This window comes from Sinohyriopsis cumingii, chromosome 8 (genome assembly GCF_028554795.1).
Source record: "Sinohyriopsis cumingii isolate HCF-2022 chromosome 8, ASM2855479v2, whole genome shotgun sequence".
In the NCBI taxonomy this organism is placed as follows: Eukaryota; Metazoa; Mollusca; class Bivalvia; order Unionida; family Unionidae; genus Sinohyriopsis; species Sinohyriopsis cumingii.
This window is the reverse complement of record NC_142968.1, coordinates 60434597-60578775: the sequence shown is the minus strand read 5'-3', so window position 1 is coordinate 60578775 and position 144179 is coordinate 60434597. Positions and strand designations below refer to the sequence as shown.

The window sequence follows — 144179 nt, the reverse complement described above, 5'->3', positions numbered from 1 at the left end:
AAATTGCATGTTTATCAAGCACATGCTTAATGCAGGTTTGTGTCAACAACAACTCAGCATTGGATATCTCAAATCTTATTCTATATATTTATGCCTATGGATTGTGTTTTTTGCATGGAAAGATATAATGATCATAGATGACCTTTAAAAATAGAGCTAAAAATCAATCTCCTTTAATTGAATCAAAATTTGAATTCTTGTGACTTAGAAAAAATCATCTTGCAATAAAGATAGCGATGGCACCTTTTGATAATAACAATACCACTCTATTAATATTATTTAAATAGATCCACATTTGTGAACAAGATCCAGATATTCTTAATAAAATAAACTTTCCTTAGCATGACGTTTACAATAGAATAATCTCCTATTTTTCAGTATTATTTTCTTCATGGTACAAATCTTTAGTCAGTAGGCACATGTGAACAGCTTTGAAAAATAAATCGTACAAAAAACTAACACTGAAAAAGAAATGAAAAGCAGTGTTGTAATTCCATGTTCTAACTTGAAATGCTTGTTTGAAAAAGTGAAAGACATGTAAGATAGATGTTCTAAGGCTGTTTTTTAATAGCACAAATTAGTTAGAACCAATGTACATAAAAAATAATTTTGTTATTGTAACAAAAGCAGAGTGTAGCCTTTATATGTTTGGAAATTCTGAATGCTGAATTACATAGTCATTTACAGAAAGGAAGATGTTGATATTGGGCTAACTGTAGCTTTATTTTATGTGGTCATTTGTTATCAGATTAATATTAAACCACAGTTGGGTAATAGTGACAGTTCCAGCGGTGTAACTATCTCCCCATGGGCCCCACAGGAAATTTTTTGTACTGGTCCCCCACACCTCGTTACTGTCAATTATTGTTTTCCTGGTTGGGCTGGGCACCCAGGATGACTGGGCCCCACAGCATGACTGTACCTTCTACTACTGTCACATTGTGCTACTGCACAGTCCTTTTTATCTTATATCACACTCACCATAGCTTCATTCAGTTTTTCATTTTTTTTCTTTTTTTTTTTGGTTTTCAGGCTATATTAGATTATGCTCAATTCCAGATTGTAATGTGAAGCTTCCGTATGATGGGCAAACTGAACGTGTACTCAATATGGGACGATTCTTTGTACATTATGATGTGTTGAGAGATTTCATGTTCCAGTTTCTTTATTCTAGGTAGATATTGCTTTGTCAAAATTATCTTTATGTTTGATATTTGAGACATTTTTTTCCCATATTATTTGCAAATTAGGTACGTCTCTACTCTCTACGGTGCTGGCGTGGTTGTAAATATCTATCATATTTTCTATCATTTGACACATACAATTGATTTTTATTCAAGGACGCTGAGTCATATTATTTATTTACTGCTCATCTTTCAAGTCAGTATATAACATATGTATTTATGCATATGCAATCACCTATATATATCTATATATATATATATATATATATATATATATATATATATATATATATATATATATATATATATATATATATATATATATATATATTAAATGGAAATAATTTTATATCTGGATCTTTTTTCATTTTTATTTACAATTTTGCATTCTGGGAATTATACAATAAACCAGTGGTAATATATTTCCAAGCATGATAAAAATATTTTTGTTGCTTAAGATTATTATTAATTAACACTTAATTATTGAGTATTAATTTCTAATTGCTTCCTAAGAATTTGTATGATTTCGTATGTGTTTGTTGCACACTTAAGAATGTTGTTTCCTGAATTTGTAAATAATTTACGTACTCAAAATTGTATTTTTCAGATGCACCATGTATGCGTTTGACAGTGTGGGCTTTGCATCAGCAGGATGCTGGAAATGTTGACTTTTGTAAAATGTGTCCATGCACATACTTTAGATTTAGTTGGTTTTCATTTCTTGGTCTATTAGATGTCAGCTGTGAAGATGGCTTCATATGCACGAATGACATGTGTAGGAGAGCACCATAAGTTTTAATATGGGATGTCACCTCATTGGCTTACAGAAAGGTTCATGCTGCGGACAATGATGATTGCATGGATGATAATGGACCCATTTTATTTGGCAGGTGAGTATCACATAACTGTGGAAAACTTAAGTATCATGTTAATTCTTGTTGGGATGTATAATGTTGATCATTTTAAAACAAAACACCTAACACATATCATAGCCTCTTATTCATCTTGTTTATAGTATGTTGTTACAATAGTATTGACAAAAAATAAAATATTGAAGAGGTATATTTTTCATCGTTCCTGTTATGCATCAATCAGTATACCCTTCTTGGATCTGATTAGCTGCTGATATATGCTATTTATTGGTACCCCGTCGTAAGCACACAGGTCAAAAGCGCACCGACAAATGCGCGCCAACAAAAGCCCGAAGCGAAATATGCCTGTCAAATATGCGTGCCATCAAAAGCACGCAGCATAAACTATAAGCCTGTAATCTTATTATGACCTTGATAAATGTCTCATTTCGAATGAAATAAACTAATAGTTTGAATCACTGTATCCAGTGAGCAGACATCAAAGTGTGTACATTCTTAATATTGAGTAGAAACAAAGTAATGTTTTTAATCACTGTGTCCAGTGAGCAGACATGAACGTGTGTACACTCTTAATATTCAGTATAAATAAAGTACTGGTTAGAGTCACCGTTTTCATCGACGCTTGCTAGCTTTGGTTCCAAAATATGGTAACTTACCATTGATCGAATATCTGTGTGGAATCGCACATAACGTTGCGATTTGAAAAATGACAGACATAAGAAAATGAAAATCATATTAATTTTTATAATTGTTTTGCCTAGTTTGTTTGTCTTGATTATGCACATCACATTGCATCTTGAACAGCAATATAAATAATACACTAGAAGTCATATTAATAATATTAAACATTTTTTAAATAGCGAATATTTTCTCATTTATTTGACATAATAGCTTTTATAATTTATGCCTTGCGCACATTTGTCTGCGTGCTTTTGACCTGGGCGCTAATGATGGAATACCACTATTTATTATCACTGTAATATTGTATAAATAGAGAGCCATAGTAGCTCAGGTTTTAGAATTTGGTTCTTGTAATACAAGGGTCATGTGTTTTATTCCCTACCCAGGCCACACTGGGTTTGAAGCATCTCTATGTCCTTGCTAAAGGCATTTCGCTCCCATTTCCTCTGCACAATATAACCATTAATATGTTAAAAGTGCCATAACAAAAATAAAAAAGATGTATTTCTCCTCAGAATGATATATATTGGAATGAGAAGTGTCTCAGAAAAAGAACATTCCAGATCCACAGATTTGTTAAAGTTCACAATTATTTCTATTTTTTTCCTCTTAATTGTCTGTGCACAAGTATTTAATTTTTGTGGCATATTTATAACTTCCAATTATGTGTTTATACATAAATGATTTTAATGTACGAACAAAGTTAAAAATTATAAGTAGATATGTCGTTTGCTTTCCTGCAACATCTCTGAACTTACATGAACTGCATACTATTTTGGAAAAATGTAATTATAGGTGTAGATGGACAAACATGCCCTGTCATTTTGACCCTTCATTTATTTATCATGGCCTATTATACTCATAAATTGGGTATGGGAATTTTTGCACACAGATGAAGGCGCTCCAAGAACACTCTCGTGCTCTTCAAAATGCTGTAAACTTTAGATGATGTTCCTTCATTCCTGAAAACAGCACTGAGTGAGGTAATCAGCAAGGTCAAGACAACTTTTAAAGATCGCAAGGGTCAGGATACAAGGCCTCCAATTGGACCTGCATCCAGATATGCCTTTTACCCATCACTGCCAGAAGTGTGTTGGAGGGGAAAATATCAGTTGGATGGCAAGAAAGGGGAGGTACCATTTTGCAGCAAGAAACATGGAAGGCATCCCACACTGTTACCATAAATATTTGCTGTCTTTTGCCAACATAGTATGATGTTCTGTGCTTGATTTGTTGATGAGTTAATGTCTATCCTTTGTTTCTAATAACAGTTATATTTTGTCACCAAACTGAAGTGATTTTTTTTACTTGCCATTTCTCATCATCTGCAAGATCGGCTTAAGTGATAAAAGCAAAATTTATATTCTACCATTTTAGTCTCTGAAAACTTCATTTTGGTTGTTTATCCATCGTTTTTTTTATATGAATAGTAAAATAATTGATTTTTGCTCTGTTTTATATTGGAATACAGTAATGTCAGATTTTTACAGTACATTGAGTGTATGTGATTTGAATTTTTAACATAGCTTAAACAATTGTTCAGTCATATTGCTATGGTGTCTACAGCATGGCAGTTTATAGTGATATCTAGCACTGGGTCATCATACCGCAAACATGTGGCATCATGTCCCACCCAGCCACATTATCCTGACACCAGCTCAAACAGTCCTAACACTAACCTTTTCGCTCTGAGTACCAAGTGAGGCAGTTGTATATACCATTTTTATAAATCTTTGGTATGACATCGCTGGGGCTTGAACCTGCATCCATGGTGGATGCTCTAACAACTTAGGCCCCCTCAGCCGTCCTTCAGTACAGTGAGAATATTTTATGAGTAATTCAACTGACTGAGTGGTACTGCTGACAAAAGGTAAATAATTTTCCTTGTAATGGGTTCACAGCCTTGTAGATATGGATTAATGATGGTAACAGCGATTTCAGCCATAAAAAGAGTCTTACCATCAACACGTAAGCATAGCCAGTATTATGGATATTAACACAGGAAAAAGCACTAGTAAGATCCTTCAAACACAGTACGTATGATCTGTGGTATCACCACAATACATGCATGATAGTCTTTTAGCATTTATATGTACCACATGCCCCCCGATTCTTTAATCTATCCATATTTTTTTCTACACAGTTATCTGTCAAATTTGTATTATGCTGGGTTTTCTTTCTCAGGTGTTTACTATGGGTATCAGATCATGAAATCGATGGAGTCACAACATAATCCATTCATATTCTTTAAAACAAGATTTGAAGGTTCTTAGCCATTCTGATTATACATTTTGATTTCAATCTTTGATGTTTAAGATAAAGGTAAATACTTTTCTTAACAATGTTGGACTTTGTAGTGCATCTGTTGTATATGAAAATTGGAATGTTTTGTTAAGAGTATTTGATGATATCCAATCCACAGGAGCAAAAGTTCATTTAAATTTCATTAGTCATAATTACAATTTATTACAATTGGACAAGCTTATAAGTTAATAGGCTTTAATTATGTTGAAAATACAACATGCTTTAGTTTGTTTAACAATATAATTTATTTATATGTGTGTTTACTTATGATAAGAAATTATGGTATCACAGCCACAAAGGTAAATTAAACAATGAAAAAGCACGATCATGGTGATCTCTATTTGATGAAGGTATCTTACTTTGGCTTCATTATTTTATGTTTTCTTTTGTTTCAGTTGCTCCAGAGGCAGTAATTGATGACAATGCCAGCAACTTGCATGCTTACTGTCTCAATAGAGATTCTGTTTTCTTTGCAAGGACACAGTTTGCAGTTCATGCTTTGTATTGGTTTAACCAAACTGGTAATGCATTTCTACCTGTGTGTTATTGCAATTGTATGTTCTTCATTCTGAGTTTGCTCATGTATTGATGATTTTTAGGGTTGGAAAGTAATAACTGCATCGCTATGTAAATGCATATCATTTAGTTATGATATTTTTACCCCCCCCCAAAAATAATTGCCACTATTAACATTAGAATTAATAATAATAATAATAATAATAATAATAATTATTATTATTATTATTATTATTATTATTATTATTATTATTATTATTATTATTATACCTGTCTCACATTAACGATGCTGCCACTTTTGGCAAGGGTTACATTGTAAAGCATGTTGACGTTGTCTTACTCTTTGGAAACAAACTACACAGTTGTCCATTTCTTGCTTGTATTTGCCTGTGTGTGTTGATGTCTGATTATATCTTTCAACAGTTTTTTTTTTTTTTATAAAAACCAACTCAACTATTTATATCTGAATCGTGTTTTCAAGTCAGATGTTGTTTGCACAGAAGCATTATAAAATGTGGCTTCATTTACTTATATAAATATATAGAAAAACATTAAAATAAACTGAGAGAGAAATCAAACGTACATTGTAACATTGTACAATACCTGACGACAAACAATTTTGGCTTAATGATACGTTTGAATTCATTGTATATAACTCTTTGCCTTATGCTCATTATACTAAAGTATAAGTGTCTGAGTAAACAAATGTAAAATTCCGAAGATGAAGTAAATCCCCAGTGAACAAGTGAGGTAAATATAGTATTAATGTCAAATAATTCTTGACACGGAATTTAGTAAAATTTCTCTGAGTCTAAATACTGCTGAAAAACAGAGACCTATTGCAATTATATCAAAATAAAACAAAAAAAAAAATAATAATAAATAAATATAAAAAAAATCAAACACTTGTGAAATTGAATTAAGCTTGAAAGCTTAAACTTACTACATATACGTGGGTTTTAGCATTTGATAACTTAACATTTCAATTATGCTTCCTGTTAAAGTATACAACATCATGCAGACTTCATATAATATTATCCATTACTTATATATCTATCACAAAGGATAAAAGCAACATAGAAAATAAGTATGAAATATTTTTTATATTTGTGGTTACATTTGAAACGACTATAGTATTGGGTACGAAACGACCAGCACATTGGGTACGAAACGACCATTGCTTTGGGTACGAAACGATTCATTTAGGTATGAAACGACTTGTGTGTGGAATGACCAGGTACCTTTTACTCTTGGTCGTAGTGTGATTCAGTTGGCTATATAACTATACTTCATGAAAGGATGGACTTTAATGATTCATTTCATCGTCGATGAAAAACGAGGTATTGTTTTGTTGGAAACAATTAAATTCAGCATCAAATTTATGATGTTATTATATCTTTGGAGCTTGAAATCATTCATACTTTACGTGTGACTAATATTCTAGATTTTTCAAGCGCAATTCAGTGGCCTTCAGAGAAACATATTTTTTAAAGTTATTCATTCACTTGGCCTGCTTTCTATATATGGCCTTACTAAAGGATGTTAAAAATATTTCATAGTGAGTTCTTGTTATTTTTCATTAGCGATGTGGTTAAGGATATGTAATTATATCTGGCAAGGCCTATACATGTGAGAGGGAAAAAAATATCTTACCTAATAATGTTTCATTTCATTGAAGAGCTGATCTCAAATATAAATATGAACTATTTAGCAAATCATTTGTTCTCAGACTTTCGTGTTGAGGAACAAAACAAACAAACATGCATACATCGTAGCAATATGACTGAAAAAGTGTTAAAGCTACCTTAAAAATCCAAATGACACACACAAACCTACAAACATACAAAGCATGCTTCTGAAAATTATATGCCATGATTTGGAATACATTATCGGAAGTACATATGTCTGGATCTAGGGTCATGGTAATAAATGTTTCTGGTCCTTTGATCAAGGAAGTAATTATGTCTTGTTCAAAGATCCGGGAAGTGCATAAACCTGATTCTAATGACCAGGAAGTACATACATCTGGTGCTCAGATCTAGGAAGTACATATATTGGTGGTTAGTCTAGGACATACCAATGCCTGCCCAGAGCTAAGGTCCAGGTAGTACATGTGTCCTGTACTAAAGTATAGGAACTACATACATCAAATGTTACTCTGTGAAGTGCATAACTGGTGCTAAGGTCCAGGGAGCACATATATCTGATTGTAAGGTCCAGGAAGCATGTACATCTTGTGCTAAGGTCAGGGAAGCACATATAAGGTCCAGGAAGCACATACTATCTGCTGCTCAGGTCAAGGAGGCACATATATCTGGTGCTTGGATCTAGCAAGTACATATGCCTGGTCCTAAGAAGTCCAGGAAGTACAAAAATCTGGTGATAAAGCCAGGAAGTACATACCTCTTGTGCTCGAGTCTATGAAGTACATACATCTGCTGCTAAGTTCTAGGAAGTAGATGTATGGTGCTAAGGTAGTGGAAGTACATACCTGTGGTGCTTATGTATAGGAAGTACATACATCTGTGCTAAGACCTAGGATGTGTGTATCCCAGGTGTTTGGATTCTTTGGTCACAGAAAGGATCAAAATCATCAAGTTTTGTAAAACTTAACATACAGTTCAGTTATCAAAGTCATAAATGAAAATGTGAGAGGAACTTACACTATTATGAAATGAATCCGAACTAATCCTTATAAAGGTCTATTAAAGTCCTTAATGAATGAAAACTTCCATATAAATTTAAAAGTCAGAAATGTACTGGTCCTCCAAGAACCATAAAGTCATCAACCGTAACCCTAACCCTATCATAGTTCCAGGATAATATTAAAGTCCAAATTGGACACTTTCTATTTCGACTGAACATTCAAAAAAAAAATTTCCTCTTGAATAATTTCTAAGCACAGCACCAAATATGTCTGCAGACATAGATCGTGAACACAAGAAAAGAGAATGACTCCAAAATTAGAATGAATCTGATTGCGTAAATCTTTCCTTATAAACACCATCTACTGCAACTGTATTTCACAATAGATCCCGTGTGACAGAATACAATACTCATTTTTCATGGACGTTGTCTGTAAGATTATTATTAATAATTGTCAACACACATAATCATCTATTTGTATGTCCTACGTAATTTGCATTCTTAACAGAGGTTACATACGCAAATTTATGTTCTATTATACAATTTAAAACTATGAATAAAAATTACAAAAGCAATATAATGTACCAGGAGTTACAGTTGATGTTAAGGTCTAGAACATACATGTGTCTGATGCTAGGGTCTAGGAAGTATGCAACTCTGGTGCTATGGTCTAGGAAATACATAAGTCTGGTACTAGGGTCTAGGAAGTATGCAAGTCTGGTGCTAAGGTCAAGGAAATGCATAAGTCTGGTGCTAGAGTATAGAAATACATACGTCTAGTGCTATTGTGTAGGACGCATATACGTCTGGTGCTAGGGTCTAGGTAGTATATATGTCTGGTGCTAGGGTCTAGGAAGTATGTACATATGGTGCTAAGGTCTAGTAAATACGTAAATCTGGTGCTAGAGTATAGGAAGTACATACATCTGGTGCGATTGTGTAGGACGCATATATGTCGGGTGCTAGGGTCTAGGAAGTACATATGTCTGGTGCTATTGTGTAGGACGCATATACGTCTAGTGCTAGGGTCTAGGTAGTATATACGTCTGGTGCTAGGGTCTAGGAAGTATGTACATATGGTGCTAAGGTCTAGTAAATACGTAAATCTGGTGCTAGAGTATAGGAAGTACATACGTCAGGTGCTATTGTGTAGGATGCATATATGTCGGGTGCTAGGGTCTAGGAAGTACATACGTCTGGTGCTATTGTGTAGGATGCATATACGTCGGATGCTTAGGTCTAGGCAATACATAAATTAATGTACCAGGAGTTACAGTTGGTGCTAAGGTCTAGGACATACATATGTCTGCCACTAAGGTCTAGTAAGAGCATATGACCAATGCTAAGATCAAGCAACTACATATGTCTGTTGCTAGAGTTGTTGAAGTACATATGTCATGTGCTTAAGTCTAGAAACTACATACTTCTGGTGCTAGAGTTAGTGAAGTACATATGCTTGGAACTAGATACATCGGGTTCTAAGGTGCAGGAAGTACATACATCTGGGTCTAAACACCACGTGCATCTGGTGCTAAGGTCTAGGAAGTGTATATGCCTGCTGTTAAGGTTCTGGAAGTATATTCATATGTTGCTTGAGTTAGTGAATTACATATGACTGGTTCTAAGGTCCAGGAACTAGATACCTCTGTTTCTGCATATACGTCTGGTGCTAGGATCTAGGAAGTACACAAGTCTGGTGCTAAGGTCTAGGAAATACACAAGTCTGATGCTAGGGTCTAGGAAGTATGTACGTCTTATGCTAAGGTCTAGGAAATGCATACGTCTGGTGCTATTGTGTAGGATGCATATATGTCTGGTGCTGGGGTCTAGGACATACATACATTTGGGGCTATTGTGTAGGATGCATATACGTCTGCTGCTAGAGTCTAGGAAGTACATACGTCTGGTGCTATTGTGTAGGACAAATATACGTAGGGTACTAAGGTCTTGGAAATACATACGTCTGGTGTTAGGATCTAGGAAGTATGTACGTCTTGTGCTAAGGTCTAGGCAGTACATAAGTCTGGAGCTAGGGTCTAGGAAGTATGTACGTCTGGTACTAAGGTCTAGGAAATACATACGTCTGGTGCTAGGGTCTAGGAAGTATATACGTCTGGTGCTTAGGTCTAGGAAATATGTAAGTCTGGTGTTAGACTATAGGAAGTACATACGTATGGTGCTATTGTGTAGGACACATACACGTCGGGTGCTAGGGTCGTGGAAGTATGTAGTCTGGTACTAAGGTCTAGAAAATACATAAGTCTGGTGCTAGGGTCTAGGAAGTACATACGTCTGGTGTTATTGTGTAGGACGCATATACGTCTGGTGCTAGTGTCTAGGAAGTATATACATCTGCTGCTAAGGTCTAGTAAGCACGTATGTCTAGTGCTAAGGTCTAGGAATGATATATATTTGGTGCTAGGGTCTAAGAAGAATATACGTCAAGTGCTAGTGTCTAGGAAGTATGAACGTCTAGTGCTAAGGCCTAGGAAATAAGTAAGTCTGTTGCTGGAGTCTAGGAAGTACATACATATAATGCTATTGTGTAGGACGCATACACGTCGGGTGCTAAGGCCTAGAAATACATACGTCTGGTACTAGGGTCCAGGAAGTATGCACGTCTGGTGCTAATGTCCAGGAAATACATATGTCTGGTGCTAGGGTCTACTAAGTATATACGTCTGGTGCTAGTGTGTAGGACGCATATACGTCTCGTGTTAGGGTCTAGGAAGTATATATGTCTGGTGCTAGAGTTTAGAAATTTTATACATCTAGTGCTAATGTCTAGCAAGCACATATATCTGGTGCTAAGGTCTAGGAATTACGTATATTTGGTGCTAGAGTCTAGGAAGTACATACGTATGGTGATATTGCCTAGGACGCATATACGTCTGGTGCTAAGGTCTATGAAATACATGTATATATCTGGTGCTAAGGTCTAGGAACTGCATTTGTCTAGTTCTAAGATCTAGGAATCACATATGTCTGATCCTAAGGTCTATTAATTATATAAGTCTGGTGCTAGGGACTAGGAAGTCTATATGTCTGGTAGTAAGGTCCTGGAAATTTATTGAACTGGTGCTTGTTCCATTGATATAAATATGTCTGTGCAAAGTTCCAGGACTTAGATATCTCGTGTTCCAATGTCCAATAAGTGCATACATCTAATGCTAAGGTCCAGTAAACGCATGCATCTGGTGCTAAAGTATAGGAATTACATAATTCTGGTGCTAGGGTCTAGGATGTATATACGTCTGGTACAAGGGTTTAGGATTTATATGTCTTTTGTTAATGTATAGGAATTTCATCTGTCTGTTGCTAGAGTTCGTGGAGTACATTTATGTGACTAAGGGCTAGGCACTATATTATAGTGCTAGAATTAGTGAATTGTATTTGCCTGGTTTGAATGTCCAGGAATAAGTTACTTCTGGTTCTGGTGCTAATGTCTAACAAGTGAATTATTAAGTTAAAAAATGCATGGAATCCCATTTATTAGATGTTGCTCCTTACCATCGGTAGAGTATGTAATTGGTATATCCAATCAAAATCACTATCTTACCGATTAATATTGCTACTAGATAGCCTTGTATCAGATCAGAAGATTTTATAATTGCTGACAAAGAATACAGTTTCGATTGTGTTCAGATTGGTTAAAGTGTATAGACACTTAGGTAGTAGCAAACTTTGGCTTGTTAGTGTTTTTGAACTGGAATGTCCAGTTTTCTCCTTTTGTCAGTGTTTTTGAACTGGAATATCCAGTTTTCTCCTTTTGTTTGTGTTTACATCTTTTTTAATCACTTATTTGTGGAAGAGTAGGATATAAGCCATTCCACATCCGTAGAGATTGATCGGGGTCTCTGTGGATTTATGTAGCTGTCAGATCGACATCCCGCAGAAGGTCGCCTTCACTTACGATAAAATATTAATTGTTAGAAAGTGAAAACTGAAAGGATGTGTTGCCAACCCTCCCATCTGCTGGGTGGGTGATCTAGTTACAATTGTAATCATCAGAGGGAATTGATGTGGTTGATACATTTCTTCAACTACCTAATCACTTCATTTTGTCAGTGAGAGGTTTATATACCCCTTGGTCGCCGGTACAGCCGGTATTATTACATGTTATGTAATGTGAGAATCATATTGACGAGTCCTATTATTGCAGCATCCGGGTTTCGAATGATACCATTGTCTTGCAGCAGGGATTCAGCTAAAACGATGGATAAAGCATAACTAAAGATGACTATGTTTTAACTAAAGGTATAAACAAAGAATGACTAGGAAATACGTTTGAATTGTCAACTAAATTTAAATTACAAATGCTTTGTTTTCGATATTGTAGATAAACAAAGTTATTTTTTTTTGTAACGCTAAGTATAAGACTGCACAATAGATTTTTCACTATGTTTGGATTTTTATAAACAGTCGAATGTAATTGGATTGGGTCACACACCAATATCCATATCTCCAATGACTCTAATGCTGGGTCCGTAGAGGGCATAAACTGAAGTGTGGCATATGGCTAGAGCAGTCCGTAAACAGCGAAGGCTGCCTTTATGATACTTGGAAGTTGTAGGTGTTAGAGTGAATTTGATTACACTGTGTACTACCAACCCAGTAAATGTTAGTTTGTTTGCTTGTGCCAAACTGATGTAAAAGACCCCTTTCAAAGTACGTTTTCGGACGAGTTGCCGTTCCTGATATAGATCGCTAAAATCGAGGATATATCCGATGGTTAACATTCTTTTATTTTGACTTGAGTGTGTGTGTGATCTAGATTTACAACGTCTGCAGTGTGGCAGTTTATATTAATGTCTTGTAGCATCATGTCCAACCCAGCAACATTATCCTGACACCAGGCTGAGCAGTCCCAACATTAACCTCTTGATGCTGAGCACCAAGAAAAGCAGCTGCTAGTACCATTTGTATAAGTATTTTGCATGATTCGGCCGAGATTCGAAGCAGCGACCTCCCGCATCAAAGGCAGAAGCTGTAACCACATAGGCCACCAGAAGGGTCGTTATATTGATTAGGAGGCTCAGACGGCATATTGATTGTTTGTAGTCTCCCAGCAGTGAGTGACTCGTTTTGGAATTTCAAGATTTTGCAAGATAACGCAATAATGTTATTTTATGGTGATGTGAAACTGGCCTGCCGCCACTTTGATTAAAACACAATATTAATGCGCTGCTGGTAATCACCATGGTTGATTTATGTGTTAAATTGTAAAACCAAATTGCATGGAATACCCACGGAATTCTCAGTTTTTACATATTTAATTTATATTGTGTGTTTCACATTTGTCCAGTACTGAATGTAGGCGTTTGGCCGACCCGACCTTATTTACGAGAAAGCGACGTTTTCCCGAAAATATGTGACTGTATACAAAGGTTGTGGTAAACAACGTATTTATTCCCGTTTCATATCGGTCTTTGGGAGTCAATTATCAGAGTTTTCAATTGTGTTCAAATATAAGTTTAGAAGAGCCTTTAATTTAAACTATTACTTGCAATTACAAATTGGTCAGTAACGTTTTGGACTAAATGACTACTTGTGGATTATTGTAAATTCATTCAAAGACATGCTGGAATACATCATCGCACTATATCAAGGTTACTGTAATATCAGCTCATTCAAGATTAGATGCATCAGCACATTCATGATTAATGGATTACAATGAAAATATTCAATACTTTCGGACTTGTGACAAAACGAACAGGATTTTTGGGGATTTAAATCACAATACAGTGTCTTAATGAAGTTTCACTTTGTATTCTAGAGAAATAAGTGTTGTCTTGAATTTTAAAAATCTTGCAAGTTTCACTTCTTTTTTATTCTAAATTTGTGACCATATAGTGACATTCCGTGTATGATACTGCAAATGGTTTACATTTTATGAAACCAGTCATGCTACTTTCATTTACTGACATTAACTTAACTTGTTAAAAGTGTAGGATGATGAAATGCAGCCTCAGTTAAAAAAGTGTTTCATGATCTTCATGCACAAATCGGATGTATTGTTGAAGATTATTATCTTTATGTGAATACATTTCAAGATCATTTTAATGGGCATAAATGATGGATGAACCAAATTCACTTGATTAATTTTATTCCCGTTTTGCACTGAAATTAACCATGCACCATACTATTGTTGTTGTTGGTCCTCTTTTGGTGAAGGTTATCCTGAAATACATGAATCTGATAAACGTTTTAGTCGGAAGTAAGCTAAAGAAAGGAACATCAAACGGTTTTATGTCTTTCTCCCTGTCATTTTCAAGTCACTCTGTTATTAATTATAACAATATAAAATATGCAAGTATAAATAATCATTCATACTTACATTATTGGACAGAACGTGTAGAATATAATGGATGGATAATAAATTATCAGTGGTTTAAAATGGTATAGAACATATATATTTTTATTATACATAACACCATGTCACTTGGAAACCAAGTAATGATAAAACAGTAATATTGAACTAAAATAACATAAAGTTGATTTCAAGATGAGCAGGTGTAAATCAATTTTTGCATGTGGCATACAATGTTAGGACTCAGTGATATAAGTATGAGGCATTTGCAAAGAAAGACAGAAAAGCTCACTTAAAGAATACATTAACAACAGGAAAATGTAATTTGGAAAAATATAGACCCACAACTGAAATCATTAGCAGACAGCAAAGCAGATAAACAAAAGATATACCTGGATGGGAATCAATGGAACAACATGCCCCACCTCATCCCAGCTCTGTGTATCCAGAGGATATGAACTGGATCATTAGGAATGGTCTGCTGTTGGCAAATACAAGGGTCAACGGGCCCATTGTACCCTTTAAGGTTGTCAACTAAGTGCATTTGGATCCTCAGATCCATGTAGCCTGCCAGAAAATGTACCAGAATGGGCCCTATGAAAAAATGTTAATATGATTTAACTGGAGACTGGTCTGCTTTGTTATTAGTATTGACAGCAATACATACATACATACATACATACATACATACATGCATACATACATACATACATACATACATGCATACATGCATGCATGCATGCATGCATGCATGCATACATACATTCATAGTAAAGATTATAAAACTATGATTAAAATTGCTTATTTGACTGCATGTTAAGGAATGATCATCTATAATATTCTACTACTTTAGTTTATGCCAGGTAACTGGTTATCTTGCATGTCAAAAGCTAGTAACTGAATATTAATTTCAACAGAATTAGAAACTTATATATATATATATATATATATATATATATATATATATATATATATATATATATATATATATATATATATATATATATATATATATATATATATACTTGAAGCATATGCCAGGTTTATTTTTTACATGTAAAACACCTTAATGAAAACATTTGACTATTGACCTCTCATGCCTATTGTTTGTGACACTGTGAATTAATTCATAAATACAGTGAAAACCCTCACAACAAAACATGTTATACCATGTAAACATGTTATACAATATAAATATATATCGTTACACCTATGAAATCCTTAGTGAATGGAAACCTTCTCAAAAGAAAAAAAAAGATACTTTAGGTTTATATTTTGAAGTGTTTTGCTGTATCAACCAGAGTGTAAAGATTTTAAAATGTTTGTAGATTTATGTCACTTTATATATAATTTATGCATTATATTCAAACACAAATTAATAATGAAAGAAACAGAAAGCATTAAAATTAAAAAGTGACACTATTAATCATAACTAAAATATGTGAAACAAAAGCATGGAAACGCACTCAGTGAACAGTATAATAGTAAAAGTTACTAGTTTCTTGTTTTCTTGAGACGCTAATTTGATCAGGAAAGGAATGTTTGTTGGGGTTGAGGCTTACAAGGTATATAAGAACAAAAATATTGTAAAAGAAATCCTTACATAATTATTGTGCCTGTAGACTCTGGGACCTTATAAAATGTGTCCCAAATCACAATACGTAGTAATGTTTCAATTTTAATTAACAAGGAAGCAGGAGACTAAAGATTAGAGAAAAGGATTGCAGAACAATTATGATGCCATTCAAGTTACATAGTTATATAACGAACAGACATGTATAGAATTAAACAGAATTTTAGTTCTAAAATTAAAAATTAGGCATGTTTATATTTCTCACAATTTTTATTTGACCTTGAAAACTGTTGTGATACAAATTCAACTGAGACACAAATATATACCCAGCTTCACCATACTACCACTATTGCACATTTCGCAAGTTACAGTCACAATAAGAAAGAAATAAAAAACCATTGTAATGTTGACAATTTATGTATCCCTCTCTGGAAAAATGTAGGAGTGAAGACACCTGTTACTAGCTACATCAAACACTAGTTCGTAACTCCACCCAAACAATCTCCAGCCATCACACAACTGAATAACCATTGGGTTTTGCTGTTAATCTGGCCTCTTCTTGCAATATGAATGTCAACAATTCTTCTGGATTGTTGGCATCTGGACATTTCTGCTGCACTTCTTCTTGGCAGAAGTTCTCAAGCAGCATCCTCACATCATCAACTGATGAGAAACATTTCCTGAGTTGACAAATCATTGTAGCAACAAAAAGTATACCGTTTTGATACACAAATGTACATTTTCAAGTTCTTTTTGTGTCACTGATAAATGATGCATACACACTTAACATAAACAGCACGTGCAACAATCAGAGGTCTGATTTTCCTATGCCAAGATTAGCAGGGATTCCAAATTTTGGAGTAAGAAATGTTTCTTTGACAATACTTGTCTGATCATAATACCTTAGGATCACAACCACTAACACACAAATACAGCCACCCCCCCACACCACAGGCAAACATTTTTAGCTATGAAAGATAAAAGATGTGGCAGTCAGACACAGTGATCTTCAGACCAACTGATATGTATCATTAAACAGCTTCCAGTACAAACAGCAGATGGTTCTGACATTCTGAGGGCTGTAATATATCTACTGCTGTAATGATTTAAATGATGCTCATGTAAAGGTAAAGAAGTGATGAAAACTATCAAACGCTGTGATTGCCTGAACATTTTATCATATCCTATGCATATGTATATAACCATGTCTACAACATTTAATTAAGTCATTTACAATACTTGCTAAATGTATTCACAAGATTATTTCCAAAAAGTATTAGTTAAAAGAAATGTTGAAAACCAAAACAACAAGTTGCAGAAATTGCTGAATTTGCCTAAAAATATAACAAAGGCCTTTACATATGCATACAAATTGCATTTGTCTGTGTTAGGCATGTTTTGAGCAAGCGCGTTCACAACGTTTTCTGGATGTATGTGATGATCTACACACCTAATGATGCAGTGTACAGTGGGTATATTTATAACCTCATGATGCAGTGTACAGTGTGGGTATATATATATATATCAGTTGCTTCATGCTGCTACTATATAAGCAAACTGAACAAATTACTGTATAAAATGCATAAATTCAAATTTCTAATAAACTCCAAACAAATATCATTCTCCTTAGAATACTTGTATGTTCTGAGCAACATTTAACAAAACAACAATAAGCAATATTTAACAAAACAAAAATTAAATTTTGCAATAAATTATCAAAACAATAAAAAAATAACAATAAAACAAGATAACAAATAATAAACCAGATCATCAGTATAATTTTTGAAACCTTTCTTAAATGATCCTCAGTATGTAACGCTGCTAGTGATGCAACCTCTATTCTGAAGACCTGAACCATCTGGCTCATATCGTCTGTCGACAAGTACGATAGTGATGAAAATAGACAATCTCCCTGTGTGATACTGTATCCTGGACTGAATCGTGGAATACGGACATCTCTGAAATGAATTAAATCATTAGAGAAAGGAAAATTATTGGAAGCAGGCAAGCGTTTTCAACTTTTGACAAGCCAAACAACACAAAATGAATGTGACTTTCATAGAAAGCGAAAATATAAGACATTGGGTTACCTAATTAACCTCCATAGTATGGTTGTGGCAACCATGTTGAGAAAAATTTCAACTGCTTGATATCTGTCTTAAATCTTTTACATCTGGATAAATTATACCTTTTGTCTAACTACCTCAGTGGTCTTTATGTATGATATATGTAGCCGTTATTATTTCCAATGATCCTCTCTGCACCATACATCAATTGTAAGGGAAGAAACCTTGAAATCCTAAACCTTTAGCCAGTAAAATATTTTTGTGCATTAAAAAGATCATTGTGTTTTAATTGAGCAACCATATTAAGCATTAAAGACAATAGCTTCTTAGCTTTACTGCCAACAAGTATAGAGACTATGGAACATAATTTTAACAAATAGATTACTGTTTCATCAAACTCAGTAAAAGAATCATTAATGCCAAGATTAATGTGATAAATTTTTAAGTATAGAAATATGGCATACATGTCAGGTTAGACATAGGTTTTCATATATGAATCAACTTTCACAAATAATTTGATAAATTCCAATGGGATCAGTCAATCTGAGAAATTAAATGATATCTGAAGACAGTTTTGATTGTACAGTAGCCCCTTTCTTATATAGGCACCCATTCCGCACCAGAAAAGTGACCGCATAAGAGAGACGGCCTTTACAGAAAGGGTTATATTTGTAATATGTGTATATAGTAGGAAAGCTACAAGTAACTTCAATGTATTTAATATCTTTATTTCAAAGTAAAATTAAGTATTTAAAGGTTTTTCTTGTCTTAAGAAGAGACTTACATCAACCAAACCTACATTAATAACTGTTAATTTATAAGCATGTTATGAAGTGGAGTATTGTTTGCACGTACATTCCAAAAACCATTCAAAAACGCTATGTAAATCTTGGTACAACCATCAACTGGCATTTACAATCATTCTCTTTCAATTTACTCACTTTTACTCACTACTGCTTAATAATCTTACCTGGTACAATACTGTTTATTTGAGTCTTTCCTAGGTCAACATTGTTCATAATTTTTCAACGAAAACTCTAAAACTCTCCTGATTGTTGTTGAGTCAAATAACGTCAACTTTTTCTTTTAAAGTATTGCTTTTCTGTTTATACGATGAAATGTACAAGTTTTGTGATGATTTGTTCCTATGTTGCTAATTGTACAGTAACATAAATTAATCTCACAGAAGAAACGTTTGTAGAGTAGTTGATATGCCTTATTAATAAAGGAAGCAACACATGTAGTGTCATATGATGTTTTGCTCTTTCTCAGGTACCCTGTTCTGCTCAAGGTTCATTTCTCTTCTTGAAAGAATCTGCAAAATCTATACATGGCCTAAGCTGACCATGTTATGATCTTGACAATTATGTCCAGCTATAATCAATAAAGCAAGAGTCTCCATATATGTACAAAGCCAAATAATTTATCACAACATTCCTGAACAAATTGCTGTAAATGTATCTGTTTATAGATAATGATTCAATTATATAATTATAACACTTATTTCATTAATAGGGCCCTGAAATTGGGAAAGGGACATCAATAACTATAATAGGAATACGTACCTTACTTAATGAATTAAGTATTGGTTCTGGACGTATTGAAATAAAATTTGGCTGCATGTGAGGTATAAATTGTGCCTAAAATGATGACCACGCGCTACATCAGAGAGTTAATTTGCACACAAAATCTTCACTGCTGAGGAAACTGGCCCTGTAATGGAGGTGGCCGCCGGTGATGGTTGGTTGGTGGCATATATTGGGGGACCACTGTATTTCTCTTTCATTTATGAGCATAATAATTTGCATGTCTAGTACAGAATCTAGATTTAGAAAGGTATTTATTTAAGACACATTACCTATAAGCTTTTTAGGTGCTTCAACTTCAGTGAGCTTTTCGCAGGCATCAACAAGCATACTTTGTACCATTTTATGCTCTATGAACTGCTTCATGTTGGACGAACCTGAAGATAGTGTATATGTTGTTGTTTTTAATAACCAATACCTTCAAAACTGGTGCTAATATGAATGCAATTTATAGGATATTTGTTTGATACATATGATGGTATTTTTAGCCCCTGATATACCTTTGATAACTAAAAAAAATCAGTTTAATATAATTTGTGTTATTTCCATCAAAATATCTCCTATGTAAGCATCAATAATAATAGAATGTATGTTTACCTCAAACATGTGTAATTTTATCCTTTTCATACAATATAATGTTTAGATTGTTTTTCGTAGAATGTCTCAACACAAAAATGAGGATCATGAGCACTTTCTGTGTATTATACTCACTCCAAGTAATCTTGACTGACTTACCCTCTGTGAGAGTTAGAAGTAATATTACTATTAACATAGTGTACAAATGACTTACCCTCTATCAAAATTAGAAGTAATATTCCAATTAACATAGTGTACAAAATATGTAAACATTAAACCGTAAGATAATTATAACTTATTTGTATTTCTCTCTAAAATACATATTTATTTTTTATATATCCATGCTTGTGTGCTTGCTTTTATGTGGGATGGTGATACTCAAATTTACTCAATGCAACTTATTTATAACTTTTATTGCATTTGGATAGTAAACTGTATAACCCTTCAATAAGATGCGTGCTCATCATAAAGAAAAACAAATATGACAGGTATGACACACTTATCAACTAAACTGTCATGGATTATTTTTTACACACAAATTTTAAAAGATGATGTAACTGACTGACATATAATTGACCACTAAATATATGACATTAAATCCAATATTACCATAAGCAATTACCAAAGAATTTCATTTGTGGTACTGGTTTGACTAGCTTGGCCTAGGCAAAAAAACCAAAAAAATAAAACAAAAAAACCCCCCAAAACATTACAAAGCTTGGTTCATTGTTTTAATTTTTCATCCAAATCTTAGCCTGCAAAAATAAAAAAACACATTATTAGCATACATCTTTCTGCTATTTAAAAATGATAAAATTAAAATAATTTTCAATTAAATATAAATTGTTCTTTTAAAATTTAAACTACATTTCTTTAACCAAAGTCTTTCCGATCCTGATTTTAGAATGATCGGCACCTTTAGGCTCATCAAGAAATTTCCTGATGAAAATGATTGATCTCTACGGTGTTTTACAATTGTGGCCATGTACTAAACTTGGGTCAATAAAAGAGCACTTTGATTGAAATCGTCACAATATAGGGGTGTACGAATTTGTTTATCAATATGCGTAGCGTTCATCGTGACACCATAACACGCGACATTTAATCCGTTTTGTACTGGATCACACCTTTAGGTTCATTTCGTCCCAAAATGTTTATGTACTTTAACATTCATTTTGCCATATGCACTATTTGGGGCGTCTAAATAATGACCTTCCAAAGGAATGTGGCTGTATGAGAACCCAAATGAAACGAACACTTGCCACTTAAAGGTATGTACAAACAAACTGTATAAAATGACACCCATTTCTGAAATAATCAGTGTTGAATGTCTACATACATGAACTGTGTGACTTTTACTATACGATAACACAAGATAATGAAAACCCCAGGGGACCACGAATTATTATTTTAAGCTATACATGTACATTAAGAAGGGGCCCATCAGTATGATTTGCGTAAGTGCACAACTATTCTAGCTATGCCAAAAATTTTAAGGCTCGAATTTAAGAGTACATTGCAATCTCTATGTATAAAATTCCCAAATTTTCATCTGCTTACTTCTTTTGACACCAGCATCGCCTAAAAAGTCGTATCAGCCAGATGCTGGACAATGCAACATAGTCTCAAATAGTTACGGACAGTCGAGACGGACCATTGCCAACTCCAGCACTGCTAGAAAATGCATGCAATAGCTTACATAAATTAAATTATCCTAAAGTACACCGAAGAACCAAATGCTTGCAAAAACGTTTAGAAAACACCCAAGACGTTTGGAACCCAGTTCGAAAAAGAATATTCGTACAAACATTGATTCAGTTATCACGTAAGAATAGACGAATGCTGTCGACACATTGAGCAAGTTGTGTAGTTCTGAAAGGACTAAAGGTCATGTAGTATGAAAGGGACGTCTGTCGGGATGAGACTAGAAACTCGATTCAGACTTTCTACACGACCAGGACATAAGTGATCATGAGCAAAACACTGGCGAAAATTCTATAAGTCTAAGCAAGTCTCGACCTGAAAATTTCGAACTAGAGCCACAGTAAGATTCTTACAGTACTATCGACAATGTAGCCTTTAACGACCCACATATTATTTAATCTGTCTCTGAGTGGAAAATATGATTGTGAAAGAAGAACTCAGTTAGCAACAAGTTTTAAGGAGAATATCGCTTTAGTTGCAGATGTAACCATGAGTAAACAATTTTAATTATATAAGTGTTTTATGCCATATTGTTGTCAGCCATCCAACTTACCACAATGCTTGTTTTAGTCAGATTTAACTAAGTGTATTAAATAATGATTGGTCAAAACTATGGAGCAAGCATGTTACATCTAATCTTCGAGCCTCGATCTGGCTTAATAACGTTTAATCCATTTAGTTCAAGCTCTAGTTCAAACAAGACACTTATTTCAAATGGCACTTATTTCGATGCGTCACTCCAGGTTCAAGGAGTGTCCCAATGAGGGTTGTTGCTACTATTTATGGGTGCTGGCGTTGCCTGAAAGGCTCCCGTTGTTACTGCTGATAGAATATTTCAAGTAAGGATAACTGATGCAGCTGCTGAGTAAAATGGTCCACAATTGTTAGTCTTCTAGTTGCAAACTCAAATTGACGATGGCGGCAACGATGACAGAATCCACGACAAAGATGTGGCAGAAAAAAGACGATTAGCGTTTTAGGCACACGTTCTATGTACCACAACCAAAATAATTTCTTTTGTAGATTTTGAAGTGAAAGAGTGGTCACTGCTGCTGTGTTGAAACGGCATGATGGACATTTCGTTTGTTATTGCCGATGACTTGCGAACCGTCGATAAGAAAGCAAAACTGGGAGGATATCTTTCCAACGCACTTTCACTTCTTTGACACGTCGTTTGCCAACTTTACGACTCCTTTGATCGAGAATGCTTTCTATGTCGAACACGTCGTATTCTTTTTGGGGTACACTTTGTAACTCGGGCAAGTAGAACGTTGCTTTAACACTTCGCTGTTCATGTCTTCCAATTTACATACGGGAGAATAATGTCCACGCACTCTTCCAATGACACGAAATAATTATGTGATCCAGTTCGGTAGATAAAATATGCCGAAGGATAGTTCGATTTTTCCAATGCATAACCCATCTTTAGTTGTCAACAGTCCACGTTTCATGAAGGTAGTATGGGTCGTACCAAACAGTCTATCGAACACGACCACTTCCTTGTCAGGAGCTACTTCTTCGGGGGCACATCCGTTGCTCCGATGGTATGATTGTTTGTAAGCTTTGACGAGGCGCTGTAAGATGTCCATGTACTTAAGAATGTGATGATGAGTAAAATATTTCCACATGCGTTCTTTTAACGTCGGTTGAAAACATTCCACTATGCTGGCTTTGGATTCGTGATTATAGGTGGTGGAAAACTGATGTGAACTTTTCCTCAATTTTTTTGAAACGTTTGGTACAGAAATTCGATGCCTTTGTCTTTTTGCCATCCGAGAAGGTAACGACATCACCAGCATTGGCGAAGTGGAAGAAGCTGCTGCTGCTAATGGAGACACGGTCACCGCAGTTCTTGGTTTTGGAGAAGTAAGGTTTAAATTAGATACTGAACACAATCAAGCATACGAGCCAAAAAATTAAGTATATGTCTATCATGACAAGCAAAATGGAATACAAACAGGTCACTGTGCAACATTTCTTTACGAATGTTAGGTGTCCTAGGGACACTTTGTAATGTTCATGGAATCTCAACACGATGCTTACCCCCGAAACGGTTTTCGTTGGTGTTGATGTCGACGACGGTAATGCAACTGACTTGATTTTGTTTGTTTGTTTATGTGTCGTGTTCTTCTGGTACTGTGGCTAACGCAGTTTAAATGTCACATTTTTCACTGGATGATTGAATTCATTATCACAAATCTTTATCACAATTATCCACTCCTGTCGTCCATACATCGATACCAAGACTTTTCCAGTCCCTTACATGTTGCCAGTGAGGAATCAAATTATACGCACATCTTCGTAAGCATTCCGAATCGCCAAATTTTAATAATATTTCCATCCTGTAGAGAAATAGTATTGAGATCAAAGTGCAACGCTTTTAACAGAACGAGTCTCTCGTGCACATTTAAAGGAGTTACCATACTGTCTTTGTTGTAGTTACTGTTCGAAATAGTCCACATGGAATCTTCTGGCAAACGGAATCCCAGAAACGAATTCACTAATACTCACACCACAAGCAGTCCAAAAATCAAAGGAAACCGCTCTTGCAAAACGTTTTGGTAATCCTCTAAGGTCTGTATAGTGTCACCGACTTCCTTCCAAGAAATCTGTTTCAACGCCACTGATAGAAGTAGTGGTATGGCATAAAGCTGTTCGTATTGGCGATGAAAATAGTGTCTGATTGTTAACTTAGCCAATCAGGTTAACAGCTGCCTCGCTAGGCGTTCAACATTAAAAAGTTGGTGTTAGGACTGGTCAGCCTGGTGTTAGGATAATACTACTATAAACTCTCACATTGCAGAGAACGTAAGTAGCATAGTGAAATGGGGGTACTGGTTCTCTTTTTTAAAACTCATATAGACGGGGATTCTGGCTCACGCAGAGAAAATATGTGGGTTTGGTCTCATAGAGAATGTAGTTCTGGCTCACTTAAGGTCCACTTAAAATCGTTCCTTATTGTATAGATGTGTGTTTATGTCCGATGGCGAGTGTGTGTATACCGTCTGTGGAGTATCGTGTTACGTCGAATTAGCAAGGTTCTTTTTTGTTAACGAGTAGTGTGGAAATGCGATATCGTTGTGACTGAAATATTCTCATAGTGTAGTAGTGTAGGTGTATGTGAATTGCACGCCTGTACTGATCGATAATGGCTATGTTTCTAACGGCTGTTTTTTCTTCCTTTGCATTTGTTTCATGACAGTGCCATCTTCGAGAGACATGCTGTACATTTTTGATCGAAGTCCGATGAACTACGTGATGAGTAGTCTACGGGGTTCATCTTTTAACTTTTTTGTTATCATCGCATTGGAATGGGCAGTGTGCGGGATTATCGTTGAGATCGAAACGTTGTTTATGGTCGTACATGTCTTGGAAGACATTATCGGTGTGAATTTCATACACGAGAGAGTCAGTGTCGGTCATGAACAACGTGGACGTGTCTCCACATTTGTTTTTGATGAAGTCGTAGTGAAACTCGAGCATGAGCAATTTGGCCTGATTAAGCACAGCCGCACCAACGTCGATAGGTTTATCCAGCTTGAGATTGTGTTTTCTGGATTCAATGGCGACCAGATCTCCATCAATGATTTTCATGTGGAAAAAGGCTTCATCGACGACATGTTTATCGCGTCGTTTGACATCGTTTGACATTGTTAACTAGGTTGTGTTTAATGTGGTATCGAATGTTTTCCATGGTATTTCAGAACAGGCTATTGTTCATGAGTTTGAAGTAGTCTATATCGAACGCCGTGATGGTTATGGCTCGTCGTTTCGTGTTAAAGTCGATGTATGGTTTCAGCCACGGTGATTGCTGAAACTTAAGCGGACGAAACTTAATTGGAGTGTCTGTTCGAGCAGTCAATAATGTAGATTGTATCTGATTTTGTTCATGAGATTTGGGACAAGAGATTTTACTGGTTCGTTCTTGCTTTTTCTTTCGGTTACAAGAATTCGTTCAGCATAGAATGGATAATCGCTGTGAGAGTCGTGGAAACGTTTTGAATAAACAAGACCGACCTCGACAAAATATCCAAAGTCATCGCTGTAACCGGCAAAAATCTTGTAAAAATTGTTCTCCGGTGATCCAATGAAAAACTCTCGTGGGAAACTGTTGTGAAATAGCCCATCTTTAGAGAATATTTTGGGAAGAAAAATGAGGTACACGGGCAGTTTGGTTGGGTCGTAGATTTTCATGCATTTGCTGTTCTTGACGACATTTTGTTTGCGGACGACGGAGATTTCAACCATGTGAGTCCCGGAGAGGAGAAATCCTAGAGTGTGTCGAGATGGTAATCGTACCTCACATTTTTTGACATTGTCTAGCACGTTTGCGAGCAGGAGCACATCCGTTTTGAGATAGATATTATTATAATCTCCGAGTAGTTGGCATCCAAGCTCGATATATTTTGCTCTCTGGTACTCATCTTCGGTAATTTGAGACATATGTAAGTTATAATTTAAGGCTTAAATGAATGTCAGCGATGTTTCTTCGCATTGATGTACTCGTATGGATATATTCCTTTCTGCTTATACAGATCTGCCTGTTCGCAGAATTTCTTTTTCAGATGAGTAAATGAAGGACAGTTATAGCGAGTTATTTCAGCGGCGGCGCCATAAACCGAGCGCTATAGAGTAATCCGAAAGGTCCAATCGAGAACTACATGTACTTTTTGTAACTGTTGGGGATGCATTGGATTTGCTTGTACTGCGATCGATATGATCTGCTAAAGTTCTTGATGTACACGAAATGGGTTAGGTAATAAATTGATGATGCGTTATGATGCTGTTCTGGAGACGATTATCAGATACGCCCTGTACTTTTTCCGAGGTTTTGTTTTCCTCAAGTCCGAACACGATGATGGATAATCATTGAGTGCTTGAAGTTTAGGCACATCTTTGACTGCATCTGGAACCGCGGCCCGGTTGGTGCGAATGATATCAAAATACGACTTGTAGCTGGAGACGTGATCGGCGTTATCTTTGACAGGATGTAACGCGGGAATGGATAGCCCATACGAGGCATATGAAATCGATGTTTTTGACGTTCATGCATGATTTAGACGCTATGATTTGCTTGGCACGTGGTATGAGCTTGCCTCCACGCATCGGCGTAAACTTGGAAGTTTCAAGATTCTATCGAGATTCTTGGTAATATTGGATGCGACGCTGAATAGACCACCATGCGATCTCAACGAAGTTGCTGATATCATCGCTGCGAGAAACGATCGTCGATTTTGCTCTGATCAACACGTCGATGTTTCTTTTTGTTCTCGTACAAAATGAACGTTGAGAGCTACTCCAAGTTTGATAGCCGTGCGTGTTCGTAGTTTTGCGACGACGTTGGGTTTTGGGATACGTTGTAGGAGGTCTTTATCGACTCCTCGCTGAAGTACATGAGGATGGTCGTAAATGAAGCCTTTATCGGCGCCTCCATATGCCTTTTTGGTTCGTCGAGGTGGTGGAAGCGTCTCTGTTGTACGCATGACTACATCACGCTGACGTGCGATCACGCGTGAATCGATTTTTGGCAGTTTTTCGATTTCTTTCCTGTGATTTTCTCGTTGATGTCTCAGAGACGACGTACAAGCTCATGTCCCAGTAATAAAACCTGGGTCGTATGTTGTCGATGTAAATTTGTATCTAAAATCTACCCTGTGTGTATCTATCTATCTATCTATCTATCTATCTATCTATCTATCTATCTATCTATCTATCTATCTATCTGTCTATCAATCTATCTATCTATCTATCTATCTATCTATCTATCTATCTATCTATCTATCTATCTATCTATATCTCTATCTATCTATCTATCTATCTATCTATCTATCTATCTATCTATCTATCTATCTATCTATCTATCTATCTATCTATCTATCTATCTATCTCTCTATCTATCTATCTATCAACATATATGTATAAAACGCTTGTTACGTTTTCCACATAAATTAAATAGTATGTCTAAAAAACAAGGATAGAACAACTGTCAGTGGCTGCCTCAGAGCATAACGTCGACATGCGATAAATCCTGCCGAGGAAAGCACTGAGCTATGGATAATGTCGTCATCAAAAAAGGAAGTAAGGGACATCACCTTTGTAAGAGTCCACATAAATTAAATAGTATGTCTAAAAAACAAGGATAGAACAACTGTCAGTGGCTGCCTCAGAGCATAACGTCGACATGCGATAAATCCTGCCGAGGAAAGCACTGAGCTATGGATAATGTCGTCATCAAAAAAGGAAGTAAGGAGTTTGTGGTGATTTACACGGGTGTGAAAATTGTGGTGGATCCAATCCAAGATCATATCGACCAAATATTACTGCGAGAAACTGAGAACCTCCTACAAGGTTAAGAAAACAACATCGGCGATCTTCGAGTATCTGGCGACGATTAAACCGTATGCAGTGTAATAGAACGAAGATTGGCGGCAGTTACTAGTCACCAAGAATTGCGGTTCCCTTGAATAACCACTTTAAGTTAATCTAGTGTTTAGTCATTACGAAACGAGTACACGTGGAGATGTACGTAGCGTTCGCACTAAAAAGCGTTAAGATTTAGCACTACTGATTACTCCATCGTTAATTTGTATGTGAATGAAATCAGGGCCACGATCTATCGGCATCGTTTGTGCTTTGAGGCTAATCGTGGAGTCGTTCCGATCGGATACACCCTAGTTCACCTCAACTAGGATAAATCGATTGGACAACTTAGAGATTTGAAGACTTCCACGACAAAACAAATGTTTTGTGCAACGTTGTTGTAGAAAAATTATCTTGAAATACAGTATCTTATAATTGTTTATTTCTTGTAAATTAAGGAAAAGAGTGTTGCTCTTTGGGGATAGGGTGAATCTATACATGATTTTATCAGTACATCAACTTGAGGAGCTCGTCTCGATGCACACAAGAATGTGACTTATCCCGACCATTTTGGTGAGCGCGAGAGCAACGCTGATGTCTATGTTAAGATGGAAAGCATTCACGATGGCATCTTCGAGATCTTTTCGATTTTCCACGATGTTATAAGCGATATATCAAGTATGATCTACTGATTCCATCTGGTGCACAGGGTTAGCTCTGCTAACATCATTGCTGACTACGCTGTGGTCAGCCGCGTTTTCTCTATTTTTAGGACTTAGCTAATGTTAAGAGCCCTTTATAGTATTTTCGAGTCATGCAGATCATTCAGTGCTTCTTGATCAGATCCTCATCGTAGACGGTCTTAACGATGTTGTTTCTTTTATAACTTTGATCGCTACTCTCGCCTGAGTAAGATGTGCCTGTGCGCTGATCCCTGGGATATCGTCAATGTCAGTTGCAGCGTAATGGGAAAGTTATTTCGTGCCTTCATTGAGCGCTTCTGGATTGTGCAGGATCACGTCAGTGACAAATACCTCGTCGGTGTGGTCGGATATCTCATATATAACTAAGATTACAATTTTTTCACATGACGTATTTCTTTTGTCGTACTAGTGCTCAAATCGGCTCATCGTCGTCAGTTGGTTGTCAACTATGTCCACGATGAGGTCGTTGATGGTTCTAATCTCCCGAATGAGTGCTAGCATGTCAAACTGAGCTTTGCGTCGATACGATCGGATCTTATTGAACATCTATGATACACCAACAACACCTGCTTGGCGATATTTGAGGTAAATGCTCGTTTAAAAACTTCACTTAGAGTTTCATTTTATCATCGCTGACCTTAATTTCACTCACTCTTTCTCCAACAACCCAAAGTGGAAATCTGTTTAAACCTTTCGTGAGTTTCGTCGTCTGATTTAATTTTACAAGATCTGACAGCGTATCAGGAGTCTTTTTTAGTTCGAGATCCATATATCGCTGTGCTTCATCTACATATAACTACCGCAAATCATCAGCGGAATATGGTATTTATCGATGATAGTTGTAAACGTTATAATAAGACAGGGCGATTTCTTCCACCTTGAGATCTACCTTTTCAATGTCTTTCTCGCCGGAAACGAAATCTCCGTCATTGGAAGCCCACTAACTTTATTCGATATTTTTCTCGATCATTAATTTTATAAAGCAGTTTGTGAGATGCCTTTGGATCGTTGGCAAAGTTTCATTGTGGAAGCACACTTCCTTTTTTTAAGGATCACTGCTCAGGTTTGTTTAATTTCATCCGGCGTGAAATTTTCAAAAAACGTATATGACGCTTCAGCGATATCTAGATTGATTTTTCCATGCACCTTATACACGATCACGTTAAGAAGTACTTCCTTGGCCTGTTGTTGTAAAACAATTGGTTGTTCTGCCACCCGTTGTGGGATCCATGGTTCAGGAACAACTGCATTGTCGAGACCATCACTTACATAATCACCCCAAGGTCTCGTACTCTAATCTAATCGTCGTTGTTTAATGTACCCGGTTTTCACTAACTTATCAACGATGCTCAAATGTAGTTCCTGGATAATCGTGTGCCAGTCGTGTCGATTCTCTATCTTTGCAAACTGTAAACACAACAAAACACTTGTCAAAGGCATATCTGAGCTGTTGTTGTCGCATATGTTCAACTCAAATATGAAGCAGTTTTATCTCATTTTCTTTCCACTGTTCATGAGCATTTTCTACTGATAACGTACATAACTGTCTCACTTGATTGATGTATGCATAAGGATCAGTTGTTTGCTTGAGCACGTGATTGTCAATTCTATAATACGAAACATCATGCCTGTATGTATCGTCGAACAATAACCTTTAACGTTCCATAGCTACTCGGACAATTTCCGCCATGGTGAAACTTTGGTTACCAACTATATTAGTTGGATATTGCTAAAATAATTCACATTTATTAGGTCGTCGAGTGTAAAGGTTTGCAAATAACTTAACCTAGGATTAGAAGGTTCTGCCATGAGCGCAGTAAAGGTAAATGTGGAATACATGCTTGCGGCAGATATGTAAAATTCAACCGTTGTGGAACCAGCTGGAGAGGTATCATTATAAACAGCATCCGCTGTGCTATCTGGTTTTATTTCATCTAACCTCCACGTGAGAATGATCTGTGTACCAGAGCTGCGCCCAAGCACTTAAAATTTCCAGATGGCTACTGTATCAGGTAACTGCGTTTGAAGCCCGAAATTAGGTATACGTCCAGCCGTGGTCCATTCGTTTATAGCATCGGACGTCACTAGGTGATTTGCAAACATATTTAAGCCTGGTAAGAAAGCTTGAGAATTCGAATGATGCTGATACAGGATCTCCATATTGGTTCTCATTATTTCCTGTGAGTGTTTCAATGTGCCCAAAAGCTGTTTATGACACGGCGCGTATCCACGTACATTTTCGTGGTTATCTCGTTGTTGGTTGTGGGTGGATAATCCGTCACTACGATGTTAGCTCCAGTGGCCAAGGTAAGATTTCCCGTGAGTGTTCCTGGAGTGATAGATATCTTTGTGAATCGCAACGAGTTCAACTGTAGTACGATATCGCCTAGATGTTATTCGTGATTGGCCATGTGGTGGGAAGTCCGTATAATGTTTGGTATTCCATCGACGTCATTCTGTACAAGCTAATATTTGTGTTATTGATGGTCAAAAGTTGATTATAATCATCATTGTTAACTGAAACCTTCAACGGTCTGGACTACAACAGGTGCATAATGTCCACAGGCATCTTTGTCGATCCAGATAGAACGATCCATGATGCCAAAGTGATAGACTGTAGTCGTTCTCGTGTTCAGCCCGGTATAGATTCCAAATCATCTAGAATTCTGCGACGTTGTTGCAGATGGAGGTGATGACATGAAAGGGTCGATTGTATCTTGACCAGTCACGGATACATTTTAAGATTACCCTGCATGGAGTCCACAGTGCTATTGACCTTTTTATCCAGTTAATCCTGGCTGGCTGAATTGCTGCTTCCTTTCCCTAAAAGCGTTCCATGCGAAGTGTGGGACATGACGTAGTGAATTATATAACAAAATGATAATCATTAATTGCGTTATCTAAACGAAAACGAAAGCTCACCAGCATCATTTTTTACTGCCGGAGTGCCACTAAATGAACGTGGGTGTGACCGGTACTGGTAAGACAAATTTTTGCCATGAACATGCACTTGAACAACATGTTGATGTACGACCGCTTGAATCCTCATCAGGATAAATACAAGACATTGTGAGAGTTGAGCGATTACCTGGAAAATATTCTGACTGTAACTAGTCAATATTTACCATAGCAGATCCAGAAGACATACAACGTGTTGAGTAGCTGCATTCGGGCAAGCATACAATCATCGTATCTGAGAGACCATTAACAAAATCTGTGAATATTTTTCATTGTCGCGAAACAAGCACTGTAATAGCATTTATCTCACTCAGTCGTAGTACGATGTGCCTAAAAATATCTGGCGCAACGCGGAGTGTTTTGTGCTATTTTCCGTTCTGGATAACCGTGACATTGACCATTGTAGATGCATCACCGCGAAAGAATTCAAAGACTGCTATGCCGTTGCGGCGTTGGGTTCCAAACATGATTTTATAACGTTTTATCGCGACGCGGCAGCCGTAAGGTTTGCATGAATTTTACATGCCTGGTTAGTATATCATCAACGTCGACTGCATCTCTGCAGGAAACTCCATTCTGAATAACTCTGTTGTCATAAAAACGTAGTTCCCATCAATATTTTGTTTGAAAAAATCACGAGCCGTCGTCAACGTGATGACGTTTGTCGAGCATCGTGCATCGTGAAGTCAGCGCGTCATCGAGGGCAAGACAGGACAGCAGACGTTTGAGCGAGATCGCGCCCAGGAATTGTTTAAGACTCTCTTCGTTAAAATGGACGAAGTTAAATCGACGTACGATGCAAAGCAAATTAAAACACTGGACAAGCTGAATCGACTCAACGACGACAGCAGCGATTGCTGGATAAGTTAGTGTCTTCTCCAGAAAAGGTTCACAAAATGTCATAGAAAAATCCAAAAGTAAAACAACTAGAAAAAATAGTAAAGAAACTAAAAAGGAGAAAGTCAAAACTAGGTTAGAGGAGATGAAACAGGAAGAGAAACTTATGGCATCAAATTTAACAGAGATGCATGAAGACGAAGATGGGGCCAAGAAAACATTATTAAATGTAGCGAGTATAAAACAGCCAGATGCAGTGAAGCTGCGAAGAGACTTGTGAGTGACATTGGTTATTCAGAACCAGATTCGACATTAGAATGGCTAGTTAATTTTGAAGATGAAATGTTCCATCTGTGGAAAAATATTTAAATAAGAGAGCAACTTTAGAGGAGGCATTATTTCAATAATTTATCAGTACGCAACATATTAAGCAAATTAAACAATAGTTATGGCAGGGTTCTTAATAATCCCACGGATAAAAATAAAGATGAAGAGAAGTAACTCAAATGACTGAAATCATTGATAAATGAAATCATTGATTAAACAAGGATCAGCAGCCGAAGAAATCTCAACAACAGGCGCTGTCAGGTTTATTAAGTGAGTTTAAATCATAGCTTTCAATACAAAGTGGAGAGGATGGTATTTGGTCCGGAAACGGAGTTGCTCACACTGGCATCCACGAAGGAAATGAAATCAGTGGACGTGGCAGCATCCGCCACTACAACAGTCCTGTCGAGATCGTCTCGCGGTTTAAATTGCTGCTCGCTTCTAAACAAGTGGGAAACGTTGGCGTGGAAATCGATGACGAAATGGTGGATATTTCTCAACCATCTTCTGGATATGAAGCTCCTAACGTCGGATCATTATCAGATTTTATACGAGGATTTGATTTAAACATTGTGTTAGCACCGGCGACTGTGTCGACCCCTTTTGACACGTTTACTTGAATAATGACTCTCAACATTACCACACTACTATTCGATTTACGTTCGGTCACTTCTACAGTGCGATACAATCCTCCTTTGTAATTAGATCAGCAGGTGTCGTACGAGATCGCGTTGATCTCTACCGAAATATGGAATAGCTTTTTCAACATCACCACGAGCAACAAGACGTTCTCGTTCACTATACCAGGTCAGCAAAAAATCATCACAATTTCTCCAGTCGCTTACAATATCACCGACATTGCCAGGTAAATTTCAAGACTGATCACTGACAATGGGGACGTAGTCGCGACAACAAAATCGGGCCTAATTACTCCACGCTGCGAACCAGAATTTAGATCGTACAATTTGATATCCATAATTCGATCGGATCCATACGTGGCTTTACCTCAGGTACTAATTGATCACAAAATGTCTTGAACAGTATACTCATCAACTACTACATCTCAGGAATCTCTTTCGTCGGTCGGTTCTGCAAATGTGATTTACTCCACGGTGGTTAACGTGCCTCTGGGATCACTCATGCAGATTCGTCCAAATCATTTCATTTATTATCCCATCCTGATCACTTACGCGATCTCGGAAATCACCATGTGACTCCCGATCAGTTCGGAAACGTCATCGGTAATAACAGCGAAAGAATCATCTTTTATTTATACGTATGTCGTAAGACGTAATAGTCGCAGAGCCTCTTCAGGGTCAGAAAATATTCACTGATAAAATGGTAGCTGGTAAAAGTATAAAACATTAAACCATCACGTGTACAACAAAATCGTGGTTCGATTTTTATCCAGGTTATTTGCTTAAGTTCTAGGAGCACTTTCAGGTATTGCAGCTAAACCAGTTTCGATTGCCCTCAAAGTGGTTGCAGCTTGAGCTACCGGAGCAGCATCTGCTTCCGAAATAGCAGGAGGACAAAAGTAGCTACTAATATCATGCCACAGAAAACTACGGCAACCTGCAGAAAACGCAGTTGTCCGATCTTTCCGCATTGGCAAAACATGCTCTTAAGAAAACTGCATCGGTACTCAGCCATAGATCAAAAAATAATTTACAGGATCTTGAGAAAAGGTCTGTGTACAAGGTGCACTGAAACCGCCACCTCTTGACACCATCATATCCTGTTATGAATTACAAAAACTGTGGTAAAACAAATTAAAATATAGTGCATTTTAATAACCGTGAGATTTTTTTATAACACCGTTGTAAAATAGCGACACCATGTATCAGAGTTTTACTCCCGATTACCTTAGACTGAACCATGACACCCCTCTCGACGATTCGACGACCGAGTACGATTACGTCAAATACCAGGACACGAACATCGTCAATCTCAACGCGAGCACGCATCGGAAAATAAAGACGCGTGACGAAGATATGTACTTGTTTCGCCATAAACCCTTTCTGGAAGTCCACGGAAAAATAGCATGCGACGGGCGGAGGAGATCATGCAGCAGGATCTCAAGTCACGATTCAAAACAACGGATGGTCGTTATTCAAGTCAGCGCAATGCTAACTGAACAATCAGGCCGTGGAAGAAATCAATCGCTACTTACCACAAGCCAGCGCGATCATGAATCTGATCATGTTCAGCCACGACTACATGCGAACGTGTGGTGGTTCACATATATGAGTACTGGATAGGCCATCAGCACCAAATTCACAACCAACGCTCATATTTTTCCAGAAATTATTGGTGCTATATCCGGAGACCTTTTAAGAAACAATTTTGCTTTCACACGGAATGCCAGATACAATGTTGGATTTGCTGCTCGACTTGTTTCACGGATTCAGGTCATGAAATCTGCATGATGCTTCCACTGAGCAGCATTGTTTGGAGTGTGTATGGTCATTAAGCACTAATCCTCTTCATTCGAATGTGTGCATCAAACGAGTGTCATATGTAAACAATCTAAATTTAAGTTCACCCACAACAGCTCCTTTTCAGATGACGAGGTTTCTAGAAACAGAAATACTAGTCAGTATTGCCAACCACCGGAGTTATTTTGCAAATTTTTTATATTTTTTTTAAATATTCAAATAATTTTAAATTGTGTTTAAACATTTTTAATTGAGCTTTCACTTTTAAAATGTCTTGTACAATTTTTAAAAGAAGATATAATTGTTACAAGTTGGTGACACAGATCAAATCTTTCCAAATATTTTTATTAATTGCTAAATTTGGTTCAATTTGTTTAATTTGATAATTCTTTTTACTCGCACAATATTAAAATTATTAAATTTGGAAATTTTCAAGTTATTCTTACAGTTTTTACATTCTGGGAGATTTCTTTTAATCTAAGGAAAATTGCATATTAATTTAATAACTTTAGTTTTATATTTCATTTCTATCGTACTTTACCTTTGTAGTCTATGCTAAATCCCGCATTTGTTTCAGAATTGTATGGCTACTTTTAATCAACGAAATAACTTTTACATTCTTTCCTGATTAAGTTTTGATGTCTCCAAAAGTCCGCGGCAGTTTCAGACTTTAATGTTTGCCTTAACCTAAGCCATAAATTTAAAACTTTTCCTGACTTTTTTCTTTTTGCAAGCTTCAGAATTCTAGTGTTTTTATTGGTCAAAGCCAGAATTGTTTACGGTTGATTTCCTGGATATTATTTTCCAGGCAGATGTGAAATCTTTGACAGTTTCAGAATTTTTACTATTACTTCTAATCTCAGCAAGCTTAATTAACTTTCTGGGCTTTTGCAATTTCAACATTACTTTCTGTTACATTAATATTAATGCTTTTATGAATTCCTTTTTACTTTTCCTTTTCGCTGTGAACTCTATTTCCAATATACAAGCCCCAGATGTTCTTAAATATTTCTTTCCAATTTAAGGGCAGGCAAATCTGATTAGTGGAAAAACTACGCTATGATGAAAGCTACATTTTTGACTCACTTTCGTTGAAACTTGATGTATATCCCTATCTAATCTTGCTTCCGATTCACAATGTGTATTTCATTATTTGTAGATTATGAAAAGTTATTATGTATGACACTTCTCCTTTATTGAAAAAGAGTGTCGTTTCTACTTACAGATTTGTGCTCTGATGTATTCTTCATTGTATCCATCAACCGTTTTGTATATATCGTATTTGCAACAACGTGGGTCACTGAACAAAGGCAAAACATGTCGAAGTCTGCTGCCCGTGCAGTGAGCCAAAGGGTTTGTGTTGCACATGTTTGTAATCTTCACCGTTACAAAGTATGTTACCATTATAAAAGTGCGAGATAAGTGCACATATTACTTATTACGCCCTATTGCTATTTGCCCACTTATATTTAACATTTATGATTTCGGTCGTGGCTGCACATACAGTACATGTATTAGTCGTACAATATATAAGGTGGACCATGATCTTTAGAATTGGTTACGACATACAATGTGCATGCCGTTTGCGTAATCCTAAACAATATTTCTATAGCAAAACGCAGATTTTACGTAGGTTTCAACAATTTTAAATTACCAATATATTTTCAGCACCTGTAGTCAGTCTCTAATTGTTGACAGCTTCAGATAGTAATCGCTGACGTAAAAAAGAACACGATATAAAAAGGATAAACTTTAATAATTTGTGTGTGTGATTTAGATTTTAACTGAACGTGACAATTTTAATCATATTGCTGGAAAGTCTGCAGTGTGGCAGTTGATAGCGGCGATGTCTAGCATTGTAGCATCATGCGGCATACATATAACATCTTGTCCCACACAGTCACATTATCCTGACATCAGGCCGACCAGTCCTAGCACTAACCTCTTAATGCTGAGCGTCAAGCGAGACAGCTGCGAATGATATTTCAATAAGTCATTGGTATTGCTCGGCTGGTGTACGAACTCGCGATCTCCAGCTTCTAATGTAGACGCTCTAACCACACGGTCCAACGGAGTGGTTAAATAATTTCTACGATTTTGAATTAATTCAATATGAAGAATATGAGACTTTCCTGAATACAAATAAAGATCATTTTACACAAAGAGCATTTGAAAACAATCTTAAATGTTATATGCAATATTTTGGCAAGGAAAATTACCAATTTGAGGCTTATCTATTATATAGGTATATTGTTGTATCTAGTATTTACGAGTTTCACTCAAAAGGCAGGTTATATTCAAGCATATGCATGGAATAAAATCCAAAAGGAAGTTGTAACAACTTAAATACTCTTTAAAACAGCAAGGGCATGTTATATTCGCGAACCTCCAATGTGCAGAGAATACGCTAAATGGTTGGCAAGTTCGAGCAAAGCGACATCATTAACAAATAAACTTCAACTATTGCCAACAAATTTGACGCTATTGAATGTCATCACATCATGTTCTGGTCAATACATCAATTTTAATTCTTCATACAGTTTTCTACACCAGATTCTTCGATGTCATCAGACTTGGAGGGTACAAGATTGCGGTTGTGAACAGAGTGCCAAGCACCCACTGGGACAACAATATGCTTCTATCTCTCGAACACCCAGCCGTCTATATATAGCAGGCAGGCTTCAGGGATGGGTGCAGCACTTGCGATCAAGTTCTTGCCCTGACTGCGTTTGTTGAAAACAGTTTTCCGTCGAACCGTAAAACTGGAGTTGTTTTCCTTGATCTAACAGAGAAATATGACACGGTTTGGCATGTAAGGGCTGTTGTTTAAAATTTCCAGAGTTATTGAGACTATCGAACTGTTTCTTCGCGACAGGTGCTTCAGAATGCACATCCGAGTGAGCTGCAGCTCGTGGAAACGTGATTCGAATGGGCTCCCACAGGGGTCTCTTCTTTAGCCAAGTCTGTTCGATGTTTACATCAGTGACTTGTCCAAAACTATCGCGCAAGTTTATGCACGCAGATGACATTGCACTCGGGAACCAAAGTCACTCATTTACTCAGCTTGAGGAGGTGTTGATAAAAGACCTGGATGAAAAGACGGAGTTATCCAAAAAAATGGCGCCTACAGCTGAGCACAATAAAGACAGTTTGGAGCATCTTCCACCTTAACAATGCAAATACAAACCGTGAGCTTTTCATCCTCCTCAGTGAGCAGCACATTAAACACGACCAGATTCAAACATACCTTGGTGTGACTCTGGGCAGATCACTGACATTCCACAACCACCTGAAGGAAACTGCAGCAACACTGAGCACTCGAAACAACCTACTCCACCAACTGACTGTCTCAACCTGGGGCGCTAGGGCTCAGACACATAATACATCAGCACTGGCCCTCTATTATTCGATAGCCGAGTATTGCGCTCCTGTCTGGGCAAGATTGTTCCATACTGAATTAATTGACGTTCAACTCAACACAGCAATGCGCAAATGTTCTGGAACACTACGTCCTACTCCTTTACCATTTTTGCTTGTACTCTGTAACATTCCTCCTCCACTTCTTCGTCGCCAGGAAGCAACAACAAAATTGCTGGTTAAAGTCTATGCCACTGAGAAACTACTGTAGGTGGACATCACTTCACAGCCAGCAGTCCGCTTGGCTTTGAGACATCCAGTTTGGTTAGGTCCATTGCCGGAGGGTATGACAGCTATTTCGGCATGGAGTTAGGTGTGGTCTTCAACAAATATTGTAAACCACTCCTTTCTAGCTGAGCCATCTGCCTGCCTTCCTAGCTTCAACCATCGCGACATATGTGGCCCATGCTTAACCGTTTCCCACAGGACAGGGGCTTTGTGCAGTCAACCTTGTCCGATGGTACAAGGTCACTTTCTCTTCTTGTAGCTGTGGACCTCTGCAGACCATGTCATGCAGTGTGAACGATTGCCCACTGACAAAGTTCCCCTGTGGATTGCAGGCTCTGCACCTTGCTGATGTTGGTACTGTTAAATGACTGTGCACGCACGACACGACAAATAATAATAATTACGCCTGCATTTAAATTAGATACCAGCATTCCTGTAAAAGGGAGGCTTGGTGAGTTCGATTTAGAAATAGTCGTAATTAAATCATTCAATACTTTTGGTGATCAGTTATGGGAACATTAAGACCTCTTAAACGGACAATCTTTCCAAAGGACACCAATGAATACTTTAAAAAGTTTAACACATATCTCGAGAAATCATTTAAGTATACATGGAGTATAAACTATGAGAGTAAAGTTCAACAAAACATAAAACATATACGCAAAAGATCTTATTATAATCTAAAACATATATCTTCCTTTTGAACTGAATGTTTCGATCGCAAATCACGTTAAGTAAACTAAAAATGCTTCAAGCTTGAATAAGATAAGCCAAGTTCGTTTTCATTTCGTATTATGTATGCCTGGCGCTCGTTTGCATTTTGTCGTCCACAGCTTAGTGAAGTGAGCATTAAAATAGTCTTTTGTTTTTGTTTGACTTGTTTTTAATTTTCCACCGCTCGTCCTTGCCTAAGCAAATTCCTCAATCGTCTCTTAAGCACATTCATCCATGTTTAAGTCCATTTGAAAAACCCGAATAGCGTCCGAATTTCATTTTCTTGTAATGTATTTAAAACAATATGTTGCTGAAGTAAGAGGAAAGAAAATCCCTTGTAATGTAAGGAAACTCGAGAGCAGGATAATAACTAAAACGGATGCAGGCTATCGAGATAATGAAACAGGATGCCGCCTACTAGAGCATGAAACTTGTATACACAGCCCTATTCTACATTTGTCTTTATGCCATGACGCATGCAAAGCAACGGAAGTGATCTTAAGTCTTCATGTATAAACAACTATTGCAAGAAATGACAACAAATACATAACCGAATCCTTAAAATAAACTTGAATCATTTAAATTCCTTTATTAGCCTAACACAGAAACCATAAGGCATTCAGTTAACCGACAGTCCAAATCCGAAAGAAAATCTGACCATATTTTCTTCAAATAAATAAAATAGAAACGCGTAAGCAATACATATTGTATTTCCCTAGGATGCATAGTGAAAATATAAAAGGGAATTAAATCCCTAATGATCCCAATCGTTCAATCACAAGTTCAAAATTATAGAGTTTCGAAATGAATTCCTTTCTTGAACATGATTGTGTGTCAATAGCCTTGAATTAATGTGGCAGCCTTCTTGATGTATAGCATTGATATAATCAAGAACGTTCTTGAATGAATGGACATTTATTTCCAAATAATGATTTAATCCAATGTTTCGAATTGATACTTTAAATAAATTTTTCATCTGAAATTATAACTGAACACAACTGAAAAAATGATTCCCCATGACAAATCTTAAAATAGGAATCAGTCATTGTGATGTAAACAACCTTTATATAAAATATCTAAGACACACAAAGAGTACCAATATGTGAGTCATTTTAATATCAAGTTCGTAAATAAATTCGTTTCTAGATCTTTCTAAATTTCCACTTAAATATACATTTACAAAAACATTTAGGAAACAAACAATTTAAACTTACAAACAATTTAAACTTACAAGCAATTTAAACTTACAAAACAAACAGGTACATGTTCTATAGAACAGTTTAAGATTAATAGGCTTTATCAACGTGTTTTCGTTATTTTTTAAGTACAATATTTACAATCATCAACAACAGTTAGTTATGTAATATGTTATTTTCAAATGACCCTTGAAATCTAAAATCTTGGACAAAAGTTCGACTTACAATTAAGATATACATAATAAATCCACTCATAAAGAAAATACAGATTTATACAATAAAGCTTTATTTTACGTATTATTCAACGATACATATAATTAACAATGCATGGGAAGATCTATTATGAATAATACAAAATATACTTAAAGCAGCACATTAATATTTTATACCGGAAAATACATCTGCAATCAGATTATATTTTCCCTTAATGTGCCTAATGTCACTGTTCTTCTCCTGCAACATCAAACTCCGCTTCAACAATATTTGATTTTGTTTGTTCTTTGGTTAAGGAAAGTAGCGGGATGATCACTGAATACGATAATCGGAGAAGAAGCTGAACTAAAACAAACTTCCAAGTGTTGCAAAGGCATTATTAAAAAGCCAAATATTTCCCTTGAAATGTGGACCAATTTCTCTGGTGCTTCTTTAATTTATTTTAGAAAAGTGGCACACAGGATGATCCAAATCATTTTTGTCTACTTGAATCAATACTTCACCAACTCCTACATCAAATGGATTAATACACAACGTGAATGATTGACTAAACAAAAAATCTGGAGCTGAAAGATCTGGTGCTCTCTTAAGTATGACCTACGATTTGTTAAGAACATCCTGATATTTGCAGACAATACAAAATGGAGTTCTTACTCAATAAATAGACAAAAGGCTAAGACAAAATGGAAATATTAAAAAAATAAATCCGAAAATATTCAGCTATACCCAAAAATATTATCACTTATTTTTTTCTTCTTATAAGCCCTGAAAATTCAGAGAAAGTCTTGTACTTGTATTATACAGGTCGAACTTGACCTTGTCCCACAATATGTCCTAAAATTATTGCACAAATACGGCAAAACGCACTTTTACATAAAGTAAGTTTCATATCTGGATCACTCGGTCTGGCGAGGAATTTCTGAATCGTGTCCAAGTGATCTTTCCAGGTATCGTTGTCGATGATGATGTAATCGATGTACGAAATCAGAGACAGTCAAGAAGAATGATGTCTGAATCTCCGATTGGAAGAAGTTTGAATGACTTCAATATTCTACGGATAGTATGTCCAAAAATAGTTTAAATATAAAGACCAAACCAAATGATTATTAAATTGATTACCTAACAGTAAACCACACCAAATACACTACCATTCCAATCTTTACCTGTATCAGAGAAACATGACCATATCATCTTCTTCTTAGTTTGATCAAATTCCGAAATTATAATTTGACCCTGACCCTTGATCAGATTGGCCAGATATGGGAAGGCCCAAAAGTGTAAAAATAAAAAAGTTAACAAATTCTATACTATGTTTTTAATATTAATATTCCTGAAACGAATTGCATCCGGACATCCTGTGGACGCACACATGATGGTCAACAAGAATTGGTTGCCTGAGTTACCATTATTCTGCTAAATGGTTCATCAAAGTAAAGACATAGGCTGCATATTGCCCGAAGGTATTTTCTGAGTGCATTTTCCGACCATTTGACAAGTGTGCCAGGATCTACATTATATAAAAACATCACCTTTGCTTTTCGGCTAGTAAAAATTATTCAAGATCTCTTGATCAGACTTATTGACTACTATATGAGCAGTTGAGGAATATGCATGGATCAGACTAAGAATTTCCTACACATACGGATTCGGAAGGACAAATTGATTGCTTACTGACCACTCGGCACAAACGGGCACATCAGGTGGTATCCATTTCCTCGTAAAGACCCCATGTTTCAAAAAATAACAGACTAGCACTTGTGTAGCTTTTGTTCCTCTAATGTCCCTCTGAAAAGCATGAGACACCAGAGTATTGTTCCTATTCAACAATGAGTGATTGTCTTTTATCACCTTGATTAGAATGGAGAAAATGGGTAGTAGAAAGAGGATCAGTGTGATCAATACTTTTCGATCGACCAATACCAGGTGCGGAAGCAATCTTATCAAAATATGGCCAATAAATGTGTCAGGTAAATTAACAATTTCCTAATCAACATCATTCTCAAGAGATCTCTTTCATATACTCTAGTAACTGCACAAGCAGGGTTGAAGTCAAGGATTTTAATCACAACATGGTCATGTTTCTGACCCAACAAGAATTGACCTTTACAGGTGGATTAACCACATCAATGCCTACTAACAAACGGATACTCTCGATGGGTTAAGAAGTCACCGCTCTGACAATCACGTGTTGGTGCGATTAAGTCTGATGCCAAATTGACACATTGGAGAAGAACTTTAACAAAGCCCCACTCTGCTCTTTTATTAAAAACACTGTCAGTACAAGAACACTTCTCAGATATAAGCAAATACCTGATGATAAAAGAAGGTCATGTGTCTCTTAATATATTAATTGGGATAGGCTTAGTAGAATCACCGATAAATGATATGGAAAATATCGACATTTATGGTTCATATTTATCCTTAATAAAATCAGACTGGTGTTTATTCGACCCAACAAATGTATTGCTTTCAATACAAACTTAAAACCGTGGCCCTTTAGAAACAAGAGCATTTGAAATAGCTTTGTTTTAGTAGGTACATGGGTTATTCCGATAAAGGTTTCCGTATTGTACAAGAGAAAATGTTGCTTATTTCTAAACCTGTAACTATCAGAAATAATGGGACGTAGGAAGCAAAACGATATTTTATCGGTATTATCAGAAGTTTGATTTCTAGAATTTATATCTGACAGAGATTTTAAAGTACTCGTATGAAACTGTGATGACGTTTTACTAAAAGTCTGATGAGAAGAAGACTTCTTGACAAATGAAACTGTTTGAACCATGAAATAGTCATCATCGGTTCGAGCAGCATTTTTCAAAGTTTCTACCTAATCAAGGTAGGTCTTGACGTCACCATGGGCGTACTTTTTTTATAACCCTTCCACTAAAACGATCTGGCCGAGGTTATCATAACCTTGATGACAGTCTTGGGTGAATATAACCTATCAGGCACTTGTTATTTTCCCTGCAAATTCGACATGGGTTTGTCCAGTTTCTCTTGTAAAATGCGGAAATCGTTATCGGTATGCCCCAGGTACCAAGTGAAACCCTTCAAGATACAGTCCTTAACTACATCATAATTAGCACTATCTTGTGCCGACAGTGAAGTGTAGACTGCTCGAGCTTTGCCAATAAGTACACATTGTAATAATAAAGACCAAAGCTATTTTGACTCTTACAAATTTCAGCATTTTTCTCGAAATAAGGAAAATATTCATTTACCTCTTTTCCTTTATGATGGAAAAATAATCTGATATTTCTGGTAACATGAAAAACATAAATATGTATGTAAACGAAATGAGTGCTTTTCGCCTATCAGTTCTAATCCTTACTCTTTCTCTCTGTATGACTATTCCCATCTCTTCTTCACTCATTTGCATTTGCCATTGCCTCTCTCTCCTCTTCTGCAGCTGTATCTCTCTTTTTCTTTTCTCCCACTTCTTTTCATTTGCATCTGCTTTTCCTTTCCTACATATGCAATATCATCATGTTTTTAAAGCAGAAGATTTCTTAACTATATTTCATAAGTGATATATTTTGTATTCCACTACGAAAAAGATACAAGCTTACTAATCAAAACACAAAGTAATTTAATCCTTTTTTTATCTAACAATGTTTAATCCAAAATATTCTTTATCTCTAGTTTCATTACAAAATTATTCTCACTAGAACGATAATTAATGTTTGGCAACCTCAAGCAACTCGATTTGTATCGATCGAGGTTTATAATCCAGTGAATAGTTTAAATAAATAAAGCTTATAAAATTATAACTGAACAAAACCTAAAACACTGATTCCACTAGACTGATATTATAATAGGAATTGATAATTCGGATGAAAAAATAAATTGTTTATACAAAACCTAAGACATAAAAAGACGTACATGGTTTGGATCATTTTCCCCATCAAACTCGTAAACAAGATAGATTGTAGAACATTCTAAATATCTATAAGAGATAGACCTTGAACCAAACATCAGTAAGCAGCATGTTTATATTAAATTACAATCTTTTCAATGATGGACAAAGCTTATTTATGTAAACATATATTTACAAATAGCCCTTACAACGTACAATCATGGAGAAAAGTTAAACTCACAATTCTGATATGCTTAATACCTTGTTGTAGTCGTCCTCAGACTTTTACTTAATCCACACAAGTTATGTCCCCAATAAACTATATAGTCATTAGCTGTATATCTTGACAGTGAAGATAAGTGCCAGGATGATGTACCAGTTGAGATTATGCATTTCCATCTGGAAGAGTGCAAACATGCCCTGACTTACATCAGCCCAGTACGCAGGGCAGTTCAATATTGCCGCCATGTGTAATGTTCCTTTTCTCTCTTCAATGGCCAGGGGATACTGGTCTTCCGGTTGCGTTTACCTCAAAAGTTTCCCCAACTAACTGTGCCATCAGAGAGAGAGAGTACGTTTTATATGTTGATTATAGTATTGCGAAGCTATGTTCTAAGAATAAGTAAGAGAAAAAGTGAAAACCATCAAGCTTTGGAGAATTCTTCAAATAACGATTTCCGTAGAATACTATGTAAACTTTTTTCAAGTAAGCATCTTTGATATACGAAACTATGAAACAATAATAGAGCCAGGATGTAGGTCAGTCTCTTCTCTTAATCGTTCAATGTTGTCAACAGGTTTAGGAATTTACAGGTAAAAACGTGATATAATTGAATCCGATTCAACCAAACATGTTTACCGCAGTTAACACTCACCTGAATGTTTACTCTATAATCATAGAGAAATATTAACTATGTATTATGTTGTTTACAAAACAAATGCAACTGGTCAGTTAGACAATTGACTTGAATTGTGACTAAGAAAATTAATAGGATTATCTTTTCCTTTAATGTGCCTGATGTCAATAGTGTATTACTGCAACATCCAACTCGAACTTAATAATGTCAGACTCTTGTTTTTCATCTTGCTAATGAAAGCAAAGGGGTTGAGATTACTAAATACAATAATCTTAGAAGGTGCCGAACTAAAATACATTTCTGAGTTGAATGAACATGTGCACTCTTAAGCATGATACTTATCTTACCAAAAGACTCCTGTCATTTTTCAAACAAAGAAACTTTGTTTCCGTACTCATCAAATAGGTCAAGGGTTCAAGGGTAAATCTCACCATGTGCTTTTGGCATTTCAAAGTGTTCACCGATAGTGTGTCACTGACTGTTCAAATGCGGAGACAGAGACCAAGATGTTGACACAGGCTTAACGATTTAACAGCACGAACGGTGATATGAAGTATAGGTGCATTGCGGTAATTCTATCCGACATGACTCTGTTGTTGCAGGGCTTGAGTGGTGGAATGATAGCTATTGAAGTGCATGCAAAATATGTAGGCCAATGCGAAACGATTGCAGGGTCACACTGAAACACCGTATTATTCTCTGCTCACGCTAATTGAAAGTATTCCAGTGTGGTTGATGCAAACGAAACTTAATCTACTTAATTCGGACAAGCAAAAAAACACCTTTGTGACATTAAAATTGCCTAAATAGAGGTGGCATAAATGCAATAAATGCAATAGACCGGTGGGAAATTTCAATTTATGTCAGCCATTGTCAGCAGCTGTGGCTTCAGCAATTGCAAACATCGGTTGTATTAGGGGCACTGGAACTACATCCGTTGTTGATTTGAAAAGGGGGATACATCTCTAGGGCACACACAAATGAAAAGGTCGTCGACTATCCATGCATGGGATCCAAAGGCTCATAAATTGTAGTGGTTGTTGTCTCGTCTTTGAAGGAAGGGAAGATTTTCACGCATCCAGTGACTAATATTTATTTATTGGCGATAATATATCAGTCTCAGATTTCCCAAGTGTCTTTTCCCAAGTGAACCTTTAGCCAAAGGCTCTCCCCGGAAGTGGGAAATATGAATCATTAACCTGGATTCATCAATAGGACTTGAGAGATATTAGGTCAAATATGTGGTGGCACCCAACATCTTTAAGTTTTTGGCTTGTGTGGACTTACACCACCACTTGAAGTTGTTGAATATCTATCCCGAAGCGCTGCGGTTGCAATTTTAGATTGATGGTCTCATATGTTGTTAAAGCATCGTGGGTAGCCTAGCGTTCACCATGACCACTAAAGCATACTGATTTACTTTAATGTACATATTATTGTATACGAAATGCCTATTGATATGTACAGATGCTCAACACTCAAAGAAGAGGCGCTGATGTGGATATGAGCCGGTTTGCAACCAAAGCGGATTTGACTAAGTTTACCAGCCGTGTTGTTGCGGACGTCGACCCTGGCGAGCTTATCATTTTTGAAGATCGAACTGGGAAACTGCGAACTTCTACAGTGGACATCAGCGATACAATTGTTGGGCTGCAAGGCGCTGTCGCGCTAAACCTAGCCGTGATTAATGAATTCGGGGATATAAAAACTGATCATCATTGGCGACTCGAAAGACCATGCAAATAGTGCCCTTGGGTGTTGTCTGTCTCTGTTGGCATCGTCTGCTGTGCCTGTGCAGGCCTATACGTGAGTGACAGTCTCTATTGCAGTTGGCGCAGACATACTGAGAAGTCTGCGTTACTGTATTTGCTGCTTTCTCTTATGTTTCTCTGCCGCCAACTGGCCTCTCCTCTCATCAGCGACTGATATGCCATTGTTTGCCATCAGTCTCCAGGTGCCTCGGTCCTCGGCCAGCTCTTACCAGCCATCGGGTGAAATGTTGCATGCCTTCATGTCCATCTTGCACACATCTTTGAAACGGAGTGAGGGGCGTCCGACTCTTCTCATGCCAGTGGCCTGCTGTCCATATAGGATGTCCTAGGCAGCCTTCCATCCCCCATGCGTCGGACGTGACCCAGCCATCGAAGGCGGCGTTTAATCAGCAAGGAGTACATGCTGGGGGTACTTGCACGCTGTAGGATCTCACTGTGTGGAACACGGTCTTGCCAGCTGATTATCAGGATGCGTTTTAGGCACCGTATATGGAAGGAGTTGAGCCGGCGTTCTTTCCTCATGTAGGTACTCCAGGTCTCACTTCCATATAGAAGGGTGCTTAGAACGCAGGCCTGGTAGACTCGGACCTTGGTGTGCTCTGTCAGCGCGTTGTTTTCCCACACCCTCTTCGTTAATCGAGCCATGATGGTGTTTGCCTTTCCAAGCCTTCTGTCCAGCTCCATATCAATTGAGAGAGTGTTGCTGATGGTTGACCCTAGGTAGGTAGAATTGTTGACTGCCTCCAAGGTGACACCGTTGATTTTGATGGAAGGGGCAATGGTGGTATCTTTCACGCTGACATTTGTTTTTTCCAAGCTGATGGTGAGACCAAACTGCATGCAGGCAACAGCAAAACGGGCTCCCAGTCTCTGGAGGGCTTCCTCGGTGTGGGCCACAAGAGCTGCGTCATCTGCAAAAAGCATTTCCCTGATACGCACAGCTCTCACTTTGGTCTTTCAGCGCAGTCGTGCCAGGTTGAAGAGCCTGCCATCGTACCTGTTGTGTAGATATAAGCCATCTGTGGATGTGTCGAAGGCGTAGGACAGGAGCAGGGAGAAGAAGATTCCAAAAAGTGTTGGTGCCAGCACGCAGCCCTGCTTCACACCACTGTTAATTGGGAAGGAGGTTGAGGAGGATCCATCATACAGGACTGTTCCCTTCATATCTGCATGGAAAGAGATGATCATGCTGAAGAGTTTTTGGGGGCAACCAATCTTACTCAGAAGTTCAAAAAGGCCCTTCCTGCTGACCAAGTCAAAGGCCTTGGTGAGGTCGATGAACATCATGTAGAGTGGTTAACCTGGCTCTCTGCTCTTCTCTTGGAGTTGTCGTAGGGAGAAGATCATGTCTGTCGTCGACCTGCCTACTCTGAAGCCGCACTGTGATTCCGGGTACACACGGTCTGCCAGTAACTGCAGCCTGTTGAGTTTGATGCGGGCGTACACTTTACCAACTATACTCAAGAGCGAGATCCCTCTGTAAGTATTACAGTCACTGCGGTCGCCCTTGTTTTTGTAAAGGGTCACAATTGTGGCATCACGCATGTCTTGGGGGACTACTCCTTCCTCCCAGCAGATGCAAAGTAGCTCGTGCAGTGGTTTAATCAATGTTGGTTTTCCACGTTTGATAGCTTCAGGCGGGATGCTGTCACTACCTGATGCTTTGTCGTTTGGAAGGCAGCCAATTGCTTTGCTGAGCTCCTCTAAGATTGGCACTTTGTCGAGCTTTTCCATGGTGAGGGCTACATCGGTGACTGACGTTTCTCGGGAGTATAGCTCTGAGTAGTGCTCCACCTATCTGGCCATCTGTTGCCCACGGTCTGTGATCTTCTCTCCCGTCAGAGATTTTACGGGGAGCGACCCCTTTCACTGTAGGGCCTAGAGCCTTCTTGGTGCCACTGTACATAACTTGGATGTGTCCGGACTCGGCACTGCGCTGGATCCCTTCACACTGTTGTTGCCAGTGCTCGTTCGCACACTGTCTAGCGATGCGTTGGGTGTTACTTCGGGCACTTCTGAGAGCAGCAAGCGTCCGTTCATTAGGACATTTTTTGTAAACTATGAAAGCTTTTCGTTTCTCCTCGATTTGTGGTTCCATCCTTGATAGGTGTCCGTTGAACCAGTCCTGACTGGGTCGTTCCTTCTTGCTAAACGTTGACATAGCTGTACTGTAGATGGCACCCTTCATGGCGTTCCACTTGGCTGTAGCGTCGTACTCAGGCAGGTCCTGGAGAGCCTTGTTCAGGGCGGACACATAGTCCTCCACCTTGGCAGGGACTGACATCTGCGCAGTGCTTATGCGAGGACGTCCTTTTGGTTTTGAGCGGTGTAACGTGTGTGGCTGAAGTCGCACTGTGCAGCTCACGAGGGCATGGTCGGAGTCACAGTCTGCACTGTGGTAGGTTCTGGTGGAGAGGACGCTGTTAAGGGCAGAGCGCCTGGTGATGACCAAGTCGAGTTGGTGCCAGTGATGAGATCTGGGGTGTTTCCATGACACTTTGTGTTGTGGCTTACACTTGAAGAAGGTGTTTGTGACGCACAGGCTATGGTAGGTGCATAGCTCCAGCAGTCTCTGACCGGTTTCGTTGGTCTTTCCAGTGCCATGATATCCGAAGCAGGTAGGCCATGACTCGTGGTCCCCACCTACTCTGGCATTAAAGTCGCCGAGGAGGAATAGTGGTTCATTTTGGGGCATCCTTTGATCTGTTCGTCCAGCTGCCCATAGAACTGATCCTTCACGTCTTCTGATGACGTGAGGGTTGGGGCGTAGACACTGATGATGTTGACAGGACCTGAAGCAGTGGAGAGACGCTCAGTGCCCCCTGAGGGAGGTTCAATCGAGGCCAGGAGATTGTTTTTGATGGCAAAGCCCACTCCGTGCTGGCGGGGCTCCTCAGGTTCTCGACCCTTCTAGAAGAAGGTGTAGTTTTCCTCTCTGAGGGAGCCACTAGAGGCGAGCCTGGTTTCCTGGAGGGCAGCTATGCTGATATTTAGTCTGGCGAGTTCTCTATCGATGATGGCCGTCTTTCTGGTGTCGTCCACTTCTCTGAGGCTGTCGGAGATGCCTGTACACATGGTGCGCACATTCCAGCTTGTAAATTGAAGAGCTGGAGTCTTCTTTATTGGTTTCTTGTTTCTATTGTCTGGTGTGGAATTACCGTCTGCTTGTCATGCTGAACAACACAGAGCTCCAGACACCCACTGGAGCAGGCAGACTATGGCGGGTCAACACCTTATTGACCGGGGGCTGCCCGGCTTGAGGCGGGCGATAGTTGGCCAGTGGGACACGATGATCCCTCCCACCTTCAAAGCTGACCCGTGGCGCCCCTTCCCTACGCCAATCGGGTGGGACTTATAACCCGTAAACTGTCAGCTTCCGTGTTGTTTCCTCACTCAGTAGCGAGACTGGAGTGTCCTCTCCAGGGCGCAAGCCTGGGCGTGGAGTTTAGAGATCCTGGGCTGCCCAGACGTCAGGATCCCCCTCTTGTCCTTGCTGGTGGGATCCAAAGGAATGCTGAGCATGACATTTGGCACCAGTTTGGATGCAGGAGCTGCCGGAAGGAGGTCGTAGTCGACCCCCAGCCGCCTTAGAGGCTCCACTCCGGATGTTCTGTCTGGGTTTACTCCCGTAGCCTTTCCTTCTCCCGAAGATATCCACAAGGCAGTGGAGCCATAATCCAATGGATGGGACTTGGTGGGTTTTGAATCAGAGTTTCCTTCTCCTAGATGAACTGCCTGACAAGGTTAACGACCTTCATCTGCCCGGGTTTGGAGTCAGAGTTTCCCTTCTCTTAGACTGGTTGCCTGCCAAGGCTAACGAGCCCAGTCTGCCCACCCAGTTATACCGCTGGGCTCTCGGTCGCGCCACACAGCAGGCTCTGTTAAAACAGAGGGCCCCGCGTGAAGGTGCTGCTGTGGACACAATAGTGTAGGAGAGGCCATATGCAAGTAACCTCCTGCCCCGCAGAACGAGACAGTGGTCCTGCGGCGATCACTACACCTGGGAAGGAGAGGCTATGAGAGACGCTTCACTTTCCTTTGGCAAGCGGGACGTCAGGCCCAGGCCTCGCACCCCAAAAACTGATACGCCTATTGTTTTTAAGAAAGCCTTTGTCGACACGAATACGGAAGAGAAAGATAAAACGGCCGATGAATGGAAACCAAATTCAACTGATACTAGACTCGATGGATGATGGTGATACTGCGACAAAACAATACTTGGATAAACACTTGCATGTAGCGGTTGCTAACGCTAAATCATAAAAATTTCTAATGATATAAAATGAGTCAGCAAAACCAAAATTTCAAGCATATACTCTATCACACGTAAGTAGTTTACGTGTTTTTCCTAGTTGGGTTTGTGGACTTGCTGCTGATAGATACGGATATTAAAACTGTATAGTAAACTCGTCCACTATCACAATGGGGTTACTTAGTATTAAATTAGTTGTACAAAGCCAATCACTTGAAGCAAATCATAAATGTCATGAAGCTAAATTAAGGAAATTCAAAGAAGATTCCTTATTATCCTAGATCCCAATGATACGTTGCTGAAACGTTATTTTATTGCAGGCTCGTTTAAGATTACAAGAGACGAAAGAAGAGTTAGATGGGTCCTATATAGTGGATGACTCGGTATTAACCGTCTTTGGCGTTTGTGCTAGAAATACGTGATGGATTATGACCGCGGTGATAAGGCCGTGGAACTTGCAAGGCCCCCGGAACGTGTATTCGTCAGTTTTAAATATCCCTCATGCATAGTTTTTCTATAATTGTATGCAGTTGTACCGGTAAAGAGTAATTGTTAGTAGCGCGTTTGCGTGTTACACATGATGAAGGTTTCCTTGTCTAATAATTATAAGGCGCGAGTACATTATTAATAGAAGAATTATAATAGATCCTAAATATTGCTGACGTGAGAAAAGAATTGTGAGGAAAGCTGCAAGAGGAAAGCACCAATAAAACCGCGCCACTTGTGACATACAAAAACTTGTGCGTGGTAGTAGAAGTTATTTGCAGAAGAACTTCATCAGCCATCGTTGGTCTGGATTTGTCGTGAGTCACGACCGATGTAACTATAGTATGTATACCAGTTTAGAATTGCTGTTGGAGCCATGTCAATTGTAACCGGTATGACACTGACGTGTATGTGTGTGCATGTGTTTATGTGTATATAATTAACGTAGCTTTAACAATTTTAGTCATATCGCTATGATGTCTATAGTGTCGCTGTTTATAATGATGCTGTGGCATCATGCCTCAGATATGTAACATCATGTCCCACCCAGTCACATTATCCTAATAACATGGCGACACATTTTAAGACTAATCTCTTAATGCTGAGCGTCAAGCGAGGCAGCTGCTGGTTCGATTTTTATGTCTTTGTCATCACTCGGACGGGGATCCAAGCCACCACCTCCCATATCCGAGGCGTACGATCTAAACACTTAGGCCGCCGGTGGTACTAGTAAAATCTTCTAGTCTCAGGTGCATCCGCGACAGATTGTCTAATCAGAACTTTTCTAGGCGGCACAAAGTAGTCTTAATACGATTAGTAAGTTATATTCAATAGCCATCGAAGAGAGAATAATTAGCATAACTGAGTTCGACACCATGTTGGCAGAAATGGAAAACCAACGGCGACTCCGAGCACAGATATGAAACCTGGAAGACCCAAAAGACATGGTCTATTTACAGGCCGTGAAAAATGACTAAATATTTCCATATTCCTCAGTCTTCACTTCTATGATTTTGCCGTCGAGTGTTTGGCAATAGCAGTGTTATAATAGCCGATGTGGTTACTAACATATGCCATAGCCTTTTATTCCACATGCTATCCTCCTGCATGGGTAGCTTTTGCGAACCATTAGCCGCTGATGAGGACAAAAATATGTGGGGTAGAAGGCTTTTTGACCTAGATCGGTAACATTAATCCTCAAAGTAAAATACGTCAATTATAACACTGTTAAGAGAGGAGGTCCTGTTCTGTGTTAACTACGAGGAATTGGTGTGAAGGCTAAATATGAAAAAATTAGGAGCAGATAAAATTCGACGGAAGATCGGGAATGAGGCTATCAATGTATCTGTGATAACACAAATAAATCGACAAAAAATAATTGATTATACTGATTTAAAGTTTAACATATTTTATTAACTTAATACACATGGTGGAAAATACCACGATGAAGTTCGATTAGTGCGTGTATTTTATTTTACTTACTGAAATAAATGAACGTACGTTATTAAATCAATTTCGTTCCGAGATTGATCGAAACATGTACAACTATAAGTTTTGTTGACAGGTCAAGTTAGAAATCACAAAACCATTTAATCTAGACTGAGTAATACAGCATGGAGTAACTGTGCCACCAAATATTTCACGTGAATTGACTTAATCCTGACATCCTTTTCTCGTAAAAGAGCCTCGTAAAATCGGAATTGGCCCTGTACTCGGTCATTCATGCAACACCACTGGTGCTTTCTCGCCTGCAGATCGTTTCGTTGTCATCTGACACTCATGACATGTTTTACAATATCTTTTTATATCTGCAAATACTCGAAGTCAAAAGAATGATTGAATAATTCTCTCTTTCGTTTTCTCCATACCCATGTGACTTGCAATAGGTCGATTGTATGACAGCTTCGTTACCATTTTTCGTAATCCTGATGGTACGACAATTTGCTCCCCTCCATCACTAGATTGTCATTTCCGCCGAAAAATATAATTCTCCCAGAAGAATGCTGTTGGCTCCTCCTCAGACTCCTAATGAGTAGCAAAGGACTTCTAATACTTTGCAGTGAAATATCTGCACTATGTAGACTTGATAACATGTCCGCAGTCAGTGCTGCAAGTTTTTCAACTTCAGTGTTACAACGACGATCAATCAGTATCTGTTGAATCGATACCGTTGTTGTCAACTTCATTCTTATCCGTATCCATTTGCACTGGTATCTTATAACGCGGAGCATCGATATTTACCAGAGCTAACTTTCCGGTATATGCTTGACTGACGGCCGTGCATGATGTAACCTTGTACTCCTCGCAACTCTCGTCTACGAGATCACCTCTAATGAAGGTCATATACGAGCCATATTCCTTAGCAAACATGATCTCGCGCTCATAAGCTGCTTCGGTAACTTGTAATTGTTAAATTATATGAGCGGCTGCTGCAATTGGCCCTGGCGCATATGTTGTTTTCATTATGATCACAATTAATTATTTTTATTTTTTTTAAAATACATTTTTTCACTTGTGCTGTTTCTTTTGTGATCGAACCTGAACTTCCTACAGCAGAAACAGTTCTCATGTTAAATTGGAGTTGCTTTTGAAACTAACAAGAAATAAACACATTGAGATAGCATGTAAAATGTTGCTGCTCTGATTAAGTCAGTTTGTTTCCAGTTAGTGCTCAATAAACAGAAACAGGAAGTATTAACATATCTTGACTCGGCATTCATCTATACATGCTCAGTGTTAGTTGTTGTTGATAGCTGAGGGCAAATCTTGTATTCTCTCCAACTTACTACGCGAAGTGCATATTGTGATGGACATGTTATTCCTATGAAAGAAATTTGCTACTACGTTCATTCTTACAAAAATATGTATCTTTCTATATCCCATTTCTGTTGAGGATATTCAAAGGAATTGAGTTCGTTCATTCACGGGCGAGGTGAGTTATGTTATTCTCTATGACATTATGATTTTATAGTATTCTTTTCTATATTCATAGTTTGATGGATCATTTGATCAAAAGTCGATATGTTTTACATTTTATTTGGGTTTTGTATTGCTTTTATTTTTTTAAACTAATATTTAACAAGTAAAATGTACACGTCATCCTGAAAGGCTAATTCCATGATTAACAATTAGGACAGGTCAACTGCAGAACATTAAGTTGTAAATGCATTTTGTAATTTACAATTTTGAAATATCCTTTTTCAATATTCTATTTTAGACCATATAAAACCTAGATGGCTGGTGGGCTGTGTGTACACTTAAAATGCTGACGGTCACTTGAAAAAGATGTATGAACCTTGTCGACAAATATAAACTTCGAAGATGAAATTGACAATGAAAGTCAGTGGCCTTGAAAAATTTCTGAGTTTGAGAATGATAGTAATATTAAATGCAACATTTTGTAGCTATAATTTTATTTTCATAAATAATTTATAAAAAATACATAGCTATTATAAGAACTGTATACAGATGATATCTATTTTTCGCAAGAGAAAATCCTGTGCAAAAATGTTATACACCTTTGCCGTGTGAATACTGTGGGGCGTCATTACCTTTCAGTTACTGGCTACGTTATTTACAGGGGCATCTGTGACAAGTGGACACATAAAGCGAGTTTTGTTTTCAACAATATTTATTTTTCTCTTTATACCAATGAACCTTTCATAAAAAATTACATTTAATGTTAAAATTACTTACATAGTTCTATGATAACATTCAGATCGAATAAGGGCATGACACTTTTCAGTTTCTTTCGATATATTTTATCTTCTCCGGGCAACCTTCCATCAATAATTTTCATGATGATGACTTTAAACCAATCTGGTGCGAAGTCTAAAAATACCTAGGTCTTGTTCACCTGCAAGTTTCCTTGTGGACAAAATTTACTGGAGTTTTGACCAAGGTTTAACATTTTGGAACTATCCCATTTAAACGTGTCATCTGGTGGGGGCAGCCATATTATACTAACTTGTATAGTTCTCTCCTAAGCGACACATTGTCAAAACTCTATCAGCATTGCAACGAAACTTTGTAGCATTATAACATAGAACACCAATCGATCCATGCCCACTTTTTAAATTCACAATTCTTGTTAGTAGTAAGGTGGGCCACTATACGTACAATGGAAATTAGCATTACGGAGACCCCTGGGCCACTATACGTACAATGGAAATTTAACATGGCGAAAAATCGTGGGTCAATATACGTACAAGGGGATTTAACATGGCGAAAAATCGTGGGTTAATATACGTACAAGGGGAATTAACATGGGAAAAAAAATTGTGGGTCGATATACGTACAAGGGGAATTTAACATGGGGGAATAGAGTTTGGGGATTGTTTAGGGACAAAGGGGAATTGAAAATGGGATTTTTTTAAAAAATTTTTTTTAAAAAAAGGGGTAGGCAATGGAAAGGCTATCTCTTTTCGAGAAATATGGCTGGCCCTGAAAAGGGCCTTTGGGTTTATGTTAATGTATTCATTAACATAAATGGTACCGCATTGGTCTTCTTCTTGTCCTTAGGCTACGTCTCACTGTTGGTCCGTAAATCAGCACTCTTTTCAGGCATCCTTGTCTTTCAACGTAGATCCTACGTATCCACAGGCTGGTGTTTGTCCTGTGGACAACGGTCCACTTGGATCGGACATACATGAGCATGTCCGTCCGGAACATCATGGAAGACACAAGCGTAGAAGATTGCACATCGGTCCACATCTTGAAGCGACGAGAACAAGTGAATCAATGCAGTGAACTGCGCTTATTTATAGGTACAGGAAGGATTGAAACGGATTGAATTCATTCACCAATCCGAACACGCGTTACAAAATTCAGTCAGCTCGCATCCAATCCGAAGAGAGCAGTCTGTGACGTCACGTGGTCTATATAGATTCGTTAGCGCTTGTGTGCAGTCAATCTATGCGACAGTGATTCAACATGACGGAAACTCAGAAAACGATCCATTGGGGTGCACCAGCAGGGGAGACTGCCCAAGGGAACCCGGAATTACTTTCAGAAGAGGTGAACTGGGATTTTGTGGATTTTCTTACCTCGCAAGAATTTGTTCCGGAACCTTCGTTACCTTCTTCATTACCGCAAGTGGAGAATTTTAGACAGAGACAGAAAGAAGAATTGGAGAAATTTATGCAACGACAAAAGGAAGCGGAACAAGCTTTTCTCCTACAGCAACAGCAACAGCAACAAGAAGAGGTAAGAAAAAAACAACAGCAACAACAGCAAGAAGAAGTAGCAGCAAAGAAACAAGAGGGTGAAAATCAAACGGCTACGGTACTGTTGGACATTTTAGCGGAGTTAAGAAGTCTGAAACAAATGTATCAGACTTCTTTATCACGACCGAAGAGAATACGACCTTCCCGAGCTAAACACGCCAACCCTGTGACCAAGCCTGTCGTACCACCCTTAGTGATTTCAACCCAATCATCAGAAGTAGGCCTTGGCCGTGGCAAAGGCTTAAGGCAGTTAAAGTTGATTGGTTAAACTCACCCTTACACCAAAATAAAAAGGCCCTTTTCAGGGCCACCCACATTTCTCGAAAAGAAATACAATTTCAATTTGCCAATAACTCAAAAATAAACCCCACCCATTTTACCCTTATAGTACGTGTCTGTGTATGAGTGCGTGAGTGTAGCTTCTTATTTTAAAATCAAAACTCAAAGACACTTACCTTATATCATTCATGTATTCTTTTATCCATTTTTTTACAATCCAATTCACAATTCACCACAGAACACTTTAATTAAAAGTTCATTGACTTCTTCTTTCTCCTTGTTTAGTCTCTCTGTTTTTTGAATTTCTTCACCGTTTTTTCCTCATTTTCCTCCCTTCTTCTTTTCTTCTCCTGTTTCTTTGCTTCTTTTAAATAGAATTGTCTTCTTTCTTCCTCTTCTTCCTCTGAAGAATCCCTCTCTTCTTCTGAAGAATCCTTCTTTTCTTCTGACTCCTCTTGTTTCTTTTTTGGGCAATCTGGAGACCAATGTCCTTTTTCTTTACAATAATAACAGGTATCTTGACTTTTGTCTTTTTTAGTCCCTGTTTTTGTTCTTTTTTGACGGTCTGGACACTCTGAAGACCAATGCCCTTTCTTCTGACAGATATAGCAAGTATCTTGACTTTTATCTCGAAAGGAAGGAGAGTAGTCCGTCGGCTGGTCTGAAGAGAATTTTCTAATGACCCCTCGCAAAGCTCTGACGAAACGTTCCATCTGGGTAATCTCTTCCATCGTTGTGCTCGGCTTGAGAGCGAAATGAATAGTGAAAGGACAAGACACACACCCTTTTTATATACGCTGGTTTGCCAAGACTATAAATTAGTCTGTGGTGTTTAAACTTGAGTCATTTGACGTTTTGCACTCAAGATGAAACGATCCCATTCATTCGAGAAGAAAGAAGAAGAAGAAAGTAAGAGGCAGAAACGTGATCTATCGCCTCGTACCAGGGCTGAAATCTTGGCACAAATTCATGCCAGTGATTTTGAAGAGGACATGAGTGAACCAGAATTTGAAACCTCTAAACCAAGTTCGTCACCCTTAGTCAACCCTGAAAAATACTATTCCATTCGAGAGACGGAAAAGCGCTCCTCTAGAAAATTTAGAACCACGGCTTACACCTACACGGTGAAGTTTAAAGATTTCAAGGCCGACGTACCCTTGGAGAAAGCAGAAGGGTTCATCACCGAGATGTGGGATTCTTTGCTCACCGCACTCAAGCGACAATGTCAACCCAAAGAAGACGATCGCTTGACACTATCCATAGATCACGACAGTTTGAAATCCCCTGTTTGGATCGAGTTTAGCAGACCTGCAGAACTAACCCCTTCCAAAGTCATGGACAAGATTCAACACGTACAACAATCTAATGACCAGTTTGACATCACCGATGGTAAAGCCACAGTGAAAATGGCCCACGTTTCTCTTCCTCAAGGGACAGGACGCAAAAAGATGTTATTGATGAACGAGCTTCGCAGCATTAAGCGTAGTCTTGTCCAAATTCACAATCCTCATGACCAGATGTGTTTAGCCCGTGCCATCGTGGTGGGACGAACCTATGCCAACAAGAACGACACGACAGAATGGAAAAGAACCTGGAACACTATTCAACGATCCGATCGAGCCAAACAACGAAACGAAGCAGAACTCCTGTTGCAACAAGCTGGCCTGTCCAAAGACACACCCTGTGGCATTCCTGAGATGCAAAAATTGCAAGATGCCCTTGCTCCACGCTACACCTTGAAAGTGCACCCTCAAGAAATGCGCGGGTCTCTGTTGTTTCGAGGCCAAGACTTTAAGGACGGAAAATACATTCATGTTTATCATCACGATGACCATTTCGATACCATTACCAGTATCACCGGATTCCTGGGATACAGATATTACTGTGAGAAATGTGACTATGGTTATAATAATCGAGAGCAACACAAGCATTGTCGATGGAAATGCCCAGGATGTTTGGCCTCTCCACCCTGTCTGAGCGAAGAACCAGTGCCTTGTTCGACTTGTCTGCGCACGTTTGTCAGCCCTACCTGTTACCAACAACATTTGAAAACACAAGGTTCACAGAAGAAATGTGCTTGTCAACTCCTGAGATTGTGCCCTACGTGTAGACAAGGCATACGTACCAACAATGCCAAGGCACACGTATGTCGAGGAAAGAAAAAATGTCACATTTGTCACCACATCGTGGACTTGGAACACGAATGTTACGTGCAAAAATACCAACCCCCACCAGAGAAAGAGGACGGTCACAAGAAGAAAGGCAATTTCATCTTTTTCGATTTCGAATGCATGCAAGAGACCGGCATTCACATTCCTAATTTCTGCGTGGCTCATCGAGCGTGCGAGAAGTGCATTCAAGAACCTATCTTCAGTCATTGCCCTCACTGCAGCAAGATTCCTGGAGGACGTGAAAAAATCTTTCGGGGACCAAACACGTTAGCCGATTTTGCCCAATGGGTCTTAGACCCCGTCGACAGGACGTGGAGCCAAGAGGACATCGAACGTTACGGAGATTGTCATCGTCATGCCACGGTGATGGCTCACAATTTCTCCGGATACGATGGACAGTTTCTTTTGAGGTACTATGCGGAACAAGGCACCGAACGTCCTAAAGTGACTTTGAACGGAGCCAAAATCATTTTCATGCAAGTGGGACAAGTACAGTTTAAAGATTCGATGAGTTACTTGGCCATGCCTTTGAGTCGAATGCCTAAAACGTTTGGAATGACAGAAATGGCTAAAGGGTACTTTCCACACTTTTTCAATACGGAAGCCAATCAACATAGCTGTTCTACCCCATTTGCCTGAGGCTCACTATTACGACCCGGACAACATGCGTACCGAACAACGAGAAGCTTTCTACGCTTGGTACCAAGCTCACGCCTCGGACCCTTTCGACTTTCAGGAAGAAATGCTAAAGTATTGTCGTTCCGACGTGGACATTTTACGACGTTGCTGTGGAAAATTTCGAGAACTGTTCATGGAACACGGAGGGGTCGATCCTTTGAAAGAAGCTTGCACCATTGCCAAAGCGTGTTCCTTAGTGTACCGCCAACGATTCATGCCTGAAAACACCGTGGCTGTCATCAGTCCTCAAACGACCCACTATGTCAAGCGTGAATACTCGGTCAAAGCCCTACGTTGGTTACATTACTTGTGCGACAAGGAAGACAAATTGATTCAGCATGCCCGCAACGGAGGAGGCGAAAAGACCATCGGAACGTATTCGGTCGATGGAGGGGACTTAGAAAACCCCAAGATCGTGTACGAGTTTAACGGTTGCTTATTTCACGGATGTCCCGTCTGCTACCCTGACCGTGACAGTAAAAATCAGTTTTTACAACGGACCATGGAAGACCTGTACCAGGACACTTGTCAGCGACGCCTAAAGCTAGAACAGCAAGGATACCAAGTGGTGGAAATGTGGGAACACGAGTACGATCACCGTTTGAAAACCGATCCCGAGTTTAAACGCCTCGTGGAAAGTTACCAGTTCATGGACCCGCTGAACCCGAGGGATAGTTTGTACGGAGGAAGGACCAATGCCACCTGTTTGCTGTACCAAGCCGACGAAGAGAAAGGAGAAGAAATCAAATACTTGGACGTGTGTTCGCTGTATCCCTACGTGTGCAAATATTGTCGCTTTCCTGTAGGGCACCCGCAATTGTTCACGGAACACATCGACCTGAAAAACATTCGACAATACGAAGGCTTGATCAAGTGTAAAGTTTTGCCTCCCACGAACCTCTACCATCCCGTCTTACCTCACCATTGTCAATACAAACTGATGTTTCCTTTGTGCCGTACTTGTGCCGAAACGTGCAACCAGGACCAACCTTGCCATCACAGCCAGGAAGAACGTGCCTTGACGGGAACCTGGGTCAGCGTGGAATTGTTCAAAGCTCTGGACATGGGATACAAACTGTTAGAAGTGTACGAAATTTGCCACTTTCCCAAGACACAACAGTACAACAAGGGTGACCCTACTCAGAAAGGCATTTTCGCCGACTACGTGGATGCCTTTTTGAAACTGAAACAAGAAGCCAGCGGCTATCCTTCCTGGTGTCACACTCCCGAAGACCAAATACAATTCAAAGAGAAATACTACGCACAAGAAGGCATCTCTTTAGACCACATCGAAAAAAACGAAGGCAGGCGATCGTTTGCCAAAGTGATGTTAAATTGCTTGTGGGGTAAAATGGCACAACGACCGTGTTTACCCAAGACGGAATATTTGACAGAACCTTCCCGCTACTTCCAGATGATTCACGACAAAACCAAATACATGAAACACGTGGACGTCGTTCGAGAGGATTTGATCTTGATCAATTACGAAGAAGATCTGGACTTTGTACAAGACGACCCTTTTGGAAATGTCATCATTGCGGCTTACGTGACAGCTCATGCTCGCTTAAAATTGTACGAAGCTTTAGAACTGTTAGAAGAACGCGTCCTGTACTTTGACACGGACAGTTGCATTTACATCCATCACCCGATTCAACAGCACCCTGACATCGAAGGAGACCGTTTAGGAGCCTGGACAGACGAGCATCCCGACGACAAGATTCTAAGTTTCGTCAGTGGTGGTCCCAACAATTACGGCTACGAATACCGGGACAAACAAGGAGAAGTGCACACGACGTGCAAAGTGAAAGGACTGACTCTGAATCATCGTACCAGTCGAGTGGTCAACTTTGGGGTATTGAAAGAAGCCTTGCAATCGGGAGAGGATGGAAACTTTAAAGTGACCACCTATCAACCGAACAAGATTGTACGTTTACCCACTCACCACATCGTCAGTCGACCCTTGGAAAAAGTCTATCAAATTGTATACCAGAAGCGAGTGCGACTTCCCAAGCACTTCACCTTACCGTACGGTCACGTCGGTATTGGTCTGTATATAAAAAGGAACCCTAGGCAAGATCGATAGTTCATTGTTCATTGAAGTAACTTACCATGTCGTTGACGAAGAAGAAACCAGATTGGTTAGGAGTCAAATGTTGGACATCAGCGAGACCAGGGTTTTGAGGCTTGGACACAAGAGGTGGCCCAGTATGCACGAGAGTTATTCAAGGAAAAAAGTTACTTTTCAAACTGTGTTAGTGACGGTGCCAGAAGAACCCGTCACCCAGGACAGGACTGTCGCGGACAGGCCTGAAAGACCCTTTCGGGAGGACACTTGTGTGACCTTACCCCTACTATAGAACTGGTTAGAACTTTACCCAAAACATGTTGTACAGACACTTGTGTTTATTCCACGTTCATGGTTATCATGTGCCTTTTATTCTTGTACTTAAGTCTTTGGCTTTTATGTATTTTTTGTCTTTCGTATTCATGTTTGAAAAAAAACATTCAATAAACGTGTTCTGAAAAAGTATATAAACTCTTGTCTTGTTTGTTTTTCGTGTCACAAGTGACATTTCTCACACCATGGCTACCTCTGCTGTCTCTGCTCCCTCTTCCTCTACTGTCAAAGTCATCGACGAACACTTAGATCGTGCCAGTTGGGAGGCTTTGTATCTTCGCCATCCCTTTAACATGTTCATTGCTGGACCTAGCGGTTCAGGCAAAACCGAATTCGTCAAACGTTTGATCGAACATAAACATCATTTGATCGATCGACCCCCTCAACGAATCGTGTGGCGTTACAAAGAGTGGCAATCGGCGTACAGCCTCTTGCGAGAAAGTCAAGGCGATTCCATCGTGTTTGTGGAAGGCATTCCTAAAGAAGACGATGGCATCGTCTCTGACTCCCGTCTAACCCATTTGGTCATTTTCGACGACATGTTAGGAGAAGACGAAGAAGAAATTAAACTGTGGTTCACGCGCAAAGGGCATCACCGTAATGCCAGTGTCGTTTACATCACCCAAAATTTGTTTCAACAAAGTAAAGCCCATCGCACCATCAGTCTCAATGCGCATTACGTGGTCTTGTTTAAAAGCCCTCGAGATAAATCGCAAGTGCAAGTCTTAGCCAAACAGTTAGGAACGCCTTGGTTGACTCAGGCGTACGACGATGCCACTCAAACTCCACACGCCTATTTACTCGTCGATTTGAAACCTACGACTCCCGAGGATTTGCGATTTCGTACCCACTTGTTTCACCACTGGTGCCAAGACGGAGGGCCTGTCCTGTACACGTCTCCGTCCTCGACTTCATTTCACTCCCCATAAAAAATCTATAAAAACCTCAGACACTTTTTCGTCTGTCTCACTCTCAGTGCGAACATGACGTCCCTTCAGTCGCATCTTCCCGTCAAATTGATTCGTGCCTTGTATGGCATCAGTCGAGAAAAAGATCCACAAACACGAGCTCGTGTCTTAGAAGCTAGTCTCAAAGAAGTCTTACGATGGTTCACGGTGACAGCACGTCAATTACTCCAATGAATCATTCAGATTCCTCATCAAACCAAACGCTTTTTCGATCGAAACAAAGTCGCTTTGGTCCAACTGGCCGATCCCCGCATCGACACTCAAACCAAAAAACAAATCATTTTGAAACCTGGAGGGAGCGGTACTCTAGGAGGGGTCATCATTCGCTCACTCTTAAGATGGGATCCTAATGCCCCCAAAGTTATCCCCAAGACAAAAGTCCAACGAAGCCCCAAGAAGAAAAAGACCAGGTCCCCAAGGAGAACTTCTCCAGTGGCAGGACCCTCCTCTGACCAGACACCACCACCACTCCGGAAAAAGAAAAGAAGCCCCCAGAAAAAGAAAAGTCCACAGAAAACTAGTCGCAAGAGAGGCACTTCGGCCAGGACGCAACCTTACACTCGCAAACCACGACCTGCCACCGCGGTGACTGCGTCTCCGGCAGCTTCACGTTTGTCCACTTCTCCGTTAATGACACCCAGAACTGAAGAGTACTTGGAGACGTTGATCACACCAAGAACTTCTCCGTTGATGACCCCCAAAAGAACTTCCCCAGTGGCAGGACCTTCCAATTTAGTGGCAGTGGCTGCTGCTCACAAAGTACCTTCTCCCAAAATCAAAGTTCAAGAAAGATCGGGCATGTTACAAAGTTTGCTGGATTTGTCCAGTCCGTTACGTACCCCTGCACGACGTGTCATGCCTGTCCTCAAACTAATACGACGTCAAGACAATCAGTGGCGACGCGTTCCAGTATAAAAAAGGCCTGTGACCAAGTCGGGTATCAGTGTTTTTTTGGTGCTCCTGAAGACTCAAAGATGTCACCCTCCAGAAAACCCCAAGGAAAGAAAAGGAAAGGACTGCCACCACGTTTAGCCAAACATGGGGACATGTTATCTGTCCTGTCCAAAGCTTCTCCACCCCTACGAAAAAAACTCATTCAAACAGCCTCCAAAGAGGTCATCGATACCGTGTGCGAATGTTGTTTGAACGTTTTGAAAGGCACGATCCCTTTGTCCAAACACCAGAAACAATGCTTAGGCAAACATCGTCACGTTCTTCGCCAAATGGTTCAAAAGAAAATTCCCATTCGTCAAAAAAAAGAAGATGTTAGTGCAACGTGGAGGTATTTTACCTCTCTTGTTAGGCCCCATACTGAAAGGAGTCTTGGGAACCATGTTGGGAGGACTGGTGGGAGCAAGATAAAAAGGCCTCGAAAGTTCCAAGATCTCAGAATCGACCCCTGACAACCCCATGGAAGGACGAAAACTAGCTTTAGTACCTTACAAACGATGGATGGAATACCATCGGTGGCAAGAACAACACACCCCGCATTTACCTCCCAATCCCCATTTGAGCGAGATGTCCCAGTTACAACACGAATTGCAGTCCTTGATGGATCGCCAAGATTTGTCCGAAACAGAAAAATCGCAAAAGTACGGTCAACTCTTGCAACGACTGCAACTCTTTCACCAGAAAGCTTTAGACGAAACAGCTCTACCCACTCTGAAAGATTTTAAGACCTTGATGAAAAGTCCAGCACCATCACCATCACCAGTACCAGTACCAGTACCAGTACCACCCGTACCCGTGACCAAGACAGAAAAAGGAGAAGAAGAGGAAGGGTTTCAAACTCCACCAGAAAAAGTACGCAAGTTAACAACACCACCTACCTCCAGAATTGGATGGATTAAAAAGATGATGGCCACCCCTTCTTCCTCACAAGAGAAAAAGAAAGTGAAGACAGAAGTGAAGACAGAAGTGAAACAAGAACAGATATCCCCCGCTCAGACATCCTTCTCCTCTTCGACACCTATTGCTGGCCGCACACGCAAAGCATTGCAATCCAAGAAAATACCCCAAGAGAAAAAGAGTAGCATCCTTCAAGAGTGGGTGTCTTATTAACACACCAACCAACACAAAAACAAAAATGGAAAAAGTCTTAGCCAGCATTTACTACGATCCCTCCCATCCTGCAGGTTACGCAGGAGTTCAAAAATTGTATCGTGCTGCCAAAACGCGACTGAAAAGTCTCCGTTTACCTCAAGTGCAACGATGGTTACAAGAACAAGCTACCTACACTTTACACAAACCCATTCGACGCAAGTTTGCCAGAAGTCGCACCCGAGTGGAAGGCATCGATCATCAATGGCAAGCCGATTTAGCCGATGTCTCTCATTTGGCCAGCTACAATCGTGGCTACAAATATTTGTTTTGTGTCATCGACGTCTTTTCCAAATTTGCCTGGGTCGTGCCCTTGACTTCCAAATCGAGCAGCGAGTTAGTGCGAGCCCTGCAACGGGTGTTGAAACAAAGCGGTCGTCACCCTCTTCGATGGCAAATGGACAAAGGCACCGAATTTCTGAACCAAGCTTTCCAAAAAGAATTAAAGAAACGTGACATTCACTTTTTTACCACCGAGAATCCCGAAACCAAAGCCAGCATCGTGGAACGTTTTCAACGCACTTTGAAAGAACGCATGTGGAAATATTTTACGCATCACCACACTCTGAAGTACATCGACAAGCGTACAACCAATCTTACCATCGAAGCATCGGACGTGCCCCGCAAGACGTGACTCCCGACAACGAAGTGTTGGTGTTTGAGCGTCTGTTTGGTACGTCCCCGACGAGGGCTGTCCCCGAGAAAAGTGGAATGTTGGCCGTAGGAGATTGGGTGCGCATTGGCAAAACCAAACGCACTTTCGACAAAGGTTATTTACCTAACTGGACGACCGAATTGTTTCGCGTCACTGCACGAGTGCATGGCCGTCATCCTGCCGTCTATAAATTGGAAGACATGAACGGAGAAGTGCTCAAAGGAACGTTTTATTTGCCCGAGTTACAACGTGTCACCAAAAAAGAAGACGACGTGTACGACATCGAAAGCATTCTCGAACGGAGAACCCGTAAAGTGGGCAAACGACGTGTCAAAGAAGTCAAAGTACGTTGGAAAGGATATCCACCCAGTTTCGATTCTTGGATCGACGCTTCGCAAGTCATCGACTATAAAAAGAAGTGACCATCATGCCCTTTCACACAGCAGACGCAGCTACGTCGACCACTCCTCTTTCACCTAGTTCTTCTGTGCAAGATTTACAAAAACAACCCTTGTGGGTGTGGTGTGGAGAACGTGTGCCTAAAACGCAAATCGTCTTTTTCTGCCAAATCTTCGTGGTGTATTGTGTCATCGGCAGCCATCGCCAATTTGAGTTTGCAACAAGGAGACAAACAATTGTGGACCATTTTATTGAGCAGCTGCATCGGTTACCTGCTTCCTAATCCCTCCCTGAAATTCACCTCGAACGGGAACCCCGGGAACCTTGTGTCCAGTGCCAGTGCCAGTCACCACTTCAACTACAACCAGAACCCCATTTTAGACGGAGACACGCCTCTGACGTCCAGTAATATCCCCTCGGACAGCCACAGAACTCTGGAATTATGAGTCACCAAAACCAATTTTACTTAACCTTACCCAGTGACAGTTCCATGGAGGTGTTTCCCAAGAACACGTTGTGCTGTTACACGGCCAAATTACCTCAAGCCATCCAGTTAGATCACGAAGCCCATTGGGAAGTGGCTTTAGTAGAAATGATTCACCCGACCCAAGTCCTCAATGTCCTTCCCAATCAAAATTTTTTTGATGTGGAAGTTCATGACGAGCAAATGCAACAGTGGATGGATAGCAATGTCAAATATGACAAGAAAACTCGTACACAAAATCAAAAGTACACCACCTATCACTTGTTCATTCCACCAGGCTATTATTTTAGGGGTCAACATTTGGTCAGCACCATAACCTCCAGGTTTAATGTCGTGTTTCTGAAAGCTTTGGAGCATGTCAACAAAAGTGTCACCATGGAGTACCACAAAGCAGCTCGTCGCTTCTTGATGAAATTTGAACGGAGTAAAATCATGTCCATTTTATTTTGTCCTGAATTGTTTGACATGTTGGGCGGAGACATGGACATGAGAAAGACCATGATCAAGAAAAACGAATTACCCATCGTTTACGACAACGAGTCTTTTAGCAAGTTATTTCGTGCCCCGGTAGAACTGAACCAAGGACTGAATTTGATGTTTGTGTACTCCGATGTGGTGGAGTATAACGTGGTGGGAGACACCTCCGTACCGTTACTGCGTGTCATTCCTTTCAAAGTAGATTCTGCCACGGGCGCTGACGAGGAAGGTGGAAACACTTACCACGTCCACCGCGAATTTGTACATCCTCACTATTTGCCTGTCAGTAAGTCGTATTTGGACACGGTCAACATTGCTATAAAAGGAGATCTGGGACAAAATATTCCATTCACCAAAGGAAAAGTCACGGTGAAACTCCATTTTCGAAAACGGTTCTCTCACGACTCGTAAGTAAGTCATGTATCCAGTGTACCGAGGGGTTGCTCGACAGCGAGGACACGGCTTAGGAGATATGTTAAAATCGGCCTTTCGTTCGGTGGCCCCGGTGTTGAAACCGATGGTGACACGTGGATTGCACGCCTTGAAAGATGCGGCACTGACGCAAGGCAAAGAATTTCTCCAAAATGTCATCATCGACAAACAAAACCCTAAAGAAGCCTTCATGAGGGCAGGCAAAAATGTCTTGCTGCAAACGGGCAAAGACATTTTAGGCCAACGAGAAACACCTATAAATGCCTTGCACGCTACCGAGTCAGGCATTCAGCAAGGATAAGGCAGAAAGAGACGACGAAGAAAACACCCTTTCACCAGACTTCAAGCGAGAAAGGCCAAGAAAAGAAGAACCGTTCGAGACTTAGACGTTTTCGATTATTGAGAAAAGAGACAAAAAAATGATGCACCGAGAATCTTGCGCTTGTTCCAAGACGGAACTGGACCTGTTTGCCATGACCCCCACGATGATGACGATGCAAGAATCCCAGTGGGTGGAATTTCACCCCGTCTCCTCACTGACCGATTCCGCTCCCATCGAGTTTGAAATCAAAGGACAGCCCGAAGATTACATCGATCTGAATAGCAGTTACTTGTACCTGAAAGTCAAAATTCTAGATAAGACTGGAGGTGCTATAGACGATGAAGCAGTAGCTCCCGTCAACAATTTCATGCATTCCTTGTTCAGTGGAGTGGACTTGTACTTGAATAACAAACTGGTCAGTAGCAGCATGGATACTTACCCTTATCGTGCCTACCTGGAAAATCTCTTGACGTACGGAATAGATGCCAAGAGCACTCATCTCAATGCCTGTGTGGTATGGGAAGCTGACGAACCTACCAAGTTTGAAATATTGGAAACTGATGAAAAGAAAGACAACAATGATGGATTTGTAGAACGAAGAAAGAGAATCACGGGAGCCGACACAAGTTTAGAACTGATGGATCGTTTGCATTTGGACATGTGGTTGCAAGAAAAGTATTTGCTGAACGGGGTGGATGTCCGTCTGAGACTGAATCGTAGCAGTGCCGCTTTCCATTTGATGGCTGATAGTGACGGTTACAAAACCAAAATCCTAGAAGCCAGACTCTACGTACGCCGTGTGGAAGTGTTACCTAAAGTGGGAAACGACATCAGTCAGACGTTGAGCAGAACGACCGCCAAGTATCCCATACGACGCGTGGAAGTGAAAACCTTCACCATTCCCAAGGGACAGCGATCCATGATCGAAGATCATCTGTTCCAAGGACAGTTACCCAAACGTTTGATCGTTGGTATCGTCGAGAATACAGCCTTCAACGGAGCTGCCGAACAAAATCCTTTCTACTTTCAACACTTTGGCGTGTCCAAAATCGAAGTCAGTCGCGATGGCAAGACCTTGTGTACCCGACCTTTCGAACCTGACTTTACCAAGAAGAATTACTTGAGATCGTACTTGTCCCTGTACGAAGCCACCGGACAGTTAGGAACCAATACCAGTCACGGTATTACGTACGAGGATTATGCAGGAGGCTACGCTTTGTGGGCTTTCGATTTCACTCCAGACCAAGGCAGCGACGAGGGACATTTCCACCCTATAAAATCCGGCCAGATTCGTGTGGAAATTCAGTTTAAAGACCGAGACCCTGATGAAACGGTGAACGTCATCCTGTATGCAGAATTCGATAATGCCATAGAAATCAACAGTTTGAGAGAAGTCATCCTAGATTACTAGAAACCATGGAAGACTGTTATCCCTCTTTACCTAGTGGAGAAACTTTTAGTGTTGCATTGTTGTTAAAAAATGTTAGAGTTGTTGTTGTTTAGTGTTAGGTGATTTTTGAATAAAAAACGTTGTGTTTTGAAAAAATTGTTTGATGTTATATTGTTGGATTATTGTTAAAAATGTTAGAGTTGTTGTTTAGTGTTAAGTGGTTTTTGAATAAAAAATGTTGTGTTTTGAAAAAAATGCCTTTGTCTTTTGTTTAGCTATAAGAATGTTGGATTGATGCTCTTTCATTTCTTACTATCCCTCTCATGACACTCACTAAACGTTGCGACTCAAAAACCGTGTGGGGGATGTTTTCCTTCACGTCCGCGCTTTGACTTTAAGAACCGGGTTGTTTCCAGTCTAACCATCCATTGTCGACTCATCCTCCTAAGAAGATGTGCTCCAAACTAGCTAAACTCAACGAAGCCTACGTGAATTTGCATAGGGTCAGACACAGTCTGATACCGAAGCCAGAAGAAATAGAGAATGTGAGAATGTTAAAAATCACTGAAGACCTGATAGAAGAGCTCTTCAGAGAAGAAATGAACAGGGAAAAAGAAGAATGGACAGAGAAGTACAGACTTCAGAGACAGCAGCAACAGCAGCAACAACAACAACAACAACAGCAACAGCAACCTGAAGCTGACAGAGGCTTTGTCGATTGTCGTATCGACACCAAAGAGTTCTTCTTCTCTTTCCGAAGAAGCAGACCTATCGCCAGAAAGTCTATCCTCAGAGGACATCGCATTCTTAGAAACTAAAAAATGCCATAGCAAACAAAAAAACAGCCCTTTTCAGGGCTACCCCCCAATACTCTAGAAAAGAAATAACGATCGATTTGCCAATGTGTGTAGGTAGAGTAGTGTGAAAATAAACACTAACTCTTTTTAAAAAAATGTGAGGGTATGTGTTTGTGAGTTTGTGTGTTTGTAAGTGATCAAGTACATTGGTGTGGATAGTAGATTAAAATGATGTCTTTATTTGGTGTTTGAGGTGTAGATTTGAGGTTAGATTGGATTGCTTTGCGTATGTGGATAGTCTATTGAAGTGATTTATAAAAAAATTTAAAATAGTGATGGGTAGCATAAAAAAGTGAGTGAGTGTTTCTTTTAGGTCCGCGCGTTGTTGTTTTTGGTCATGATGTAGGTAACATCAATTTTATGTTTTTTAAGGGGATGTTTTCCTTCACGTCCGCGCTTTCACTATAAATTGAAACTCGCTGGGAAGTCTAGCTACCCTTGTTGATTGATCAACACCAAAAATGAACACGAGACTGTCTAAACTGTTGGAACTTCATGTGCATCTGGAATATGCCAGGCGCCTGTTGAATGAACTGGCCGCGGAAGCCATTGTGGAGGAGGGAAGGATAAGAGAGGAGGAGGAAAGAAGAAAAAAAGAAGAGGAGGAGAGAAGATATAAAGAAGAAGAAGAAGAGGAAAGAAGATACAAAGAGGAGGAGAGAAGAAACAAAGAAGAGGAGGAGGAGAAGGAAAAGAAGAGAAGAAGAATAAATTTCAGAATCCCAGAGAGCGAAAATTGGGATTCTGAAGCGACATATCCTGCCTCTGCTCTCTCCCCCAAAAAAGTAAAAAGTAACTGGGGGATAAGATGTGTATGTGGCGCCAGGCCTGGAAGGTGCCACCATAAACCAGGTGTCCATGAAGTTCAAAAAAAAAAAAACAGCCCTTTTCAGGGCTACCCAATACTCTAGAAAAGAAATAACCATCAATTTGCCAATGTGTAGGTAGAGTAGTGTGAATATAAACACTAACTCTTTTTTAAGATAGTGTGAGGGTATGTGTTTGTGTGTTTGTGTTTGTACCCGCTCACGTACGATTGTGTGAATAGTAGATTATGGATTTGTTTATTGTTCTTAGCGTATGTGAAGAGTATAGTTTGGGTTTTATAAGCGCTCACGTAAGATTGTGTGGATAGTAGATTATGGATTTTGTTTATTGTTTCTTAGCGTATGTGTTTGTGTGTTTGTGTTTGTGTGTTTGTGTTTGTACCCGCTCACGTACGATTGTGTGGATAGTAGATTATGGATTTGTTTATTGTTTCTTAGCGTATGTGTTTGTGTGTTTGTGTTTGTGTGTTTGTGTTTGTACCCGCTCACGTACGATTGTGTGGATAGTAGATTATGGATTTGTTTATTGTTTCTTAGCGTATGTGTTTGTGTGTTTGTGTTTGTGTGTTTGTGTTTGTACCCGCTCACGTACGATTGTGTGGATAGTAGATTATGGATTTGTTTATTGTTTCTTAGCGTATGTGTTTGTGTTTGTACCCGCTCACGTACGATTGTGTGGATAGTAGATTATGGATTTGTTTATTGTTTCTTAGCGTATGTGGAGAGTATAGTTTGGGTTTTGTAAGCGCTCACGTACGATTGCGAGGATAGTAGATTATGGATTTTGTTTATTGTTTCTTAGCGTATGTGTTTGTGTGTTTGTGTTTGTACCCGCTCACGTACGATTGTGTGGATAGTAGATTATGGATTTGTTTATTGTTTCTTAGCGTTATGTGGAGAGTATAGTTTGGGTTTTATTATATGAAATGAAAAAGTAGGGGATGTTTTCCTTCACGTCCGCGCGTTGTTTGGTCATGATCTAGGTAAGATCAATTTTACGTTTTAGGGGGATGTTTTCCTTCACGTACGCGCCTTAAGTATAAGAACCCACAGTATTCGTCGTTCAAACCATTCTGCAAAGAATAAAAAAAGAAGATGGCTTCTAACCAAATGGACAAAATACAAACATTACAAGACGTTTTAGACAACTTAGGAATGATGGAGCAGATGTTGATAAGACTGGTTGAAGACCATTATTCCTATAGTCCCCATCGTGTAAAGATGGAAATTAATAAGTTAAAAAAGGTAAAGGACAAGATTAGTGGTGTCATGAAAGAGATAAAGGAGGAGAAGGAGGGTGAAGAGGAAAGAATAAGAATAAGCAAATGGAACGAAAAGATTGAAAAAGAAGAAGAAAATGAGAAGAGGAAGAAAGAAGAGGAGGAAGAGAAGAAGAAAGAAGAGCAGGAGAAAAAAAAGAAAGAAAAGAAGAGAAAGAGTGTTGGAGATAAAATAAGAACTTGGTGGAGAAAAAGAAGAAACTAGAAGCAGAAGAAAACCCAAAGGCCCTTTTCAGGGCCAGCCATATTTCTCGAAAAGAGATAGCCTTTCCATTGCCTACCCCTTTTTAAAAAAAAATTTAAAAAAAAAAAATCCCATATTCAATTCCCCTTTGTCCCTAAACAATCCCCAAACTCTATTCCCCCATGTTAAATTCCCCTTGTACGTATATCGGCCCACAATTTTTTTTCCATGTTAATTCCCCTTGTACGTATATTAACCCACGATTTTTCGCCATGTTAAATCCCCTTGTACGTATATTGACCCACGATTTTTCGCCATGTTAAATTTCCATTGTACGTATAGTGGCACAGGGGTCTCCGTAATGCTAATTTCCATTGTACGTATAGTGGCCCACCTTACTACTATTGTTAATTCTTGTTATTCGAGGAAATGTGGAATACAATTCGACATAACTTCTGTATCACGTGAATACATTTTGGTGAAGAATATCTCACTTTAGACAAACAAAAATCAATTCAACTGAGTTCAAGAATTCAATATGATTAGCATTTACATACTTACTGAATACATATTACAAATATATTGTTATCAAACGATACATGTACAACTTTAAACATAAATTCAAACAGTTAGTCATCAAGAGATGGAAAGAAGAAGATGAACATATATCCAGAATCTTTGTAATAGATTACTGTAGGGATAATATTATACCTCTTAATTTAAAACTAAATTTATATAATGAAACATTATTTTCATATTTCAAGAAGCTAACAATTCAAAATACTTATGTAAAGATTATTTATTCCAGAAGTATTTTCGAGTTAGATTATATATATATATATATATATATATATATATATATATATATATATATATATATATATATATATATATATATATATATTGTGTGTGTGTATGTTGTATTTCAGTTAGTCTTTCAGTTTGTTGGATAAATGGAAAATATACACAAAGATCCCATTCAGTGTAAATGTCAAAGGAAATATTAGGTAAATAATTTCAAATATTTCCACAGTTGAATTTCTTCGTCGAACTATATTTAGTTTTACATAGCAGACGTACACATGGGAACCATTAAATCCCATTCTATAAAAGTCAGATGTTTAAAGATAAAAAGGTATTTTCCACAATTAATCCTCTCTTCCAAATACATTGTTTTTTTTATCAGACTTCAGCATTAAAGTAGATCGCCAGGTACAAATATTCATAAGGGTATTTGTCCTTATTATCATTGAACGAATCCATTCATTTGTCATAAATAAGATATTTTTCCGCAACAGTACCCTCGTGCTGATATTTGTCCTACCTGTTGTTGTTGTTGTGTTGTAGGGTTTAACGCCATTTTTCTGCACAAGATAGGCTATACATGGCGGCCAGTATAAATGGTGGAAGAAGAACCCCGGAAAGAACCACCGACCCACGAGAAGCTGCTGGTATGCTTTCTCACATACCCACATTGGCCGAACCCGAGACTTGAACCCACGCAGAAAGAGGTGAAATGGCAATGATCCGTAACGTTGAGCGCTTTAGACCACTCGGCCACTCGGGGCTCCCTGTACTACCTGTTATGGCATGACTAATATTATTATTTATATGCATCGGTATAGTAAAGTTCCACCTGAGAGTCAGCATTTTATGTCAGAAAGAATTCTTTTGAGTGTATAGATGAACCGTCTCCTCCTAGGAGTGAGATAGGCCTACATTATACCATAGCATAAAGAAGGATTATGTGTCTCACATTCCTGAAAAGTTAATGTTTGCCAAAGTCATTTGGCTTATTGCGATGGCGTTTTACGACACATGAACAAAATAGGTTATTTAGCACTGAGACAACTGCAGTGAATTGCTTTGTCCAGAGACACACTACAGCAGCATGCACAAGTTGATCAGATGGTAAGACAGGAACCAGCATCACTGAAGTCGCGTGTCCAGTACATATCCACTTAGTCACCGCTGTTCCTGTTTCCATTAATCGCCTCTTATGACATACACGAGAGCGTATCAAGCCTATTCTACATCTCGGATCATAAATTACGGTAAGACTTTATTGTGACGCAAATTTAAAGCAACAATATATGTAATAAATATTTCCTCACTCTAAGATAGAATGAATAAATGAGCGAAATGTCAACAGGTCCAAAACAATGAAGAAAAAAACATAAACATTAAATCCACTCCTATCCCTTAAATGACACAGAAGATATAATGAAATTCACCTTTGATACAAAACAATTCCTTTTGTATATAATCTTGAGAAGATGAATATTAAAAGGTAAATACAAAATTCTCTTTTGTGTCTTTTTTGTTACTGCTTTTTGGTCAATCTTAGCTAGATAGATCAGTGCAAATGTCTTGTTTGTGGGATATTTTAACAACTGCAAATTGTATAATGTACATGCGTTGAGATTTATGTTTATCTTAATCATTGCCAAAGAATCATCAGCTGATGATGGATAAGATCCGTTTATGTACACTAGGGTCGCAGTATAAGGTCATACGATGAAACACATGAGTCACTTAATGAAAAATTGACATATTCACCACTATTGTTCTACTCTGAAATCCACAGTCATACACGTGTGAAACTGCATTGGTAGCGTTCATCCATCCATCCATGCTGTGTTAGCTTTATGAATAGATCTCTTGTATGCTAACAGGTGCATCATCATAGAACTTTGCATAAAATGTTATGTACGAAACGATGAAAGTTCGTTATTGCAAGCGCGATGATAAATAAGTTTTTGCTGTATTGCAAATCAATTCCACTATACGAAATGACGATGGATGCCGGTTATCTGCCTAATATCAACAATTGGTTATGGTTCTCGATTGGATCAATTTCTCAGACGCTACGTCACATGGAACCATGCTGTTTGCGATGTATATGTATTTGAGGATGTTGATAGTTATCATTGTGATCGTCATGAACGACGTAACTTAAAAGCTGTTGTTGCCAAGCACCTCCGAAATTGTTAGACCATCCTGGTCCGAACGAAATTTCTTGGCGCCCTACCCGGGTACCAGTATAAACGTGTATCACCTAAATGATTGGGCAATACTATATGCATTGTTTGCACTTATGCAATGATTAGTATTTGACATAGTTATTGCCATCGCCATATGTAGTCCCTTTTACATTTTTCTTGGCGTATTTAACTATAACAATGCAATGAAAGAACAGATCCACGAACTGTTGCTTAACCTCGAAGTGTTTTTACGGGATGGTGTTTTGTTCCTGGCCAATTTTATTGACATAGCTGATAAATGCGTACTACCTCTATTCAAGCAAATCCGATAATATTGTGAATAATTGGAAGTTTAGAACGGCAGGCGTAGATACAAAATCAACTCAACCTTGCAGTCTGTTATCGAGCATACACTTCACCGGTTTCATATTTACTAAAAAGTGGAAAAGATTCTAATTCAAAAATGAAATCTTCCCTTATGGAACAAACAGGGAAGAACGCTTTTGCAAGCATAATACAATATCAGCAGCCAACACAAAATGAAGAGAATGTTTTCGACCCTCCATCGCCGATGCAACAAGAAACTAGCACAACTGCAAAAAAGATCGGCGCCACACAAACAGTGCAGGTAAAAAAAAGGACAGGATGACCACCATGCAAGCAAAACAGCATTGGGCTTTGTCGGTAATGAGTCTGGGCTTGTGGCTATCTGGTTCAACCGCTTTTAAACGATGTGCACACTTTCATGCTCTGTCATCAATCTTACATGCTAATCTAAGCGATTATTGCCGGTATGGCAAGTGCCAACAGGTGTTTCGACAGTGAGGCAAAAGCTCAATCTGATGTATTCAACATAAATGCTACAAATGCCGGGCAGTATCGCTAAAGCTTCTTTTGCGAGCTGCTTTGTTTATCCATCCTTTTGCACTTCTGTGGTCAAGTGTAGGTATCTGAGGAAGAGAGTGGAGTATGATGAACCACAGAGCCGATATAATCGAGGTCACTATGATAACCTTTTCATAGACGAGTGTTGTCTAGGGTTGTATCCTTGTGTGGAATTTTGTAGATGGTCTCCTCAATCCATTACAGTATCTGCTAAGGAGATATGCGATAGCGTGCGTACTCTTTAGCCGCAGTATGCGCTCTTCATCCTCATTTAGATGTCTAATGCAGTCTTGTATCTCCTGTTGCGCATTATTGTCTTTTGCTTTAGTCAGCTTTCTTTCTAGTAGGGTGATATTGTGATCCATATCTGTAAGTTTTGAAATGTTATTTACAAGCTCTCCATGAGCTCCGCATCAAGGCCCAGAATCTCTAGAAAAATTTAGAAAACATCATGTCGAAAATCAGGTAGGCAACAACGACATGGACATAGGCAGTCAGAACTTCATTTACAACTTACCAACATGACAAAAATCAGGTACACAATATAAAGTAAATATAGATAAAACAATAATACTCTGGAAATTATACCAGTTTGTAATAATATAATAATTATAACATTTTCAGAACACATGCATTATTATTATTATTATTATTATTATTAGTAGTAGTAGTAGTAGTAGTAGTAGTTCCGTGAATTAAACTTTCGAGAGAAGTCGCATTGGTGAGTTATCATTCGAAGATCAAAAACATTGATTCGTAACCTGTATGTATTTATACATGTGCGTGCTTGCATGTGTGTGTGTGTGTGTGTGTGAAGCTAGAGGTTGAGGCAGAATAATGAAAGGAAGAAAGCGAGAGGTGAACATAAATAAGTCCATCTTTCAACTTGTGCGCGCGTACTTGTATGAAGGGTACAAGATGCAGATAGTATACCATATTGAGAGTGAAATAAAGATAACATAAGTGCATTTTTTATCTTTAAGCTCATGTGTGTGCGTGCAAGCTTGTCTACGAATCAACATTGTGAGGTCTTATCGTGTGACTTCTGTGCACCCCAACGTTGAAAAAACTGTAGCTAATATGTACGTATTCTCGCAATTATAAAGAAATGAAAGAAATTCATAATGTAATATGTCATCTTAATGTGACTATGTAAATATGCGGTTTTTGTCCGAATCTAGGTAATCTGTAAATAAGGAAGTATTTAAGAACTCTCAAAGTTGATGTGTAAGCAAGTCACGTGATAGGACCTCTCAGCGTCGATAGGCACATATGTCATCCAAGACATTTAAAATGTGATGCTTCAGCAGGATTATGTTTTATGCAACTGTGTAGATAAGTGAAAAATCAGGTCTACTGAGATATTAAATTATGCTTTTAAAATTTATTTTAGGATGGACTGAAAAGATATAATGATTCATGTTTATGAACTTTTGACTCTTATGTTAATGACCAAAGCAAAAATAAGTTCTAAAACAAAATAAGTACTTTTCTTTCCCCAGTACATGTAGAGAAATTACGATAGTGTCTACAAAATCAGCACTTCGAATTGATGTGCTATTTTCGGGTATCCGATATCTTATAAATACAATCATGAAGCTACGATTTTAATCATCATAGTTTCGCATTTTAATATTGCAAGTAATGTTTAAAGTGTGTTCAGATATCTTCATAATTTCTTTAAAACACGTACTAATCCATGTAAGAACGATTGAAATAATTTATGTTTAAATTAAGGTGTGATGTAACTTCAAGAAAACAATAGCAAGCATAGTGATTAATATGACAAAACTTTTTAGTTAAGTTACATAATATTTTCTTTGTTGGTAAACATAAGAGCTAGGGTTCATTTAACATTTATCTAAATGGCATTTTATTCAACATTTACCTTTTCCACTCGTTAGAAATATTTACTCATGATATGCAATTACTAACTGCACCGATATAAAAAGTCTAATTTAAAAATGAATCTCAACATAGTCTAGCATACATATTTATGAGCTCATTTTCACAGTCGACGATTTTCTTTGATGCCTGCCCTTCGTTAAATCCATCCCGTTTGAGAAACATATATTCTAATCCTTATTTCCACTCTATGTTTTTTTCCCACAAATTATTTCTGTCGATTATAAACCTTATTATACGTGCATACATTTCAAAATTGGTATATGGTCTGTGTATCTACGTGAGTAAATACGCGTATGAATAGGAAAAATACGAGCATATTTATTATGCTGATTCTCCGAATCGCATGTAATAGGAAAATATTCATATTTACACACTTCTGAAATTAATCATAAATAGAGGTTTGTGCATGGGGGTGGGGCGGCTAGAGAGGTTACCATAACTTTGGACTTGGAATCTTTATATTCCAGGTAGGCAAGACATTATAACTTCTAACTTGTTTCAAGTAGATGAGGAAGTTACTTCAAAAGAAAGAGGAAAACAGAAATCAGATTGTAAAACATATTAAAACTTGATGTATTTGCATTAGCGTCCAATACAATTTTATTAGCTCAATTTCAGCTTTTACATTTCCAATTCAATCTAAACTTCAGACGAATTTCATTTTGTAAAACTTTGTTTGAGAATGAAGGCACATATGATTGAGCTACCTTAAATGATAAGTTTAATCTCTTGAATGGTTGGGCGACGGAGTCAGTCAATCAATCTCTAACACGGTCCCTATAATAGTGAATAAGATATTAAGCTTAATTTATGTCTTATTTGTCTCAAATGACATTATATATCAATACCTACCTACCTACATAGATACATACATATATACATACATACATACATGGGGCCCCGAGTGACCGAGTGGTCTAAAGCACTCCCCGTTACGGATCATGCCATCTCACCTCCGTCTGCGTGGGTTAGAGTCTAGGGCTCGGCCAGTGTGGGTATGTGAGAAAGCTTGCCAGTAGCTTCTCGTGGGTCGGTGGTTCTTCCTGGGGCTTTATCAGGTTCTTCCTCCACCATTTACTAGCCGCAATGCATAGCCTATCGTGTGCTGAAAAATGGCGTCAAACCCTACAACAACAACAACAACAACATACATACATACATACATACCATACCATACGTCGGCCAGTGGTAGGTCACATGCATGAACGTAGATCGTTTTTCCTAATAGTAACAGCAAATCGGTGACATAAAATATATATTTTTCATTTCTTTTGTTTTACTTTTTTTTCATACATTATAACATTCCTTTCAACATTTTCCTGGTGGGCTCCAATCACAGTTATTCAAGTCATAGGTTATCCAGCATTTTTTGTGAGGCTGCACTGCAAACAAAGCACGATGCAATGGGTCACAGGTTTTGCTTCGAGATCAGCATCAATGCCTAATTACTCACTTTGCACAGTCGCCAAAATATACATAATTTTCGACAAGATACTGCTCAAATTCTTAAGAATTACCTTTACATCAGTACCAATAGTGCCTAAATCTAACACTTCTATCGACACCAAAGTGAGTGAGGAAAAGATGCTCTAAAAATAGACTGGGACTACGTTTGTGGTATTGAACCGGAAGTAATAATTGCGACCTGATTCCTGGCAATGTGAGTACAACTTTCTCCGACTCCTGCTATGTGCAGTTTGCTGATTCCACACTCCTGTCTGTGCCACCAATGACCCATAGCTCTAGAGGTTTCTCCCTGACTCTTATAGAGTGGGTCACCTGGAATGTAGAGTGAAGGAAACATTACAAATTATAATGCAGTTCAATATTGCATCAATACAATAGCTTTTTGTACATGTGGAATGTATACATTTGATCCTTTATTAAACAGGGCTGGATACTGCAACTTTTCAAAGGGATTATTAGTTCCAATAAAATTTAAGATGCTATTATTCTGTGAAGCTAGTTGTACATCTCTAAATCTGTCATCACAAAAATGTTCCAGAAGTAATAACATCGAGCTCACTGAAGTTACATTATGAAAAGAGATAGAAAAAAGCTGATCCTTTGTGTAAGCGGGTTCCTGAAACATCATAAAATGGACTACGTCTACATAGCTGACCTCATGCCATTTTCGTCCTATCGTTGCTAAATGTTTCAGCAGGCAGATTATACGGATCAATCTGTATTCTAGCAGTTTTCTGGATGTATCTTTCAAGAACGTCACCAGCAGGTGAATCTGGATTAAAAGTATGGATCACAGCGTTTTGGTTGTGTTCTCCATCGTACCTATTAAGGTCAGCTGTTAATGTTTTTGTGGACTCAAACTGGTGGTGCTTGTGTAAACACATTGCATTGTGGACAATTAATTGAGTAACTTATCTTAGTGAAGACAACCCATATTAGATATTTTTCGAGTGGTGCTGTATGTTATTATTTCTTTTTGATATTGTCAGTGACAATACAAATACGAAATGATACATATTTATGGTAAACAGCAATGTATTATTTGTTCCCTTTATAACTCTTATTGAAGATTCTAGCACTTTACATTTCTCTCGAAACGAGCGCGTTACATTTATATTGAATATACTGAATACAATTTCTAACGCGCTACTTAAAGTAACTTGTTGCTTTTCGAAATAACACGTTACTATTCCAACTTGTAACTTTTTCCATTTATGACTTAAACGGTCAACGATAATACGTCCCATGTTATTTCCAGTTGTGTATGTGTATATACTTTGCTAAAGATACATTCGTAACTAGGATACATATAATCAGTTCACATTAGGTGCCCCTGTAAAGACTTATGCGTACATTTATAGTTTGACAAATATTAACAAAAGAAAACAGTGTAATGTTTTCAGGTATATCTTTTTTGTCCAAATCTTTTTAAAAGAACTATTTGGGGTGCTGAACATAAATCATAAATTCGTGCATACCAGCCATGTGTGCAAGTACCGAGGTCAGAAATGCATTAATTTATAATCATGGCTATCTATCTCTATGTCTGTCTGTCTGTCTGTCTGTCTGCCTGTCTGTCTGTCTATCTATCTATCTATCTATCCATCCGCATGTGCGAGTTCGGATGGGAATAGTTTTGATTGAATGTTTCTACATGCCATAGATTTGTTTACAGTGTGTATCAAACGTATCACCATTAATCCCGGTAACATGTTTAAATGTGCACGTATGTACAAACAAAGATCATAATCAAAATTTTCAAAATGCCGAACAATTCCAAACTAAAAGATATGGTGTGATTTGATGTTTTACTGCACAGCAACACAAGTAGTTTACTTAGTGCCGGGACACTTTTCAGTACGTGCTGTTCACACACACACACACACACACACACACACAGACACACGCTCCCACGCATGCAAAAGCAAACAAAATGTAACGATATGCCATTTTTTTTGTGCATAGTTTCTAGTGCTGCTCACGTAGTCCAGAGTGAACTTAATAGCCCAAATCCAGTGAGAAACATCCCTTTTTTTCACTGAACTATACCAGAAACACAGAGCTGAATGAGTGAACAAAATATTTTGAACCTTATATTATGTGAATAAAAACACATTCCAACTATTTAATAATCTTAATCGATAAAATTACAAATTCTTATTTCAACAGATTCAAAACAGGAATCAATTAAAGTTGAATGTGCTTTTATGGAAACTTAAACTAAAGCTGCTAGAATTATTGAGGGCTTCATGCATGAAATGTTATATGAATTCTCTCCAGCTTCTTCAAATTCAGTAAACTTATGGGCAGGAAATACAGTTGACGAGTGGCAATTATTTTGCCACATTTGCGATGGGGGCTGAACTCCAAATTAAGTTGATGTTCTTGTACAGGTATTCCTAATCGTTAGTAATTAAGAATTACATGTGTTTTATGCTCTTAACGATGGATTGAAAAAAATTCAATTTTTGGCAATAAGATACTACTGATACTTTTAAAATTTGCACACGATTCTAATTTTTCATATGTCTATATTTTTGGTGCAAGAAGCCAGGGAAACGTCAAGACGTGGGATTTCATAATCTGTCACCTATAATATAGCAAAGACAGCTGCACTGGAACAGACATGCAAACTAACATTAAAAAATCCTCCCCACAATCTATATATCCTAAAAGGTTGCAGATCAGAATAAAAAACATTTAGTGATTGATTACTTAAATGAAAATCAAAGCACACGTTTTTAGCATGCTATGTGTGTACTCAGTAGTGAAATATATGATGCAATGTATATATGCGTCAAAAATTGCAGATGTTCTAGAATAACAATTTTCTGATAAGAAAAAGAAAATTCTGCACATAAACCATAGTTCAAGACTGCATACAGTGACCAATCATTGGGAAAATTGAGACCCGTTAGGAAATGATTTCCAGAGTCAACACACCCATCTAGTGCCTACATTCTGGAATATAAAATACGGTAAGGTATATGATATGCCATTCAGGGTTCTTCATGTTTAATTTTAGGATAATAATAATCATGTCAACCAGAATTTCCGACATTATTTCAATCTTTATCCTTAGAAGGAAACATACACGAACTGGTCTTCCAATATCGATAACATGTGTAAGAAGAGAGATTGTTTTAAATATGTCCCACGACAGGACCGTTCCGGTGGCCTAGAGGTTAGAGCGTCCGCCTCGAATGCGGAAGGTCACGGGTTCGAACCCCGGCCGACTCATATCAAAGACTAAGAAAAATGGTACTAACAGCTGCATCGCCTGGCGATCAGCATTAAGAGGTTAGTGTAAGGACGGGGCTGCCCGGTGTAAGGATAATGTGACTGGGTGGTACATCATGATGCCCCAGTGCTAGATATCACTAAAAAACTGCCACACTGCATATATCGCAGCGATATGACTGATTATTTTTATAGCTACGTTAAAACCCCAAATCTTTCTCTCTCTCTCTCTCTCTCTCTCTCTCTCTCTCTCTCTCTCTCTCACACACACACACACATACACTTATTCGCAGAGTGCACTAATCGTTCATAGAACAAGCTCTGACCTAACAATGTTATTTAAAACTATTTCTAGACGGAAATATACATGTGTAGTATATGACTCTGATCTAGATTATTTAGTTTGTACGGCCTTAGCTCAGTGGATTATTCCGTCTAAACATCGCACACGGCACATAACTTTCATTGTTGACAAGAAAACAACAAGTATAGTAATCTTACACTTGCCAGTCGAGTATGCGTTTTTACCCTTAGGAATGTTTCCCAAACTATTAATCATGTCTGTAGTGATTTGCTATCAACTCCAGATAAATAAAAACAAAGTTTTGTCAAAGAAACAACATGTTTAAACAACAAAAACAACAGGGAAAATGATTAATTGCATTTCCTTTCTACTTGAATTACATAATGTAGAAATCAAAAACAAGAATGTGCCATTTGTTATTCAAGGCTTTTGTCGCCACGACGCACCTGATCGTGAAGGCTAAAAGAATAGTCTCGATGAAGAACATTATTGCCATACCAAACATCATGTTCATTGTTCATAGGTTTATTTACAAGAATACAAATCTAAATGAAGAAAACCTGTTTTCTTAAAATCAGTGAAACTATATGATACCAATTTAAAAATTAACAAAATAAACAACCACATAATGTTCATTTTACTCTGTAGTGGCCGGGAGGGATTAAAGAAGATGGTATTAAACAGAATTATATGATCAAGGCACTTATAATGCGCCTTATAATTATTTTTCATTTATACCAAAATATCAGATTTGTGTCTTGCTGCTATGATCTGGATGGGATATTACTGGTCAAATAATATGGCACATTTTTAAAATAAATTAAGCATCTAACATAATTCATTTCATTAAAAACTACATCTTAATAGCAATAATAACGTAACCATAACTATTCCTCAGCTGAATGTATTTGTCAGTTAGGTGGGTAGGGTCATGTGCTAGATTGATTAAAGGCAGCAGCAGGGGGGGGGGGAGGGCGAACGACAAAAGTGTAACGACCAATTTTTTTGGCACGCCCCTCATCAAGGCCCTGTTTGCAAAATGGGGTGCTAAAAACGCTGTTTTAGCCAAGTAGTGTTGATTCATTAAACTATTGAAAGGACAAATTGAGGTTTTGATGCTTTGTATGAGAGTACGCAACCTATTTTTTTTTGGGGGGGGCCGACCGAAAAAAATGGCGGCCGACAAATTTGTGTTACTAATAAAACCTCCATTGTGGAATTGGATGCTTTTATGAATAAGAGACAAAAAAGTCCCATAGATATAGCAAAAGGAAGTGCCTGCGACCAGGTTGAATGACTTTTGATATATGTTAAATCTTGGGTAATTATTGTATTTTTCTTTCTCCGTTGTAATTGTTGGATCGCTAAGTGCGCAATTTTAGAGATTCAGAGGATTTTTCTTTTACCATTTTTCTTTTTTTTCATTGTAAGTTTTGGAGGGTTTTTGGTTTGTTAATTTGTAATTTTTAATCAAACACACACACCCAGTGAACCCCGGGTGTTTTAGAATGAACACCCTTATTGGGTTTCGGAGGCCCAGTTAAGTGCACCTGGGTTAGTTTTATTCATATAAGTTTACAATTACACATTTAACAACATGCCATCTTCTTTCATTGCATTGCGGGTATAATAACATCTGCTGCAGACGCTGACAATATGTTTATCGAGTCTTTTGGACTCGATCACTGGTCTATCGAAAGTTTGTCTATACTCCTTAATCACTTCGGCCACTGTCTCAGTTAAGAATATACTATAAAATAATTTATATGAGCATACGCGCTTACTGAACAGTCAGATATACAATATATCTATCTATCTATCTATCTATCTATCTATCTATCTATCTATCTATCTATATATATATATATATATATATATATATATATATATATATATATATATATATATATATATATATATATATATAATTAAACGTTCCCACGCATTTAGATCGTATAATTTATTTATCAAGTATTCTAGCATTTTAAAGTTTATGTTTAATGTAATATGTACAGATTTCTCGAACGAGTGTACAATTATCGATTTTTGGCTGACCTGTAAATCTCAGCGAATTATTAATAGCGCATAGGTAGTTATTGCAGTCAACCACGCGACCGTCTTTTGGGAAACCCTGCTTGTTATCAGTAACGCATATGTATTTTTAGCGCAAGCACGTGACCAGGGAGATATCTAAATTTTGAGTAAAATTGAGATTCAGGCAATCCTCTGTAGCTGAAAAAATACGTTACGTTACTGTAATACAGTCAAAACTTTGTATATCTGCTTACTTAATGGTATGTAATCAAGTCGATGTTGTAATAATAATGAGTGTTTCTGTACTCAACCGCTAGTGTATATCTGCCCTCTTCTCGTCGCTGCTGTATCGTCTCAGAATTCTCATTGATTTGTTTCAACATCGAGTTTAAAAGCGAGACCATCTTTGCTACAGTTGCTCGATAGTAGATATAATCTCGATAATGTTTTCCTGGTTCATTATACAACAAATGCATTTCTTTAATAGAAGATCTTATCAAGACCAATTCGATAACGTTTTGCTTAAACTTCTCGCGATGAATCCATGCGGAATTTTCTTAAACTTGCCTATGTCCATGTCGCCGTGACACCATGTGTGATGAATATTTCGCAGCGTATGTGTATCAACCCCGTTAAAATAACCCCAAAATTGGAGTTGCCTCTCGTTACATTGGGAATATGAGTATACCGCTGAGTAACGTAAATGACATCTGTGTTTCTGTCTTTTCCCCGTGAAACTATTCTGAATGTATTTGCTTGTTTGTCATCCATGACTTCATCGTAAACCACTCGATTGCTGATATCCCGTTGAGATCTTCAACGGACGGCGCTTCATCGATATTTTTGATGAATTCAATAACATTTTCTTCAACTGCTGAAGATTCATTAAATTCCTTAAGAACATTACAGCATCGTTGGTCATCCACAGATGGCGCTACTAAATAAAGTTTGTCCCATTTGAGCCATCTCATTATCAGGTTGAGCAACAACTGAGTTTTACCCGACGCAGATGGATCAATTATAATAGCTCGAATGGAATTTGGTAACACTGGACGATGCTTAACTGGTTCTTGTTCACGTGTCGTTGAAATCACGTTCATATTGTACAAATATAATATTATTTATAATCATGAGTTTATATTGTGTTCGATGCATGACAGTCACTGGTACAACATTTTCTGCGAGTAACCACGTTGAAAAATAACACTTCGGCACTTACATGTAAATGTGTAAAATGCGGCACACAAAATATACGTTTGTGCGTATTACTGCTGAGACAGCTGACAGCGATATTGCTAAAGCACTCCGGAAAATATATGAAACACCATGGGCTAAGTATTCTGGGGATAAACACATTCCAGAATATAAGTATTGTGGTCCTGGAACTCGCCTTGATATTAGACTTGACGAAAAAAAATCCAGATCTACACCAACGAGATATCGTGAATGTCAAGATCGGCGATGAAAGGTAAAATAGTGCAGGGAGCGGGCAATCAAACGCCAACAGTTACATAATGCAGCCAATTTATTAAAGTCCAAGAGGATATTGGAGAGGTACAGCAGCAATTAAAGAACTCGCCGATGTTCGTGCTTTAGCCGATAGGCCTTAGGGCAAAGTTATCTTCCACGTCTCAAAACTATTCAACATGGATGGTTTGATGTGAGCATGCCCAGCAAAGATTATCAGGCAGATATCTTTTTTTTTACTGCATGACGTATGAAAACGGCGCAATACAAATATGCGTTGACTGTCGTAGACGTTGCAAGTATATACAAAGAGGCTGAACTGTTATCGTCTAAAATAGCAGCGGACGTCGCAGCAGCGTTTGAAGGAATTTATTCGCTAGGACCCGGCCTGCATGACGGTCTGCTATGGCCACAATTGCTACAGGTTGCTCTTGGTAAAGCATTTATCGGTGCAGTAACGACAATGATACAACAACAACAGCACGTTAAGATCAAACGTGGACACACAGCGATATATCGAGATGAGACAATCGTTGAAAGCTTTAATCAAACACTTGCATAGCGACTCTTTGGTCATCAATGTGCCAAATAATTGCTTAGCGGAACGCTGAGCGTTCAGGACATATCTCCTGAATGGGTTGCGAGACTACATCATGTGGTGGCCGCGTTAACAACGAGGCCACGAGTGGAACTGACATGAAACAATTGCGAAACAAACACATACAAAGACGAAAATCACCAGATTATCTGCAACAACCAGTGTTGGGTAGCAAAGTAACTGTGAGGTATTTATATAAACCTGGTGAACTTGAGGATGTTACAGCAAGATCAACTGATCCCGTGTTGAGGGTAACAGCGTGGTAAGATCTACTGTGCTGCCACTAATCAACAGACCAGATTCAACAGCCACTCAACGTGGATTTGCACGTGAACCCAGTTACCACCAGATTGGATACGAGCCAACAAACAACGCTAACACATGCTCTGATGAATGAAGCTCATCTACGTCTGTTACATTGTCTTACATCATTGTAAAATATTACCACAACATTATTGTGTTACAGCAGGCGCAGTGATTTCTTTGTCTTTGTTTCAGCATCATGACAAATTCCATATCCATGTCAAACTGGCGCTGTTTTTTTGTCATCTTGCACATCACGAGCTAATTGTTTCTTCACCGCTTTGATAATTCCTGTTGACGTTGTTGTTTGTGACGGCGGCGGTGGCAAAGCCACTGCTGCAAATGAGGAGTGTCTGAAATTACGGTATGCAGTATTTCGCAATGAACTTTGTCAGATTGTAATCTAATTAACGATTTCAGTTGTCGTAGTTGTTCATCCTGTGATCGATATTTGTAAAAAAAACTTCTTCTTCGTGGCTAATATATTTGATCAACCATTCGTGTGGTGATTCACTTGTAAACAACGGAGGCTGTCCATGATCGCCACACATGATAATTGCAGTAGACTTTGTTAATTATCAATCAAGAAACATTTCTAAAACATCTTTGGATACTGTACAAATCTCATCCCAGATAATTATTCTCTGGATATTTTTCTCACCCTTTCTATCGAGGGTCCATGCATCACCTCGCCATCTAAAGAGACTATGATACGTGCATGCGCTGACACCAAGTTGTCTCATCTCTCTGGCAAGCCGTTGAGTTGGCGTCAACACAATCATGTCAGGGTTTTTAAATAATTCTATCGCACGTGTTGTTTCACCAAGAACCACCTGGATCATTCAGATAGACCTTGTTATGTCTCGTGATTGGATTGTTTGCTGATGGTGATAATGATGGTTCTGATAAATTGACATTAAAGTAATAAATATGTGGTGTTTTGACGTCAGCTGACTCTGAATATTTAGGTATTTGCTCACGTTTTATTCGCCGAGAACTTCAGTTGACACTGCTGGTGTATTCTTCGATAAATGGCTCAGAAAGTTCCTTGTTACATCGCCTAATATAAAAAGAATCCGTGACGACTCTAACAGCAGCACCATGACACCAATATACCTTTTGCCGCTGTGTCATTGATGACAAAATCTAACTCGACTGGACGTCGTGATGAAACAGGAAATTTACCAGTAAGTTTTCTGCATATTTCTTTGTCATCATGCAGTATCCAAACATGCTTTTATTGTTTGTACGAAATTATCGCAGAGGTTACCGTTAACGACGTTAAAATCTTAGTGTCTAACATATATCGTAATAACGCTATTAGAGCCCAACCAAGCTGAGGTTTGCGCATCAGTCGTTGAGATTGAAATTGGTATCTGGTTTATAAGAGTGTCTACCAAGCCAAAGTGGTATAATCGGATGAATACTCGCTAAATACTCGAATTATTAAATTTCGGCAAATTCAGTAAGAACGATATTTGGTAGTTGCTCGTTTATCGCCATGACCAAATTCGACACAAGATTGTGATACATCATCGAGAAATTATTTTGAAGTTGATCGTCATGAATTTGTTTTGTTGGGTTATATGTACAACAACAGACAACGCCGTAAAAACAGCGTTTGAGTACTTCATCTTTGTCTATGTTATATTTTACCAAAATATGTTTCATATTTTGTTGCTGTGATTCATTCCGATAAATAACTACAGATGGTAACATAACTGATCAAATGTTGATTCATCCGACACAGAGTCATCTGCGTGATATAGCCATATTGTTACAGGGTCATGCTAACTTATCTTGTCGATTTCTTCGTAGATGTCACCGTGGTAAATTCGTATTAGTATCTCTCTTGGAAATGTTCTTACTGAGACGGTCCATGCAGGTGAATTATGATCATATACAATTATTGGAGCACCTTTACTACAGTATTTACCATATTTGTACAAAATCCCGTTTGTTATTGTTTTAATAATTATCGGATTTTTCAATGTTTTTTTTTTTCTACAATAACCAAGTAATTTATTTTCCCTTGATACGAGAGTTTTTCCATTGTGCTATTTTTTAAAATTCTGTATGCACATTTCCACGTTTACAGTTTACAAAATCTTCTCTGAGATGTTGAGCACGAAATTTAGTGAGACTATTTTCATCGGAGTAAGACCAGCTATGTCTATTTTATTTCAATGATGAAAATCAGCGTGGAGAATACCGTGGATCTTGATGCATTTAGATTGTATTCAATATTTGCTAACTACGAAGTGAATAGAGCTGGAGTTGTAAGACATTGTCATCCATAAAAGCTATCTGTAATGTCAATAACGTGGGTTACATGATCCGTATCTTCACATCTTTCCAGGTGTGAATATGTTGTCGTACAGCACAAGCTACACACACGTCTTGGTAAACATAAACACTCGTGCACAGATAAAGTTTGGGTAGTCACGATGTCTTTGCATCTGCTGGTCATAAAAAGTTCACAAGGAATCTGCTGGGAAACTAAAATCGAGAAAGTAGTCACTAACACATACTCTTAATTCAGTGGAAACATAGGTGGTGGAAATAGTTGTTGCAAAATGTTTAAGTAATCCTCTAAATTTTAAGTATTGTCATTGACCTCCTTACACTGGATAAATTGCAACACAGAAGACAAAAGTCATGGCATGGTAAGATTTAATATTGATCCTCGTTTTTGATTAAATATTCACAACACTAGCAAACAGATTGTGAGGTAAAGGATTACTCAAATGATAAGTTACTACCTCATAACTCGTCGCAAAGGATTTTTGCCTTGATGTGTTTGGTAAAAATGTATTTGCATTCATGTATATTTTAAAATTTTTCTCCTTCTAAATAGACAAATGCGGTTCTGGCTCAAGATTTGTGAATAAGAACTTCAAGATATTTATACCATTTCCCTTTGAAATTCTGGAATCGACTCTCAAAGTCACAATAGGCTGGTGAAAGGAAAGAAAACGAGTAGTTTACTTAGATTGGCACATCTTGATCAACGAGTGATGGTATCCAGAGAGGTTTGCATTGCATGAATGAGATCGGTAGCTGGGTATAGGCGCGACATAACTTGTGCCAGTGAAAACGGATGGTCGTGATGCATGTATTCCGCTAGTAGAGCGGCAAAACAAAATGAGCGGCATAGCTTCGAAGTTAGTAGTCGCGCGATAAGACCGTTCTGCATTTTTGATTTCGCGGAATACCCATCGCTCTGGTCGCAAGAAACATCATTTCACGCGAGGTCTTGATCAAAGTTGAAGTCTTTAGTGAGTCCTTCTCTCAATTGCTGTGTTGAATTATTCATCCTCTTTATAGATCTGATTTTGTACTCAGTGAAATGTTTATCTAAGAAATCTTTTCTGTTTTATACTGGGGAACGGTACTGTCCCCGAAGTACTATGTTGTGATTTTGTAATCGGTGGAAAGACGTAAAAAAGGTAACTACAGCACGGAAACTATGTTTTGTTCAGGATAGATGAATGTTTTAGTCCATACGGACTGTCAGACCACAACTCAAACAATGTATTTCGTTTCCCTATCCCACATAGTCAAATCCAGCTCTTGCTAAAGCGTTGGTAGTGGGTAATATATCCCTATCTGTATGCCATTTATAAACGTGTTTGCTCGACATGAACAATCGCAGTAGTCAGAAAAGACATCAGAAAATTAGGATTCTTTGAACTTGGAGTCCACAGTAAGTCTGCTATGGTTGTTCTGTGAAAGTAAATATCGTCATTCTAAGTGACTTTCTTGTAATTTTTCATACTGGAGCTCAGTGTGTTGGTACGATGAAGTGTTGTTGACTGGAAGTCGCTCTAGTTTCAGGTACACGATTAGATAGACTTTTCTAAAGGTCGACTTTGTGTTTTTCTAAATGTGTTTTTGTGTCGATCTAATGTTGTCAAACGAAAAACTTGATACTTGTCAGTGCTGTAGGCTTCGTTCAACACGTCAAAATTTCACTACTTGACTAGATCGTTAGTTCAGTCTCAGATTTTTTACTCTGCATTATGAGTGAAGTTTTCTCCGTCGGTCTCGGTATTGGTATCCATAACGTTTGGTGCCACCTCTTGCGAAACTGCCGATAGTGTCTTCTGGCGCTCCTCCATTCAGGCACCTAAACGGTCCCTTTCGATTTTTAGGCAATTGCTATGAGGGCGATTGCTAAACATACGGCTGCCAGTGTACAAAAACAACGAAATCTTCTAAATATTCTAAGGCTTCCTACAATTTTAAATGCGCATTGTTTGTCATGTACGCTGCAGTGATGTCATTTCCTAACGGGTCAGGAGGTGCAATTTATGTAGGTTCTTTATAATTTTCCAAGAGCGAATCTCAACAAACGATCGCCAGATATTTCATGAATTTCCCTTTGTCATTCAGTTTAAATGTATGAACGTGGGTCTGCAAAGTTTTTCGTGTTGGTTAACATTGGACCTTGGCCCAATGTTCCCCTAGAAAATTATTTTCGCTACGTTTGCAAAGGTACGTCTTTCACATTCTTTTCCATATCGGCTAAAGGGATCAGTTCTGAGGAACGGTACCATTATTTGAATTTCTCTTGCCTTCTGGAGTCTCAGACAAACAGTGCTAGCCACTTGCTTCTTTTTTCAATTTGAGAAATCCTTTTACGCAGCCCATTGAACATTCCTTTATTGGTTTGTTTGGTTAGTTTTTCGCATTACATCACAGAAACACAGATAGGTTATTTACTGCCAAGACAATTGGAGTAACTTGCCTTGCCGACTGGTCTCGCGATAGGATTAGAGCCCGCGCCCTTTCTGTCGTGAGTCCGGTATAACATCAGCTGAGCCACCGCTGCTTTCTTCTTAGAGTATTCGTCCTTTTGTCGTCCTTTTGGTATCATTCCTTAGTAAGAAAGTGACAAATTTCATAGATATTTAACACTCGGTAATCACGATCCAGAGCACGAACAAATTTCACTCACACACGTTCCCATGAAAGCGCGTTCTTTATATTTGTGACAATAAAATTGTCCCGATTGCATGTTTAACCTTAAAGGAAACATCAGATTTCCTTGGCGATAATGTATGTCAGACCGATTGCAGAAATGAGATGGATGTAAGATTTTGTTTTTGTTTTGGCCATTACTTGGTAATGAAGATTTTGGTTTACGTTAATATATACTGCTAACATTTCAGGGTCCCCTGTGGGAAACAGAGCATATTTGCACACTCATGTATACAAAGAAAATATGTCGATGTATTTAATTTTGTTATCCTTGAGATAAACCGTGTCACACTGTTTCATTCTCCAAACAAACTGTCGCCTGGGTTCAAACGTACAAGATCCAACTCGTCGTAACGTTCGGCAATGCGCCTAAATTTGGGATCGGTTTTGAAACGTCGATCGTACTCGTGCTCACACATTTCTACCGTTTGATTTATATGAATTTTTAATCATTAAGCGTTGTTGGTCTGTTTATTGGTACAATTCATTCACGGAACTCTTAGTCAATCTTGGAGTTTTGTAAATAACAACCATGCAAAGAAAGACTTCGAATTTTCTTTTCTCTCCCGTTTCAAGCATGTTATTTCAAGTTTTCATCTTCACACAAGTTATGCAACGAACGGAAAACTTTAGTTGAAGTGTCGATGCCAGACCGAGACGTAAGATTATGGCTTTTTGGGTATTATGGCTTTTTATTCTCGTGTTTTATCGATGGTAAAACCTTACTTCATAGGATCGATACCCATCAGATGCAGAAATAATTGTCAGCAATATTTCATCATTTCTTCCTGAAAGTCAAAAGAGTTCGAAAAGTAAGTTTGGTACAAAGCATAACATGAATCTCATTGTTGTGTGAGCATGCCGTCGAGTTCGTAATAGTGAACGTCTCTCAAATGCGTTAGTGCAACGTGTTGGTCAGCTTTGGTACTAAAATGTGTTAATTAATAACCTTTATACATTTCTATCATTCCAACTGTTTTAGGCAAAGGCATGTCAAAATATTTATGGAATTTTTAAACTTTACTTGTCTCACTATCAGGTAGATGACTTTGGCTTTTTTCATTGTGACTGTGTGACACTCGGTGCCTTGTTTTGAATAATATTTCAGAAAAATTGTCAATCGTATCCTAAGAAATTGTGATTCATCACTGTAGCTTATCTTCGACTGTCGTATTATCTTAATAGTCATCTATTTGGTCTTTGATCCATTAGGAAAATTCGTAAAGAGCCCAGGGACCCAGAAGGATTGTTTGCACGTACCAATATTACCACGACTGAAACAACATAGGCTTTTGTATCTACTTCTCGTAAGCCAAATTAGCTACACAACAATTAGGAGAGTCAATGTAAGTTTCTTGCGCATATTCCAAGCAAGCAAAAACTAAAATCCAATCGTGTCCTTTTATTTTTGTTATGGAGTATCTTCAAGTCTGACTACAGCTCATCCTTATATATTTGGATTTAGCATATATGTTCAAAGTCCACGATCTGGTCATAAGGACGACATCTTTTCTTCTCTGGGCAAATGTGTGCCCCGAAATTATTGGTTCGAATAAGATGCCCACACGAGTGGCCTACGCTTCAGAAAAATCCAGTAGCATTAGTAATTATTTGAAACTTAGTGATGATAATCAAGCTTATAATTTTCCGTCTGGGTAGCTAGGTTTTCGAAACACTAGGACTGCTATACATTTTCCGGTTTCGTTCTTCTTCGCATACGATCGACCCATGATGATGGCTTGGTTTAGGCACATGATGTCTTGGGGTTTGCTAATTGTAATATTATGTAGGTTTAAGTCATGGTTTTAAATTTTCCAGAAGTCTATTTGAGTCTCTTGAATGTCATAATCTTCGGGAGCTACTGAACAACTTAATTTTGGTCTATCTGGATTATCTTGGTCTTTCGGCAGATATTGATGGTGTTGGTTCTGGCTCACTATTGTCGTCTTGAAAATCACTAGCATGTGATTGCTCTAACACTACAGCGAGATCATGTGGTGGCACAGGAATTAATTGTTGTTGTTTTTTGGCTTATTCGTCCTCATTTGGTTTCTCACTGGAAACGTTTTATGGTTTCATCTTAATTCCACCTTTAATTTGACTACGTTTGACACATCATTTTCCTTGTGTATAGGGAGAACTTCTTACTCTTAAAAATTAATTCAGCTTTCAGATTGTGCAAATAGAAGAGTGAAAATAAATGTTTATTGTGGGTGGTTAGAGATTTAGAGTGTCATTCGGAAGAATGCTTCCGATAAACTATGGACTACGCCTCTCAAGGTAATGTCATGATGCTTTATATATCTGTCAAGTGAAAAAGAATTGGTCTCCAGAATGTCCACAACGTAAACGCAAGAGAAACACAGAAGAGGGAAAGATAGAGATACATGTTATCATTGCCAGGAGAACAGATATTCAAAGTGTCCTACGAAAACAAGAAATACAGGAATAATAAAAACAAGAACAATAGGAGATTCCTTATTTAGAAATAGAAGAGAAACCCTTCTCCATCAAGAAATGCAGGAAATCAGAGCAGTCAAGATCGCCAGGAGAGAGTGAAGAGTAAGAACCCATTTGATAAAGAAAGAAGAAGATGGACTTTTGTGATATAATATTTTCTTTGTGAATTTAAATAAAGAGTAATTATCAAAAGTCTTAAGTGCCTCTATGTCATAATGTTGTATAGTGTGGATATGTTACTTCACACACACACACACACACACACACACACACACAACATTCAGTCATGTGAGAAAAAGGATTTAAGTTTTACCTGTTTTGGCAGTCATTGAGTAGCATCTCCTTTACAAGATATTTTGGTGGTTCTGAAATGGATCGATGGATGTTTGCGTTTGACAAACTCATAACAAATGCGTCACAAGACATTTCCACACCATGTTCTGCTCCTTTTCCTGATGCTGTTGCTGCTTTGCAGCAGTGGAAATACTCATAACGTCTGATGTTACTGCTCCTGGCATGTCAGTGTCAGTGAAATGATGATAGAAGGCATGGAAAGCTTTATCTTGGGGTGGAGTCAAAGAAGTATAATTTGTATCAAGTACTTTAATTGTACCAAAGTATCGTGTACCACACAAAACGTTTTGTTTCCACTATCTTGTTTTACCCATTCATAATTCAAAATTGTCCTCTTCTCTACTTCTTCGTTATGTTTTCCTTTACTTCTACTTTTCTCTTGTTGTCATTGTAAAACTCTCTCAAATTCTTTCCTTTGTCTCCCTCAAAAATCCCACATTAACAGTAACGATGGAGAAGCTACTACTGACGCAGGCAAAATGTCTTAAGAAGACAACATAATGTTAGCTAAATCCAAATTAAAGTCATCTTCTTCTGGAAACATTGCAGCTCCATTCAAAACCAAACTGCTACTCATATCCACAGCAGGCACACCTCAATACATATGTATCATATTCTCAGCCATACTCAAACGATCCCATTATGATAAACTACCTATCAGCACTGTCGCACCTATATATTGAGTCCAATGCCACGCGCCCGTTCTCTTCTGATTGGATAAAAGCTCCTTGCTATTGCTACTTTTTTTAACGAACAGTTAGATTGATGGAACATAGCAACCCGTTTTCATCCGGTATTGAGCTGCACATACAACTCTTTTGTCAAAATGTTTCGTTTGCTCTTAACGCAATTACAACGCATATCTAACAAATACACATCTTAACACAAGCATTCTAATAAATACAAATGCACGACATAACTCAATTCAGAGCTAATTACAGTAATTAAAAGCTATACAATCTAGTTAACTCAAATCAAGTACAAAGTTAGGCCAAGATATCATCTTACAGCTCTTACATTAAATTCCAATTTCCTTTTACGAAATAAATCGCCACAAATTTAGGAGTGGCCTTTCTTTAGAATTCACATAAACGGAACTGTTTCCCTTTCTTAGAGCGATCGGACCTAACTCAGAAGCGTCCTTGTAACTGTTCCAGAATTCTCAACACAATGAAAATCTTAGGGTAGCTTTCCTTTACAAACGGTACCTGTTACCGTTTAAATTTTAGATCCTGCAAGTATTATGTTCGAGCCCTCTAGTCCACTATATTTGATTGGTACGCTTCCATTGTTGAATTTATCTCGGCGCCAATCTTTTCACATTTGGCTGTTTTAAATCGAGGAGAAGGTGTGCAAAATGCCGATTATGCCCGAGGCATAAAGTTAGTCAAACGATTATGTTCCTTAGAAGCAATAGTTTTGCCTCCAGATTGCGTACCGGCTAGGCAGGATATGTAAATTCAAAATTCTATTATGAACAGAGTAACTTTACATTAACTTATCCGTGAACCAATTGTATTTTGAATCTAAGAGAGGTGTACCCTAACATCTAAATGATGCGGCAACATCTGGAAACCAGAGAAGACTTTTCCAGAATTAAATACTAAAACAGATTATGGGATTCCAGCATCAAATCGGAATACAATACGGATGAATGTAGTTGAAATATTGTTGAAGTTAGTTGCAAATGAGGTTTTTGCTCACAAAAGGCAATTTGTATCTGGTCACGTCACGAACGACACAAGTAATATCAGTACTGTTGATAATCACGATTGTGTAGGACGGACAATTCTGTACTCCAATGGAGGATCTATTCGCATTGCATGGACGAGATTGCTTGAAAAGAAAAGTAATAGCTACCAAATAGCGAGTAGAGCTGTTATTAAAACTGGCCACGACCACATTACCAGCTCATTATTGTTGAATATATATCTTTGATTCTTGTCTAAGAATGAGAGTATTTCAGTTATTTCTATACTAGCTTGAAATGGAATGTGTACTCTGGAATAAATTTTCAAAATGTTATTACACATAGTTACATTTTCACGTCAGTGACTGATCAGTTAATAGTTTCTGCTGAAGTTTTAATGGCAAGATTATACAGTTTACTTTGTGTTTGATTTACATTTCCATTATTACATAATATGCAATTTTGAATTGGTATTTACAGCTTGGTTTGTTATATTTTAGCACTTAAAAGCCCAAATTGCATAAATTGGTAACTTTCTCGCTCTCTCAACTAGTATATTTTCTACTTTCAGAATCATAAGAATGAAATATATAATGGAGAGAAAAGTTCTAATGCTGTTGATGATCTTCCACGAGACGGTTAGGTTTACAAATGGCAAGTCAGTCATATTACATTCCATTTATATTTATGGAATCAGATTTACTCCAAATGGTTCCATACGAGCTAAATAAGAATGAAACGTTAGAAATTTCATTTTCTTTAATACATTTAATGGTTCATTAAATGAGTACATGATGTCCTTTTAATTATAAATTACCTCCGTATTACTTAAGAACTATCATATTCTACAGTTCGATTCGCATTAAAGAGGTTCAGTTTTGCAATGCTAGCAAAGTCCACATGCAAAAAATAGAAAGGGATTCTAATTTATTTGACACATAAACACATGAAAATAATAATATTGCCTATGTTGCATATGATAGGTGAGTAACTGAGAAGTGCAAGCGTAAGATTGCTAATGAAACGGATATTATATATATATATATATATATATATATATATATATATATATATATATACAGAGCGGATAACAGTATTTTATTATCAGTCCAATAATTTATTATCCTATTCTACATATAATAAATTTGCACCCATTTACTATACATCGAAAATATTTTCGAAACGAAATTCATACATCCATCAAGAAAAGTATATTTCATAAGTTAGTTTTAGTTTAATTATATACTTTAACGTAATATACATACGTCAATTAAGGAATTTTGTTTTATTTTTCCATTCTTTATTAATACATCTTAAATATCTCATTAGAAAATACAAATACTTCTCATCATGTCATGCACGATACATGGAAACTATTTTATTTCAGGTGTGAAAATTATATATAATTCTCAATACCCCTGTACAAATTTATCAGCAGTGTTAAAAACCCAAGGTGCTGCTTCACACTTTTGAACCTGACATTGCAATAGATACGTTGATGGCAAACTCGCACTTATCTTAAATTGCAGGCATGTTCAAGTGTAGGCTGTATATATACAATTATAATTAATAACTATAATGAAATGAACATATGAAAATGGAGGACAGGGCACTGAAACTTAGTTTCATCTAGTAAATGCAGATTAATGAGCAAGACCGGCAAATAAATAAATAAAAAACTTTAAATACAAATTCCTTTCCAGATTAAATATCAGACATATTTCATCTTGTGAAAATAAAAAGAAAGAAAAAGAATGACTCATATTCGCCACTTGTCAAAATATGCTTTTGTAAGGAAATACAATATATATTGCATTAACATAAATGACTAACATATAATTGTCAAATTATTTCTACTATAATCATGCAATTTTACCATGCAATTATATGCTACACTGCGGTCTTTTATTTACCAGCATCTTTATTCTAAGTTATATCTAACGTAATGCACTGTTCAAGAAAACTCAAAGTGGCGTGAATAAACTTTAGTAATTCGCTTCTTATTTGTCAATTCAAGAATTGACATGGAACACTGAAATGTTGTCAACTACATGCTGTCAAGGTAGCAACCAACTTCTAAAGTGGAACTTCACCAAAGGAGAAAATGAAATAATGACAGAGCTTCACTGGTTCTTCAAAGAGCAAACATTGATCTGTTTATACTCGGAGATCATTGGATTTCATGTGACAACTTTGTACGAGGGCAGAGTCGAGAGGAGCGGCGAATTCGGGATACTACTGAAAAACGTGTCTTTGACAGACGCAGGGGAATATACTTTATATGTGAAATTAGATGAGGAGACGAAACGCAATATTCAAGGAATTGCCCTTACCGTTGTTGGTTTGTGTCATGCATGTTATTAAACAAGGTTTCTTTTTTAAAGTAGTAGTTATGTTTGTGAGACAAATTTAGACTAGAAGAATCTAATTGAATATTTGCTTAAAATGTAATTTGCTTTACTTCATATCAAGAATGTGTATATATATATATATATATATATATATATATATATATATATATATATATATATATATATATATATAGAGAGAGAGAGAGAGAGAGAGAGAGAGACAAACAGACAGACAGAGACAGACAGACAGATAGAGACAGACAGACGAATTCACTTCATCTTATTATAAGAAACAAATAAAGAAATTTAAAAGAAAAGATTGTCCTGTTATCTAAAGGACTCATTATACTGTACATAGTACAGAGGTAATATATGTTATTATCTGAACACTTCCTGTTCATCCTAAAATGTCAAGAACTTAAGAGTTAAAAGAAACTTTTGCAGAACAACTACCTTACCAATGCAAACCAACAATTGAAATATATTCCAAGGGCATCATCTCTTGCTCCACATCTTGTGAAAGATCGCCAATACCAACAGAGTGGATTATTAACGGAAAAGGAGACCCCGTGGTACGTATTAAAAATTAATGGCTTGCTCGACGCATCGTAATCGGGACGAATGTCACTACAAGCACATTATTGCATTCACTCTATCCGCCAGCCAGTATGGTAGCCACAAATTTGGACAATGTTTCTTTGAAAGGGAAATATCCCAGGTTTTCTTCCGTCGATCATCATCAGCTTTGTCCAAGCAAGAATTGGCGTTTAGTGTATAAGGAACATTACTTGAGGATGAAGGCAAAGGTGATGAATAAAAAAGATGACGATGCAAGTTGTTTAATTTTGGGCGGGTGTTCAGTTGGTAATGTTTCTAGATCTGGGAATGCTATCCATTCTATGATTAATGAGTATCAGACCTAGTAGATATACACGTCTGCAACGGGAAATGTTGTTAATGTGAGGTGAAAAGCTTGATAATCAAGGTCACAGTGACCAGTTTGTTAAAGTGTGTTTTTAAAAGACGAAGAATAAAACACGAATATCTCGTGTAAGTGATCAGTAGATATATACACTATGGATCAATGATCTTGGTTACTAGGGTTGAATATTCCATTATCATGCTGGCATCGCTATAAAATGTTAAAAAGATTAGTTCAATATAATAATTATGTTCACACAGTTTGTTTCTTCATTTGTTTCTCAATCTTGTGCGATATCATCTAAGGTCAGGCAATACATTTACGCATTTTGTAAAATTGTTACTCATCCAAAGTAATTATAAGCTGAACATTTATAACATGATGACATTTTGTTTTAATAAATAATATATAATAGTGAAATAATCGTTGATGAGGAAACCTCGGATTTATTTTTGATGACGGCAGCGCTATATATGTCGCCTTCTTTTAATGCGCGTGTATTTGCTGTGAAACTGTAATTCACTTGCATGTACTTACTTTATGTATGTTTTTGAATAAGAAAATCGCATAATTTATTTTATAGAGTGAAGCGTATTTTATTTTCATACACATGTAGGACTACAAGCTAACTGCTTCCATTGACACTTTCCAGAACTAAAATATCATGTTACAAATAATTATAACGACATATATTATTGCTTAAATACTTTCGTTATCTTTAATTAGTTTCTTTAAAGATATGCACTTGATAGTTTTAACCGAGTAGAAACTATTACATCGTCGCAAATTGTACCATTTTAAGCGGATAATTTTGTTTGTTTGTTTGTTTACAGAGTATTGGGCATTACTTAATAGTAAATTCTTCGTGGACCACTGAACACTTATATTGCTGTCTTCGTGTTTTGAAGTGTCATGATGACTATCACTTTAAATTTTGTACGCCAAATCACATTTCATTCACAGAAGTTATTCACACGATGAATCGGTCTGAAATCAGTCCTGTTAAAGGTATATAGCATAATTGTATGATTATACAAATTAAACAACCTAGCACTATGATATCGAACCTGGCGAGCTTAAATAAATTATTAAATAATGTGCTATAATTATTTTTTGAGATGTAAATGCAGTGCATTGCAAGCAAAGTGATGGCATTTCTTCTGCAGTTTCAGAATAAAATAACAGTCACAAAATCAATATAACATGTAGTCTCTATGTACATGAGATTTACCATTTTCTATTTTTAAAAATTCACATCTTCTTGTATAGAACAAATTCCTGCTTACTTATGATTTTTAAATGCCCACTCGATATTTTAAACTAATAAGTGAAAATTAATACTTTTTGTTTCGTTTCGAATTTGGTTAGAAATAGTTCTGAATTGTGTGCTTTTCAAATGACCCGACCATTTATATGTCAGTTCAAAGAATTTTCAAAATAGTTTAGATTTGTCTTAAATGTGTAAATGTACATCCCTTCAGGCCAGTAATGTATTTGTATCTAAAGCAGATCCCATTAAATGCTCATTTTATTTCAAATAATCCATATAATTGGAAGCAATATTTTAGTTTAGCTCAGAATTCTCTTTTCATGTGATACAACAGGCATCAGAAAAGTAAAACAAATGTGTATTTTTTCCAGCAACAAACCATACTAATACTGTATTGATACTACTGACTGTTGCAGGGATGATAACTATTACTATTGTCGTCGCAATTGTTATATTAAAAGGAAGATACAAGCCAAGTAAGTTCTTGTCGAACATGTTTAAACACTGCATAGATTACAGTAAGTTTGTGATCCAATATAGGTTATCATGGTCATGGAATTGCCATTTGTTGTTAAAAAGAACCACACTTTTTGAGAAAATGAAACTTACATACCATCTACCATCCCTACCTAATTTTTCAATCACGATGCATGTAATGGCCCTAATATCACGTAGCCTCTTACGAAAGTTGAATTCATGAGTACAATTATATAAAACAACCTGTTTTCGATTTTATGTACGATTCAACACTGATCGGGAAAACAACTAGATATACAACAAAAAACGCCATCTTTATCCAGGAAAAGAAACAAATAATTGCTTACTTTTTAGCAACGAGTATGCTGTTAGCCACAATCATTTCCATCGCGATACAATAAACAGACTCTCGCACAAACACCGACAGACACATAAGTGTGAGTGTGTATATTATTTGTTACCTTTGCAGGTATCCAAAGGCATGATAAAGGAAAGTTCGCCGCGAAGTGCTCTGAAGAATATCAACCATTTGAAGCTGCAGGTAGAAATATTGCTATGACATATTTTTGTCTCTACTATTCAGCCAATTAATATTTACTAAAGAGAAATAATATAATTTACACACACTTATTTACAACAATATATAAATAAGGCTCTAAAATCCTAACAGAAGTCCAGAAGAAAGCAAAACTAAAAGTTGCGTCAAAATTAAAAACTAATTCATTCTCTAAGTATTAAAATTAAACTTGAAGAGAAGCTTACATTATTATCATTGAATTCAAAATAATCCTAAAATATATAATCACAAGTCCAAACGATTATCGTTGCAAATAAATTCATGGTCTCAAATGTCCTGATATAATAATATCATTTCATGTATCACAATGGCATTGTCCAGAATCCATTTGACTTTATAAGTAAAAGTAAGACATTACCCTAAACAAGTCATGTTCATTAACTCTAATAAACAATCCATTTCATAACTCATGTAGCACACAACACACATATACATGAGAATATATATATATATATATATATATATATATATATATATATATATATATATATATATATATATATATATATATATATATATATATATATATTTATATACCCCACTAGGTCTTATAAGTGTTGTAGAAAGACGTGAAACCAACGATATAATTAACAATTCACAAACAGCTAATTTGCCTAGACTACTAGATGAATATCAAAAGAAAACGTATTGTGAATTAAATGAAAGATAATTATAATTGCCCTGTCACAATGTGCAAGAATATGGAATGTACCAAATGAATTCCAATATTTTTTGAATGTCACATGAGGTTAAGGGCATGGTAAATTAGTAATATTTCACCCGGTTCAAAAAGCATGTAAGGAAATTCGGGAGTAATCTTGGTACAAATTTGAAGAAAAAAAATTCCACAAATGATCTATTTTTTATAGCAAAATAGTTACATTTAGTACATATTAGTTTTAAATATTACATATTGAATTTTACTTATGAACTTTTAATTGCTTTTGACGAGTATCATATATCCCATTATGAAACCGAAATTTTGTGGTAAGAATAAAATCTAACGTGTAGAAAAACTATATTTAAAGAAATATATACAAAACGTACCTTTTTTGTTCTTTGCAAGTGTATGTTTATGTGTCAGATAAACAATACATGTTTTGCACTGTGAATCAAATTTTCTAAGGAACAACTGTTTTCTGACTGAATGTCACATGATAGTTCTAAGCCACTAAATATATTCTTGTTAGCTGAGTCAATTTGTTTTGTTTAATTACCCCTTCTACAAAGTATCTAGCATGGGTAGTAGCATCCCACTCAAAATAACCCTGCCAAATATATCAGTAACGTAGCTAATAAATTGTATGTTGCATTGTCAACACTTTGTATGTTATCCACACATTCTCTAATATCATCACAACGTATATTACAATTGTCAGCCGTAAGCTGAATCAATCCACTTAATTATAGTGTTTCGATATTAAATGACAACTTAGACACCGATTAACAAACACATTGTAAATGTATTTTCTACAAGGTACTGACCATTTAATTTTCTTCATGTAGGGATCTACTACGTTTTTGAACATCTTTTTTGTTATTTTCTTTTATCTCGAGATAATTCGTTTTTCATGTAATATAATACGTGTAGCATAAAGTTATTTGCTATTATTCATTGCAAGTTAATTGTTCAGTAGTTTGAGAGTTGGAAATAAAGCAAAATAAACAGTCACAGACCACTGCCTCAGGATATATAAAATTATTGGTCCCTAAAATAATTATCATTTTCCATAGCTCATATTGCTTTATGTTCAGAATTATAGTACAAACATGTTCGTGGTATTCAAACCTAGCATGTATGTAGCATGGTGTCAATATGATATGTAATGATGAAAAGATGGTCACATAATGAAGTTTTAATACAATCTACACTATACTTTGCTCCTTCACTTAGAGATGCTAAAACAAATATTGCAATAATAGCCATATTTGTCTATATTTACTATTTCACATCCATTAATTCACGAGATGTATAAATCCTTTGCACTAAAAAAGACTCTATAAAGCATATTTCATATTTCATTGACTTAGGAACTGTTGTATATTAATGGGAATTTCATGTGCTGTTATCTTCGGGTTTGTCCACTTTTATGTATATGCCAGTCTTTGTATTTACACCTTAAGTTGCTCTCGGTGATCTCTCTCTCTCTCTCTCTCTCTCTCAATGAATCGATCGATATTTGTATAAAATGGAAACTATTATCTTTGTAACGTCCTATTACTGTTTCTAAACATCCTATTCATATGCTATGCTTAGCTTTCTGTATGTAATTTGTTTAATTCCCATATGTTTTTTGCAACCTATTTGTCTGAAACAGACACCCTTTCTTTTTGCTATTCCCTCTTTAATGTTATCTTTTTAAATTAACCATCTCCACAACACGACCAGTGTTTCTTCTTTTCAAGAGAAGTTTCCCGTTTTCAATTTATAGAAGTTCTTGTATGCAGTTACTTACGTGCTTGATGGAACAAGAGATTGCGTGTAACAGGAAGCATAAACATGGGGAAGGGGCAACATATCTTTACTGAAAGTTCAAATATCTAGACAAGTGGGCATTTAATTTCATACATTAAGGTTTTCTATATATATTGGACTAATGAGCTCTTATGATATGGTAGAAGCCGTCATATCAACGAACCCCTTACGAGGGAGGAGATAATGTTTCCTTCACTTTCGTTCCCTTTGGAAGTATTAAGTTAGATATTGTGTCGCATAACTAAGAATATAAGTTTATCTTGATCATCCCCAATCTTGAATTAAATTGTCTTTAGGACGTTCTCTAAAAATGCGCAAAAATACAATTTCATCTCCTACATACAATTTGGACAAAATCAGGACAAATCCATATCTGAATAATATGCCTTTAACTTTAGAATCCCACGTAACTGTAATAGAATCGTCCATTTTTCAGCGTAATGTAACCCTGTCTTGTTTCGCCATTCGAATCAATCAGATCCAATACTGACTACACTGACTATCATAATTAAAATAGAGGTAATCTCCTACATTCTCCATGTGGTTAAAGGAAGTTTGTATGTCTCGGAAGTTTTAGACAAGACATTAGCAGGTGACCGTCCCAGTCACTAGACTGGTAAGCTTACATATATAACATAAACTAGCTAGTCTTCATCACTCATCAAAGTGCGATGCCACTCATCTAATTCAGGAGCGTGAGGTATGCTAACATAAAAGAAGCGGGCTACCTCCTTCCCGCAGAAGACAGCGTTACGCTACTGTGAAAATGCAGGTGTTTTTCTACACCTCCAATTCGAGGGGAGATGATCTCTTCCTCGAATATTCATTATATTTTATACGAGGGGCCTTACTTGTCTGCGTAGAGAATGGTTCCATAAACGTCGAAAATAAAGTGCTTCAGAAATGAAGAACTAGTCATCTTATAGTGGTCTTCTTAAATCTATGTACAAGAAACAAATGTAAGTTCAGAAGATGCGGGCTATATTTGTTTCCTACGACCTCTGTATCTACGAATTTTTGATTTCATTGTTAAATATTGTGCAGAAAGTACAAAGATTGTTATTATGTAAGTTTGGGACTTGTAACGCAGTCTGGGTGAGTTAAGATGTGAGGTAGTCTGGGTGAATGTCCAATGGCATTTCGTATCATCACAATTTACCACTGTCCGGACATTGTTCTAGGAAAATAAAAATTATCCAGAAGAGAACAATATTAATTTCAAGTCCATCCTATATTGACTTTTTCCTGTCCTACTTTTAAGAAAGCAGATGTTTAATTATAAACCTTTATTATATTTGAAGAACAATACACTTACACACAATATCATTAAGAAGCGAGCCATTAGAATCAGATTAAAATGAAAAGGTGAAATAGGAAAGCACAAAATTAATGGTTAATCAATAATATTAAGAAGTATTACAAATTCCCATAATGGTATTATGGGCTGTGTTGTGTTATAACGTAACTCACAAGACTAATCATAACAAGTTGCATTTTTAAATAATAGGGGTTGCCCCAAACGCCTAAAGAGTTATGTATAGTTTGGTAATCCAAAAACCTTTCAAAACTAATTTTCAGAAACGGGCAAGGGATTCTGCTATACAAATAAAAAAGCCGAGACGGATAACTTGTAAGACTAGATAGATTAGTGCTGAAATGAGAAACTGTGGTTTGTAACTAGCAGCCGGCAGTTTGCTCTGGTTACGATGTATAAGACACAACTATAAACACTGCTTGCTAGAAAAACTATGACCATTCTGCGCTTGGGTATATTATGTGCTCGAGTGAATCGTATCTTACTGACAAGCATTCATTATATGGGAGTATGTATCAACACGAGAAAATAAAAACTACGCAATAATGACAAGTAAGATATAGCTGAAGATTAAAAATATGATGAGAACGATCCCTGGTTCCTTGCTTCAAGCTTAAACCATAAAGAGAATCAAGTTAAGAGTATTGAAAGTTAATTTTGTAAGTGAAAAGCCTTCCCTTCGTTTAAACATATGAAACGTTGAAAGTCAAATCGTCAATAGTTTCCTCTCATGAAGAAATAGTTAGGAAAGCATGAAAACGATCACACCACATGATAGTTTGGTGTTCCATTCCACGGTTTAGTAATAAATAAAGAATATAATTATTTTAATGAAAGAGACTGTTTTTTCTAAATTTGTGTTTGTATATGTATTACTGGATGGCTTCACATAAATTCTGTACATCAATATTATCTAATAGAATTTAGTTTCCTGTAATTGCAGTTGCTGTCGAGGCCAAAAGTTCAAATACAGTTGAGCAATGCAATGAGACCCTTCAAATTCATACTGCAGCTGCATCCACAGGTATATTTCATGACTCTAGGCAAGACACAGTTTTGATAGAGTTTTGAAAACTAATGCTATTCCTTAATAATAATAGGTCTAGGTGGCTAGAACAATGAGTTTAAAATCAGGGTTTTATAATTGAGCTTGTGGAAGCACCTAGGAAAACATTAAAACGGATTGGAGCTCAGGGTGGTTTGATGTTTTAGTGAACTTCCTAATCTTGAATCTAATTATTTTGGTGATGAAGACTGTTTATTTTTTAATGTACTGTATTAATTCATTATAACACATAAATGCTATGCATACATATTATAAATGCGAACTGAGTTTCCTGTCATTGCAGTTGCTGTCGAGCCCACAATTGCAAATAGAACTGAGCAATGCAATGATGAATTTCAGCAAGTCAATACGGTAGCTTCAACCACAGGTATATTTCATGACCGCAATCAAGATACGTTTAGACTGTTTTAAAAACAGTAATGCAAGTAATTTAAAATAATTATCAGACGTATTAAGAACCAATTTACAATCTGGGTTTGAAGGTAATGTGAAGCAATATAACATAAATAATATGCATGTCATTATAACTTGGAACCAGAACGTCTTTATGTTGTTTTAAAAATATACTTCAGAATTGCCTTGTGGGGGATAACAATGGAAACCATTCTTGTAAAACAAAATGGATAGTTCAATATTAAATTCGTTTTTGAAACGTGTATGGAGTTTCCAAGCCACTGGGAAAATGGAAAATGGAAAACAATTGGAAATAATCATCAACGTATTCTTGACCAAGAAACACAGTTCGTTTGATAAAAAATAAACAAAGTTGGGCAGATGCCTGGAGTTTGTATAAGGCGCAATAAAAATGATCTGCTGTAGAATAAAAGGCTAAAAATGGAATTCAATTGATTGTGAATTTCATATCCTGAATTCAATTGCTGAATTTTTGCAAGTTTACGGAACTCTACAATTCTTGTCCGTTTTTCATCTGACCATTCCAATCCCATTTTAGATAGCTGGACAATTAAGTTCTGACAGAAGACTAAAATCCCAGAAGTTGATGAAGCCATGCAGTAGCGGTGTAGGATAACTTTAAATAAACGTTGGTAAAAAATTAAGCGACACTTTATAAAACTCTTTCTGACTCATTTCAGCTTTAAGTAGAATGTAGTGAAAGATAACAAATAACACATATTTTTAAAAAACATTTTAATAGCAATATATACTTGGTCACATAGTTGCCAAATCTCACGTTACCAGTGTTTGATGGCAATTAGTCTTTTGCTATAATATGTTAGCCTTTGATATATCAGGTCAATAAGTATGTACGCCATGATTTATATCTAGTATGCCCAAGAGGTGTAACAAATTGCAATTTACAATTGTAAATACTAAACTGGGCCTAAATGTCAATTTATTAAACTGAAGAAATAAGTTTAAATTTTTTTAATGTTTGAAAATAGTTTACTGATCAATATTAAGCAGGATTGGTTCAATATAGTGGGGCATAACTTTGATTAACCTTTTAAAATGAGCACTCAATGTCACAAATGGTCAAATTTGGCAAATATCATGATTTTTTTCAGCCTGCATTAATCTAATATAATCTTTACAGTCAAGAAAAATATATGTATTTACAAGTATTGGTATCAAAGTATTTAAAATATTTATAAATAGTTTTGTTTTTGTGAATTTGTGGAAATTTATGGAATTCGTTCTCGTCAGGTCTTGTGTTAGTTGATATTTTTTTGCATTGATTGTACCTTCATTTTCTTAACGAGTGTTATTATTCTTAATTGAGAACACTTTCAATTTGCTTTCCTCTGGTTTTGTTAGTTACGCTGTAATTCACGTTTTAGTCAACCTATGACGATCGTTTGTTCCGAGTACAATTGATTTTATAATCAGCGCTGTTAAATACGATACTTGCCACAATGTACTAATTGTTTATCTCATGCACCATAGTGTCTGTACAAAATGGCTAGAGTGGGACGGGATCACAGTTCCGCAAAAGCGTTTAAAGAGGGACAGGTGAAGTCAATATCAGCAGAACGACACATTGTGAACAGTTGTCCCAAATTGTCATCAAGCTCAGTGGGCACTGCATTACATTCTTCACATATCTCCGGTAGTATTTGCGCAGTGCCTCATATTTCTTGGCAAACCAATGAATATATTTTTGTCTATGCCATATAAGGCAGCTCTAACTGTCCTTGAGCTACACAGACACACCTTATTACTAGCAACTGAAAGTTTATCTCATCGGTGTGCCATGTTATATTCCGGCAGGCTGTTACCAATAAACAAAACCATTCCTAGCATTGCAATTAATGGATTTTTAACTTTGTGCCTGCTTTTACGAAATAAAGCTTTAAAATCGTTTACACACTAAAGTTTTATAAATCCACTTCCAGATCGCCCACTGCAAGATTCGCACCAACTTGTTCAGATCGTGAACAACATCAGCATGGATGCAGATTTTTTAAAGTTCATAGTCGACTCGAACACACTTTTAGTGACAGAATGGCAAGCATATAGAGAAGGTAATAAAGAAGATCGCTTTGAAGATTCTGACAGAGTTGTAAATGGTGGGACTGCAAAACATGTGGTTTAGCAATAGAAGCCATACGTCAGAAACGAGACTGGACACTGCAAAATAGCCTTATCATAATACCCGTTTCTGACGAGTTGGCGATCCTGATAACGATAGCTAAAAATCAAAACGAGGCTATCATTGCTGGTCAATGTTCCTTATACTGAAATGAAAAGTCTGAATAATACGACATTATATACTCGCACTTACAATGTTGATAAGCAAAGATTCATGTAATAATAATAATGAGGACTTTCTATTGCGTCTAATCTTTAGAAGCTCTAAGCGCTTTACAACATTAGACAACACCTATAAGATAAAAAACATATATAATGATATGATTACAAACACAAACACCATGAAATTAGAAAACATAGAAAAAACATGCTGAGAATATTTAAGGTAGGAAACATTATTAGCACTTTAAGTTTGTTCTGTAATAATAATAATAATAATTCTCATATTGTTTTTCTGAAATCATAGATAAAAAATACAAACGTAGCCAAGAAATGAAAAAATATCTCGTAGAAATTAGTTTTTACTTAAAGATTGTTTTATAATGGTTTTATGTTATTGTGAGCTATACCAAAGTAAGCAATTTCTTTTTAAGTTTTAATAATATTTGTCAAATCATGTTTAGAGGTTTATACAGATTCGCTGTCAAAGAATGTTAAGAATTATGTAGCTTAAAAAACTGAAACTACAATCAGTAGAGAATTAATCACTATCCTTGCAGACTGAGAAGCAATTATTCCTTCCCATCTTTTCTACCGAACATAAATTTAAAATAAAAATTGTGTTAGTCCCATTAGACTAATACCTGAAAATGTCCACACAAACCCATTTTCAGAAACCTGTATACGAGTCTGACTATTATTTAACAATTAAAATTTAAAATAGCAACATTATTCTATTGTTTTTTGCATTTGAGTTTTAAAACAATATTCGATAGTTTTGGTATTTTAACTAATATAAAAGTAATCCACGGTTTGAAGCTTTAATTAAAACATCATTATTATATTTTAATATAAATAACAGTATTATATCCACCAGTGAGGTCTCTGATTTTTGAAACTTTAATCTCAACGACATACCTTTCAGCAAAAAATCCAAATGCAATTATCTGATTTCAAAATTTGTTCCTTTCACCACTGTTTTACCTTTCTCTGCTAAATAGTTATAAAACTGATGGCAATTTATTATTGATAAAAACGATTAAGTCCATTCTGCGTTTTCGGAGACCAATAACCGATTGTGAAACATTGGATGTCAACTTTACACTTACATCTATTTGTTTTAAGTGTGATGAGTCGTTCTGGCTGCAAATTAGGCTCAGGTATGTGATACTAGCATGGAGCTTTGTCCACTTAGATTATCATTGTTCAGATTGAAGTTTAATTGTAATTCTTTGACAGCTGAACACTATAAATCAGCTACAATATGATCGACATACTTCTCACGTTTTGACTTTTTAATTGTTTGAGAGTCTTCCAGAAATAGGACTTTCGCGATTTTTCGAGATCATTATTCTCAGGAGTAATACAAAACTGCTGTTTTTTCCTCATTCTCTACCCTATCGGTCTCGGAAACCCCTTTCTCGCCTCTAACCCCCACAATATAGTTATCCTCTATGTGGGTCGTTGTCTGTGGTTCACATTTTTCCCGTTGGTGGTAGACCCTCCAGGAATCAACACACACATGATGTGAGTGAGCCAGTAATGGGGGTTAGTATTGTACAAGTGTCAATGTCCCCATAGGGTAACGAATAATTCAGAAACCCACTTCCGTAATACTCTACTCTTCTGTGATTGTAAAAACAAAACTAATGCACAGAGAAATGTATTCAGACAGGCAAGCCTATGGTAGCGACCGATATATGCACTATGTGTTTTTTATTTCTACGTTTCCATCTGTAAATCTGCAACGCGTGGTTTCATATTGTGTATGAACTTATCTGTTTTACCATTTTCACCAGCACAGTCTAAAACTCGGCCGCACTGATTATTTTATCTTGATTGCCACCGAGTACATTTTACTGATTGTATTGAGACTACTATGTGGCAGCAATAAATTTGGAATAGACGCGTACACGAAAAAGCAGTCGCATTAAGATTAAGTTTCTCTCGCCACCATGGACACAGATTAATATCGATATAGCTCAGACAACAATACTGATTGGTGTACCTACAATGGCGGATGCTGTGATTCCAGTTACACAAAGAACAACAGTTATTTCCCCAGCGATCCCGCAAATAGCATCTGCAACCAAATGCCTTTGTACTTATGATCAACGCGGTTCTTTGGGTAATTTCATCTTGCAGCTGTTGTTCCGCTTCGATTTGTTTTTCACCTCGGTAATATTGTTATAGTTCTTCTATTAAGTTTTCAATCGCTTATTTCAGTTGCACAACAGGCAAACCTGTCCTGTCTCATCACTAGCAGACGCAATACGCACACGCATTTCCAATCAATTACCCTTTGTGTCATGCAGTTATAAAATATTTCATCCTCGAGAATGTACATTCTTGTGGTTTAGCACCTCTGTCAATTAAAACCACATTTATGTCTTTATCATATAACGACCGTCTTTGACCAATAACTGTGACCCAAAAAAGTGTGTCCGTGTCCTTGATTGACATTCGATACACGTCTCTTCTCTATTCAGTCAACGTTGGTTTAAAATATTTGTTGGTAAACTTTAAAGTGGTGGATTCATCTGTGAATGCTACTTCACCATTTTATAAACAATCCCGGAGTGTTCTTACACCTGGTACTGCAGTGCTTCTGTTTTCACGCGCACGTGCTTTGCCAAGAAGGGTTCGAGTTGATAGTAGCACCTGATCGTGAATCCAACGGTTAATTATTTCTGCTTGACCTTATCAGATTTATATTTAAGTGTATGCGAGTTTCTGGTAATACTGTCTTGGAGCACCTATTCATTAACAAGTGGAAAAAAACTCACTATTGATGTTAGCATCCCTTGCTAGCTGATCTAACACCCCATCGGTACATTCTACAACCTCATCATCGTGGTCAAAATCCATTGCGTATATAATATTAATGATAAAATCTAATCTTAAACACAAACACTAAAGACTGTTAAGTATGTTTCTGGATCAACGTTGAATGCTTCAATCTGCATTTCATGTCCTGAGACTAACGATTTTGGTACTGTATTTTCAAAACATATCTGCAACAGTACCAGGCTTGTCGACACGTAATATTGGTGCTAGAAACCCAGCATCAATATGTCACTGATTATTTACTATTCTACCCCACCACCTTTAGTTCTCGATGTGATGAACAAGTATTCGTGCACCTCTAAGATGTGACATTTAGGAATATCAAAGCCATTTTCATCAACAGAACTTAAATTAAGTAGGCAATTTGATAAGGTTGATAAGGTAGTGTGTTCCTGTCGTTCCATGATTCATATTTATATAACTCCTCTTCAAAAAATTAATATGTGTAGTGGTGAGGGCACATTTGCGATTGCATTAATTATATATTTTTTGCTGCAATTTTAGCTGCATCGACTTAGTCTTTGATCAATACAACTGACACATCGATGACTCTGATTCCGCTGTTGCCAGTGAACTCAAGCTCTTTTCCACAAAGTCGATTTTCAACTTGAAAATAATACATTGAATGTCCACGTTTGACAATTTCAGTTTGCCAGATCGATATTCAAAAATCAAAAGCTAACCTGAATTGAAACCAAACAAAAACTTGCTGTCAAACTCAGCCAGATCTGCTTTAGTGGCAAATCGGCTCAGATCCAAATCAACACCGTGCCAGCGAGATGAGTAACTTCCGTAAATATTGATCGCCATTGTTGTATGTTATGAAACATACTTTAATGTGAAATTGCGGGGGTGATAGAGCGCTCAGGTGCAACGCCACAAACAAGTGTTTTGGTATAGTAAGGCCATGCTGGGTACTTATTTGCCAGGTAAACTCTCACGCAATAATAGTGGGTGGGTATGAGTTTATGGTACGTGCAAGAAACAACAACGTTGACGTAGGTTCCCGTCTGTATAAACAACTCGATGATGGGGATAACACATGCAACCACAATGTTTAATTATCTAATACACCTTTACCAACAGCAAAACCTGCAGCACGCCAAATCGTTGGGGTTATTCTTCCGAAGCAGGGTGACCGTGTTTTTTACAGACAAATATCGCCTTGAGAACATCTCTGCAAAACTCACAAATGTAACTTGAGAGGGGTACTGCGCACGAAAACCTCAGTGAATCACCAATTGGTTATGATGAACGTTGTGCAAATTCAAAGTTTAAATTTGGGATATAAACAATCACCAAAAGAGCGGCGATACCAGTTCTGGGATCCATACTAGCACGTTGTGACACCACAAACGAATCCCTCAAAAGTTTCTGAAATTTAAGAGGTTTTATGATCTGCATGATCTGTTACATCCTTAACAAACATCGTTGTTGAGCCAGGGTTCTCGTGTAATCATCTCTGTATAGGGCTAGTCCGAAAATCGTTGTGATTAATTCAACATTATCCAGAATGGATTCGGTTTCCTTTTTTCATCGATGGAATAACGCGCACTGTTGATCAACGCTATCATGCACTTGTTAGCAAATCCCACTGTGCTATTGGCTTTGTAATTATCATTATTTCCTTCCACTTTGAAAAGTGCTTCCCATGGAAGGAAAATCATGGAGTGTCTTGCACGTGCAATTCTGATTCAGATATTTGGCTGGATATGAGCAATACTGAAAACCTTGTTTGCTTTGATCCAGTACCTCTTTAAACTGCGCAATTGCATAAACTTCTAGTTTTCATTGACACATGATTGATTTTCTTTAATACAGTGCCAATCCATTCCCCACAGGCAGATTTGCAATCATCGAATCTGACAATTGCTTTTGAGCGGCTTCGTTAGCATTGATACTCAATGCATGCGGCATTGATTCGGTCGATGCCAATGTAATTGGAGCCGTCGTTTATGCTCGCGTCAATCACCGGATCTGCCTTCGAGCGCTGTTGATTTAATCGATCCCAGGAGCACTTTTAACACTATCCACAACCCTCTTAGTCATGTGTTTAGCAATGGATGCAGCGCCTGATGATAAGGCTGTGAGTGCTTCTAGTGCGCTCGTTAATACTACACGAACGACATCACCGTGTCCAGTTACGTAATAGGTCATATACACAGGTTTTCTAGCATTAACTACGTGAATTGGATTCACACGTGTATGTGCGACTGACATTGTTGATGTTAAATGTCAGGTTGATCTCTTATGTACAGTTGTATGGATAACGGCTCATCGCTCAGATACTACAAGTGTCCGTCTTGATCTTCCAGGGTAAATCGAATATGGGTTAGCCGATTGTTATGGCATGGAATATACACAGGTGTTACGGGGGTGATTGAGATCAGATCACCTAGTAACACAATCGGTGAAATCCTAAATAGTATGTAGCCCTTGTACAACTACGCATGAGGTGGACCTGATTTCGTAACTGACACCGACGGCGTCACAAGTTAAATTAACATGCATTGTTGAAGACATTTTCACATTATCATGAGAGATGTATCACACACGCAATACTCATTTATTTTCTGTTATGTGCCAGGCCAACCTAACACTGACCATATGAACCTTCGTGAAAGATCCACCTCATACGTTTGAGAGTCGATGGAAATGACAGAAATGAGTGTGGGCTCATGAGCAGGTATGGAAAGTTTAGAGACTGTCAATCTCCACCGAAATTTTCTGTCGAGTTTTTTTATTTATCAATTCTACGTCGTGGGCCCCATGGAAGATCGACAGTATGCCAGTTCACGCCACTGTCTCCTGAAAATACAAGTTAATTGTTAGCGGATAAACCACCAAACGGTTGGGATCGGACATTAGGCCATCTGTAATGCACTCGCAACGAGGTTAGTGCGAACTCAAGTGTGCGTGAGTCTCCGCCTGTTACAGATGCAGAAAACGTCACACTAATTTCTGGTTCAATGGATGAAATGGTAAGCATTGATGTCACGCTTTAGGCTGTATTTACATCCGTCTGTTGAACTGAAGCATCAATTGCACGTAGCACATGTAGTGTTTCGACGCGGAGCGTCTCAATTGTGTTAGAATGTGTCATCGTGTAAACATATCTTCAGCAAGCGGATACATAAACGCACGATATGTGCATGTTCATTTTCTTGTCGAGTTTTTAGTTTTGTTTCTACATTTGGAGGCACAAGTTTTGTTTGGGGTTTGTCTGCCTGATCCAAATAATCTTCTGTATCATTTTCAGAGGATGGGTGACATTCTTTTACGTTCCACGTCCATTAGTCTCAGAAAATGTTGCATCTCTAGATTTGCTTCAGTCACGTACCCATCTTTTACAAATTTAAGTACACGATTATGATATTCAAATGGTTCACCAGGGGCGAGTTTAAACCCAGTAAATTCCCTGTACACCCACCTGGTCCATACCTTTTATGTTTTGACTTCAGCCTGCACCTCTAGTAAGCGTGTAATAACCTCTGCAGTAGTTTTTGTGGCTTTCTTGATATCTCTCATGATTTGGGCTAGTTTACAAAAGGGGCCAGGGGCTCCATCTTTAAAACATAAATTGCCTTTTAAAATCCTCCGCAAATTCCGAAGTTTCATTGATGGCTTTAATCAGCGGCGCAAATATTTGTTATACCTGTGATGTCTTGTCGCGCAGTCTGTCGCTACTGCAACATAATTTTAACATTTTTGCGGCCGTCCATTACTATGGAATTAATTTTTTGCTGTTCACAACGGATTTACAGCGTCGTCTTTCTTACGACCTATGGTATCGCTGCCGAACATTTTTTATTTGTTTATATGATTATTTGTTAAATTGATTCAACCGTGTCCAAACATGACCGATACTTATCTGCCTACCAGTCAAATCAATAGTGAGAAGACTATACGGATTCGAGGTAATTCACGCAGAGATGTCACGAATTTAATCCCAAAAATGGCCGACGCTACATCAAGTCCAATGAATGTTTCCAACACAATGCGCGTCAATGTGACGAAGTATCATCAGCGTGCTATAGATGTCAGTGATCACTTTGAACACATGGGCGTATAGTTGAGTCAAATAAAACACGTCCATGTTTCGCGCCTTGTGCAAATATTTGTGCAGGATTGACTTGATCTCAAGCATCATATCGTCTTATACGACCAGATTGTTTTTGTTAGCGTCCAAATTGTCAATGGTAGAGGCTTCGTCAATGGTAGAAAAGAAATCGATTGAAACATGGTTACCGATTGTTAACACTTATTGAACATCTTTGATAACATTATAACACGGTTAATCATCGGCCGAGTGTGCAATTAGATACAACCGATCCATTCTTAACCGTCGTAAAACCATATTCAACAACAGTTAAATTTTACCGGATCCAACAGGGCCAAAGATGAGTACCCAAATTGAGTTTGTAAGCACTGTTCCATCGCCATGCTTGGTCGGTTTAGGCGTTGCTTGAGCGGAGAAATCAATGACGTTGAAAGCGAAGTTTTTCAAGTCTTTCCTGCTATTTTTACATTCAAAAGCATCTGCGAGTTTTATTTTGCGTGATGGAGTTGAATAATTGTCTGTGGTTGTAACACGGTCATGCCTTCATATTGACTGCAATGTCATGTCAAACACATACCAGAAACCAAGCTCTAGTTCAAACACCTAATGGAATCTGTGTTAAGTGTGGAGCAAAGAAGGTCACGTTCACCAAGAGAGTTGCAAATGGTTTAAAAATAAGTCACCAGCGGTAGTGATATCGCGGAAGCGTTAACACAGTTAATAGGGATATTGTGGAGTAAATATCCGGGCGAAAAGCATCTTTCTGGATGCAATTGCTGTCAATCAGGTACGCTCCTGGATCTGCAAATCGATTCTCACAACCAGTCAAAGCCCGACAAAGCACCTCAAAATCGCGTTGATGATGAATCACTTTGGTTGTAAAATGTCCAATGATATCCGTGGGCGTGAAAGTGCCGACGCAGATCTCATTCACGACCTGAATGCGATTGATCTACAAATGGGAGAAAGACTTGCACAATGGGTCGTAAAAGTAGCTATGAAAGCCAGAATTTCATTGGAAGGCGGTGGATAGAAGTCCGCTCATTAAAAGTAAAGATTTCGCCAGTACAAACGATGAAAGCGAAAACCGCACTTTATCCGAAACATACTACAAACTACGTGTGTGTTGAAGAGGTGAAACCGCTGTCGAACAGTTAGCCAGTGAAGCCAAAGTCATTCAGTTAGCTATACAAGTATGGCTGGCCAAAAAAGCGCTGTGGCAAAAGTATTTGCCAATGTTAACAAAGATTTCACGGGATTGGTTTCATGTTCAAACCCCTAATGATGTGCATTAGGCAGATTTACTATTCTTCTACAATATGGTGTCCATGATCGACAAAAATGTTACGAATCTACAAAAAACGCGCTCAACATTGTCGATGTAGTCAGCCGATTAAAAGAAGCGGTGCCGTTGACGTCCAAAGATTATTCCTATGTCACAGGTGCATAGAAGCGAATTTATGCATCAGGACCAGTCACATGGCCATGATTATCATTAATGGAGAAACGGGTTGATATTCCAAGACAATCAACCCGTTACCGTTTGGGACCGTGGATCAATACCTCACACAAGTGCATTTTTGAGAGAGGAAGTACAAGTTTTTCAAGCAGATATGGAACTTCAGCTCGGATTTGTGTTGACTCGTCATTGACACGTTCCGGTCGCAATACCTAGGTGAATAAACGCGTAAGTTGTAATTTCATCAGGATAATATGCATCGTTTGGTATCCAGTCAGGAGAATCTCGCCTTGATGTAACGGAATACACCCTTGCGATGGATTTCGTTCTGTTCATATTTATCGTGTATGCGAACTCACTGCGGTCTAGCAGACATTCCAGGTTCAGTTCGTGTCTGAGAAACATGGTGGGCCCTTTTAAGCCGAATCCGTCATACTCTTCGGTCAGTTTACTAGAACATTTGTCTTTGAACTTGCCAATCACCTTATTGTTGGCATTACGAAACAAAGAATGTTCTTTCGGATACTCACTGGTACCAAACTCGTACACCAAACTTGGCTATGCCATGTCAACGTACATATCATTGATAGTGATATGCATCAGCAGCGAGTTATTGTCAGTGTGTCTTTTTGACCCGATCCTGGTAAAACGATTAAATCTTGTAATACTGAAATTCGTAGAGCAGATGCGAGAGGTCCAAGACGGACAACCCAACATAGATTGGTTTCGTCAGTCTGAGTTTTGATTTTTTAAGGTGAATGGCAAGAAGTCCAACTTAAACGATTTTTCGGGACTAAAAGGACGTATCTGCAACGATGTATCAATGTCTATCATACTCAATATTATCACGGCAAAGATCTACAATAATTCGTTTGAGCAAATTTTCCGTGTGTTTTCCATTACTTCTCCTTGTGCGTAGGTCCATGTTCATCTGAAAGGGTGGCGCCATCCCAACTTGCTAGCGAAATGTGAGCACTTGATGGATTGTGTTCAAATAATATACCCAGGTACAAGCACAACTGCATATTTCGCACCTTTAGTACATAGTTGTGTTAGGTCCTGAGACCTGGTACTAGTTTGGCGCATTCTGTGTATTTGCAGCTGAAGTCATCAACCATCGAACACTGATACGGGGACGACCACGAACGGGGCACCGACAGCGCTTCTAGGGACAGCGGATAATCGTTGTATGACTTGTATAAATGCTCGGAATATTCCCAGTTGATCTTAAAGAAGTATCCGTTGTCACCGTGAATGTTGTGTTCATGCACGTCTTTTATTAGATGAATGAGTGCAGGATCGATCCACTGAAATCATCCAATTGGCACAGTTGTATCAAGACCCAGTCGTACAAATTATTGGCATAGAGATAAATGATTAACTGTTGGAACAGACAATTTGTTCCAGACAAAATCGCTTTGAAGGGTAGTGGTTGGTTATGACGATAAATTTTCCACCATTATTGATTTATTTATCGTGTACAGTGCATGTTAAGCTATCCAATAGCGTCAGCACCTGCAAGGTTAAGAGCATGCAGTCCAGCGGGGAACATTGTCAGAGGACAGTTGTTCACAGTGTGTGACACTGTAGAGCTCCACAGTTACAAGAACAGTCAGTGGCCTGGTACTAATGGACGAGGATTTCCGCACAATGACCCTGTCCTGTCCGGAAACGGGCCAGCGTGATTCAGAGATGTGGTGAAATGTTGAAGGCAGGAAAGCAGAAAGTGTGCTCACCTACGAAGGTGTTACTTACAACTTATTTTGAAGACCACTCATCACTCCATGCCGAAATAGCTGTCATATGTTCCGACAACGGACCTTTTCAGATTTAATGTCTCGTAGCCCAGCGGAATACTGGATGAGAAGTAATGTCCATGTACAGTGGAATTTTCTGACTGGGATAAACCAGTAGTTTAGTGGATGCTTCCTGGCGACTTAGATGTGGAGTAGAAATTTGCCTGAGTACTGGCAGCCATGGTAAAGGAGTATGAAGTAGTCTTCCGGAGAATATGCACACTGTTGTTTTGAGCTGGACGTCAATTAGCTTGATAGGGGACGATCGGACCCAGACAGGATCACAATAGACTGAGCACTAGCGCCCAGGTTGAGCCCGCCAGGTTGCGGAGTAGATTATTTCGAGTGCTCCGCTTTGATGCAGTTTTCACGAGTGGTTGTAGAATGTCGGTGATCTATCCAAAGTCAGACCAAGGTATTTTGGTAACCATGAAGATTCAGGAATAGAATGCAGGAGACTGATCAGTCAGTACTCCCTCAATTGACCCATTATGTAAAAGGGTGCGCACATCCTCCGTTACTTTGATCAGAATGGAGTGGTGAAAGAACATGGAGGTGTTTGATAGAAGGGTCGTTACTGAAATTTAAGTTTGCAACGCGTGTTCTTGAAGGAAAGGGCCCTATCATCATCTGTGATGCTTGTCCAAACCTGTAAAGGATGCCTAGGCGAGCACAAATGGGGACGTTTGTAAGGAAGATGTGCGTCTGGAGAAGATTTTACTCACTAAGACCGCCACTTCCTTCAGCAGGAAAAGAGGCAGGGTTAGAAAGTATCCACTTTGGGGTGCTTCAGCATCTACTTGTGCACTGTAAACCCAAGTTGCTGTTTTGTTGTTGTTATTTGGAGTTTAAAGTTTTGAGGTCAAGATTGTTCAAAAAACCTTATCGAATAATCTTGGGGACGAATCGTATTAGTAAGATATCTGACTAGTTCATACGGAGGGGCCTCGATGGCCGAACTGTTTGCCTTTACAGACCAATGACATCTCCCCTTTGTCCTCCTGTATTCGAGTCTCGGACGTGGCTAACATAGCTATGCCAGAATGCTTTCCATTAGTTTCAAGTCGGTTTGTTAATTCGTCCCTGTGTTTTTTCTAGCCGATGCGTATAGCCTATGTGCTAAAAAAATAGCGTTAGGAAAACAAAACAAGACGCACCCAAGCCAACTGCGGTGGGACAAGAACGGTTGCGAAAGACTGATGTTGATGATCAAATCTCATGTCACTGTAGGTATGATTCCTCGCACAGGCTATCGGCTTCGAACAGAGAAGCCCTTTGAAGCTCGTTACTGTGGATAAGTAAGACTGTTGATAACCTCTAGGCAATATCACGGTGGTTATAGAGAAATTCTGCCAGAAACGCCATTACTACAGTATGTTCATATCTGGAAAAGGCCTACAGCGTCTAACACGAATTGTAAGGTAGCTGGATTTACCAAGGACTCTCTCATCATACTAAGCAATGTGGCTAAGAAAAGGTCAGCAGGCAAAGGTATGGTGACAAATAACTAAGCTTTCTGTTCCATGACTTCATTTATTCTCATCGTAAAGAGTGTCCAAGTTCCAGTTTACATACCAACTTTGGACAAACCAACATCCAGCTGGGAAGGTTTATTAGGTCACTTCTGGGATTTATGCAGTAAGTGGCAGTAGAGACAGGTGTCTCAACTTTACATGGAGGGTCGGACCAGCCTAGACGTTGCGTAGCGACGTTTTGGCCTGCAGAGAACCTATGGGAGAGGATGTCAATATTGTGGGAAAGTGGAAGAGGAAAGCCTTCTAGTTTGTGCCCTTGACATCCTTTCTCAAGTGAAAATATTTTCGTGAGTTTGTTTGAAAGTTGATTCTGAACAAAACTCCAATGGAAAGAGACGGAATACTTTGTTTACCGTCTTATGAAAGGACAAGACATCCTCCTAACTCGTTCAACTGTTATCAAGGAGATGGGGCTTTTTAGATAGCTGAAGTTGCTCTCCTTTTACCTCAGTTGTATTTGAGTTGACGTAGATCCTTAGTTCACCATTATCATCGTCTAGCATACTTCGAACCAGAGAGCGGATGGAATCTGTACGCCACTTGGATGTGTTGTGGGCATAAAAACACTCTGTAGTGATTCAAAGTGCAGGGGGCAGGCAATATAGGCTAGTTGTCGAGGATGATGCGACGCCTTTAGCCTTCCGGGTTTATGCTACTTAGTACTGGAGTGATAGTGGGACACAAGCTAATTCATCACCTATACTGTAGGGACAGAGTACATTATCACACGAGGTCATAAAGGAACATGTCGTAGGGCTATACTGATCCAATCCCTATCCCTTGTTCAAGTCCATTAGGCAAACTCCCTGTCCTTCACAAAATTGGAACTTGGAGGGGGTGCTTGGGCAATAACCTATCCCCGTATCATGAAGCTACTGAGTGATAATCAGAGAATACCTCATTTTAAACTAATTCATCACTCATAAAACTGAAGTGCTGATCCTTCCAGTAGGTACTGTGGCCTGTGTGAGTAAGCTACCGTGAAAATGGGACGGAACCATAGGCCGCCGTGGTGTCAAGGTTGGCGGTGCACCACTTCCTGGACAGGAAGGAATAGCATATATTCGTAGATTTGATATGTTGTACACAACCTCCCTAACTGGATGTAAGAACAGTCTATCATTCTGCCACGAGGTGTGAGGTGTCCCTCCCCCTCATCATACTGTCCTGAATATGTAGTGTGGGGTGCACTACCTCCCTATCGGTACAGCGACAAAGGCTGTCGTGAAGATAATGTGTGTGGTGCACCTTCTCCATAATGGGAGGGATCAGCATGCTGTTGTGAATATGAAATATGCTGCACTGTATCACTAACGGGAGGGAACTGTATGCTGTCGTGAATGAGGTATGGTGTGCACCAACTCCTTAGTGAGAGGGAGCGTCACGCTGATTTTTAGGTGTGCGGTGCGCTTCATGTCTAATATGTGCGAGCAACATGACACTCCTGACATGAAGTGACCTCATCAACCAACTCTCCATCAGGAGGGATCTACATACTGACCTGAACGTAAGGAGCGTCCGACCACTGCTAACAATCTGAGAGAGGCGATTGACTCTGCGACGTTCCGGAGGGTCCGCACAGGTGGCCGTAAATTTTCGTCTCATAAAATCCCCGAACTGTGATGTGCTCATACGAGCTGACAAGCAAAGCCCATTGTAGAATCGGATTTTTGGAGATGTCGGCTTAGGAAGAAAAACCAGGAAATTACCAACATACGGGTGAAAAACGTTTCCTCTGCTGCCGCTCAAATCAGCTAGATTATAAATTTCAGAAGGCCACAGCGATGCTTTTGTGCAATTATTGCAATTGATGCAGTCTTTATGAGTGTCCCATTGGCCCGTCTTCTAGCACCACATCCCCACAGAATGTGGTGATATTATTCTTAAAAACGAAATAACCTGGTTCTGTGAAGTGCATACTAAGTACACCTCCGTGTATGCGCGAGGCAAACACTTAAAGAACCAATTTTACCTTTATTCTTGGACATGGGACAAGAAGACTAGGATGGCAACATACAGACAGTTAGTCGGGGAATTTAAATCTCTTGGTAAGGACGAGTTAGGTGGCGAAGGGATTCAGTGAGCTGAATTTGTGGAGCAAAGGATTATAACAAAAAGAAACAACAAGCAGCAGATGACAGAAGGAACGACATGAAGCGGACTGAGAAAGAGAGAGAGACCAGTAGCCGAGCCAGGATAAGAGAAACAGCTAGAGTAGGCCAGACTGCTAGCCGAGGATGGACGTAGTGAAAAAATGAACATGCTTTAGCCATGGAGAAGCTGAGGATCGAAGCCGAGGCAAGAATGGGTTAAGACCGGAATGAACGTTCAGGACTCACAAATAGACTATATGAAAATAGACGATCGATACAGATCAGCCTGCAAATATTCAATCACAAGGAAGAAATGATTGACAACTTTCTGGTGCAATTTGAAAAGTTGGCACTAGTTCATTAGATACCCAAGGATCAGTGAGCTACCAACGTCTCAGTATTTGTTCAGAAAACCGCGAACATTTACCAAAAGATGACGCCAAATGACGTAGATGATTACGACACCCATTAGAAAGCGCTGTTTCGGAACTATTAGCTGTCGGCTGAAATATTCCGAAAACCCTTCAGATAATCGTAAAAAAGAACTACAAAATCTCAAGCGCAGTTTCATGCACGCGTGCGAGTAATGTTTGACAAGTAGATCAAAATAACGTGTAATCGAATATACGTGAAAGAATTCATTTCAAGTACGTATCAGAAAGGTTTAATTGTGCTCCTAGTGGAGCGTTAGTTCACGACCTTGCATTATATGGCCGAGCGCTACGAGAGTGCACAACCACATGAGGAAGTCCATCGAGGGGGGACCCCAAATGCGAAATGGTCAGAACGGTAGGAGGCCAGGAGGCAGTAATCTCAGTGGAAATCGTCTCTGTGGGACAGGGAAAACCCAGGGGTCAAATAAGGGTATCGTAGGGCATAAAGGAGATTTCCTATGCTACAGCTACAATAAGCCAGGCCATGTCGTTTAGGACCGAAGAAAGTATCGTTCGACAACGATTAATCTAGCAACTCCGCGTACTGTGAAGAAGCTTAAAGCAACAGATTTGACGAACAAAGCGGTAGCTACGATAAATTGTGAGTCCGCAACTGTACTATATGACGCTGGCTTTAGTTATCGGGCTTTGATATATATCAAATATGTCAAGCCTTGAAAATACACAGGCTAGACCGCAGAAGTCCAGTTTGCAAACACGACTATAGATCTCTCCCAGTCGTGAACATTCAACTAAATTTCCGCATGTGAAGGGTGAATTGAAGCAGTATACTTGCCGGGGTTGTCTAACCCTTTAGCTTGTACCCATGTGTACGTGAGTTCTGTTGAGAAGAGATCAATGCAGCTAAAGTCCTAGTCTATACCGCTCAGACCCAGGACTTGACCCAAAGACCAGTTGCAGCCTGGAGAGTTGACTACAACCGCCTATCACCTGCAGAACAATGATCAAGTAGAACGTTTAAATGGTATCCTGAAGCGAGCTCCGAGAAAGCTATGTGAAGGTCGACCTAGAGATGGTATGGATACCTCCCCACGCTATTTTTGCATAATGCTAGTTTAGGATTTTCACCTTTTGAATTAATTTACTGGAGGAGAGTGAGAAGACCATTGGCTGTACTGGAGCAGTTGCGGACGGATGAACATCTATCCGATGAAGTACGTACAACATATCGGTATGTTGATGACTTTTGCCACAAGTTGGAGGAAGTTTGTAACTTGGCACAGAAGAATCTCCAAGACGAACGGAGATGTCAGTCCAAGTATTACAATGGAAAGAAAAAAGAACATCAGTTCGAAGGTTTCAAAAATTGTTCCTATTGCTGTCATTGGAGCACATCAAACTTCACGTTTCTTGGAGGAGAACTATCGTTGAAACTGTACTTTGTCAACTTGTTTATTTGTTATCGCGAAAGTAAACCACTCACTGAGCTCGTGGTTGCTACAGTTGTGACTCAATAACCCAACGATAACGGAGGAGAAGCGGAATTACTTCCTAGTTGTCTTTTGCCGAAAGAAACGTTATTTTTTGACGTTCTACTTGTTGATACGTGGACGTCATAGCAACATACGAAAGTAGAGTCGATATTCTAGATTACGTGTGCTTCTTGACAGAAGGAGCTGCCAATACGGATTTGAAGGAATTTAGTTTGAAGCTGTTGGACAAAAGGCCCGTAAAATTGAAACTGTATCCACTAACACATTAGAAATTAGAAACTGTCCGAAATTCTAGCTATCATCAACTTTGGAGTCAGAATGGCAGCTGAATCATGGGACAACCATGTCCATTTGCTTAGAATGATTTAGAGCGACTTAAACGGGACATACCGCACGACAATCTAAGTGGCATGTAGGGTTTAGAACATTAACCTACTTAGGTCACAGCACCAGCGAAGACACGTTAATCCCAGTTAGTTCTATGGTTGAACCACTTAGGAACTATTTACTACCGACCATTAAAACTGCAGTTCTATCTTTCTTGGGACTTTCAGGGTATTATCGTCGGAATGCTGCTAACTCCAACGCTATTTCAAGTCCATTGACCGACTTGACTAGGAAGAACGCTCCGGCGAAGGCTTTTAGGAGAGGCGCATGTAAAGGCGCCTTTCAGACGTTAAAGGAAAGGTTGACGTTGGACGCAGTAGTAAAACTACCAGACGTGACAAAGAACTTTCACATACGTAATGATGCCTTCGACAGCGATATCGAGGCAATGATGTTGCAAGAGTATGGTGGAAACTTATTTTCGGCAGCATATAATAGGAAGAAATTGTTAACTGCATCAGGCAAGTATTCGAATTTTGAGAAAGAATGCTTGGTAATTATCTTCCGAATATCTAAATTCCAAGACTAATTGTATGGACGAAAGTTTATTTTGAAAACTGACAACCAACCACTCGCTTATTTAGCTCAAGCTAAGTTCACAAATGGAAGAGTAATGAGATGGTCATTACCAATTAGACGTACACTACATTAAAGGTAGCGAGAAGGTAGTGACGGATTGTTTAAGCAGACAAGGGGAGTCTGAGGTGAAAGGTTCGCCTGAGGTCTTTTAGGAGGCAACTCAGAATACATCACCAAAGGTTTGGAGAGTAAAACTCCCATAATTTACCCGTCAAGAGAGGGTCTATGTAATGGTGCAAGTTTGTAGAGATAAGTTCACTGTACATTCTGTGGAAGCTGACTGCGAGGGATATAATCTGCTGTATTTGGAGCATGAATTTAGTTTTGAATTAGGGCTCGCTCATTAGCAGTTCGAGTTAGAGTGCAATATTAACGCAAAATCGATAGCGATAAATGTAAAAGTTTGAGACAAAACAGAGAAAATTGAAGAAGTTTGGGTATATTTCAAACAGGTGTTATAAAATTATACTTTTTAGAATACTTATTAATAGACGTGGACTAGAGTGTATTATGTTAATTTCGATGTGAGTGATACAAATATTTTGCGGCAGAGCACTAAAGCTGACTGGCTAAGCTAAACGAGGATGTGTGTATTCTCAGACGGAATTTAGCTCCATCAAATAATAAGTATTTCTCGTTATATTGTCCGAAGGGGCACGCGTCAGAAGTGAGGAGCATGAAAAGGAGAGAGATTCCACTTCATGGGTTGCTGCGAATCTCGAATACAGGACAAGGTTAGTCTCAAATACATGCAAAATGTTCATTGATGAAAGTTTGTAATTATTATTGAATTTGTTCATTTTAAATTCATACTTCAACTTTTATATGAGTTCAGAAATAATCGTGCATAATATATGATGTGTGGGTTGTAAGAATGTCAGACCATATTTTATTACATGAATGAGTTCCAATTTAGTGGTTTTGTATATAATATAATCCATGTACTGTACGATTTCATGCATGAATATGTACGTTATCGGCCTTAAATGAGCTGTATTATTTATATTGAGTGTTGATTGTCTGTTTGAAAATGTATGTCAATGAATCGATAATTAACAAAGAAGTAACGTACTTAGAAAAAGGAATGAAGTTCTTTAATCCGTGTGTAACTAAGCTGTGAATTCTTTTCAACCGAGAATCGAGTAACGTGCGCCGACTGCACTAGACCACTTAGTAATTTATAGCCCGCTGTGAGGTGTGATAGATTATCTAAAGACGTTTAATTATGTCATGGTCTCAGTTGGAACGCAAGCTAGAAACGACAAAAATTTTACGTGACATAATTGTGCATCAATATTAAGTTGCGAAATGACCATAGCTAGTTCTGTTAATTTCTATAGACGATATAGGACAAAAAAGTACGAATATTTGGGTATTATTTTTTTTAAAATTAAATGCATCCATCCTCTATTGCACAGTGGGAAAAGAGTACAGTATGCAACCAAGAAGATGATGACCCGAAGAGACAAAATATAGAGAGAAGGAAAGAGAGGAAAATGTCGACCTATCACCAGCAGTGATTTATAAAGGACAGGAAGCAGCAGGTGATGCTGTCATCTTGACAATCTAAGTTCAATTTGTCACTCGATCATATGATGAAATTTGTTCTATCGGTATAACAGAACGGAAAATTGAATTTTGCATCATTTGTGACTCTTTTTCTCAGAGAAATTGAATAATTCACATGTAATGTTCGATTTCATTTTGTTCAAGAAATATATTAAACAGTTGTATTTTAAATACGGGTTCTGGTGTTGTTCTATTCTGTAACTCTGCTCATACCGCAGATATTCCATCCGTTAAATTCATACTTAATTGTATTATTTGTTCGATCCGGGCAATAACGCCATGGTCGTTCATCTCCTAGTTAACGATAAGCACAAACGATAAGGAGTGGGGGAATATCACACATCTTCAACACTTCCAAACAACTTCATCTTTTCTGAAAGTGTTGTGCTTAGGAGTCACGATTTTGGGGGCAAAGGGCTCAACATCAAGGGGAACCCTCGATTCCACGTTCAAGATTTAGTACATTTTGTGAAGATTTAGTACATTTTGTGAATTTACATATAAATATATTAAGTATTAATCCGATCAAAAAACTGTACAATAATCTTAAATTGCAAAATATAGCATTTCTCCTAAAAAAAATATCAAGTGTGCAGAAATATGCATAATATCTTCGTGAAAGGTGAAGATTTAATAGAAAATCGAGCAGGAATTCAAATAAATATAGACTTATTTATCAGCTGAATTTAATTATTCAAAACGTTTCCATTTAGCGTACAAATCTTAAAGATCATTCTGGTCAACGATTGTTTTATGCTGATTACATCGTAAAGTCATTATAACAGGCACATTTCTAAAAAGAAAAAAAATGAAATTATAAACGTTAATGCTTATTTGGCGCAGACTCGCCTGAAACATTAATCTATTTTTGGTGAAACAATTCTGTAATAAAATTGTTTGAGAATGATTAAACAAATGATTTATAATAGCAAACATTGTTGATTTCATAACAGATAAAGGCACATTTGTAGGTTTGTTAGAAGCGGCAAATGTAATACATTTTATACCATTGTTAGCTTAAAGATTCATACACATTATGTGCCATGAAATAAAGCCGCTGTCATTGTATAATAACAAACCATAACCAACAATCAGAACTGAATGTAACGCATCTCACAGCGCGACACACCGTAATACACGCTTCAAATTCAATCCAGGTAGACAAGACAGGAAGCAACTGTGAAACTTCGAGTAAAAGTGATTATTAAATGATAAGTAAAGTACGTAAATCATGCATACGAAACAAGTCTGGAATGTCTCATTGACACTGACCTATGTTATCAATGGATGAAAATGCAGATTGGATGCAATAAATGATATGGACATGGCAAGGAGGGATGATTTCAAGCAATGTGAGTTAGTCATCTTGTCTTAACTTGTTTCTACAAGTCAATATTTTTCTTAAATCTCAATAGCATGAGTGATATGGCATCTAACATTTGTCATAGATGAAATATGAACTTAATTATTGTCCATGGCTACAGAAGATTTAAGTAACTGATATAGGGAAAATACAATTTTGTTTCGACTCTTGAACTCTTCTATCGATGTCGTTTTAGTAATTCTTGAACGCTTTGTATCGATATGGCTATCGATATCACAAAGCAACAGTCAGTTACCATTGTTACATATGCAAGATATTTGTCATATATATATATATATATATATATATATATATATATATATATATATATATATATATATATATATATATATATATATATATATATATATATATATATATATATATATGTGTGTGTGTATGTGTGTGTGTGTGTGTGTGTGTATATATACCCACATTCTCTATAACGGGTCTTTTTGCTAAAACGGTTTTGCTAATACGAGGTTTCCTTCCTTTTTTCTTTTTTGTGAAAATGTTATGTTAAAACTGAACTTTCGCATAATAATTTTAAAGACATTATCATGTACATATTCCTACAACATGTGATTTAGAAAAGCAACTGTAAAGTAGTCCTTGGTTCTCTTACCAAAGGCTTCTTGAATACATTGGTTAATGAAAATGATAATAACAATAATAATAATAATAACAGTAATAATAATTATAATAGTACTACTAATAATTTTATTATTATTATTATTATTAGTAGTAGTAGTAGTAGTAGTAGTATAAGTAGTAGTAGTAGCAGTAGTATTATTACAAATCATATCATTAATATGTAGTTTTTGTTGTCATTAATATTACTGTTATTATTATTATTATTATTACTATCAGATCTGTAATGTAGTTGTTTCCTTGGTGAAGGTACTTTACTCCAATTAGTTTGGCACTAAATAACCTACATACGTAGCTACGCCGCAGAACACCAAAAGTGAACCAAATTATTCCACATATGACCTTTGAAATATTTGTTCCTTTGATCCTTGACCCATCTTTCCATGAAACATAGGGGCGGGAGAGAAGGGCTACGTCCCTATAACAATTTTTTACCACAAGAGAGGATAATAACATTGTATTGTAAATCACCACTGAATGGTTATGAAGGTAAGAGACATATGGATAATAAGACAGCTAAAGCATTATCAATATATAATTATATATAATTGGCACAAAGGTTTAGGGATAATTATATGTTCACAACCTTTGTGTCCATAAAAATGTCAAACAGAATAAAGTATCTTACCAATACTGAGATTTTACTGATTAATTTAGTTGAAGATATTAGAAATGAGTTTTTCTACATAACCATAATATAGTTTTTTAATTTTTGTTAATCGACACAGAAAACAGGAAACTAAAGCATCAACTTCGCCACCTTAAACACTTGCAAAAGCTGCAAAAGAGAGAAAACTACTCCTATGAGATGACAGTGAAATGCAGCGATCCCACGCACAGCAAGTTACAAATATCTCTCCTCTCTCTCAATCTCTCTCTCTCTCTCCCTCTCTCTCTCTCTCGTTTTACAACTGTGGCGTTTGCAAAATCCATGATTTACATGTACATTTGCAAAGACTAATGTGATTTCTGCGTAGGAATACGTTCTTTTAACTAATTACTACTGGTTCTGTTAAAATCATCTTACATGAGTCATTATTAGCTTCGTTTATTAGAATCAATCAGTACTCGTTGCATGGTTACTTGATTTTGTTACGACTATATGGTCACAAACGTAAGTAACAGAAAGAAGCAAAACAAACAAGGGTTATAAACTTAACAAACAGTTTATTTATGAAAGTTATAAATAAAATAGTGTGAGAGGAACTCACAGTATTATGAAGCGAATCCAAACTTGTCCTTATAAGGATCTATGAACGACCTAACTGAAAGAAATTTTCCTTACAAATTTTAATACCGAATCGTACTGTTCCTCCAAGAACCGTAACGTTGTCAACATGGCATTGTCCAGAATTCCTTTGAATAATGTATAACAGTTCTTCAACAAACGTATAGCCCAAATAATGAGCACTCTATATTTCAATGAACAGTATAAACAAATGTTTTACATAGAACACATCACCAGACTTACAACAGGAACTCAATAAGCGCGAATGACCCCAAAAATCGGAATGAATGTGTTGCTTAATAGACCCCACGTGACAAGATACATTATTGATTTTACGACGAATTAAACATATTGACGTAACCTAACACAAACAATAGGAAGCCGCAGAATTATTCTCGAAACGTTGATATCACAGTCACAGAAACTACGCAATAGACGCCAGTTTATGTTTCATTATTAAGATCATTATTACTGATTTTCAATACATACGTAAACATTTATTTATAAATCTTATGTAAGATTTTAAGCGAGTCACGTAGGCCAGACTGAACTAAAGACATTGTGAATACATTCCATCTATGAATAAGATTTATACAAATTAGGTAAAATAAAGTACCAGGAGTTACAAAAAAATCGATATACGTAACAGTTTGAAATCTCCCCCCCCCCACCTCGCCAATTCCATAAAATATGTTTCATCCAGTCAGCATGTCCCGCCATTTATAACGTATACCAATGGAAATGATACATTCCAGACTGTTCTTCATGTGTGATCTGAATACAATACTCATTATTTTAAAAAACACGTATACGAGAAGCTTCTCTGTTGCTTTGTATCTTGCCTAGATGGATTGAATTTTAAGGCTATACTTTCTATGTGTCGCCGTGTGAAATATGTTACATTTATTTCTGATTATTGGTTATTGTTTGTTGAAGTCCAGGGTAAATAATTAACCGTAGCTTATTCACTGCGTGAGACACCAGAAGCATTGAATCAAAGCTTGATACCTGTACAAGATAATCTAAAAGCATACGTTTCGGACAAGTGGTTATTAAAGAATCTGCACATTACGTAATTCATAAATAGGGAACAAGGATGGAATGTGTTTACAGTAATATATGTCATCATCGACTGACCGTGCCAACAGCATGTAAAATTAACACAGAGCAGATTCCAAAACGCATATGTTATGTTCACCATGTTAATTTCTAGAAGTCGTGTGGGTGTTGCCAATAATTTCTTTTTCAATGGCATAAACGATTGCCCGTTGCCGTGGAAATTGTTTTGCATATGCAATAAATATTATATGATGAACTTTGGTTGTTAACCATCTGCCTTCCACCACTTGGACTTGTTCTAGATCAGATATTCTTTGCAATGCGAAATTGCATTCTTTCTTCTTTGTTGAAAATAAGATCGTATAACCTTCATCATTTAAGTGAAGATATGAAATAATGTTTTATATAGCATTTATGCAGTGACAAAGGGAGTTTAAACATTATCCCCCAACTTCCACTAGCTCAGTTCATTCCTTGCAATGGAAAAGGTCATAATGTTAATATAAAATAACAGGGACTTTATTTTGGGAATTCCTACCCTTGCAGAGTATATTTTAATCAACGAAATGTAATAAAACACTAGGTTGCAGAATTGGATATTGCTTCGAAGCTGGATAAAAATGAGCAAAGTTTATACTGGTTATAGACATTAAGATTTTATGTGCTCGCGTGTTATCCCTTGTATTATGTTACTTGGAAGATTGCAGCAATACTGCACACAAACATTCATCCCAGATCAAGCTGATCGTAATTGAAACTGGCGTTGCTGGGAGATTGGCGTAGACACCACGCTGTCCATCTTAAACTTCTTAGTACTGTGCCACAAAGTAAGACTGGCCCTATCATTATGCAATTTTTAATTTTAAAAAACACTCTTTATGTCATGTTTAGTTGTTTGTAAATGAAAACTGCATCAATCTTACATTATATATGTCCACCATTGCAGCCATCTCTTTATATTTTAATCGCTATACATCTGGACCTGCAACTCCTATCATCCTCGGGTTCCCACCAAAGGAGTTTGTATTATGTCTAGGAGGTGCCAAATAAAAATGGCGCCCATCTGGTTTCAAAAAGGGCCGACACCATGGTAATCTCTAAATCCTGTTTTCGCTGCTCCGTTATGGGGTTTTAAGAAAAAAGACTTTCAGTATGGCGACAATAACAGCTATCTGGACAGAATTATTATAGCTATCTGTCATAAATGTGAATTCCAGACGATCCGAACTGAAAATGGTACCGACCTTCCTTCCAATATGGCCATCATCATGGACGGATTAAAAATGTAAATTGTATTGCTGATCTTCCTGGAAGGTTATATTGGCAAGGGTTAGTCACAAAAAGACTAAGTACGATATCAATTTGATTCTAAATGAAATTGGTGTCATTCGGATTTCAGTTATGTATCACGTTATGGCTACTTCTAATGGATTATCATTTCTGATTTAGCTTTTGACAATTGACTTGCTATTATAATCAAGTGGTCCCAAACGAAAATTGTGCTTCTATTTCATCCAATATGGCCACTATGATGACCATCATGAAAATATTCTTATTGTTACACTACTTAAATCAATGATCATACCAACACAGGGTTAAGCCAAAAGACATTTTATATCTAGTTGGCCGGAAATGAAAATGATACTGATCAGTAACAATATAGCCACCAGAGGATGGCATCTTGAAAATGTTGCTCTTGCACACGAATACCAGCGATGGTTTCAAAACGTAACGATTACAATGTACTAACAGTCTGTCTAGGAATCCCAGAAATACTTCCACCAAGTACACTGTCAGTCCATTAGATGAACAGGTGTCTTTAAAGTTTTTCGATGAATAATAATAAAGTATCAGCGAATCCTGAAGACAATACAATCCTTATCAGAGACTCACCCACAAGTTTGGGCAGACAAAATTTGTTGTTGTAGTTGTGCAAAACCACAAAATTAAAAAACAATGACATTAATGAATTTAAAGAATCCTTCATCAACACTTGCTATTTTATGAAGTTATCCTTATTCATCTTTTACTTTAGTGAACAAAACTTCCAGCTGGACATTATTTTCTGATGCAATGTCTTGTTTGTGTGTGTATATATATGTGTGTATATATATATCTATCTATCTATATATATATATATATATATATATATATATATATATATATATATATATATATATATATATATATATATATATATATATATATATATATATATATATATATATATATATATCTCTTTTAAAGGGGTCATATATCTAAGCACTTTAAAAATGCATACAACTAGACCGTTGTAGTAGTTCTGATATAATCAAAGGCAATATCTTGTCCCACTGAATGGTTTCAGATCTTTTGTTTCACTGTTACAAAATGACAAACTTCAGTTCCTTCCAGTTAGCTAATTGTTGTTATTCAGCTGCATAGCCTGCAAATGAACGTCTATGGTAGCCACGTGAGAAACTGCCACAACATTAACCTTGCACAATATCCAGTAATAATTGCATAATTTGATATGTGATCTATCTTATTTCAATATAGATGACGCAGATACATCGGAAACATTTGACCTGGAAGATGCAGTATAATGTTTGTGAGTTCATTTTTATCCCCATTTACAATCAAATTATAAGAGCATAACGAAACAGAAGACCCAGGAAAAGGGCCAATCTTCTCACAAGCTGTATAAATCCACCTTGCAAGACCATCGCATTACTTCTGATACTCTAACATTCGAATTATTGGTCTAATGAGTGACTTTTATATTCATTGTGATACAATGATCTACTTTTATTTTACTGTTAGTTAATTGTTATTAAAATCTCTATCTTCCAATAGAGCCTCAAAACTAGTTAGGTAATGAAACAATGAAAATGGATACATTGAACTAAGTGCACACGGTAGAAAAAGAAACATGCATTGAAAGTAAATAACTCTTAAGGTCTAGGTGTGATTTTCACATCACTCATTGTTCGTTTTCTTCCTAAACTGACAATGTAGTGCAAAGGTCTAAATGTCCGAAAGCATTTAACTTGTTCCTTTTGACATGAGCTATCCGCTGTTTTGTTAAAACTTTATCATGGCATACCACATTATTTTCGTGCAAAATATTTGTATCTCTTAATAATCACGTGTACAAATTTCGCAAAAGAAAATTTAATTTGATTAAATGAGCTGTTATCTATTATTATGTTACACATTAATAGATCTTGTATCCACTTATGTATTTGTCCCACATTAAGCAGGTTGATATGGAAATAATGAATCACAAGATTGGTAACAGCTTCGCTGTAATGACAATTTTCCTTTAAAAGTGCTTTAACGTCGCTATTCGCTCAACGCTGTATACTTCATGCCGACAAACACTATCAGTTTGATGTGAATACAACTTCCAAATGAGTGGCAAATTCTCAAAATGATGCCTAGGACTTGCATAGAATGGTAATCTTTTCAGCAGACGATGATTTCACCTGGACATCAGAGCGGGTGAGAGCTTTCTACAATAGAGATATATAAAAATTGCATAATTAATTAAAATTAGTTTTAACACGACCTCCCCCAACTAAAACTACATTTTAATAGCAGCAATATCTTGTTTGTCGCTACTGTCAGCTGAATCTGTTAGTTAAGAGGGTAGGCTGATGCTCTCGTTTTAAATGATGAAAACAGAGAAATGAAATGTACTTACCATTCAAACTTTTCTCTCTTTATCCATGGTAGAGAATGTTGCTCTACTGTGCAAGCAAGGTGTCGAACCCCAAGAGCTAAACAAATCCCAGAATGCAAACGAGAGAAATGGAATCGTAATTTCCATTAAACAGGGGACATCATGGTCCTTCAGTTGGTATCAGGCAACCCCGCAAGAAAACGTGTTCTGTCAGAGAGATTGTTTGGATGAAATAACCGACAATGTGAAGAATATATAGGCTGTTGTTGAGAAGGAATATCTGGTGTTGCGGCACGAGATTCCTACTTTGAAGCAGAGACATGGATCGATCTGACAGCAGGTCTGGAAGATCGTTGAACCACTATCGCTGTGACCAACGTGTGGCGAAAAGAATAATCTGAGCAGTGGCAGTTCTGATTTCTTGCAAAACGCAATACAGCAGATGTTACGATGGAAATCTATATGCTTATAGCCATTATAGGTTGAATGACTCCATTGCCCAACCTCCGTCCTCTGGGACAGGAGAAGCATAGAAGGAAAGACTATTGTTGATCCTGGTCGCAAAGAGGTCCACTTGGGTTCTTCCACACAGTTGGAAAAGGATTCGGTTCTGAAACGGGGAAGAGAGTGCCCCTGGGAACGGCTCTGCCATTCCAGGACAAGCCGCCCTTTAATACGTTCTTCTTTCCTTGAAGGTAGCAGAGTCGGAGGAAGATGTTATCTGGGTTGACCCAGCCGAGGACATTCCATGCATTTGCACAAAGACGAGGAGCATGTTTGCCTCCCTGACGTCCGAGGTATGCAGTGACGTATGCGTTGCCTGTGGAGACCATTGAACATGGATCTTTTTATGTGGCAATGTACTCTTGCAATGGTAGAGATACCTTTTCCTTCTATTTTGTTAGGTGGTGTGATGACTCACTAGGTTTCCTAAGACCCTGGATAATTATGTAGTCTATGAATTCGATATATTCGATCCAGTGTAACCCGGCCTTAGTTTTGGTTAGTGACGAAGTTAATCATATTGTAAAAAGTAATCCTGTGAACGAAGAGGTAACTACGTTTTGCGGTTGGGTCGAAGAAACTAATGAGTTACCTTGGAGCAACAATGAAATAAATCATGATAAAGGGACTGAATCTAAATTGTATGGATTAGCCATTCGTTGAAATACTGGAGAATGTGTATTCCAAGTAATCGGGGTTTCGTCGTTAATACTCCCATAACTCGAGTAGAGTCTTTCGATGCGAAAGAGATTACAAACACCAGAACCAGGAATTGAAAAACGTTTTGATCGAAGCAAAGTAGGGGTATTTGTTGAGTGTAGTAAATATCGGGATGTCCAAATAAGTATCCAGAAAGTCGATGGAGACAACTCAATCTGACAGAAAGTTCGTTTCGGATTGAGAAGTTTCCTCTATCTGAACGTTTTCTCCATAAGGAAAGGGTTTTAGTAGAAAAGATCGATAATAATGCGAAACATTCCACCCTTCTTGGTAACCAGAAGATTCATGAATATAATGCAGAAGGCTGATCGTTCAGGACTCTATCAAGCGCCCCGTTGGGCAATGTAATGCGTACTTCCTCGGTCAGTTTCATTAGATTGTATAGAAAGAATATGGGAGTATTTGATTGAGTGTGTTGCTCCAGAAACTGGAATCAGTAATCCCAGCTCAGTTTGGAAAGGTCTCATCTGTAGCATGTGATGATTGACCAAGCCTCTGAAAACGGGCAGAGTTGAGAACATATGGGGTATTTTGGATAGAGGGAAAGGGTTAGAGTCCATAGGGCTATTGCCAATGCACATAGGAAAGAAAGGTAGGTTAGGGAGTTTCCACATTGTGGTTTTGCAGAATGTACACATGTGCCGTTTGAGGATGGGTATTGAATTGGTGCTGGATCTCTTTAAAATACTTGGCGGATGTTTCCTGAGGGCGATTAGCATTAATAAGTTACCTGACTGATTGCAATGGGTCAATAGCGGTTGTAAAAAATCAATGTTGGCGAGCCTGAAAGTTTTTGACAGATGCAGGACAGATCCAAGAACAGATTATGTTACAATGATAATTCTTCACTCTGTATGAGTACTTGTTCACGTTGAAAGGAAGGTTTTTTTTTTCGGCGTAAAAGGTATGAAAACCGCACAACAGCGACGGGTAAGTATTTGATGATATTAAGTGTGTGCTGTTCAATAGTCTGTCCCTAATATACCAAATAATTGGAAGAATATATCACAAGTCCTTCCCAATAGTGAAATTACAAAGATATGAACTCGCACCTTAAATATGAATACAAACAGAGGGTAATGAAGTGTAGCTAATTGGTTTTCCGTCTGATTTAGTTACCTTTATCGACATCTTACAGTAACGCTTAACGTGAAAACAATTAGAATTAATGCAGTACAAAGTCACACTGTTATTACTGAATTATACAGTATTTATATGATGTAAAATATGCACTGTGAAGATGACTGTTATGCTATTTAAATTTTGTTTCATCCTGGTTTTAAGACATTGATCCACAAAGTAAAAGGTAAGATACAGCATATGTTAGTTTTCTTTCAATATAAATAAAACAATGATGCATTAACAATAATTCTGCAAACATGTACCATAACTAATATAGATTTACATTTCGGTCTTAAAAATCTGCATTTCCTTTGAATCAAATGTATACACTTTGAATATCAACGTTTCTTTCTGACTTTTGATGTTGAAACCGCCTTGAATTATGGTGCAAGATTGTGTATGACCACCTTATTTGTGAGGGCATACTTTATATTGTATCGCACATATCCACATACAGGGATAATCGACCTTAGCATTCTATAATGACTTGATCTGATGTCACCTCACCATTCATGCCATCTGGGAGTACCGAATGGTTGAATTATTAGCCATTCCAAACACTTCAAACAAAACAAATCCTGAATGATTCATTATCTGGGTTTTAAACGGCTTTGGTATATTGTTTGCTTAACATGCAGATTTCAATTCAGCGAGTTAATACAACAATGAAAGGAACTACACCGACATTAGTTTCGCTTTCCTTTATGACAGTAAAGATCCTTTAGTTTTTAACTGATTAAGCAGATAATACATTTAAAGTGTGATGTTCCATTTGAAGCGAAGTGATTAGGATAATCTAACAGCATTTTGTACTTATGTAAAAGGAATGAAATATATCTTATGAATAGTTCTTGCAGTGCACGGATGAGCGAGGTAATCTTTAATTCGTGGATAAAATGAGTATACTACATTATTTTCGTGATGAGGGGAAGACCATTCGGAGAGGAATGATACTACGAGCATTCTCAGTGAATAATGCTTAAGTAATAACTGATAAATTAATGCCTATGGGAAAATAAACGTTTTCGATATACAGGTTATTGACAATTATGTTGTTTCTCACATTTCATTGAAGCATGATAATAATTTCGAGATACATGAACTTGAACCTTTTTGTTTGCTTTTTGCCACACCTTATTAAGTATAAGTATCAGTGCCACAAAACGAAAGAAAATATTTCCTGTTGACCATAATAAATGATGACAAAAGCCATGATGGCAAGGAAATATAAAGGTTGCTTTTGTTTAAAATATTGATATAATCGATACTTTGGGCAAGAGTGTAAAGAAGACTTTGGATGCACATAATAGTATATAAACGATGTATTACAATGTTTAAAATCGCCGATATAATAAAAAGTAGCGAAATGTCTGGAACTAAGTGTTAAAATGTCTGCTGAAAATTTCACCATGCAAGAATAATAAATAACAATAACCAAATAAAATCACGCATTAAACATCGTATCGATCCTGATATGAGTTTACATGGATAAAGCTGTTATTGCAGTCTTTAATGCCATTTAACTATGTCATATAACGTGGGCATCGGTTAGTTGAACATTTGAATAATATGAGAGTTCTTGTTTCTTCCATGCCATAGCGTTTCGTCCATCCAGATTTCGGCACACGCTTACTTATGATACTATATCAGGATTCTCCGATGATACCTATACTTTTGGCACTAATCGCTGGATGTCAAATAGCATAATAACAAAGTAGGGCACATAAACCTTACAGAGTCTAGTTCTTGTTTACTTATATTATCATAAAATTGTTTAATACCTTTGACTAAGAGTACCAGAGTAAATATGTTTTGTGGAAATAAGGTTTATTCACAGTAATACACGAAAACGAAATGGGTCTTGATGCTGCCTATTTTATTTACTAGTTCTTGGCCATGGTGGCTACATATATAAGTACTAAATAGCCAGGGGAAAGTAATGTAAATGAGATTTCTCCTGGAATGGTCTATATACAATATCAATCTTTATTTATTTCAGAACTGCTGGTACACCATGTCCACCTCGAGAGTATTTTTTCATCGAGCGACCTCCTTGGATTTATGATAACAAGAGCTTTCTTTTTTCTAAATGTTTTTTTTCTGCTATCTATGACATAGAAATTGTAAAAAAACAATTAAAGGTAACTGTGGCATGTTAATAAACAGAACAAAAGAACTTTTATAAAATAGCAGTCATTAAGAAAGAACATCTTACAAGTACTTGATGCTTAACAGTAAAATGTATGCAGGTGTTTTATGCTAACAGCTATATGTACATATCTACTAGATGAACTGAAATGAATGCTGTTGACGGGTTCTTATTCCAAAGCAACCTGATGAGGGGCAGAAGTGGCCTGCTGTCTCAGAACGATGAGACAAAGTATTTCTTTCATTTTACATTATACATGGATTCGTAATTCACATTTAATGTTTCGAAACATCAACAAAGTTTGTATAATCAAACAATATAGAAATATGCTTTTCATTTTGTTTCAGAATATTAGTATATATATATATATATATATATATATATATATATATATATATATATATATATATATATTCGTATATGTGTGTGGGTGGGTGGATGGGTGGTTGGGTGGGTGGGTGGGTGTGGGTGGGTGGGTGTTTGTGTGTGTGTGTGTGTGATGTCATATAACATTTGTTAATTATTATTGTTCATAATTTGTTGAATTTGATAAGAAAGTTTATGCATGATGGAAGTCCTTAAGTCAGTGAAGCGAGTACGTGACATTTCGAAAAGCGTTAGAATGGCAAAATATATTAAATATTGCACATCAATATTTCATGCTTGTTTTCCATACATCATGTTTCAAAGGAACTGCCCGAATTTTTGTTTTGATCAGTAGGACTTTAAGTACTTATTTGTCTCTCAATAACGTGCTCAACAACAGCAATGATTAAACTACATGAATAAAAAAAAAACAAAGTAAGGTATTCACGACACATTATCATTTAAGTTTCACTTTCATGAGTTTACGTACAAGCAAATGTGTCAGGTTTTAGACATAAAGGATATATACATACAATGTAATAAAATATAAGACACAAAATATAATAATTTATATCTATTATAATACATGTTGTTGAACAATCCAAGTAGAAAAGCTTGTTGCATAAAAAATAAGCAAGACACGTTTGTGCAAACAAGAGACTTAAATTCACCAGCAAGCATAACATAATGTGGTTAGTAAACGTGAATGGGAGAAAATATGGTTTTCTATCTGCCTCATGTGATAATGGGAACATACTAATAAGGTAACCATTTAAATAATTCGATGCAATCACCAGAATGGATCAGCTCATTCTATGCATTCTTTTAAAAAAGTTATTTTCGGTGATTATTTCAAGATCTTTACTATACGATATTTGTTCAAGCCTTATTTCACAAATGGTCCTGTCATGTTGACCAATGCGAGCTTCTTAACTGTCAAATATATCATTTTTGCAAATGTTTACATTTAATTAAATGCGTGTTTGTAATATTTTATGCACTTTGTGTCATTCTTTTCTACGATGTGTTACGTTAACAAAAATTGTTAGACAATTACAATCTGAATGCACTGTATATGGCTACTTCATTTCACAATTATGTTACACATATTTAATTGGCTGTTGTGATATATTACGTTTCAGACTCTTTAAAACAGTAACAAGAAAATAGTGAAGACAACAATCTTTATAATAGTTAAGAAATATTGAATTTCTCTAGAAAAGCAAGGTAAAAATGAGAAAACGAACATTAGGTTTTGCGAGTGTAATCCAAAAATAAAATAATCCAATAATTAGAAAGAAATAGAAGTCCTGGAAATGAAAGGTCCTGATGAATCTGCGTCGGAATCTTGATAAAGATGGAAGATATGACGCATACAACAGACAGTAAATAATATTCCAGTTTTGAATACCGAATAAAATTTTAATAAATGTATTTGTCCAAGAATTCAGTAGGAGCACTAATTTATTCCAAGGGAAAAGACCTAATAATTGTATAAAAGAAAATTTCAACTCCAACTGGTCACAACAAAACACCTT

At 37.7% G+C, this 144179-nt stretch overlaps 1 protein-coding gene across 1 annotated transcript; it reads left to right on the top strand.

Moving 5' to 3' along the window:
• Positions 1 to 55073: 55073 nt before the first annotated feature.
• Positions 55074 to 142599, top strand: LOC149793650 (uncharacterized). The gene is made up of 13 exons (XM_089967627.1): positions 55074 to 55568; positions 99011 to 99093; positions 100457 to 100780; positions 101235 to 101362; positions 102546 to 102720; positions 103354 to 103458; positions 103929 to 104000; positions 108771 to 108851; positions 109177 to 109260; positions 111248 to 111376; positions 132558 to 132668; positions 136655 to 136706; positions 142126 to 142599. The coding sequence occupies exons 2-12, from the start codon at positions 99021 to 99023 to the stop codon at positions 136699 to 136701; spliced, it is 1329 nt and encodes a 442-aa protein (XP_089823753.1). The 5' UTR covers positions 55074 to 55568; positions 99011 to 99020; the 3' UTR covers positions 136702 to 136706; positions 142126 to 142599.
• The last annotated feature ends 1580 nt before the right edge of the window (positions 142600 to 144179 follow it).

Excerpts from the sequence above, each read along its gene's own strand:
- LOC149793650 (XM_089967627.1), top strand. The coding sequence starts at position 99,021 with ATGAAATATATAATGGAGAGAAAAGTTCTAATGCTGTTGATGATCTTC. Across the intron at positions 100,781-101,234 it reads AATTGCCCTTACCGTTGTTG|AACAACTACCTTACCAATGC; the intron begins GTTTGTGTCATG and ends AAACTTTTGCAG. Across the intron at positions 108,852-109,176 it reads TACTGCAGCTGCATCCACAG|TTGCTGTCGAGCCCACAATT; the intron begins GTATATTTCATG and ends CTGTCATTGCAG.